The sequence below is a fragment of the Mauremys mutica genome, chromosome 1 (genome assembly GCF_020497125.1).
Source record: "Mauremys mutica isolate MM-2020 ecotype Southern chromosome 1, ASM2049712v1, whole genome shotgun sequence".
NCBI classification, from domain to species: Eukaryota; Metazoa; Chordata; order Testudines; family Geoemydidae; genus Mauremys; species Mauremys mutica.
This window is the reverse complement of record NC_059072.1, coordinates 269222061-269344165: the sequence shown is the minus strand read 5'-3', so window position 1 is coordinate 269344165 and position 122105 is coordinate 269222061. Positions and strand designations below refer to the sequence as shown.

Here is a 122105-nt window from a genome sequence, read left to right as displayed (position 1 = left end):
AAGTGAAACAACCTTCTGGATTTTTAAATGTTTATTCACTGGCAGGTTGTGGCATCTTCATTGAAGCATCAGTTTGGACACTTGAAGGCAAAGAAAAATGAAGCAGACACAGACACTTACCATACAGTTGCAAAATTAACAAAAAATAACAAAACCACTCATAACAGCTAGAGCAAAGGTCTGTATCCTGTTGATAATGACTGTAGAGTATCGAGGGCTTGAATCGTAAATACAGTAGAACATCAGAATTACAAACACCTCAGAAAAGGAGGTTATTCGTAACTTTGAAATGTTTGTAACTCTGAACAAAATGTTGTGGTTGTTCTTTCAAAAGTTTACAACTGAACATTGACTTAATACAGCTTTGAAACTTTACTATGCAGAAATAAAATGCTGTTTTTAACCTCTTAATTTAAATGAAACAAGCACAGAAACAGTTTCCTTGCCTTGTCAAATCTTTTTATTTAACTTCTTTACTTTTTAGTAGTTTTCATTTAACGCAGTACTGTACTGAACATTATTTGCTTCTTTTTTTTTTTTGTCTCTGCTGCCTGATTGCACACTCCCAATTCCAAATGACGAGTGTGGTTGACCAGTCAGTTCGGTAACTCTGAGGTTCTACTGTATTTAAGTGGGGAATGGAGAAGGCCTCCCTGTTTCTTCTATCCTCTTCACAGAAATATTGAACTACTTTGCACTTTTAAGAAGTGATATAGTATCGTCTCCTACCAATTCCTTTCCACCCCAGGATTTGCTCTTACGCTATAAACTGTCATTGGGTGACCTGATTGCTAAAATCTCAGGAGGGATCAAGATGGAAGAATCACATCTGAACATTTGTTACCTAGATGGGAGGAGACATTCTGAACATGGATGCATCTTATCTTCATGCAAATTCAAACTCACCGAAGTACTTCCAGATGAGTAAGACTTTGCAGGATCAAGACCTACCTTTCTGCCAGCTCTAATTTTCTCTGTACAATTTTGCCCATTTCTAGAACAATGTGTCCTGAAATGCCATCACTTTTAAGATGATTATACAAGCCCTTGATCTATGCCCAATTTTTCCTCTGTTGAACATATATGCAGTACGTACCTAGCTATCTGCATATTATATTTACACATTTTTTATAACTTAGCAAAGTTACATGTACATCAACAATAAACTTGAGATATTTAGGTATCTGTTAAATATTAGGTGCTTGTAGTGGGGTGGGCACCCCGCTCCGGCACTGAAGGGGTTAAAGCAGCCCTGGAGAGAGCCACACCTGGGAAAAGGTAGGCTGATGGAGAAAGCAGCCACAGCTGTGGCTAGCTTAATCAGGACCCAGCTGGCCCTTATAAGAGGGCAGTGGGCCTGAAGAGAGGACATTCTCTCTCTAGCTTTTTGAGAGAGAAGGACTGGGCTGCCTGGGAGCTCAGAAGGGTACCTGAGGTGGAGTAGTGCTGGGGAAAGGCAGAGGGAGCTGGGGAACTCCAGCCTGATAAAACCCCAGGCTACAGGCCTTGAAAAGGGCCTATGAAAAGGTACTGGGGCTGCAGAGGGGCAGCCCAGAGATAGGCAAAGGCAGCAGGTCTGACCAGGATGACCAGCAGGAGGCGCCACACCGGTGAGTCCTCACCCCGCCACAGTGCTTTTAAAAGAGCGTCACAGATACTCTGAGGGCATGTTCTTCTCTCTATCCACAAAGAAACAGGAAAAGTATATCCCTCAATCTGTATTATGCACAGTGTAAGTACAGTTGAGTAAAAGTTTGCCTTTTCTCTTTTCTCTCTCTAGCCTTTCCCTATAGAAATGAACAGATCAGTTGTTTAGCCACCCAATGCTCACAATCCAACTTTACTACCCTGTTTTTGATCTCCACTGACATCAGAGGAATACACAGTAGTGAGACAGGCAAAGAGTAGTGATTAGTGACATCCTCCTGAAACTACCTAGGCTCACAAAAGTCAAGGATTGTCCCACACTGCCAGATGTTACATATACATAACTGAATAGTCATTCAATTGTTACATACTTTCTGTAGTTCATTTCTCTTCATTATCTAGTACCAAGATATTTATGCAAAAGCCTCTCCCTGGTTCTTTCACTGAAAACTAGCTGTTGCATTTGGAATATTGGAACAAATTACCCTGAAAGCAGTTGTGAAAAGGTTTGAAGCAGTTGTACCAGGAGTTGAAGTGTGAGGGGAAAGTGCTGGCTCTCTTTTCCGCAGCCCCACTCCCTGCATCTACCAACTCAGGTCCACTTATGTTGATTAGATAGGGTCTGAAACATGTATGAAATGCTCCTCCACAAATATTGCATTAAAAAGCTGTAGTAATACTTGGATAGCATTTAGCTGTGACTGTTTAACATACATATATGTAACCCCTCTGCCAGGCTGAAACGATAGCAGCAAGGGCCAGGTTCAATACCTAGGGGTCCCTTCCCCACAACGTAATGCAAACCAGCTCGAGCCCCCACCCAGTGACCTGGGAAAATCTTACACACACCCCTGGGCGCCTCAAGGAGGCAATACTTCCCCTCTCGCAAGCACAGACTCTTGGTGTAGCAGAAAAGGTTTAATTACATAAGATAAACAACAACAAGCATGAAATTTGGAAAATACCTCAACTGGAGTTCATAGGTCAAACCGTGAGCAAAGACCCACCCCAGCAACTTGGGCCGTGTCCTTCTCTCTGGGCCCTTGAGTCCAGCAACCCCCCAAATCACCCACAGTCCCCAAAGTCCCACAATTCAAAAGTCTCTGTCCCGGGTCAGGCAGCCCAGAGTTCAAGAGTCTCTTTGCAGAGGTCCCCCTCCCCAGCCTAGGTAGAAAGGGGCACCTTACGTGGTTCGGGGCCAACTGCCCTGCCTCTTTGTGGGGTTCTGCTTCCACTAGTCGTCCCCGCAAACAGCTCAGCTCCGCTTACTCTGTGGGCTGCTCCACTCTGCCAGCTGCTCTGGTCCACCAGCTGTCCTGTGATCCGCTCCAGCCGTCCTCACGAGCTGCTCAGCTCCACTCACCCAGTGGCTGCACAAACTGCTCCACTCTGCTCTGCCAGTATTGCTTCAGGCTCCCCCACTCATTAGCACAGTGCTCTCAGCTCAGCAAGTCCAGCTCTTCAGTGATTTCAGCTCCACTCATTAGCACAGTGCTCTCAGCTCAGCAAGTCCAGCTCAGCAAGTCCAGCTCTTCAGTGATTTCAGCTCATAGTAGGGGAGCCCCAGTACCAGTGAATTCAGATCAATAACCTGCATCTAGATTCTTAAGGGAATCAAAAATTAACTCTGACATTCCACAGTGGAGAGAAGCATAGGTGGAACTGGTGCTTCTGGCTCACACAAGGAGCCTGCACCACCAAGTACAGATACCTGTCCCCAGCCTCTCTCTCCAATGGGTTTTGGAACCCATGTCCCCCGTCTAGCAAGCGCTATCCTGCTGACAATGAAACCCCCCATCACAAGACAATTTTGTAGTTCCCCATTTACCCAATCAGGGTGACAACCTTTCATTGCTCCTGCCCCAATAACAACGAAATTGGGGGTCCCACAGCTGTGAAAATAATCATCCCATGCTGCTTTGTGGTATGCTAAGTGGGGTGGGAGTGCCAATGCAAATAACCGAAACTTCTTTCCTCACTCCCCATAATTTACCACCAGATGTCAGGGTGGGGCTCATCCTGACTCTGCTTACATATATAATGCTAAACAGTGATCTTTTGTTATGTGTAATGTATTAAATGTCATTTCTATTTGTTAGAGATTAATTCTGTAGGTATTTCATCTCTCTAATGTTACAGTAGTTTTAAATGTACAGTTTTAAAAGTTTAATTTAAAATGACTTATCTGTGTCCCACTGCCCTTCTCTTTGCGGTTTCCCTTCTCCACCTTCCCCACAACTCATTGACTTATCTCCTACTCTTTCTCCCCTCTCTCCACTTTCTGACCTTGCTTCCATGAAGACTATCCATTCCTCCATCCTCATGCACTGCACAACAGGCGCCTACATTTTCCTCTCTTTTTCCCCCCTCAATCCGTTTCCCTCTCTTTTTAGTTTCCCTGCCTTTTTTGGTCTTTTCCTCACCTTCCTTCATTGCTTTCCACTCTTCTTCCCCACTTGGGTTAAGCATGTACTGAGCTTTAGGCACAAGAGTAGGCCTACTGGAAATCCTTGAAGTTAGGCAGTGCTTATGTTCCTGGTTAAATCAGGACTTTAATCCCTTCTTGCTTCTCCAACCTTTGTTTTACTCCATCATTCCTTAGACACCACTCTGCCAACCAGGGCTGGCCCAAAGTGCATTGCCCCGCTAACTAAAGATGAAATGTGATGCCTCCCACCCCACCACTCCTTCGGCTGTTCCCAGCAGCCTTTGCACTGGCTTTAGCCATTCTTCAGAAGAAGTACCAGAGCAGCCACCGCAAATGATTCTGGAAGTGAATTCTATTTCATTGTTTCAGTGTCTCTCCTCTATCTCTGCATTTCTCTTTCCAGCTTGCACACATTTTCTCCCACCCTTGCCCTGCTTTTTCTTTCTGGATCTCTTTAGGCTTAACATAACAACAACTTGTGTGAGAATCTGAACAACTGCAGAGGGAAGTGGACTAAATGTCTGCCCTTGCTAGCAGTGCAATGGCATCCTCATGCAACCCCTGGCCATTAGAATCATATAAAGGGACAGTTAGTGTTGCTGCTCAATATCTGATGAAGTGGGTTCTAGCCTACGAAAGCTTATGCCCAAATAAATTTGTTAGTCTCTAAGGTGCCACAAGGACTCCTCCTTATTATTATTTTTTTGCTGTTACAGACTAACACAGCTACCACTGAAACCTGATGACTTTTCAGACTCTCAGAAAGCAAGATTTGTATTATTTTTTTTCTGTCCCTCTCAAAACACTGTTGTTGTTTTTTTGGTTTTTTTTGTTTTACCATGTATAGTTGGGTGTTTGTCTTATTGGTAGTAGTTTTCCATTCTGGATCAAAGCACTTGTCAAGTGACAGATTCCAGGATATGAGAAACCACTGACATCCAACCACCCCAGCGTTTGAACAAATTATTGGTACCCATGTGACGGTCACCCCTCTGGCAGACAATTGAACCAGGGACATCCAGAGCTAAAAGCATAAGCTAACAACTCATATCCTCTGTGGACTGGGCATGGAGGGGATCCTATAACATACATTCACCAGTGGGCTACACCACCACCTGGGTAAACGGCTACTAGTTACTGGAGGTAGATGATTCTATCTGGCATTTTATTCAATGAATTTGTTCATTTATTTTGACTTCATATTGCCAATCTCATACCCAGGGTGCTTTGTATATTTCAAGGTCATATTCAATATAAATATTCTAATATTAAAAACAGTAACCCAACTGCCATATACCCTCTGCCCATACCCCAAATTAACCCACTATATCAAGCTTGTCACCTTGCCCCTTCCTCAACTGTCAGCAAATAAACACATCAGAAGTGTGGATGCCCACCCATGCATAGAAACTAACTGGCATGTATCACGTTCATCAGCTGTGGCATTTGAGTTCCTGTGCATTTCTGGTATGTTTTGGTCCATTTTTGCAAACTGGTTGGACAGTGACAGTCAGGGTTTGGGGACAGAATCTCCCATAAGGATTAAATGAACTTGCGAGGGTATCAGTTGAGGCAAACTCCTTTCATAGCAGTGTCACAACATGCCTGCTAATACTGAATCTAGGTCACAGAGATGAAAGGTGATTGTTTTTTTTTAATCACTACACCATGTAGCTCGGTTTTATATCTGCTGCCACATCACAGACCCAGAACTAACTGAAAGGCTATCTCTCTAAATGTGGGGACTACAGTGTTTGTGAAGTTGTCTCATTGATTAGTTGTCTATTTCCAGTTCTGCCAGTACCACATCCGTTTCAAACTGAAAGGCCTGGACACACAGTCTCTCATAGGACCTTTAGCAATAAAACAAATACTTGTGATGACATTTTTAGCAGAAAAAAACCAAAAAGAACAGTGCTGATATTGTGCCGGGCCAGTGTAACTACTAGGCAAACTAGGCTGCCACCTAGGGCAACCAAGATTTGGGATTGCCAAAAAGTGGTGCCCCAAATTTTTTTTTACACTACAGTAGACTCACATCTTAGGTGGGGGTTAGATTCTAAGGTCACCGCGTAAGAGTAAAATTGCATATAGTGAAAATTATCATAAAGTACAGTACACACAGTATACACTAGAACAGGGGTCCTCAACCAAAGGTCCTCATCCTCACCCAAAGGAGGCACACAAGCTGATTTTTTTTTTAATGGCAGGTTGCGGGTCCTGGCTGCCGCTGATCCCGCTGCCGGCCTAGGGTTCCGTTCACTCAGCCGGCAGGAGGCTGAGCGGAGCCAGCGGCTGGGACCCCGGCTGGCAGCAGGCCAGTGGCCCCACTCAGCCCACTGCCGGCCCAGCTCAGCCCGCTGCCAGCTGAGTGAACAGAACCCCAGGCCGGCAGCGGCGGCCGGGACCCGCAGCCTGCCATTTAAAAAAAAATCACCTTGCATGCCACCTTTGGCACGCATCCCGTAGGTTAAGGACCCCTGTTGTAGTGTATACTGTGTGTACTGTACTATATGATAATTTTCACTATATGCAATTTTACTCTTACGCACTGACCTTAGAACCTAACCCCCGCCTAAGATGTGACTCCACTGTATTCGTTTTTGAAAGTTTATAATAAGCGATGCTCCGAGGGGAGGGAAAGGAGAAGGTGGGGGCGCAAGGTGAAAGTTTTGCTTAGGGAGCAAAATATCCTTGCACCGGCCCTGTATTTGCTAGGGATGGATGGAGGGGGTCTTTCATCCTCATAGTCAGGAAAACACCAGTATAAAAAATAGAATAAATTAAACACACTGGATTAAATACCATTTTAGCAAGGTGGGGGAGGATACAGAATTCTTGGCAGGGGCAGGCAAAGTATCAGTGATCAGGATTCACAGGGGGAACCATAGATTTCCTGCATCTGAAATCCTCCTGAAGGTATGTTGAGAAGAAGAAGACAGCAAGCTCAAGAGGAGTTTTTCAAAGGCAATATAATTTTATATATTCCCGCTACTATACTCAAGGACAGATAAACACTAAGCTGGAAAAGTGGTTCATATGGGATGTATTTAGGTTTTTGGACAAGTGGAATATACAGTCAGGATATTCCATGCATACATTTAAGTGGAAATCAATATATAAATAGAAGACAAGACCAGGTGATGGGGCAGAATTGAAAGCAATAATTATGGATGAAAATAAAAAAAGAAAGATGCTCCCACATGCAAAAGAAGAGGGGAGTGCAGGGAGAATAGAGGTTAAAGTTCAAGGAAAACAGACAAGCAGGGAGAACAGAGACAACTGTGTGCACTAGAGACAAAAGATAAAGGTTTTGAAAACACCAAGAGAAAACAGGGCAAGAGGGGTTAATATTATGGGAAATAAACTCGCTCACTACAATCAGGGCAGAGGCGTCTCAAGTTGGGCACACAGAAATGATGGATCCTTTTGGAAATTTGGGCCATTGTTTAAAATGAAAATTGAGCCTGCTTCTCCATTCTGTTACAACTGTTTTCAACTCCAGGTATCCAGTGGCTTGAGTGTCATTACATCAAGGTCGGAGAGAATGGAGAATCTGGCCATGTGTAGTAATACTTTAAGGCTGGCCAGACAGGATCTTATCCATTAATAACAAACTCAAATTTATTCTAATTTGGTGCATTTTTCATGTATTCAAAAATATTATACTGTACCCCTTCCATATACATAACAAGAAATTAGAATTACACAGAATGAGTCAAATGAAAGAGAACCAGTGCAAACTTTCATCCACAATTCACACAGAACCCAAACTTTTACTGAGGTTCAAAACCACTGGTAAACTATATTTTCATGCACTTCTGAGCTTCCTGGTTTCATCTAGGTCAGAGAGTGGAAAGACCCCGAGCATAGCTTTTTCCATATTTCCAACCCCTCTGAAAGCAAGAACTACTGGAATTCTCCTGAAAAAGTCTGCTTTTGAGAGATGTTCAGAACAAAATGAGTCATATATTGTGTATTCAAACAAGCGTGAAGTCAGTGGGGTTCAACAGAGTGTAACACTGTTGGGGGTTTAGCCATTTTGTTTTGTCACTGTCTTTTAACCTTAATACCCTTTAATACCCTTTTTCGGTGTACCCTTTAAAGGTGCTTAAGTTTTCCTTTACTGCGACTAATAGGTGATAGACCTTAATTTAGGGAAATCTAGCTTGATTTGGAAATAGGGGTCTTTAAACATCTCTCTTTAGTTTCTTCTGGTACCAGTTGTGGCGACCGCAGCAGGACTCCGGGTGGTTGCAGTATTCTCTCCTGCTTTGATTTTATTATTATCTGCTCAGTTTAAGGTTTGTTGAAAGGTCCACTGACCTTGTGGGTGGGAAGCACTGATAGTGTTTGTTGTCAGACGCCACTGGTGTGGTGCTCTGCTCTATCCAATGTTGATAACAGTCGGCTGTGTGCGTGTGTTCCCTCTGTGTGCTGCCCCAGCTCTGCAGATCGCCGACACAGTAGACGCCGAGAGAACCCTCAATGACCACAGACTCCAATAAGATACAAAGGCACCCGGCCACGTTTATTGCCAAATGAAACACAGTCTCTAGCTCCCCGGATCAGATGTCTACAGTTCTGCCAGTACATATGTGCTCCCTGACAATGGACACAGCTCAGTCAGTGGCGGGACACTCCACTGCCCCCTAGGCTGGATGAGACAACTCCTCAGGTGTGCATTCTTATACACAGGTACAAACAAATTACACATCACTCTTGACGTATTGAGATGCAACACCTCTATGTAGCAAAGTACAACCCCTCTGTGCGTTGGGGTGCTGCCTCTCTCCTGATACATGTTGGTTTGAACAAACAAGTCCATTCATCATATTATCCTTCTGACCCTGACTTTTAGGATGGGTCAGCCTGTTCCTCATAGTCTCTGTGGAATGTGTTCGTACCAGACTGTTCTGGTGCCATCCTGGTCCATGTTTATCATATTAGTGCTTGATACCCTTTAGATATGTGTATACATCCAATTAGCAGCCTCCTTCTTGTCAATATTTGTGAGCAGGGCCTGTCTCTGGCTCACAGCTTAACTTTGCTTTATGTTAGCAAAGTCTTGACCATTACTTTAGTTCAGGCCTCAGGCCTCTGATACCAAGGGTTTATGTTTCAGGGCCTCATCTTACTACAGTGTTCAGTTGATTTCTCTACTGGGACCCAAGCTAGATCAGTGGCAGACACCAAAGAGGTGTGCTGCTTGAGCTGTGGAGAAGTGTCTCTGTGTTCCGGCTCTGTCCGAAAGGCACAGTGGGCACAGAAAACACTGGCTTAGCAGACCCAGTGAGAATCAGCAAACTCTGGGCCTGCAGGCCCAATAAGTGTTGTCAACTCCAGTCTCAAGGAAAGCCCAGTGGGCACAGCAGGCCAGCACTAACACTGAGCACTGCTGTATTAGCACTCCAGCTGTGACTGTCTGGTGAGTGCGAGTAGGCTCCGGCTTTAAAGTCATTGGGGTGCTGCTTGAGATTAAGGGAACTTTAAGTAGCTCTGCGGCAGGCCGGCACAACTTGTTGAGTACTGTCAGTCACGACTTTTAAAAAAAAAGGTCTGGTGGGCACTGCTGCAAGTGCTGCAAAGCAGTTGTGTGTCTGTGTGGGCCAGGCACCTACAACTTAAGGAAAAGATGGCTGTTTAGAACATTTGGAATCAATGGATGGGATGAGCAGATCAATAAAAATTCACTGGAACACAGCATGAATTTATTTGGTAAAGGCAAAAATCCATGGGCCTATGATGGAGTATACCAGGCCCTCTGAGGCCTCCTGGCCCTGCCACACCCCGCCTCCAAAAAGGACAGTGGAGAGGGTCCTCCAAGCTGCCTAGAGTGGCTGTGTGGGACACAGCCAATCAGGGCCCAGCAGCCTAGTATAAGAAGAGCTGCAGGGCCAGAAGGAGTTCAGTTCCTTGCTGGAGCTGTAGGAGGGTGGTTGGTGTGTGGCTGGCTGATGGAGCTACAGAACCCTGGACAGGGCAGCAATGCCAGAAGCCAGGGAGAGCAAGAAGGAGCCCTGAGCTGTTCGGTGGGACTCCATTAGGACAAGGCCTTCAAGTAAGGGTGAAGTCAGCGTGGGGAAGTGGCACAGAGAAGCTGTGTGACATAGTTAAAGTGACACAGCAGGTGGCTGCAATCTATGGGGTCCCTGGGCTGGGACCAGGTGTAATGGGTGGGTCTGGGTCACTCCCAGCCCCCCATTAGCCACTGGGGGGAAGTGGCCTGGACGCTGAGGCACCCCAGAGGGGTAACTGAACTATAGTGGCCCAGCTGGAGAGCTGAAGCCAGAAAGCCCAAGAGGGCAAAGACATTGTCTCCGGGGGGGGAGCCCTGGGGCACTGCTCTATCCCGGAGCAGGAATAAACTGAGAGACTACAGGCACACACACTTGGCCAAGGGGGTGCTCACAAGATGTGAGTGTGCCCCATTACGGGGCTGATTATTTGTTTTGGGGACAAAATGCTTTGGAAAAACTGAGCAGTAGTTGGAAAAACTTTGACAGCTAAGCCTACCCCAAATAAAAGAGGAGAAAGCAAGCTCTCATCTATGGCCAAGTAATGGTTTCTAGGGAACTCAGTGAAAATGTAAAATCAAAACAGAAAACCATTTCCCAAGTAAAAGAGTGGGTGGGTAGCAGAGAGGCTGAAATTGAGAAATTATCAGCCCATGTATTAAACCAGTCCCTACAGATAAATCAATTAGAGCAGCAAATTAAATAATTCAATATGGATTTTAACAAAGAGAGATAAATAAAACTTTATTTTAGTAAAGAAAACGGAAGATTCCCAGATTGCTGTTAGGGAACTGGTCAAAGAGGTTAAAAATACAAACGAAGATTCTGGGAATCACTCTTCTGTTAATTATAAAATCAATGTTTTACAAGAAAACTAAGAAAAGTCCAAGGGATGGTTAGTGCCCTGAACATGGACCCCCTTAAGGATATATGAGTCTAAAGGTTCTGATTCTGAAGGAGAAGAATTAGATGATAGTTTGAATCTATGGGAAGAAACAATGCTACAGACTCAACATCCTGTTCCTCAAGAGTTAGTGGGGACTGACGTAAGGGAGGAGGGGATACAGCAACACATCCCAGTGGCACCAATCACCACAACCGTGTTGAACTTCGGCCCTAATAGGCCGACAGAGACACAGTACGAGACCAGGCCATATGGGCCTGACCAGGCCAGGGCAATAAGGAAAAATCTGGCACCCCTCAATAAAGAGACTGCCTTGGATTGGCTAGCCAAGATGAGCAGCATGGCTGCGATTAGTAAGGGAGACGCTGGCTCTCCTAAGAGTGTATGAATGCGAAGCCTTTGGGAGTCTGCTGGGTGAAGTACAAGTAGCCAGTATGAGAGAGATGACAAAGATATATGGTGCAGTATTTAAGATTTACTTCCCACATGAAAATGTTTGAGGAAAATTCTATTCCAAAAGACAGAGGTCAGGAGAAAGGCCTGACAGGTTCTTAGCTAGAAAGAGACTATTATACTGTCTGTCTGGTATGTCCCCGACCATCCATGGGATGGCAACCTGCAAGACGAAGGAATTTAAAGAAGCTTTTGTGCAAGGACTATCACCCACTTTGAAAATCACCTTGGGGCCAGTCAAACCTAAAACTGTCTCACTTCGAGAGCTGGAGGACAGGATCCGAGATGCATTCAAGCTGCAGTGTGAGGCTTTCCCAAGCCGCTGGAACAAGAAGAAAATTGCTACTGCGAAGTATGCAAACAGTGTAAAGCCAGTAAGCTGAAGGGAAAAGGAAGCTGCTTTGAAAGCAAAAAATCAAGCAGCAGCAGCTGAAAGGAGCCTTCCCCGCCAGCAAGGAATTGGGAGTACAATGGTACTGCAGCTGAAATGAGGGGATTTCGATCAGTATTATGGAAAAGACTGCTCAAATACAAGAAAAGGGATCAGATCGATCATCTTCCTACAGAGGAACTGTTTAGAATGCTGGCTAGGTACGAAGGTGGACATGGCAGTTCTTCAGCTGCAGCTTCATCGAGACAGCCAGAGCTGCAAGAGGAATGAGAGAGCCTGCTCTGAGGACGCCAAGCTCTCCCATCTCCCTCCTTTGTGGCACCCAATGAGAATGACGTACGGGGGAGGCCAGCAACTGAAACCATCCTAAGGGGAGAGTTTGGAGAAATTAAACAAGTGATGTTACTGGACACAGGTGCCACTATGTCATGTAGTAAAGCAGCTCCAGAGATTAAGACTTCCTGTGCAAGAGGTTAGGATACTGGAGGGGCAGAATGGAAAGGAGAGTGCAGTCCCCTTTCTGAAGCCTATCTCATGCATAATAGGCACACTGATTACAGAAGCCACATTCAGGATGCAAGCATTAGACGGACATGGCATCATCGGAATGGACATATTAAAGAAATTGGACTTAGTGGTCCACTTACCTAACTGAATGCTGACCAAATCGGAAGGCAAAGAAGGTGGCTTCGCTGTACCTGCATTGCTGAGAGTTGCAGCCCTGAAGGCCCTGGAGAGAATGGAAACACCTAGATGGGAGGAAGCAGTTGTACAGATAACCAGCCAGTACACAAGAGCTTTTGCCAATAACAAGCTCCAATGCAGGAAAATTAAAGCGGAGGTGATGGTTGAGGTCCCAACCCCAAGCCACAGAAACAGAATCAGTACTCTCAGAAGCCGAGGAGGGGATCCGGGATACCATCAACTCCCTCCTGGAACAAGACGTGCTGGTTGAAACAGCAAGTACCTGTAACTTGCCTATCTGGCCTGTATTGAAGGCATGTAAGACCACCTGGAGACTAAATGCTGACTACCAAGAACTGAACCATGTTACACCAAGGTTAACTCCAGTAGGGGCAAAGTTCCAGGAGATCATGGTGGCCATTGCTGCAGGTGCACAATGGTTTACCATTCTTGAGCTGTTGAATGCTTTCCTTTCAATTCCTCTACACTCTAGTGCCTGGTACAAATTCACGTTCACCTACAACCATCAGCTCATGTTCAGTTGGGTACCCCAGGGGTACCACAACATGCCACTGTTCTGCCACAAGTGCATGTCTAGAATGTGGGAGCACTTCAACAACAGAAACGATCATAAGTTATGTGGATGATATTTTACTACTCACAGTAACCAGAGAGGACTTGAAAGTCGTGACTGATGTATTAAAGAAGGTGCAGGAGGCTGGGTTCATCATTAACCCTGCCAAGGCTCAGATGCTCCAACAAAAAATGACATACTTAGGGATGGAGCTAGGCATCCATGGATATCGGTCTAATGCCAACAGGGTCAAACTGATATGTAAGCTGCCTGCACCTCAGACATTTCAGCACTTAGATCATTTGGGGTTTTGATATATGGTGTTTGTTTTGTCTGAGGCGGCCAGATTCTGCTGTAATTAGCATACTTTAGGTTACTTGAATTCTGAAGGGCAAATTCTCCCTTCAGCTACACCCATGAAAGTGAAGTCACTGGGGTTGCAAGGTAGATTTAGACTCATTACATTTAGAGAGACAGTATGAACACCCCCCAAAGCATGAAAATGGCTCCTGAATGACTTTCAAAAGTACCTTTTCTGAGTGTTCCCTTTCTGCCTATCTGCATCCACTTGTTGTTGATTGTAAGCTCCTCGGGCAGGGACCATCTTTATGTTCTATTTTTGTACAGTGCTTAGCACAATGAGGCCTTGGTCCATGACTAAGTTGTGTTAGGCTGTACTGCAATATAAATAATAAACCATGTTATAGCAGTAAGGAAGTCTCAGCCTTCGTGGCCTGGAGTTTATTAACACCCACCCATGACAGCAACTTAAATTGTCCTCAAGAGCTTGTGATGCTGTCAGGATGCATACAGCAACATTTCAAATATACCATATGGATCACATCCTAGAAATATAAATATGTTCAAGACTTTAATTCAGGAAACTTTTTTTCTTTAAGCAGTTAAAAAAAAAGACTTTTTTCCCCTCCTCACAGTTTAACATCCCAGAATAACCTCTTGACCAAAAAACACAAACCCTTCTCTAATATGTAGGTCTTAATTAACTGCTTCCAGTTCACAATATATCAAGAATTAAAATGCTGATGCCTGGCTGTCTTGAGAACTGGCACATAATTTACCTTTTTCTGATCAAAGAAGGAAAGTGAGACAGAGTAATGACAAAATTAATCCATTCCCATGGCAATGAAGTTGAGAAACTATGAGGCTAGGGAGGAGAACAGTCCTAAGTTTCATGAAAGCAAAGATTTGTTTTGTATAGGTCTTTTGTTTTCATGACAGGCATGTCATAACTATAAATTAAGCCTTATTATTTGGTTAAACATCAAATAACTTACTAGGGCAAATCAGCCTGCTTTCCTCCCATCATGCATCATTGTAATACAATAGTACATAAGAGCAGAGTGGTTTGTTTATGCTGTATTTATAGTGTCATGCCCTAAAGGCGCTTTGAAGATGAGATCAAGTTTTATTTTCTCTGGTTTTGGCACTAAATAGATTACATTGCTCTACAGCCAAAATGCTTCTGAAATAAATGTCATCTAACTTTACTAATTCTGGGTCTTTGAGAACGAAAATGATGCTTAAAATTGTTGATTGGCTCTAGTTTTCAAGATATGCTATTGGGTCAGTATATACGACCCTTGACTTGGGAATGGCGGCGGATAAGTGAGTTATAAAGGGAAGGGATCTCAATTTAAACCAGAAATGACTAAAATACATCTTAGATTTATTCATAGATCCAGTCAATGACTGGGTTTGGACAGTACTTGCTTTTTAGGAAAACAATGAATGATGCAATCTGAAGCTGGTATTGAATCATACATGATATGAATTGCATCATGTTATTCCTAGAAGTCATGGATGATGCAGTCATAACGAAGCTTACATCACTCTGCTGAACAAATTGCCCTATATCAGCTCTAGAAATCATACAGTGTCGTGCTCTCTTATTTGTCAGTGTTTGATTTTGCAAAGGGACACATTTCTGTTTAGCCAAAGTGAGCAGAGATGCCTCGTACTTGTGTGAACAGTGCAGATAACTTCTGCTATGTTTGTGGTGAAGTGATTTTTGCATCACAAAAGCGCAGTATAACCACTATGGTTAAGAAAGCCTATCACCTTTATTTTGGCTGCAAAATTGGAGATCAGGTCAAGAGGTGGGCCCCACACATATGCTGCAACACTTGTGCAACAAATCTTCGCCAGTGGTTGAACAGGAAAAGGAAATCTATGCCTTTTGCAGTGCCAATGATTTGGAGAAAGCCAACAGATCATACCAGCAATTGTTACTTCTGCATGGTGCCTGCAGTTGGGAAAGGTGTGTAAAAGAAGAAAAAGTGGACTGTGCATTATCCAAACATTCCATCAGCTATACGTCCAGTACCCCACGGAGAAGGACTGCCGGTTCCTGATGCACCAGAATCATTCTCACTTGAGTCAGACGAGGAAGAGGATGAAACTTCTGGTCCTGAACCATCAATGTCACAGGACCCACATTTTCTCCCATCCTCCTCCTCTGAACCACACGTCATAAAACAAGGTGAACTGAATGACTTTGTCAGGGATTTGGAACTACCCAAGATTAAGGCAGAGCTGTTGGGCTCCAGACTACAGCAATGGAATCTCCTGGCAGGTGATGTTAGGGTTTCCATGTTCCGTGACCGTCAAAAGGATCTTGTCCCATTCTTCTTCATGGAAGGTGATCTTGTAGCCTGCAACAACTTCGATGGTGTGATGGCAGCCCTCAACATTGTTCATGATCCAGATGAGTGGAGACTGTTCATTGATTCATCGAAGACGAGTCTTAAAGCTGTTTTACTGCATAATGGCAATGTTTTGCCATCAATTCCAGTTGGTCATGCAGTCCATATGAAGGAAACCTATGACAACATGAAACAACTTTTGAGGTGCATAAACTATGACCAACATCAGTGGCAGCTTTGTGGTGATTTGAAAGTTGTTGCTCTCTTGCTTGGTCTGCAGATGGATACACAAAGTACTTCTGTTTTCTCTGCGAATGGGATAGTCGTGCAAGAGATTCCCACTACATCAAGAAAGATTGGCCACTCCAACAGTCATTGGAGCCTGGGAGGAAAAGTGTTCAGCATCCACCACTTGTTGAATCAAGGAAGATTTTGTTACCACCCTTACACATCAAGCTGGGTCTGATGAAGAACTTTGTCAAGGCCATTGACAAAACACAAGCAGCTTTCAAGTACCTCCGTGGAAAATTTCCAAGGTTAAGTGAAGCTAAGATAAAGGAAGGTGTCTTTGCTGGTCCTCAGATTCGTGAACTTCTTCGAGATGATGCATTTGACCATGCACTGCGTGGCAAGGAAAAGACGGCATGGAAAGCCTTCCAGTTAGTGGCAATCAATTTTCTCGGAAACAACAAGGCATACAACTACAGGTTGTTGGTGGAAAACCTCCTCAAGGCATACAAAAGCCTTGGTTGCAACATGTCACTAAAGATACATTTTTTTGCACTCTCATCTAGATTTTTTTCCACCGAACTGCGAAGCAGTGAGCGACGAGCACGGCGAGCGATTTCACCAGGACATTGCAACAATGGAGAAACGCTATCAGGGAAAATGGAGCCCATCAATGCTTGCAGACTATTGCTGGACAGTGACAAGAGATGCTCCATTTAATGAATACAAGAGACAAGCCAAGAAGCGCCGAGTAGACACTGAATAGGACTAAACTATGTACATAATAGTTTTTTGCCTTTTGTTTCATAATAAATTTTAGTTATATAACCCTTTTGCTGCTTTTTAAAGTGTTACATAAACAGGACAGGTGAAATATTATCATGTAAAGCAACCATAAACACATGAAAAGACCTAGGTTTACAATTTATGATTAAAACTCTACTATCTACACAATATACATAGAAATAAAATGTAAAAACTTAAATAACTTAGAAACAGTAGCCAATCAGTTGTTTTAATTGTCATATTTGAATTCAGCACATCAAAATACATAATAAATAGCACATTTTATCTCTGAAGCAGACGACTTCTCAAAAATTGTAGACCAGTGTTATATTTTAATTTAATGAGACAACTCATAATTCTGCAAAATAAATCACAAAGTTATGATGAGCAATGCTTACAAGGTCCAGTTAGGACAGGGGTGGGCAAACTATGGCCTATGGGCCAGATCTGGCCCCTCAGGGCTTTGGATCCAGCCCACAGGATTGCCCCCCATGGCACCATGGGGCCCCATGCCACTCTCAGAAACAGCCGGTACCACATCCCTGTGGCCCCAGGGCAGGAGGACAGAGGGCTCCAGGCATTGCTCTTGCCTCCAGGCACTGCCCTCCGCAGCTCCCATTGGCCGGGAACGGGGAACTGTGGCCAATGGAAGCTTCGGGGGGGTGTGGCAAGGGCAGCACACATGGAGCCCTCCGCCCCCCACTCCCTGAGGGGCCACAGTGCTTCCTGGAGTGGCATGGGGCTGGGGACAGGGCAGGCATGCAGGGAGCCTGCCCTGGCCCTGGTGCGCACTGCTGCCATCCCAGAACCACTTTAGGTAAGCAGCACCAGGCTGGAGCCCAAACCCCTCCTGCACCCCACCCCCCAACTCTCTTCCCTAAGCCCCCTGCCTGCACCTCACACCCCTCCTGCACCCCAACTCCCTGCCCTGAGCCCCCTTGTATACCCTGCACCCCTCCTGCACCCAGGGCCGGTGCAACCATTTAGGCGACCTAGGCGGTCGCCTAGGGTGCTAGGATTTAGGGGGGGCGCCATTTTCTTCGGCAGCGACCGGATCTTGGGCCGCCCTGGTCGCCGCCAGCATTTAGGCGGAGGGAGCTGGGGCAGGGGAGCACGGGGAGGGCCACCTGCAGCAAGTAAATGGGGGGCAGCATGCAGGGGAACTCCTTGCCCCAGCTCACCCCTGCCCCGCCTCCTCCCTGAGCACGCTGTGGCTGCTTCACTTCTCCTGCCTCCCAGGCTTGCGGCGCCTAAGCTAATTGGTGCCACAAGCCTGGGAGGCGGGAGAAGTGAAGCAGCCACAGTGTGCTCAGGGAGGAGGCGGGGCAGGGGTGAGCTTGGGTGCCTCAGGGTGGGGGGTGGGGAGCTGCCGCAAGGGGGGAACCTCAGGGCGGAGAGGGGGAGCTGCCGGGGGGGGGGCGGCACCTCAGGATGGGGGCCCGGGGGGGGGGAAGGGCGCAAGGTGGAAGTTTCGCCTAGGGCGCGAAACATCCTTGCACCGGCCCTGCCTGCACCCCAACTCCCTGCCCTGGGCCCCCTCCCATAGTCCCACCCCTTCCCTGAGTCCCCTCCTGCACTCTGCACCTCTCCTGCACCCCAACCCCCTTCCCTGAGCCACCTCATGCACCCTTCCTCTGCCCCAATCCCTTTCCCTGAGCCCCTTCCTGCACACCGCACCCCCTCCCACACCCCGCACCCCCTCCCACACTCCAACCCCCTGCCCTGGCCTTGCATACAATTTCCTAACCCAGATGTGGCCCTTGGCCCAAAAAGTTTGCCACCCCTGGGTTAGGAGAACACAGGAGAGGGCCACTGAATGGAAATTACTGTTCCTCTGAACCAACACACCCTTCTATTGTGAAGTGTTCTGATTTTTCATTTTGAAGTTTAGGAGGGAATGGCAGGGGAGGAGAGAAGAAGAGAGAACATGGCTAGTAGTGTTGCAGGAGGGTTCTTACCCTATGCCCCACTGATAAAGACATTCCAAACACGCTCCTTCTCCATGCAATAATTTTCCTTTTTAAAATGTGATCACAATTAGCATCTAAACTTTGTGGGGGAAGGAGAGAAGAGCAGTGGTTGATCCTAACTCAGGGGTGGGCAAACCTTTTGGCCTGAGGGCCACATCTGGGTGGGGAAATTGCATGCAGGGCTGTGAATGTAGAGCTGAGGCAGGGTGTACAAGGGGGCAGGGTGTGGGAGGGGGTGCAATGTGCAGGAAGGGGCTCTGGGCAAGGGATTGGGGCAGAGGAGGGGTGCAGGGTGTACAAGGGGGCTCAAGGAAGGGGGTTGGGGTGTCTGAGGGGTGTGGGATGGAGCTCAGGGCAGGGAATTGGGGTTCAGGAGGGTTGTGGGGTGCAGCAGGGGGCTCAGGGCAGGAGGTTGGGGTGTGGCAGGGGGCTCAGGGGAAGGGGCACAGAAGCAGGTTGGGGTGTGGCCTCCAGCCTGGCACCGCTTACCTGGAGCAACTCCAGGATGGCAGTGGCATGTAGTAGGGCCAGGGCAGGCTCCCTGCCTGCCTGTCCTGGCCCTGCACCACTCCCAGAAGCGGCCAGCACCATGTCCTGGTGGCCCCTGGGGATGAGGGGCAGAGGGCTCCATGTGCTGCCCTCGCCTGTGGATACCTCACCCAAAACTCCCATTGGCCAGGAACTGGGAACTACGGCCAATGAGAGCTGCGGGGGGCAGTGCCTGCAGGCAGGGACAGTGCATGGAGCCCTCTGCCCCCCCTTCCCTCTCCAGGGGCTGCAGGGATGTGGTGCCAGCCACTTCTGAGAGTGGCGCAGGGCCCTCAGCGCCACAGGGGTGGCAATCCTGGGGGCCAGATCCAGAGCCCTGATAGTCCGGATCTGGCCCACAGGCCGTAGTTTGCCTACCCCTGCTCTAGGGATTAGGTTGAGACTTTTATGGGGCTCAGATTACTCCATATCTGTTTACTGTGGGGTGTCTTGCACCTTCCTCTTATGCAGCTAGTGTGAGTCATTTGGAGACAGAAAACTGGACTAGATGGCTCTGAGCCAGTATGGCTGTTCCTATGTTTCTACTTTCATCCTGCAATGAGTTTAATAACTTGTAGCTGAACTAGAACATGTCTTTCAGGAAGACATCCAATCTTCAGTGAAAGATTCCAAGTGATGAGAAATATCTCAGATTGCTTGGTAAACTGTTAAATTACTATAATTGTTTTAAAAGTGTATTTTATTTCCAGTTTGAATTTTCAGTCATTAAATCTTATTCTGTATTTGCCTGCTAGATTAAAGAGCCATTTAGTATCTTCTCCCTCTGCTTGTAGACCATGATCAAGTTGCCTCTTATGCCCCAAGTTTTGTCAAGGTTTGAGGCCCAATGAATGTTCCAGTTGGCAGTAGAAATTGGTATTTCTACCAATTCAGCCAGGTATTTCTTTGATGCAGTTTTGTTTATTTACAAAGAATGTGCAGTCCTATATCTCTGAATGCAGAAGTACTCAAATAGCAGGAAACAGCTTCTTTAGTTCACAGCATCAAGAACACCCTTTCAAGCCTGCACCCCGATCCATAAACCTCTCCAGGTTTCTTCCGGGGTCAGTCACTGTGCTTTCATCTGCTCCTTTTGGGTGTCTCTCACCCAGTCTTTCTTGTCTGTTCTTAATTTCTTTGTGTTCTGTCTCCCACACCACCCCAAATACTCACCTTTGGGGCATATTCACACACTCCTTTTATCTTTGATGGGGCTTATGCTTACAGGTATGTTCATTGACCCCTGGCTAAGGTACACATGAGTTACACCCTGTCATAGAATCATAGAATCTCAGGGTTGGAAGGGACCTCAGGAGGTCATCTAGTCCAACCCCCTGCTCAAAGCAGGACCAAACCCAACTAAATCATCCCAGCCAGGGCTTTGTCAAGCCTGACCTTAAAAACCTCTAAGGAAGGAGATTCCACCACCTCCCTAGGTAACCCATTCCAGTGCTTCACCACCCTACTAGTGAAAAAGTTTTTCCTAATGTCCAACCTAAACCTCCCCCTCTGCAACTTGAGGCCATTACTCCTTGTTCTGTCATCTTCTACCACTGAGAACAGTCTAGATCCATCCTCTTTGGAACCCCCTTTCAGGTAGATGAAAGCAGCTATCAAATCCCCCCTCATTCTTCTCTTCTGCAGACTGTCCAGGTATTAAAGTTCAAAAATAAGGATTACTATGAACTCAAAACTAGGGTCATCTAAGAGAAGTCTTCAGTGGGACCCCATGCACCTACTTAGGACTTGTCTTCATGATGTAGCCATTACTTTTAGTCAGTCCTCCAGGGCCCAGGAAGCTCATCTAGGCAGCAAGCTGTCTCACACCATTGGCTGACAACAGGCTTCCTTCACCAAGGAAGAACTAGAGCTCTGATCTGCCACCTGGTCAGCCCCAAACTGGGCTGGGCCTCCTCCTTTTAACTCCCGTCGCCACACCTGACATCTGCTACAGGTGTGGCAGGGCCAATTGAGTCCACAGGCTCTCAATAACCCCCTCCCTGCCAGTATGAGCCCTGTATGTCCCATCACAAACAGCATTATTTATTGTTAACATAACCCTATTGGTATGTCTGACACTGGCAGACCAGGTGCCAGCTCTTGGCAAGGCGTTAGGCCTCAGCTGACCACTGACAAATTCATTGCTGGAAATGAATGTTTCACCTGCCTGTTAGTATGGTTAAGAGGGGTGCTGGACTTACATCAATGTGTGTAGTGTTTAGACTTTTATGAAATTGCTGCATTCATTAATCTCACTTAGAATTTCTTCATCAGCTGCTATAAGATAATATTTAAGTTTTTGCTTTGTAACTGGAAAAAATTGTTTGCTCTGAAACTGTGTACCCTGTCAGAAGGGATCTGCCCATCAAGAAGGCCTACCAAAACTAATTGGGCCATTGTGGGACATCACAATACAATATTTTTTTAATTGCCCCCTTGCAGCCATGAAGAGCCTAGTGCAAAAGGGATCATCCCATCAGCTTGCATTCTGAAAGTAGGAAATAAAAAATAGCCAACAAGAAATTTTTTCATTTCTTTTGCTGTTTGGGCTCACGCAAAACAGAAGACAAGATCCCCAGGGTCCGCCTGGATTAGCCCTAAAAGACATTCAGAACTGACAGATTACTACAGTTCTGTCACCTTTTAAAATCATAGGCTGTAACTCATTTGTGTATATATGCTTGCCTGCTTTAACCTTGTAATAACTCTCTAATTTATTTTCTTAGTTAATAAATCCTTACATAGTTTACTATAGAATTGACTACAAGCATTGTCTTTGGTGTGATATCTAAGGTACAAGTTGACCTGGGGTAAATGACTGGTCCTTTGGGGCTGGGAGTATCCTGAATATCTAGTGATCTTTGGTGTATAGCAACCATCTATCACTGGGTGGCAAGATAGATTTCAGTCCCGTGGGGCATTCCAGTCTAATTATAGTTTTGGGGTGTCATAAATATAGAGAAGATAGCATAAAGTCCCTCCTTGGCAGCTGTACTAAATGTACTAAATTGCCTTACCTATAAGGTGTTAAGTAGTTCAAATAACCTAGTTGGCACCTGTCCAGAAGGACCAATGAGGAAAGAAGATACTTTCAAATCTTGAGGAAGAGGGGGGAAGATTTTATTTGTACTCTCTCTTTGTTGGTCCCTCTCCGGACAGAGGGAGAAACAAAGCAGGTACAACATCTCCTGAAAATATACCTGGAATGATTCATCTAAAGCCACAGAAATTGTAAGTAGGGCAAGGAAATGCATTAGGTTATCTTTTGTTTTGGCTTGTGAATTTTTCTATGCTACAGAGGTAGTTTTATTCTTGTTTTTGTAGTATGAAGCTGAGCCCAGGGGGGAATCCTCTGTGTTTTTAAATCTTTTTATTACCCTGTAAAGCTACCTTCCGTCCTGATTTTTCTTTCCCTCTCCTCCACCCCCCTCCCCCACTGCAAGAATGCTCAGAAAACTGAAAACTCCAACAGAGGAGACTCACCTAAATTTCAATAGTGAAAGCTGTGTATTATGAACTGCCATATCCACTGAGGTGAGAAACTGCTTAATCTAGATGTTGCCTAGTCTAATAGGGTTGAGTGTTTAGCCTCTGTGCTTATGTTTTATATTCTTTTGATAACTAAAACAGGCAAAAAGTCAGTCACTTAAAATCTATATTTTTGTAATCAATGAACTTATTTTAATGTTTATCTTTACCGGTGAGTATGACTGAAGTGATTGGTAAATCTGCTTCGGTTATAAAGGCTGGTGTATATCCACTTTCCATTGATGAAGTGGTGAACCAATTAATAAACTTACATTGCTCAAGAAAGGGTCTTGAACAATGCAAGATAGTATATTCCCAGAGTACAAGGCTGGGAACTGGGGGGATTTGGCTGGTGCCTTTCTCTGTGTGATTCATGAATCGCTCTGGAAGCATTCCAGCAATCTAGCTGCATTTGGGGCTTCACAGTCAGTTGAACTGAGTGGAAACAGCACCTGGAGGGGTTTACTGTTTCCCACCAGTAAGGCAGTGTGAGAGACAACCCAGGATACTGAGAAAAGGGGCACAGTGGGTCTCCAGTCCCAGGTTTTACCTGGGGATCCCATCACAACAGCTATATAGTGATATTACTTAATGTGCTACTGGAAGGTGCTCAGATACTATGGTGATGAGTGTGGTATAAAAAACTATATAGAATAGAATATGTCCACAAGTGCTTTTCTGTTATAAACTACTCAAGTACATGTGGCATATGGTAATTAAATGCAAAATTATATGTGGATCAGCTTTCTTATAAACTATGTCCTTTAAAGTAGCATTGCTAGCAGGCAAAGTTGTACTACTACCAAAAACATGATTCTTTTCATGGTCACACTTCTATATGTGAAACAATGATAGCATTTATAATCTTTTATTTCTGAGACAGATTTCTGTATAAACATGACTGTTAGTGTACTAGGTTCATTGGCTAAAGTTACGGCTTCCTCAGCAGACTGTCATATGATAATAAAGAAGAACCCAAATAAATCTTATTTATTCCCCCTGAAATTGTTGGGACCTTCTGTTTATTTCACTGTGAGGTGACAACTCTATATTCTCCAGTAACCACGTACTACATGGAAGGTAACATTTTCAAAGTGCCCAAGCGACTTAGGAGGACTAGGTCACATTTTCAACAGTTATGTAGGCTCCACAAAGCCTAAATCTCAATGAAAACATTTTTTTAAGTGTAATGTGGACATTCTGAGCTCAGGGAGGACCCAGTGCAGCACCATCCTTAGTTCCTGCACTCAGCTGGTATAATCAGACATGGCCACAGCTATCAGGAGGGAAAGATCCTGAATTTCCTGGGAATTAAGAGTTATACATAATTACTGAATCAGTGCAGCCTTAATCACCTTACCCAAACTAATACGTGGGGGGCTGTCTGCATACTGTAAATATTGCCTAACACAGATAACTTCCAGGTGCTCCTAAATACTCAGTAGAGGAGGCCTTTCCAGGGCATATATTAGTAAATGTCTTCATTTAGCATCTTTCCTGAAACTAACATCTGTGGCATTGGGTTCCTGCATTCAAGACATGGGCATTTGCTTACCTCACAGGGGTATTATGAAGACTACTTACATTACATACTAAGCACTTTGTGTTAAGTATTATTGATTATAGCAGTGATGGGCAAAGAAGGCAGGGTGGGGGAACTTGCAGCTACAAGGAAGCACCAAATAAACTCAAGAAACATTTTCTACAGAGGATGTCAGACAGACTTAGTGCTGGAAAAGGCAAAGTATGTTGCTTTGTAGAGCTTAACCAAACTTCTAGATGACTGAGTAAAGTGCTTAATGTTTAAAGTTCCCCATATGTTATACTGCTATACTTTAAAATAAATACAACAGCTTTCCTTTTATCGCATCTGGACTGAAGGTGTCTGTTCTGTTTGAGAAAATACTGATTGTTACCCTCTTGAAGAGTGAGAACTTTCTTGCCTCTAATTCTACAAGAAGGTAATAGAGAAAAGGGAATTAACTATTGTGCTGGCAGTCTGACAAAGAAGGGGAACTCAGATTTAGGGTATGTGTTGGCTGGAGAGTTAACACAGGCTCTTATTTGGGTGTTGCCACTAATCCGGCTCTCGTCCACACACAAACTGTCACCTGAGTTAAGGTGCTTTCAGCCTGGTCTAGCTGGCCCAGCTGGCGGGGGGCAGGGGTTAGAACCCAGGTTCTGCTTTCACTGGGGCTGGTATACCACACCCACTTTGCAACAGGGACACAGGCTCAATCACTCAAGTGCTAAACTCGTTCCACAATTCCCCCATATGCCCAGAAGAGCAGACAAATTCTCCCACATTTCACCAGGGAAGAACCAGGGGGTAGCTCAGCACAGAGACCCATGGCATGTGACTCCAGAAGTTCTAGCAACACACAGATGGGTGCAGCATCAGTGGAGACCCAATAACTTGGGGAGAGTTTTGTAGTGTAGCTGCTCAGACCTAGGTGCTGATAACCCAGGTTAACTCTGTAGCAAAGATAGACCCTTAGAGGCCCACTCTCACTGGAATTGGCACAGTTTATAAGTACGCTAGTCCCTGAAAGAGAAACGGGGGAGAAGGGGGAGAATTTTGTGCACAAACAAATTTGCACTAGATATAAACATAATGTTTCCCCTTTTGATTTAAGGGGTTATTTAGGGTCTTGCTGCTCTTAGGGAGAGAAATGAATGATGGAGTCAGTACTTCTTCGTAAACAAATTTGCTCCAAAGAAGTACACAAAGTCCTGTTTCCCTGAACACAGTAGGGCTCAAACAACAGGAGACAGTTTAGTTAGCCAATCCTCCAAGCCTCTTTCTACAGCCAGCATTCTGGCCAAAAAACTCTCTCATTTAGCCTTCTCTCAGGGTGAAATTGCAAGTGCATCTCTGGCTGTCCTGGGCTTTCTGTCTGTGGTGCTTCTCACTGTGTCCAAACAAACACACACACTCCACTCTGCCAAAACAATACCCAGTCCCCTGTGTATACATTCAGACCCCAGTGAAAGCACTTTGCCCACAAAGCTCAGCTACTGATTGACTTTGCATGTGGGCTGTGTTTTGGGTGGTGGCTTCTATTGTCTCAGCTATCTTATTCCATAAAAAAGCTTAATTGCTTTTTACATGTATCCTGAATAAAGGACAGCTAGCATGCTCACCATCTTCAACATAGTCTCACCCAACCCCAGCAAAACAATACCATACTGGTTTTGGATCAGATATAGCACATTAGATTTTTATAAAAAATCAAATATCCATTTCTAACAAAGATGAGCACATACCGCATATGAATTTTTAACATAACAAAGTTTGGAAATGTTTAGATCTAGAATTTTGGTTTGTCTCATTATAGAGATTGGATCCAACTGCAAAATTCTGGGTTCAGTGCCATACTACTCACCCACAAAATTTCAGGTTAAGATGAAGAATTCTGCTCAAAGCAGCTCTAATTTTTCAAAATAAATGCTATTTTAAGGCTTTGCCTAACTTTTGAATGTTCTTCCATGCTTCTAAAACTAAACAGAAATTTACAAGATATTAATCCATAATGATTAATATTTAGTAGGTTTTAAAATCATACGGTCCAGGATATTAACGTAGGAAAATGATCTGCTTGTACATATGCTGTATAATACTCTTATTTGTTTAATATGCATCTTAATTTCAGAACAGCTTCTATATATGGATTTACATGAGAAATCATGATGGCTTCCAAACAGCCTCTTCATGCCATACCATGTCAAATACTCATTTAAAGGCATCTCTGTACCACCAAACACAATTTTTTAAATGCTGTCAGAAACCTTTAGTACAAAAATTAACTCTGGCCTAATGCTAGCACTTCTAGAGACAATGCCAGGAGACATTATTTATTCATGCTACTACAATAAGTGCTAACCTGTGAAAAGCTGTGTCTCTTATATTCATTTAGATGGATGGTGTCAACATAATCCAGCCCAGGGGTTCAGAACCAATTATTTGGTGGCCTCAGAGTGCAGCTACCAACTCTTTCTGGTGCCCACTCTGACAATTTTTTTGTAAAATACTTAATTAACTTTGGGAAAAACAAATAAATATGCACCTACACATGTCCAAAGCATTGTAATTTGTTTATTGGTAGCTAGTAAATCTGCTGTGAAAAGTGATACTTGTATGTTTGTTAATATCACTTTTCACAGCAGACTTACTCAGCCCTGGCAAGTTTGGGGAAAAATTAAGCCCTGGATGGAGGGTCAGGGGAGGTAGTAGGAGCCAGAGAGGCAACGGGGAGCTAGAGCCTGAAGCCACACAGCCAGAACCTGGGGCCTGCAGCCAGAGCCCAGGGCTGGAGCCTGCTGCCCCACAGCCAAAGCCTGGCACCCTGGTGCCCCGCCACCCCAGGACTGAAGCCCAAAGCCTGAGTCCCACTGCCCCTGGGAAGGCAGGGAACTCACCAGCTGCTCCTTTAGTGTTGTGCCCCAGGTGTTTCCAGAGGGGGGAGGGCCCAACCCCTGCTGGCGGCCCAAGAAACCAACACCAAGGTGGTGTATCCAGGAGCACTAGGGAAGGGGAGTAGCCACTGCTTTCCCCTGCAGTCTCTTCTCTCCCCCCCTCCCCCCCAATCACAGTCCAGGAGGCTGTGGCCACAAGAAAAGCCCCTGGTGGCCACATGAGGCCACGGTGGCCACATTTGAGAAACACTGACCCAGTCGCTGTCCAACATTAAAGAGTGTTAAACAAATCCAGGGCTTGGTTATAGAAAGGCCTCAGCCTGCTTAGACCCATTGCAAACACACCATTAAAAATCCTGTGAACCTTTTATTAAAGACACAGAAAAGAAGGCAAAACAGTGATAGCCTTTGAAATGTAAAGTATTAAGTAAACCTCTCGTTTTAACAATCTCCCTTGCTCTTTAGCTGGAGAGAGTTTTTAGAAGGAAAAAGACCCCTTGTTTGACAGCCAGCTGGTATTGTTTCTCTTGTATTACCATGTTGCACATCAATAGGTATTTGTTCTCCTGTCTGTGCAATATACACCTCTCCCCCGATATAACGCTGTCCTCGGGAGCCAATGGCGCTGCTGTTGTCGCTACTGTTGTTAAAGTCTGATCCCGTTTCATCTCAAATGGTGTTTGGGATTCAGCTGGAGCTGGTAGGGTTGGTGATGTCAACTGGATCCCTCTCTCTGGTCCGATCTAGTCAGCACATCCCACAGGATTGGGACAAAGAAGGTTTGGGGTCCCAGGAGATGGCAGGAGTGCCAGCCATGATGGTGAAGCTCGCTCCAGTAGCCTGTGACTGTTCTTCTATATACTTCCCCCTCTCCCCCAGCGTCTTTTCTTTTAAGGTGGTGGCTGCAGCAGTGGGACGACTGCAAGTAGGCTGCCCAGGATAGAGTCCAGGGAGGCACAGCTTAGCAGCGGCACAGGTTTATTCCTAGCAGCAAAGGCGCTGTGGAGCTAGAAGCAGAGCAGTTACAGATACAGACCAAGGAGTTAGCTTGGGTCTGTCTGCTGGGGAAACAAGGCCAGCAGCTAGGACAGGGGGAGTTTGCAAGAGGGAGTTTTTACCAATCCCCAGGACAGCAGCAAGCACAGAGGCAGGAACAGCAGTAGCATCGGAGGATGGAGAGAGGACTCGATTCGCTTACAATAATCAGGAGATCTCCAGGCAAAATTTGTTGTTTGTGGGAGGGGAGTTTAAAAACGGGGGTACGCTCAAAAACAAACGAGAGCGGGGAGAGGGCCCCCCAAAGACCCCTAGCTGATCAGACCAGGTGGCAATGCAGGAACCTCTCCGGGGGTCTGATCAGAAAATGTCTGGTTTTAAAGGCAAACTTAGGCAGTTTCCCCCAAGTAACTCTGATTGGTTCCCCTTGTTACAGGGGAGGAGAGAAGGCTGCAGGTGAGCACAGAACATGCCTGGGCAAGTTTTTGAGCCACAGGTATGACTCATACACTCAGCTATTTGGCCACTTTAGGTCTTGCATTCCTGGGCAGAGCACCCTACACCGAGCCGGGTCTGAACAAAGAAGCTAGACAAAGGAGCAAGAAGCCCCCCTCCCTGAGCAGAGCAATGGCTCCAGTCAGTCTGCACAAGCCATCCCCATGAGCAGGGCCAGGCTGTGACTTTGGTCAGTTCAATGACCGGGGGCGGCCACTTAGCACAAACAGAAAGGACGGGGTGGGAAGGAATCCTGCAGGGGGACACTGTAACAGACAGACACAAAAAGGGAGTGGTGGGCAGAACAGTCCATCTCTCATTATTTTGTCCACCAAGTTGGCCTAATAGCTAACACACTAATTGTGGTTCATTAATTTCTGGTTCCACATCTTCTATTTTTAACCAAGCACTATTTCAGCATAGTCCTTGAATTATATCAACATGGCCTTTTTTTGTTTGTTTGGGCTAATTTGAGCTCTTTGTCTGGTTCTCATCCATTATTGAAAGCATCTTGACTTATTTTCCATCAGCATTTATTATGGGTTACTGTCAAGGTTCCTCCCCCACTCTGAACTTTAGGGTACAGATGTGGGGACCTGCATGGACACTTCTAAGCTTAATTACTAGCTTAGATCTGGTAACACTGCCACCAGCCAGAAATGTCAGTGTCTGGATCACTTTCTGTCCCCCCAAAACCTTCCCCTCCCTGGGCAGCCTTGAGAGGCTTTTTCACCAAGTTCCTGGTGAACACTGATCCAACCCCTTGGACCTTAACACAAGGAGAATTTAACCATCCCCCCTTCCTTCCCTCACCAATTCCTGGTGAGTCCAGATCCAATCCCCTTGGATCTTAACACAAGGAAAAAATCAATCAGGTTCTTAAAAAGAAAGCTTTTAATTAAAGAAAGGAAGGTAAAAATTATCTCTGTAAAATCAGGATGGAAAATACTTTACAGGGTAATCAGATTCATATAGCCCAGAGGAACCCCCTCTAGTCTTAGGTTCAAAGTTACAGCAAACAGAAGTAAAATCCTCTCAGCAAAAAGGAACATTTATAAGTTGAGAAAACAAAAATAAGACTAACACGCCTTGCCTGGCTATTACTTGCAAGTTTGAAACATGAGAGACTGATTCAGAAAGATTTGGAGAGCCTGGATTGATGTCTGGTCCCTCTTAGTCCCAAGAGCGAACAACCCCCAAACAAAGAGCACAAACAAAAGACTTCCCTCCACCAAGATTTGAAAGTATCTTGTCCCCTCATTGGTCCTCTGGTCAGGTGTCAGCCAGGTTTACTGAGCTTCTTAACCCTTTACAGGTAAAAGAGACATTAACCCTTAACTAACTGTTTATGACAGTTACTGTAATATCTTATAAACATTTACATACTTTTTTACAGTTAAGCTCAGCCCAATTATGTTCACGAGCAAATAGAAGGGGAAATAAGGATTGACAAGTGGGATGAATAACAAAAAGCACCTTAGGCCAAAATGACGAATGGTTCATTTAGTGTAAGAAAGCAGCATATGAATGGGTATATGGAAATTAACAAGCATGCCCAGAAAAACAAACCCATGCTGTTTCCTCTCAGAATCATCGATTAATAAAGATAACATTGATAAACAAATGGAGAGTGAAGTCTAAAGTTTCATAAATGGGCTGTTCCAAATCACACTTAACACACAAAGAATCCTGTGGCACCTTATAGACTAACAGACGTTTTGCAGCATGAGCTTTCGTGGAAGCATCCGAAGAAGTGGGTATTCACCCACGAAAGCTCATGCTGCAAAACGTCTGTTAGTCTATAAGGTGCCACAGGATTCTTTGCTGCTTCTACAGAACCAGACTAACACGGCTACCCCTCTGATACTTAACACACAAAAATAGGGTACATTGAAAACTACATTTTCAAACAAAAAAATCCAGTCATTATTTGAACTGTTTGAAAATATACTCTCAGTTTTTTAGGCGTGCCTGTGTGCTCTTCCCCCTCCAGCATCTCCAGTGTTGCAAGCTCTAGTGATACCCACTGTTCGCAAAGAGTTATAGATTCCACGGCCAGGAGGGACCAGTATGAGATCATCTAGTCTGACCTCCTAGTCTAACACAGGCCATAGGACTTCCCTAGAGCATATCTTAGAAAAACATCCAGTCTTGACTTAAAAATGGTCAGTGATGGAGAATCCATCATAATTCTTGGTACGTTATTCCAATGGTTAATTACTCTCACCATTAAAAATTTTACACCTTATTTCCAGTCTGAATTTGTCTAGCTTCAGCTTCCAGTCACTGGATCCTGTTATATCTTTCCCTGCTAGATTGAAGCCCATTATTAAATATTGTTCCCCAGACAGCTACTTATAGGCTCTAATCAAATCACCCCTTAAACTTGTCTTTGTTAAGATAAATCGAGTGAATGCTTTGTCTCTCGTTATACAGCATGTTTCTAATCTTTTAGTCATTTTTGTGGCTCTTCTCTGAACCCTCTTCAATTTATCAACATCTTTCTTGAATTGTGGGCACCAGAACTAGACACAGTATTCCTGTGCTGAATCGAGGTAAAATAACCTCTCTACCCAGGTATCGGTCAGAAAAAAATACAACCACACTCACATAGACCAAGCTGGTCAGGGGTGCATCCCATGCTCTGGTTGTCCCTGGCAACTTGAGCCTGACTGCCAGAAGCTAAGAGTGGATGACAGGAAATGGCTCACTCAATGATTGCCTGTTCTGCTCATTCCCTCTGAAGCACCTGGCACTAACCACAGTCGGAAAACAAGGTACTGGGCTAGATGGATTACTAGTCTGACCCAGTATGGGCTTTCTTATGTTCATCATCAAAGGAGTTCCTCAGGTACAGAGAAAAAAACCTTAATGATTCTAAAAGTAGAAACTTCAGCTAGAGAAGATGTTCTGAATTTACTTCTTAGTAGACGATCCATCTTGAAAAAAGAAAAAACAAACCAATTAATTTGGAGAAAAATAATGGGAATAGAGGTGGTTGTTGGGAAAGAGAAACCTGGAAAATGGTAATTAGCATGAGTTTGAACGTGGTATGACACAAAGGTAATAAGCAGAACACTGTGGGTGATTTTCCCACAGCCTGTTAGGGTATGTCTACACTGGAACAAAATTCCCAAATGGGCAAAATGAACCCAAGTCACCTCACTTGGACTTCTGAGTCTTGGGTTGCAGGGCTAAAAATTGCAGTGTAAACATTAAGGCTCAGGATTGAGGCAAAATAACAGCTGACTGAGCTGAGAAAGGAAATCCTCACTTGATTTTCATTGGAGGATCAAAGGCAACTGAAGAAAGAGTAAACTTGTGGTATGGGGGGGGAGGGATTAAAACTTTAGAAATAAATTAGTAAATTACAAACTTACTATGACAACCAAATGCTGTACTACAACACAAAGATGTGATTGCTTAAGCTACTACAGTGCTCCCCAGACTTTTTACCTTGCTTCCCCTTGAGCCAGGGCCAGGATCAGGGCCATGGCTCTAGGAAGGGGGCTGAGGCCAGGGGTAAGAGGGCTAAGGCTGGAGCCAGGGCTGGGGACAGGGCTAGGGCCAGGAGCTGAGCAGGGTGACACTCTCTCCCTGCCCGCATGAGGGCTGGCCCAGGCATGCCCCCCTAAATGGTCCTCTGTGCCCCCTTGGGGGGGGTGCACCCCAAAGTTTGGGGACCTCTGAGCTGCTATCATCAATTAATATTCTCAGTGCTTGCTTGCTATTAAAAATGTAAATTAAATAGCACAGTGCCAACAACCTGCACAAACCAGGGTAAAGGTTACCGTGCACAGAACAATAAGGGAAGAATTATTATTTTTTTTTTTGGTAATGGTAAGGGAAGAAAGTCCCGTCAGAGCGAATTACAGCGGGCCCAGGGCGGCAACGGGGAGACCGACGCGTGCAAGGCTGCACGGGTCTCCCCTCGCCCCGCCGGACGCGGAGACACACACGCAGCTCGGCGGCACCGAGCCCCGCCGGCCGGGGTGGAGGCGGGGGGCCAGGCGGTGCGCGACGCGGAGCTGCTGGCGTCTCCCAGAGCCGCTCCCCGGCCTCGGCCGCCGCGGGTGGCCAGCTTGGGTCCGTTGCTCGCAATGGGCGGTAGGAGCCGCAATACCGCGGCGGATCAGGGGGCGCTGGGCCGCGCTGGGCCTGTAACCCCACCCAGCCCCGGGGCGGGTCAGACCCGCCCCGCGGCCGCCCCGGTTCCGGCAACTTCCCGCCTCTGGGCCCCGGCACACGCGGAGCTCGGCGCGGCCGCTGGCTGCTGCCCCGGACACTGCGGCGCCTGCCCCCACCCCGGGGAGTACCGCGCCCCAGCCTCTCCGCGCCTGTAGCCTAGGCTGTTCCCCACCTGGGGGGGTAGAACAGCGGAGAGTCACGTCGCACAAAAGCAAAACTCCTCTGCCGAAACCCGGGATCGAACCAGGGACCTTTAGATCTTCAGTCTAACGCTCTCCCAACTGAGCTATTTCGGCTTATGCTCAGTTGGCTTCAGGGACTCTTTGAAAAGTCATTTCACTGTGGTCAGCCTCTCCTTATAGCTGTTTTATATTTGTTATAAATTGTTCTTTGCTGAGCATTAAATACTCAGTGTGGGGAAAATACAGGGAACTATACCTTCTCTGCCCTTCAGCAGCTCCTAAACTAGTTAGTGTTTCCCATGTATTAAATTACATAATGAAATGTTTGTGTAGGCACCCCCCTCTCCACCATCAGCGTGACACACACATGCAAGAAAACCCATGGGAAAGACTTGTTTTTTGCACATTCTCAGTGTTTTTCAGATAGACACACTTTATGTAAATAAAACAGATCAGTGCTTGAAATAAAAAAGCCAGTTGCTGCTAAACACATCTATTACCTATCACATAGAATATAGCAAAGACAATATTCACCAAGCGATCCCTGCAAATACATTTTGCCTTACTATATACAGATAATTATGATTAATAGCAATATAAAAATCCTTTCATTATACCCCTCTATTTCCAGATGCATATAATTTGCTGGAGGAAAAAAAAAGATCTTTAGGAATAAAATTTCTTGTATTGCTCCTGAGTCCCAAAATACTGGCTTTGATTTTTGGTGTTGTTTAAAGGCTGATCAGGTCGGTATGGCCATTTTGGGAGTTATCAAAACATGAATGAAGTGTGAGGTTTTTTCATAGCACAACACTTTTAATGCCTTTATTTTGCTCCCTGATAACTCAAACAGTAGCAGGTGCATGAGAAGTGGGGAGAGAGTTGGCCAGCTTGACAGTGTTCAGCCCCCAACCCTCTGGTCTTAGGAACAAGTAGAGTAGTTTTTCCTTCAACATCTCCAAGGGTTTGATTTATCACCTAATGCTCCAGCTACATGTATGTTCTGGATGTATAGCTCTGCACAAGTTCCTAGGTTTATTTACAAGTCTAACTCCTCATATTTGCAAAAACACAGCTTATTCTCAGTGTATACATTTATTTCAATATATACGATCATTCCAATTATATAAAGTTACAGGGCTTTATGCACATGCATGTGGGAGTAGGTAGAGCTGGAGCAACTCATATTTGGATCTTCACATCTCTGTGCTTTTATTTGTGTCAGAGAAAAACAGAGTTCTCATTCTCTGGTTGGGTGCAGCAAGTCAGATACTTTATTCTCTAGCAATTGCATGGAGGGAGAGAGTGCACCAGGACACAGGGTTTCCCCCACGTGGGCAGGTCTCTCTACAGGCAAACAGTTACAGCAAGCATTTATACTTTTTGTTACATACAATAATGAGCAACAGCTGCATTTTGTTTATACATAGGTCAACCTGATATCTTATTTTTCTCACTTTTATTTAGACTATAGTCTTCATTCCATACTTTATCTAACACAAGGTCGCAACAACTTCTCACATAGGTTTTTTTCCCCACTCGCCTCACACAATCCTCACTTCTACAAGTCTCACATTATTAGGGTTACAGCTACCCTGACTCTTGCTCACAGAAGGGACTGTTTGCATTGAAATCCCCTTCAAATCTCTGTCAGTTCTTGCTCTACTTCCACATTTGCAACTCACAGCATTCCAGAAGGATTAAACTGGGAGAGGTTGCACTGTTCATATTTCCGTTGGGTAGAGGGGAAAGATTATCCCCTCACTCTACTCTACCTTCTGTTTGGCTGCTAAGGTTGTTGATTAGCAGGGCCAGCATTCCATCCGATATCTGGGCGGCATGTCTGGGTCCTTGGCAGTAATTCAGTCCCTCATTTCCTCTCTTTCTCTTTGAGCTGCCACCGAATTCCCACTGCTGAGGAAGGGAGGGAGGGAGGACCCACCGCCGAAGTGCCGCAGAAGAAGTGGCACGACTGAGCTGCCGCCGAAGTGCCGCTCTTTTTTTGTTTTTTTGCTTGGGGTGGCAGAAAAGCTGGAGCTGGCCCTGTTGATGAGCCCATCACTTTCTTTTTTCCACCCCTGGAAAGAGCGAAAGAGACCACTCCCGGACATGCCAGCTCTGATGGAGATTGTCCAATGTGGGCAACATGCACGGTGACAAAGGTGGATGCTATCACAGGAAACCCACATAATGGACGAATGTAAGTACAAAGCAAGAACCACCTGCATTGAGGGCTACTTCAGGGACACAGGGTTGTTCCATCTTTCTGAGAACTAGGCAGCTCTAAGCACCCAAATAATTTTATTGAGGGTTGCCCTGTTCTCTTCCTCTGTATTGCCTTGTTACTCCCCTCATTGCATCAGCAGTTAGCCTGTAACCTCCTTAGGTGATGGGTACATGGCTTTGATTTGTACTAGAAGACAGCATGCTAGGCTTGGTTACAGATTACTTAAGTCAGTGGTCCCCAACCTTTTTTGTCTGGTGGGCGCCAGACGACAAGCCACGGAGGACCGTGGAGGCGGACAAGCATCTGCCGAAATGCCACCGACAAGCGGCGTCATCCAGAGGCATCGCTGCTAAAATACTGCCAAATTTCAGCGGCATTTCGGCAGATGCTCGTCTGCTGGCCAGTACCCAGGCGCACTTTTAGATGCCCCAGGGGGTGCTATGGCACCCACTGGCACCACGTTGGGGACCCCTGACTTAAGTTCTAGTCTTGTTTTTTCCATTAGTCTGCTGGGTGACTTTGGGCAAGTCATGTCACTTCTGTGCCTCAGTTTCCCTCTCCGTAAAAAAGATAATGATACTGACCTCCTCTGTAAAGTGCTTTGGGACTACTGCTGAAAAGCAGTATGAAGCACAAGGTATTAGTATGATTATTACTGGAATGGGCCAAGCACATTGTTGAAGCATCAATGAAATAATAAAAAAGAATTGATATTTGTCTTACCAAGGGGGTAGGAGTGTGTGCATTTAGAGATGGCTCTTGCACAGAGTATAATTGTGCCTCAGAAATTGCACCCATTGGTAAGTAGTTGTTTACTGAGGTTTGAGTAGAACTTGGTGAAGGTGCCTGAGAGATTTCTCTTTTTCTGAGAGCACGTCCTCAAAAGCCTTACCATCCTGATCCTGCTGTCAGCTGCAGGATAGAGGAAGCAATGCACCACAGCCTCCACCCGGGCAGCCCCTCGAGAAGAACATGGTGGCATATGTCACCTCATGTATATCTTTTTTTTAAGCTTTAGACCAAGCATCCCACTACCCCTTGAGAGCTCTTTTGCTATCCACTGCTTTCCCTAGCATTCTGCATATAGCAGCGCTAGACGTGATATACACTTTCAGAACTAGAAATGCTGAGGACGTGATCGGTGGTTGCTCATGAAAACATCTCAAGAACAAAAACAAAAGAAAAACAGGTGGAAGATTTCAATTGTGAAGAAGGAAAAAAACCCTCATTTTGCTTAGTAGAAAGGTGCTCTAAAGCAGCAATTGCTTATGACAAAATGCAAATCTTGGCATCTCATATTCTTTTCATAATTTTCCATTGCCCTGGATATGACTGGCTTGTTCAAAACTAGCTGGCATAATCTTGTAATCTTTAGAATCTTTTTAAACTCTAAAGCATATGTGACCATATTCATAAAATTCGAAACACTATTTACAAGAGAGTTTTCACATCCATTACACCCAGAGCAAAAAGGCCTATAGACTGGCTCTGACCTTTCTAAAATGTTTGTATTTGTTAACAGTCGATGGTAGGTATATCAGCATTCTCTCTGCAGCCAACATCAGCAGTGTAGAAGCGCAGGTCATGAAACAACAACTCCGTATATATGCCTGACACTCGCTTCCAGAAGCAAGTACTCTTCTCTCAGTGAAGTCAAGGAAGAAGGGCTTGTGGAGGGCAGCGAAAGCACTTCAAAGACATACTGAAAGTACACCTTAAAAGGGAGGCATCAACCCAACAAACTGGGAGGACTTGGCGTGGAACAGAACACAGGGGTGCCACACCATACACTGACCCACAGCTCACTTTGAGGAGAACAGACGTGCTCATGAGACAGAGAAGTGACAAAGGAGGAAAGTGCACAACAGTCCAGCCAACAACTATGTCTCCTCCAAGATTACAGCTGTCAATTCTGTGGGAAAATCTGCAGGGCACAAATTGGGCTCCTTAGCCACCTAAAAGCTCAGCAATGAACCGCCTTGGCAGACATCATCCTTGTATCAAGGGATAGCCGAAGAAAGGGGCTGCTGACTTTGGGTAGCCCGTATGCAAAACTCACTTGGAAAGGTAAGCTCAGTTTATAGTATAATTGTGATGGGTACCCAGGACTCTGAGTACCTTCTTAACCCCAGCCTCAGTGAGAGGGAGTCTTACTTGTGCTAAACTGGGTATAAGCTCCCTACCACCACCAGCCTGTTATAGCTACCCAAGCACTCTCCTCTGGGCTATACCAGCCCTTACTTCCCCTTGCAGATTAACAATTAGTGCACCTGAGTCCCTCTGAAGCCATCCCCTGTAGTGTCTCATCCCTTATCCACTGAACACTCAGGGTACGTCTAGATTTTATAAAATCGAGTGCGCGCGGCCACACTAAACACATTAAATCGGTGGTGTGCGTCCATGGTCCGAGGCTAGCGTCGATTTCTGGAGCGTTGCACTGTGGGTAGCTATTCCCTCTGGCAGATGCCATAGCATGGCAATCATGGAGCTTTTTTTGCCGTTTGTGACTCTCACCGTATGTGTACTAGATGCCGCTCACAGAGGCGATTCAGCAGCGCTACACAGAAGCATGCTTTTGCTTTTGCATGACAGCAGAGATGGTTACTAGCCATATTGCACCATCCAAACCCTTCCATAAATTGGAACTGAGGATGATCATGGCTACCAGTCCTTTTGTACCATTTGCTGCTAGTGCCCCTGGTCAATCAGCCAGGGGTGCAAAAGCCAAGAGTGGTTACTAGCCATATTGTACCTTCCATCGTTTTGTACCATTGGCTGCTGTCATAAGTGCCCCTGGCCGATCAGCCAGGGGCGCAAAAGCAAAAATTGGGAATGACTCCCTGAGTCAATCCCTCCTTTTTGGTATCTAAAAATAGAATCAGTGCTGCCTAATATAGGCAAGTGTGCTAGAGAACCACCTGCTCTGTGTCAGAGCCCGCAGAAATTATTATCTGTATGCTATTCACAGGGGGTGCTCCTGTAACAACCCCACCTGTTGATTCCGTTCTTCCCCCAGCCTTTCTAGGCTACCGTAGCATTGTCCCCCCACTTGTGTGATGAATTAATAAAGAATGCAGGAATAAGACACACTGACTTGTTAGTGAGAAATGAGTGGAAGGCAGCCTCCAGCTGCTATGATAGTCCAGACAGGACATTAAGCAGTGTGTAGGCGAGAAGCCCAGCATCCCACTGCTAGTCCAGGGGCAACTGAATCTTTTCTTTACACATGAAGGGTGGGGGCTGATGGAGCTCAGCCCCCTGTTGCTATGATGAGGATGGTTACCAGCCATATTGCACCATCCATCCACCAGAAAAAATTAGGGCCAATAGGCTGATGACGAGGACGGTTACCAGTCCTTTTGTACCATCAGCTGAGGCTGATGATGAGGATGGATTTCCATCATTTTGTACGATCAGCTTATGCTGATGATGAAGATGGATTTCCATCCTTTTGTACCATCAGCCGCCCATGGCGGGGGGGGGAGCAAGGATGTTGGTGTTGAGTGCTGCACTATCGCGTCTATCTGCAGCATTCAGTAAAGATAGGGTGACATGTAAAAGAGTCAGAGGATTGTTTTACCTTTCGCTTCTGGGGGTGGGTGGGGGGTGGGTGAGTAGATTGCCAAGCTATGCCCTGACCCGCGGGCACTGTGTTTGACCCTAGAAGCATTTGGAGCTCAGCCAAGAATGCAAATAATTTTAGGAGGCTGCAGGAACTGTGGGATAGCTTCAGTCCTCCAGTCCATGCGCATCCATTTGATTCTTTGGCTTTCCGTTACGCTTGTCACGCTGCAGTGCGCTGAGTCCCTGCTATGGCGTCTGTCTGGAGATTTTTAAAAAAGGATTCTGAATTTCATCTTCTGTAACGGAGCGCTGATAGAACGGATAGAACGGATTTGCCTGCCCTTACAGCGATCACATCCGCATGGTCCATGCGGGAGCTCTTTTTTTATTTTGATTTCGGACTGCATCGCCACCCGTGCTGATCGGAGCTCCACGCTGGGCAAACAGGAAATATTCAAAAGTTCGCGGGGCTTTTCCTGTTTACCTGGCCAGTGCATCCGAGTTGAGAATGCTGTCCAGAGCGGTCAGTGGTGCACTGTGGGATAGCTCCCGGAGGCCAATACCGTCGATTGCGGCCACACTAACCCTATTCCGATATGTTAATACCGATATTAGCGCTACTCCTCTCGTCGGGCAGGAGTACAGAAACCGATTTAAAGAGCCATTAAAATCGATATAAGGTGCCTCCTAGTGTGGACGGTTGTGGCGTTAAATCGGTTTTAGGCTCCTAAAACCGATTTAAACGCCTAGTGTAGACCAGGCCTCACAGAAATACCAGGTCTGTCGTGCACACACCACTCTTGTAAGATTCAGCTCAGGACCAGCAATTTGTTTAACAATACAGGACTGAGATAAACTTATTCTTGTTTTCACTACAAATATATCATTAAAAACTAGAGATTCAGACGATAATGATGAAGACTATTGGAAACAAATGGTTACATATAAAACATAGAATTGTAACTTTCTTTCTAGACTAAACTAACAGGTTAAGCATCTTTAGATAGGAGGTTATCTAATCCCAAGTCCTTTGCAGTGTTTTCAACCAAGCTTGGCTGAAATCCCATGTTCATGAATGTAATTGCACTGCCCATTTTTTGTTTAGGTGCAGGATGAGGGGGTCTCTTCTTTCTTTCCTAAATATACACCCAAAGTTCATTGTCTGTACTCAGAGACAGGATAACCACCCATGGTTTGTTTTTCCTGCGTGCTGCTTCCCTATTGACTTCACATGTAAATGGGCATCTAGTGTGTTAAGTGTTACAGCCCGACAGAGAGGTATACATTTCTTCTCTTGTCTGATGGAAAACCTGTCTTTCACCTTTGCTTGTGACTGATACCTCGATACAGACTTTAAAAACATATTTTCAGTATAAGTAGACATAACTCCTTACATAGTATCTGTACATACATTTCACAACAATATTAACGACTTAGCATGACCTTGGCTTTCATTTAAGACCTCACAGACATTCTTAGGGGAACCAGAATGTACACACCAGAATCAGTTGGCATTAAAATTCCAACTGGTTGGCATTAAACCAATGCCAGTTGGCATTACAATTTTCTTGGCTTACAATAATATATTTTACAGTTTATAGTGCAGGGTAATTAAGGTGGGCAAAGCCATTCCTGCTACTGTTATTTGCATTGTGATAGCATGCAGAGACCCCAGCCAAGAATAGGGGCCCCTCATACTAGGTATTGTACAAACAGAGAGAGAATCCCTATTCCCAAAGTACATACAATCTAAATAAACAAGACAAACACAGCATGGGAGAAAGGAAGAGTTATCCCCATTTTACAGATGGGAAACAGAGGCAGAGAAAGACCTGGCAATGGAACCAACTCCCTCAAATCACACTCCATTTCTTTAATCACAAGACCAGCCTTTTGCTGCAAGGAGCATAATTCTGAACTGCTGTGCATAATTCCCTTGCTGTGTTCAATATTCATTGCTATGATTTCAACTTGTCATGTAACATGTTACACTTTTCTACACCAGCAGGCCACTAGAGGACCATTTTTTCTCCTCCTTCCCAAGTAGAAGCAGGTGTGCTAACGGTAAAACAAAATATTCCTCTGAGGACATTTCCCTGACATGGCAATCTGACCTGCTGAATCTAACAAGCAGGTGATAGTGGAAGAGAAATGGGGAAACTGCTGCTTGAGAACACTGGGTCAAGGAGAGCAGGAAGTGGTTGAAAGGTGGGATTTTTAAAAGCACAACTTGGGCTAGGATTTTCAGAAGTGCCTAAGTGACTCAGACTCACTGACCTTCAATAGAACTTTTGCTCCTAAGTCACTTAGGCACTTTTGAAAATCCTATCCAACCTCATTTCAGTAATATTACTCACATGACAGTTATACCACTTGGCTAAGTCGGTGGTTCTCAACCTTTCTAGATTACTATAACTCTTTCAGGCATCTGATTTGTCTTGCATACCCCAAGTTTCACCTTGCTTAAAAAAGTTTCACTTGCTTACAAAATCAGACCTAAAAAAACCACAAAAGTCTCACAGCACACTATTACTGAATTGCTTACTTTCTCATTTTTACAAAATAATTATCAAATAAATTGATTGGAATATAAATATTGTACATGTATTTGTGAGATACTTGAGCCTGTTTTTCCATTTGTGAGCCTTGTCTGAAGCCTGAACCCAGGCAGCAGGGCTGAAACTTGTAACTTAGCTTCACGGGGCACCCTATAGCATGGAACCCCAAGCATTTACCCTGCTTGTCATTTCCTAATGCCAGCCCTGCACTTGCTACCCTCCCCACACCCATCTCTCGACCTCCCTGGGGCTGCAATCCCCAGGTTAAGAAACACTATCTAGATGAGTGGAAAACCTCTGAGTACCCTCTGGGGTACATGTACCACTGGGCTAAGCTAACAGTTCAAGTTCAGATATCTTTGTTTAGGACACCTTTCAACAGTGATAGAGATGAGTGGGACTTTTTCCAACACATCCTCCCACCTCTATCCATTTTTGATTTGGTGGCTGCTTCAGGAGTCACTTTTCTTCCAAAGTAAATTTTTAAACACGTTATGGTTTCTGTCTCCCAAGGCTGACCTGATCCTTCTGCTCCACCGAGGTGCAGTAACTATAAACGTTTCCCATCTCAACTTATGGAGCTGCTGCAGTGAGAACAAATGAAGAAATACAATTTTGCAGGGCAGTTTACAAAAGCAGCCATTTGAAATATCTAAACTGCCTAAAATATATGGCTCCTGAAGAAGGAAAAGATGAAGTAATTCTTCTGCTTGTTAAACAAACTGTATCTAGGGCCAGCTTGTGATTAAGCATGTATTCAAACTACTTGAATACATATGCAAATCTACTTGAAATAAACCTATTTGCTAGACTGAACATTTAAAAAAAACAACCCCTTTTAAAGGATGAGATTTAAAATGATTGTTTAGTGCTATTTTTAGTCTAATGTATTTAGCCCCATACACCAGCAAGAACTTTGTTAATGAGGTGTTAGGTTACTGGCACTGAATCCTGTGCTTCATGTGTACTTCCAGAATATGAGCTTAATTCCCAAAACACAAAAATGGAAAAGTCATGAAATGCAGAGTTAAGGTGATACTTCCCACACAGCACAGCCACGCAACTTTAAATCTGCCTCCTTGGATTCCTACCCTATGGAGTCTTTTTTTTTGGGGGGGGGGGGGGAGGAGTTGTGTATATTTGTTTGCCAATTATTTCAAGTTAGCTAACATGCTAGCCTGGACACTTCACAAACACTTGTGCTTCATCCTAGGCTGAGTCACAATCATGTATCCTGGAACAAATGTTTGTGAAGTGACCTGAATAGCATGCACAAATATGTTAGCTTACTCAGATTAACTGGTATTACCCCAAAGGGAGTAAGGTAACCGGGATGGCTCCAGGCACCAGCGCAGCAATCGCGTGCCTGGGGTGGCAAGCCGCGGAGGGGAAGCGTGCTGGTTGCCGTGAGGGCGGCAGTCAGGCAGGCTTCGGCGGCATGCCTGCGGGAGGTCCTCCGGTTCTGCGGCTTTGGCAGCGGGTATGCCAAAGGCACGGGACCAGCAGATCACCTGCAGAAATGCCGCCAAATCCGCATGTGCCGCTGAAGGCTGCCTGACTGCCGTGCTTGGGGTGGCAAAAAACATAGACCCACCCCTGAAGGTAACGCTTCAGAGAGAAAATACTAGAAAAATGGTAGGGGGAAATATAGAAAAGGAAAACCCCTTTTCTCAGAAGAGCAGACTCGGCTCCCTTTCGTGTCTGTCACCCTCCCCATATAAGCACTGCCCATGCCTTAGGAGGTTCTAATAGAGGGGTGGGATTGTGGTACTCTTCCTTGCCTAGGTTCAAAGATACAATTTACAAGTGTTATGTCAAGCACAACACAGGCTGACAGGCCTGCAGCCTCCCCAAATATCTCTCGTAAGTCTCCTCCTGAACTCCCATTCCCTGAAGTACCTTAACCTTAGAAGGCTCCTCATCCCCAAAAATCAAGCAAAACTGGGTCCTAAACAGATTAAGAACTGGGTAATTATAAGTGGTCATCGACAAAGGGGCTATAGTAGGGTCCCCCACGGACCAATTCTTGGCCCTATGCTATTTTATCATTTTTATGATTTTACATTTTTATCAATGACCTGGAAACAAAAATAACTGATGAAGTTTGCACATGACAAAGACTGGAGGAGTGGTAAATAATAAGAGGACAGGTTATTGATACTGAGAAATCTAGATTACATGGTAAGCCTAGTGCAAGCAAACTGTGTGTGTTTTAATATGTGAAGTATAAAGCTATATAACTAGGAACAAAGAAGGTCTGTCATACTTACAAGATGGGGGACTCTATCCTAAGATGCAGTAATGCTGAAAAAGACTTGGAAGTCATGGTGGAAAAATCAACCACACATGAGTTGTCAGTGTCACACTGTGGTTAAAAGGACCAATGTGATCCTTGGATGTATAAACAGGGGAACCTTGAGTAGGAGTTGGGAGGCTGTATTACATCCGTATTTGGCACTGATGCGACCGCTACTGGAACACCATATCCAGTACTGGTGTTCACAACTCAAGAAGGATGTTGATGAATTGAAGAGAGCTCAGCTAAGAGCCATGACAATGATTAAAGGACTGGAAAACCCACCTTATGGTGATTGAGCTCCTTGAATCCATCTATTTAGCTTATGAAAGGGATGCTTAGAGGGTGACTTGATTACAGTTTATAAGTAACTGTGAGGAACAAAAATTCGAAGCTAGATAAATTCAGATAAAAAATAAGGCATAATTTTTAACAGAGAGGGTAATTAACCACAAACAATTTACTAAGGGAGGTGGTGGATTTTCCATCACTAGCATTTTTTCAATCAAGATTGGATGTTTTTCTGAAAGATATGCTCTAGTTCAAAGAGGACTTAACTGAAGGAAGTCCTTTGGCCCATGTTATACAGGTCAGACTAGATCAGCAGATTTTTGGGGTCAGAACCGATTTGTAAATCTTGTGGCCTGTTGTGACTCAGAGGCCTCCAAATATCCAATGCCCCCCTCACCTGCAAGGGTCTAGCAGGGGGTGATAGGGTTCAAAGTTAAGATTCCAGAGGCAACTGGCGGAGGGGCAAAGAGCCAAGACTACCCCTCCCCCAAATATACACATCCCATGAGGAGCAAAGGGAAAGGGGGGGTTGGGAGCCTGGAGGTAAAGTGGAGAGAGTGGGAGTCTGAGGGTGCACTAAGGAAGGAGCTGGGGATTCTGGGGAAGGATATGGATGCTGGTGACCAAATAGCACCTCAGAAAACAGCCCCCACATGACCCATGGGGGTAAAGGAGGGGGAAGATCTGGGAGGCTGGGGTCCAGGATGGGTAGCGTGATAGAGGGAGAGTTGCCCAGCTGCAGAGGAGGGGTACTTTTGAGGGGCCCAGGCTGGGAGGACAGATAGGGGTTCGGAACACAGGGTGTCACCCAGCTGCAAGGTGGTACAACAGGGGGCCAGGACTGGAGAATAGGATCGCAACTGCTTCCTCCCAGCTCCTGTCCCAGAGGGGTGGCTGGGCTTGGTTCCCCACTCTGGGCATTGCACAAGCTAGGTTACATTGCCGCTCAGGTTTGGCCTGGCCTCCTTGACAGGAGGCTAGCCAAGCTCAATTTGTGAGAGTGGTGTTGCAATCTGGTACGTGGGGTTGTCGTGCCAGTAACTCGAATTTGGCCCAGTCAGCCCCCTGTCATCATGAGGGAGGGGTGACTGGGCCAACCTTGAGTGACTGTAACCTTGTGCAGCAGGTGGCAAGTTCCGGAGTGGAGGGCTGAGCCCCACCTGTCCTGCAACCCTTTAACACATTCTGGTAACCCAGTTTTGAGTCCTGACCCAAAGGTAGAGAAACCCTGAACTAGATAATCACAGTGGTCACTTCTAGCCTTAAAAAAAATGATGTCAGCCACCTCTGCCTTAAGAGAAAGGAGATTTAATTCACTCCTGTTCCCAAGACTGAACTGCTTTCTAAGGACAAATCGTTTTAGAAACTCCCTGCAGGAAAAACATGGGAGTTACCTGCCACAATCCCAGAGAGGAAGATCAGAAACCAGCTACATCAAGCTTGTAAGGTTCAACATGTACCAGGCAGTTTAATTGCCAAGGAAGTGTACCACAGAAAAAACAGTGACAGCAATATCAAGGTGAAGAAGACCAGACAAGCCTCTTCTCCTTGATGTTCTGCCCTTCAGATAGGTGGGATGCCCGTAATAACTATGAAAAACAAGATATAAAATTATCTGATGCCCCACCAACACCTCAAAACCAAAGTAGAACCACTAGGAAACCTCGTTTAGTAAAAGGGAGAAGCCTCCAATGATACAAACTTATCTGCGGGGTGAATCTCTATTTGTTCACACAAGCCCAACTGTGTGACTGGAGAAGCAGATCAACATCCAGCTGAAACTACAGGGGAATATAATGAGAATTATAAATACCAAGCAGAATTCAATCAAGCCACAAGATCTCTACTCTTGCAAAAGTGATAGTTCTTTCACACAAAAAGTGGCCATGTACTCAATAACATCTCCTCTGCATTGCAGTACCCAGTCCTGCAGCATTATGACGTCAATACCTAACCACTGCCCCAGCAGAAGGACGAATATCACCTACTTAATCAATATTAGGGCTTTCCCTGAAGGCCTCTAGTCCAAAATCTGACCCAGGTAGATGCTGCTGAGCTTGTGAGACATCACAGAATCACAGCACAAACTGGTAGCCTATTTGCCAAGGCAAACCATTTTGAATTGCATCTTGAAGTGATTAAAGAGGCAGTGAAGCTGTTTGAGGACAAGTTGATGTGATCATAAGTCTTGGTGCAGACAAGTAAGTGCAGAATAGCAGCACGCGACAGAGGTGAGGGATCCAGAATTTATGGAGACTACAGATTAGGCAGCTGCAGTTTCCAAGATCAGAGATAATGAACTGACATTACTATGAAAAACTAGTTTGCAGTGTTGGTCCCTTGATATGAGAGAGACAAGGTAGGTGAGTTAGTATCTTTTATTGGACAAGCTGCTGGTGGTGGAAGGGACAAGTTTTTGAGCTTCATAGAGCATTTCTTCAGGTCTGGGGAAGGTAACCAGAGTGTCCAAGCTAAATGCAAACTGGGACAGACTATTAAGCATAAGGGGTTCACACATGTTGTAGTGACCATTTAAAATGAAGTGGACAATTAATACCTCTGCAGTCTTTGCCTTCGCCAAACACAGACACTCCACCCGAGAAGTAGATTGCATCATGGAATGGGCCACCCCAATACCCCAGGAGAGCCTGCTTCAATACAGAGGGGAAAAAACCACTTCCTGCACATCCCTAGTTGTCATCCCCCAACCTCACAACAGAACCTATTTGGGGCAGCAAACAAGTACAACCCATATTTGATGGGGACCACATCCTGAAAGAAATCTTTCCCAAATCCCCTCTTCTGGCCTTCAAACAACCCAACCTCATCACCAGAAGCAAGGTCCTCACTGACCAGGACACATCAACTCAAAGCAGCACAAGACCCTGCCAGAACAGATGCAAAACCTGCAGTCATAGCTCCACTACTATGATAACCAATAACCCCTTCCCCCCCACCCAAAAAAACCACACATACCTTTTAAAATCCATAGGTCCTACATACACCTGTCACAAAATGGGGTATACCTCACCCAATATATCAAATGCCCCAATAACTATGTGGAGGAAATCAGACAATCACTGTGCTCTCTAATGAACTCAAACAGCACAATAAGACAAGACAAAAATATTGTATCACCTATGGGTGAACACTTCACAATGCAATCACTCCATATCCAGCCTCAGAGTCCTCATCCTCAAAGGAAACCTCAAAAGATGAGCCTGAGACCTTAAATTCGTAACTCTGCAAGACACTACAAACCATGAACTTAAAGACACTGGTTATAGTGCTCATTACAATAATTTGTAACACACTCAGCTGCTTAACATTCCATCGTCCTACGACTGCAGAGCTATTCATTGCCTACTTAATTTTAAGTCATCTCCTACAACATGTGCAAACCCTTATGCTTAACAATATGTCCCTGCTTGCATTTAGATCCGACACTGTGGTTACCTTCTATAGACCAGAGGAATAGCTCTGTGAAGCTCAAAAGCTTGTCCCTTCCACCAACAGCAGTTGGTCCAATAAAATATATTATCTCACTATCTTGTTCTCTACAAAAACCTTGGCTTTTTCCATTCCTTATGTGTTTAGTGTTACAAGCAAGAGCTTGTATTAAAATAGTTTATGAAACAATTTCCCTGTTGACCATGTAATGCTCTCTCTACTTATTCACGTCCTTGTCATCTCCAAGAGTGGGTAATGTCTTGTTCTTGACTTAGGGCTACTCTTTAAAGGTCCCTGGAAGATTCAGTTAATATAGAATGCCATCATTTAACTTTTTACCAAGACAGGCACAAATTGAATCACCTCATGAATAACAGAAAATAATCAAGTTAGACAAGCACTTTATATTCAAATATTAACATTGAAAAATCCATATTAGCAGCTTTTCCATAATTATAGTTTTCTACTGAATTTTATGTGAAAATACAGGATATTTCTCCCTTCTATAAAAAAAGGGGTAATTTACAAGGAAGTTTTACTTACAAGCAATGTTTCATTGATAAGATGATCTAAACTCTGATAATACAAACCATCCCACAACTCAGTGAAACAAAACTATTTAGCTTTTATCCTTATGGCCAAAAATATTCTTCATATCATGGATTATAATAACATTTTAAATACTGTAACAAACTTAGCATTCAAGTTTTTCCAAACATTCCAATTGTAAACATTAAGGAGAAAGAAATTATTTGGGGTAATACAAGAGGTAATAACTGGATAATGACCACAGTGATAAAATCCTTTGAAAATAATGTAGACAGATAATGGAATGAATTTAAATACAAGCTTCATGAAAGATCTATTAGGTTGATGATAATTTCCCAAGACAGGTGATACATGCTATTTAAGACATTTAAAATTAGACCAGACAATGTTCTAGAATAGTTATCTATGGAGAACAATACGGCAATGGCAGGGAAATAGACTGTAACCATTTAGATCTCATCTCTACCTTTGGTGATTCTGTACACCTTTGGTAGAGCATAGAACATTTGGCTCCTTAATGATTAAATGCCTGAACAGAAAATATAATTTTGCAGCTAACGTGATGGAACAAGTATAAGAAGTGATGACCTGTCTTGTACATCTGATGCATTTCTGAACTTAAAACACATCAATAACATATTTTCATCAAAAATACCAAGAGTTGTATTCAAAATGTTTCTTAGTCAAAGTGAACAAAACAGGTTTAAAATCAAGTGTATCAATGTATAGTGTTATAAAAATCCTTCATATAGTTATTTAAAATAAATTTCTATAAAAATTTAAGGATATTGCACTGAAAACTGATTTACATCTACAAAATCAAGTATTAAAAAGATCTGAAAATCTTTCCCATTTTGTTCCTTATTTACAGCTGTGAATTCATAATTGTCCATGCATCTTGAAATATGAGAAGACTTCATCTTGATCACTTGACTGCAAGTTTCTATAAAGAAGACATGGTCACGAGGAGAGAGGATGAATTTCCTTTCTGTTCTCTCTTCCTCCCTACGGTACATCAAGCTGTGCAAATAGTTCTGTCACAGGAAAGGGTTCCAAAGCTTTCTCCGCATTCTTCCAGTTGCAAAAATTGTCTCTGTACCATTCAACTAGCATAAACGAGAAGGTTGAATTTAAGACATAGATCAAATTAAACAGAGAAACTGATAGTTAGGAATATTTGTACCCTTTTAGAGATACCACAAGGAAGCTAACACAGCAGTAGTATAGTTGTACATAAATTGCATTCTGTGACATATATAGCTAATAATATTTGGAATCTTCAGTGAAGTCCTTAACCAAGATACTATTGTATCATATCAAAATGTCACTTTATTTTTGCCCCTGCTTTTAAATTATATTAATAATGGTAAGGTGACTTAATGGGTTTCTTTTAAAAAAAATACTAATAGGCACATAAGCTATTTAAAGAGGAATCAGTTCTACTGGCTAGTTTGAAAGAGTAAGCTCAGCAGCATTCTAATTTTAGCTACTCGTAAGGTAACACTAAATTTCAAAACCAAAATATTCTCTACTTCTTTACTCCCAAATCACCACCCCCAAGTGAGTTACAGATATTAAATGTAGCATACTTGTTTTCTTTATTCCTTCCTTCCAAGGAACTTTAGGTCTCCATCCTAAATTGTGCATTTTTTCTGAATTCATTGGATATCTTAGGTCATTGGTAGGTCTTAAAAACAAATACAAAAATACAAGTTTAAAGAAAAATACAGTTCAAGCATGTACAATGTTTTTGAAAACAATTCAGTGTACAGCACTTTGCTCTACAGTGCCCTCAAGTACTCATATTAGGGGTTTTTTAATTAAAAATGATTTTCCCACTCAAACAGATCTGCTTTGTCACATTTTCAAAACATTTCTACCATGCATGTGATCTGCACAAAACTCATCATGTGCAGATGCTCAGGGAGAAAAATGAGTTCGGCCCTCACGGTAACTTAAACTCCACTGTGCTAGTGTGTTTATATTACTCCACTCCACCCATCCACCCACTCTGGAGGGCTTTAGAACCCAGATGGTGCTTCTCACCAATCTATGTGGCCTTGGAGAAAATTGCAGAGAGAAGCTACCAGAGACTCCAGTTGATAGTGGCAGAAGCAGCCAAAGCTGAGATCTTTGGTCCTTTGGACATTCAGAGAACCTTATACAGTTTTAATTGGACTTACCCTGTCCTGTGCTGGTTTGTTGTTTGATTCTCTCCTCCCCTCCCCTCCCCCAAAGTCTTTTCACCTCAGTTTCACTCCACATCTGTCCCTCTTACCCTTTTCTCCCCTACCTTTTCTTTCTCCCTTCACCCCGTTTCCTGCAAGACCCTACTTGATATGTCTTCCGAGTTTGATAAATATTCTTGAGTAGTTTTTCAACAAGTTATGCACCCACCTTAGAGTAATTTCATCTAAACTACATTTCCTCAGTTTGCTTACGAGAATATCATGTAGGATTATGTAAAAAGTCCAGATATATCATGTCTATTGCTTCCCCTCCAACCACTAGACCAGTTACCTTGTCAAAGAAAGCAAATAGATTTGACACAATTTGTTCTTGAGAAATCCATATTAGCTATTATCACCTTATTTTTCTGTAGCTTTGAGCAAATTGATTATTTAATAATTTGTTTCAGTATCTCTATAGGTATCAGGCTGAGTGGTCTATAATTCCCGAAGTCCTGTTTTTTCTTCTTTTTGAAGAGAGGTACTACATTTACCTTTTTATAATCATCTGGGATGTCATTCATCCTCCATGAATTCTTGAAGACAACAGTTAATGATTCACAGATTGCTTCAACTAGTTCCTTAAGTACACTAAGGTGAATTTTGTCATTGTCTGCTGTCATCACACAGTTCATTCTTCTTAAGTGTTATACCCTTCTAGAACCCTGTGTCTGTTTTATCTATTTAGATTTTGAGCTCTCTGGGACTGGGACCATATACTACTCTTTGTACAATGCGTAGCACCATGGGGGTCCATTCTGAGTTGGCTCTTTGGCACAACCATACTAAACATTATTAGTAATAAATACTAATAATACACTTTTAGGAAGCTTCAAATAGTCACCTTGTTTGATGCTCTGAAGATATGGCAATACTCTAGAAATCTACAACAGCAACGTCACCGTTAGTGAGAGCGCAGTGCTGCTCAATACATGGAACCTAAATGTACCAATATCCACTGATGGAAAGTGAGTGAGGAGAATCCTACTTATGTATTTCACCTTTTATCTGAAGTGCTGCTTACTTGAGGAGAAAAGCTCCTGCATCGCTACATCTGGGAGCTCAGGCACCTAGGCAGTAAGCCATATCAAAATTCCAGGAGCTGACAAAAGATGTAGATGCTGCTGAACTGTTTGGGTGCCAGTGGAAATATGGATAAACTATTTTCAACATTGTCCCAGTAACTGTAGTGATTAATGTCGCACAGACAAGACTTGTGTCTGTCAGTCTCCTCAACCAAATAGCTTCCAGATATTGTACAAATTGTTATTTAAATAAAATAGAATATAAAGTGTCTTGTGCTACATTTTAAGATGTTATACTATTGTCACCATAATTCTTTGCCAAGATGCAGCCTGCAGTCAGTCTTTCCAATTTCCCTTCTTTATGTTTGTTCACAGCAAGTGAGGCAGGGTTCATATTTTATAGAAAACTTAGTTTTCATAGGACAGGCCTGCACAACACGTAAAGCGGTGAGGGCCACATTACTCCAAAGAAAACAGCCGAGGGCCGAAACCTTCCAGCCCAAGGAAACACCCCGCCCCAGGGCCGTCCAGCCCTGCAGAAACAAACCCTCCTTCCTCAGCGCCGCCCCACCAAAATAGCTGTGGGCCAAAAAGAAAGGTTGGGGGTGGGGAGGTGATACTTTATTTTAAATCAACCGGGGGCTCCCAGCTGAAGAGGTGGCTGGGAGCCCTCAGGGTCAAATTAAAGGGCTCGGGGCTCTGGCAGCTGGGGGAACCCGGCAGGGCCGGCTCTAGATTTTTTGCTGCCCCAAGCAAAACAAAATTTGTCTGCCCCCCGTCCCAGCCCTGGGTTCCCCCCTGTACTCCCCCTGCTGCCCCAATCCTGGGCTCTCCCCCCACTGACCCACACCCCCTGCCGCCCCAGCGCTGGGCTTCCCCCTTTCCTCCCCACCAGTGCCCTCCCCCCACCCTGCTGCTGCCCCAGCCCTGGGCTCCCCCCCACCAGTGCCTCCCCCCCACACACACCTCCTGCCTCCCCAGCCCTGGGTCACTGGTAATGCTCCCAGGGCAGGTCATTCAGCAGGAATTTTGGATGTGCACAAAACACAGACATGATTGGTTCCCATATGGTTACAGAGCTGCAGTAAAGTGGAACAATTTTCAGCTTGTGTGATTGGAGGATATCTGGATGCATATTATAAGACTGTCCTCCATAAATGAGGAAAAGTTGAGGTGCCTTTATTATTCTTTTGTTCCACTCTTTCTTTCTATGAGGAATTTGCCAATGCAATATCACTGTCTTCCCAAAATTTAAACAAACAAAAAGGCAATGGCTGTTGAAAACAGCAATTCCAGTGCTAATAAGCATTTCTTGCTCAATTTTATCCTGCTTTTTCTACAGCAAGTTACAGTGGATCAGTATATTAGATTTGGGAGAAATGATGTAACAGCTGCCCAAACTGAGCTTGAGCACTCCTGAAATTTGAGGTGTTCAAATCTGGAAGGCAGGTGCTAAAGGGGGGGAGGGGGCTGTGGGCTCCACGGGGGAGCACGGCAGCAATGTGTCTGGAGCTGCATGGAGCCAGACACGCTGGTCTGAGTGGCACGGTAAGGGGGCTGGGGGTTGGAGAAGGGGTAGGGAGTTCCAGGGGGCAGTCAAGGGACAGGGAGCAGGGGTGGTTGGATGGGGCAGAGGTTCGGGGGGGCAGTCAGGGGACAGGCAGCAGTAGGATAGGCATGGGAGTCTCAGGGGTTAATCAGGGGACAGGTAGGGGGTGGGGTCCTGGGGGAAAGTTGGGGGGGGTCTCAGGAGGGGGCAGTTGGGGACAAGGAGAAGGGAGGCTTAGATAGGGGCTGGGGTCCCAAGGGGCAGGGGTCTTGGGAGGGGGCAATCGGGAGATAAGGAGCAGCAGCATTTAGATAGGGGGTGGGGTTCTGGGGGGCAGTTAGGGGCAGGAGTCCCAGGAGAGAGGTATCAGGGGACAAGGACCAGTGGTGTTAGATAGGGGGTGGGGGTCCTGGGGGGCAGTTGGGGCAGGGGTCCGGGGAGGGGGCAAACAGCAGCCGCGGGCCGGGATTCAAATGGCTCTGGGCTGCCCGCAGCCACGGGAAGCCCTGAGCCCTTTAAATCCCAGCCACGGCTGGGAATCTCTGTGGGCAACCCAGAGCCCTTTGACTCCCGGCCGTGGCTGGGATTTAAAGGGCTCTGCGCTACCTGTCGCTGCGGGCAACCCAGAGCCCTCCAACTCCCGGCCGCGGCTGGGATTTAAAGGGCTCTGCGCTACCCGCCGCTGCGGGCAGCCCAGAGCCCTCTGACTCCCGGCCGCAGCTGGGATTTAAAGGGCTCTGCGCTACCTGTCGCTGCGGGCAACCCAGAGCCCTCCTACTCCCTGCCTCGGCTGGGATTTAAAGGGCTCTGCGCCCAGAGCCCTCTGACTCCCAGCCTCGGCTGGGATTTAAAGGGCTCTGCGCCCAGAGCCTTTTGTTTCCCGGACGCGGCCGGGATTCAAAGGGCTCTGGGGTGCCCGCAGAGCGCTGTGTGCAGGGGATTTAGAATCCCCTCACGGACCGCACAGTAAGGGTCCGCGGGCCGCATGTTGTGCAGGCCTGTCATAGGACAATGTCCTATTTTTCTTCAACACTTCAGGGCTCATCTGTTCCCATCTCTAAAGTTCATAACTCTCTCGATCTTATCAAGAGTACAATAAGAGCTTGTGTATTTTATGCTCTAGGAATTATTCTGGCGAAGTTCTATGGCTTGTGTTATACAGATCACACTAGATGATCATAATGGTCCCCTCTGGCCTTGGACAAATCAATCAGTCTAAAATACAGCCAAAGGGCTGCATTTGGCCCATCTGACGTATTTATGCAGCCCATGTAATTACATTCAGATTGTCCAGAATCTAAGCTTTAATCTTTTTAAGTTAATAAATTTAAAGTGCTCCTGGCTGCCAAGATAACTATCAGTTATTCTGTTCATATTTGGAAGGTTAAGGGTAAGATTCTATCATGGAGGTCACAGATTCCATGACTTTCCGGGACCTCTCTGACTTCTGGGGCAGGACCAAACCAGGGGCCGGCCCCTGGCCTGTCAAAGCAGCTGCTGGCCCTCTGGAGCTGGAGCAGCAGTGGTCACCAGGGCTGGAGCAGCTGCAAGCCCAAACAGCACTCTGACAATGTGTCGTCCTCCCGCCTCTCAAGGTATTTTAAGTAAAAGTCAGGGAAAGGACATGAGCAATAAACAAAAATTCACAGAAGCCCATGACAGAATCTTAACCTGATAGTCTTTTTACGCCTGCAGATCACCTGAAACAATGGCTCAGAGGTGTGACCCCTCCTGCTCCATACTAATCTCACTGGAGTGTCAATTCTAAAGCCTGTTGATGCCATGTTAATGGTGATATTAACTATTCCATTACTGATCATTTCAGAATAGAGAATGGGGGTGCAAGTGAAGCTTACTGAAGGTGGGAAATTGGAAGTTGCTTCAGGGAAGGAAATGCAAATGGAGAACAGAGACGACCCACAAAAACAGAAAGTTAAACAAATGACAGAAGTAAGAGTGGTTGTAAAGGTCAGAGTTTCTTCCATCCTGCATGATGGTGAATGTAACAAGTACTGAACAAACAAATTAAGACAGTTTAGTTACTACATAAATGCCATATTTCTACACTTTATCTTTTTGCAAATCTCCTGACAATAGGCATTCCTCTGTGGATTAAGGGGAGGAAATACTACTGTACACACACAGCCTGGCCTATGACTAAAAATGGGATATGCCCTTCAGGTGAGCCTGACATCACTGATCTATGCAGGAACAGACTATTGTCACAAAAGGGCATAATGAGAACTTTTTTTTTTTTTTTTGGCAGTGGTACAAAGAAAGTACAAAACAAAACAAAAAATAGAACACATCTTTAAGAAGACTGTTAACCAATTCCTTACCTGTCTTTTACATAATCCACCCAATGTTCCATTTCAGATTCTGAATTGGTCTTTTTTATCTGTCAACCAGAAAAGAATAAATTATTTTCTATATTACAAACCTGGTTACAATGCATAGAATTAAATCAATATTAAGGTTTGAATTTAACACTGGACTAAGAACCACGATTTCTGTATGTTTTTTGGTTTAAATTTTATGAGCTGTGGCTGGTAAAATTATTGCAAGGTAATTAGTTTTAACCATTTATAATGATTCCAATGGCCACTCTTCTCCAGATACCTTCCAATACTTGGGGATTGGTCCTGCTTTGAGCAGGGAGTTGGACTAGATGACCTCCTGAGGTCCCTTCCAACCCTGACAGTCTATGATTCTATGATTAATAACTGGATTTTTGTATAATTCTAAATTATAACAAGTTTTTACTTCTGTCAATTCCACATTCCCTGACCAAAATGAAACACAGAGTATCAAGAAGCAGTTGTCAATTGATGACTGGTCATTAGCCTGCGTGAAAAGCAGGTGGAGAGCTCTCAATGCTGCCCCCTTTTTTAAAAAAGCACTTGCATCAGTGAGAAACAATAATAATAATACCACCACCTATTTCTTAAATAGCACTTTTAATCAGTAGATCTCAAGATACTTCCAAGTCTTTCAATGTATTTATCCTCACACCATCTCCTTTTACAGATGAGGAACTGAAGCACTTACAGGCTAAATTACAGGCCCAAGGTCACCCAGGAAGTTTATGGAAGAGCAGGGAATTGAACCCAGGTCTGATTGCATTAGTATGGAGACTGAGCTACGGTCAGAGTTATAGATCATTTCTTCCAGGTCAGGATTCCAGGAGGACTGAAAAAATACTGTAGCGTGAGGTAGCTTGCATGGCTGTTTTGTGCATTATACCTGTGCTACCAGTTCTGTGTATCTATGGCACTTCTGTCTCCCTAGGGGATTGTCAAATCTCATCTTTCCCACCCTTTGAACATTAAACTCACATAAGCCAAAAGTAATTCAAATCCTCTGAAGTTTAATTGCAGATGTACCATTATTAAGAAGAAAAGAAACCACAAATACTCTGAACTTTCTACATTGTTTACTTACTAGATGGATTAATTCTTTAGCAAGCTGTACAATGGACATTTCAAAACTGGTTCCAATGTTATAAATTTCACCTGGCTTCCCCTTCTTTAGAACAGTAAGGAATGCTTCTACTACATCAGTGGCGTAAAGAAAATTCCTTCTTTGAAGCCCAGAACCATGAATGCAGCTAAACAGGAAAAAGAAAGACACAGTGTTGTGTAACTTTAAAAACAGAAGTATCCAGTTATTCTATCAACATTTAGATGTGTATTTTTAAATGGATACAACTATTAAAAATCAGGAAAAAAAATGCTTTTTGGCTGAAAAAAGATTCTGTTTGAGTTAATTTTAAAATAGCCTTTTTTCGTTCCTGATTGCAATGTAACTAAAATGCAAGTAAGTTATGGACATACTCAGATTACTAATGGGACTAATTTAAAAAACATTAAATTTATGAAGAATACTGCATTGATTACAATTATAACCAAGGCTTTTCCACCACATACTCCCTGCCACAAACCAAAAAAAACCACTGTAGAAAACTCAAGTTACATACCATTTCCTGTTCTGATGCAACAAAGATATAAACTTTGGAATAACCTAAACAGCAATAAAGAAAGAAAGAAAGAAAGAAAGAAAGAAAGTCAGTTCATTTTAGAAAAGCTGAAGCTCTACAAGGTCTTAAAAGGTGAAATCGTGGCCTCACTGAAGTAAATGGGCCCAGGATTTCACCCATAAAAAATATCTATTTAAAAACAAAGCAAAACACAATTGAAAGTTAGATGGAAGAACTGACATCATATATTCATTTGAATTTTAAAAGCTGTTTAATAGAAAAAAGTTTAGAGGTTTTTTTAAAGGAGCATTTGTGGGAATGCATGCCTTCCAACATTTCATCCTAACAACCAAGCTAAAAGCTCCTTGGGCGTGGAAGTTACATGCATATTTACTTTGTTGTTCAAAGTGAACATTTATATACATCTCAGAAGTCCACTCAAAGGATTTTACTCAAGATAGGAAATATCATCACTATGATTCTGTGAAACAAACCAGTGTAATAGTAGAAAAGCAGAATGAGAAATAGAATCCATGATCTTCTGCTCTAAAAATCACTGGAGATCACAGGATTAGTAGTTTTACATCTTACCTTCTTTAGGGAGCCAGGGAGGCCCTGACCCTACAAACACAACATATGCTTAACTTTATGCATATGAGGAGTCCCACAGACATCAATGGGGCTGCTCAAGTGCATAAAGTTAAGCACACGTAAAAGCATTTGCAGGATCAAGGCAAATGGGGCTAAACACTTGAACAAACATGATCTTACCTTGCAAAGACAAGTCACACCCAAACACCCCCATGTAGGCAAAAAATTACTCAAACATCTGTGAGCAGGAGTTAAAATCCAGTGGTCTGGTACCTACCTGTAACAAATCCATAGCTACAATAGTTACTACAGTTGCCAGCTAAAGAGCACAAATGTGACACAAAGATAGAAAGATCTTGAGGTACTAATTTTTGAGCAAGAGTCCCAGGCTACCCGCGAGTACTTACATTGGCAATCGTGATATCCAGCTGTGGCCAAGGATTCATCAAAAACATATTGCTTCCTACAGTTATTTTTGTCTAACTATAAAAGGCTATACATTTTAGTTCAGTTTGACTCTTCATTAGTCAGTCCATTAAGTCCCTAAATATTTTTTCTTTATTCTTCTATGAGTTACCACCAATTCGTCTAAATTTTTCCAAGATGGTCAGAACTAAAACCAGTGCAGAGAGGAACAACCTCAAAAAAATAGCACAAATATGCCTTTGCAAAATGCGGCATTTCTTTATCAACATGTGCAGTAACTTTCATTGTCATTTATCCACTATCACCCCATATTTGGATAGTAGCAATATAAAACTCCCTCCTACTTAATATCGATTTTGAATTATTCCTCTCCACAAGATAAGCCTAGACAAATGCAATCCATGTCAATTTCATTTTATTTCTGACCAGATTTCTCACTTTTTTTAGGTTTCTTTTTATCTTTACTGATGCAACTCCACCTTCTTTCATATCTGAGGGATTTTTAAAAACCTTACTGTTTACCTCACTTTCATATCATTGATGGAATTATTAATTAAGACTGGAATTAACACCAATCCCTGTGGCACCCTGATATCCTCTGAAAATCTAGAAGCATTGTAAAAAATTCTGACAATGCTCAAATAGATATTTGAGACACTCTAACAAATGCTTTATTGGAGAAATGTAGTTCCTGCTTTCCCCTGCATCCACCAACATGAGTCATTTAGGTAGTTAGTTTGGTAGGTTATTAATATCAGACTAAGACAGATGGTGCTAATTGAGCTTGACCTACTTTGCCTGTGATACAAATTATTTTCTTTGGAAAAATATTGTAAGTATATTCTGACACAAACACACACACACACACACACACACAAAACAAAAAAAACCCAGCAGTAAAACATATAAGCCACCTTTTTACAATGGATTAGAGAGTTAAGATAGAAACAAACATCATACTTACTTTTTCTGGATACTGATGTGGTCCATAAACATTGCTGCTTCGTGTGATAACAACTGGAAACTTTAAAATATTAAACATGTGAGTATTATCTGTCAAGGACTGTAGGCCCAAACTGCCTTCGCTTCTTCACTGAACAATTAATAGTAGCCATTCACAATTTTGTAGTGCCTATCCAAATATCTGGAAGCACTTCATGAATAAATGACGCCACAAGACACACCTGCCAGTAGACAAATATCTCCAGTTTAGAGATGGAGACATGCAGTCAGCAACAGAAGTTCCTGATCCCTATTCTCATTTGCATTCCTGTCTAGAGGACACTACAAACATGTATTCGATAGACAATATAAAGAGCCTTTATGTGACATTTCTTATTCAAAAGAAATGTTTCACCGTCACTAACAGACATCTATTCCTGAGTTTTCCCCATCCCAAAGACAGCACACTTATGAAGAGCCTTAAAAGGCCAGAAAAAAATAAGATGAAGAATGAAGCAAGGCAGTTTACAATTGAAATGTTTAAATAAACAAGGGTCTGCATAGCAATTTAAAGCTTCAAATAAAAATAAATAAGGAAAGATGGAAGGCTGCTTTCCCCATGGGAGCAGACAATGCAATTTGGTTACCTTAACTTTGCACACCCCTACTTTGGAATATATGATTTCTTTTACATTTAGCTGTAATTTAGAAACTAGGGAATTTAGTTAGTTTTGATAGACTGGTAGAAGAAAGATGAAAATTCAGAAGTTTACAATTACGATGAAAAAATATCTGTTTGTTTTGAATGCCTTTAATAATAGGATAGGCAAGTGTCCTTTTCATTCAATTTAAACAGAACCGTGAATCAGATGGTAGGTACTGTGTCAGAAATAATTTCCCTAAACAGTTTATTAAGGTTTACCATGACTCAGTTTCCACATAAGCATTCTTTTATTAGTCCAAAGGCCACCTGCTGTTGATTACATTCAAAATATTACTCCTGGGGGGATTCTGCACTACTATACACATGCATAATTAATGAGCCGTGTGTATTTTTAATTTTTGAGCAGAAAAAAGCTTCTGCCTAAATGTTGCTGCAGTTCTGCCTTTTTCCCATCAGAGGGCGCTGTGATGCAAGAACAGCAGCAGCTCCCAGCCAGCTAAGGAAGAGAAAGAGCCTGCCTTCTTCGTAGGGCATGTCAGGCCAGGTCAGGAGAGAGGAGCTATGGAGAGACAGACAGCGTGGGGTGCTGGCAGGGGGTGGGGAGGTCAGACAGGAGCCTTATGAGCTAGTGGGAAGGACAGACTGGGCAGGAGCTGAACAGGGACACATAGGGACAGGGGCAATGGCTGAGTGGGGGCACAGAGACACATGGGGAGCGGGTACAGGGACATGGGAGTGGCTGGGTGAGGCACAGACATATAGGGACAGGGGAATGGCTGAATGGGGGCACAAAAACAAATGGGGATGGGGGTACAGAGCCACATACAGACAGGGGAAGGGAGTGCAGGACCACATGGTGATGGGGAGAGTGGGTGTCTGAGTCAGAGTGGAGGGACACATGCACAGGGGATGCAAGGACACATGGGGGTGCAGGGACACATGGGGGACAGGGGCAGATGTGTCTGACTGAATGGGAGAGGCTAGGGGTCAGATTGGATTGTTAGGGAGCTTCCCCCATGCAGACCCTATCTATAAGGTAGGTAGAAAGCTGGCTAGATTGTCAGGCTCAGCGGGTAGTGATCAACGGCTTGATGTCTAGTTGGCAGCTGGTATCAAGTAGAGTGCCCCAGGGGTCGGTCCTGGGGCTGGCTTTGTTCAACATCTTTATTAATGATCTAGACAATGGGATGAATTACACCCTCAGCAAATTCTCAGATGACACTAAGCTGGGGGGAGAGGTAGATACACTGGAGGTAGGGATAGCATCCAGAGTGACCTAGACAAATTGGAGAATTAGGCCAAAAGAAATCTGATGAGCTTCAACAAGGACAAGTGCAGAGTCCTGCATTTAGGAAGGAAGAAACCCATGCCCTGCTACAGGCTGGGGACTGACTGGCTAAGCAGCAGTTCTGCAGAAAAGGACCTCAGGATTACAGTGGACTAGAAGCTGGATATGAGTCAGTGTGCCTTTGTTCCAAAGAAGGCTAACCGCATATTGGGCTGTAATAGTAGAATTGCCAGCAGATCAAGGGAAGTGATTATTCCCCTCTATTTGGCGCTGGTAAGGCCACACCTGGAGTGTTGTGTCCAGTTTTGGTCCCCCCACTACAGAAGGGATGTGGACAAATTGGAAAGAATCCAGCGGAGGGCAACGAAAATGATTAGGGGGCTGGGGCACATGACTTAAGAGGAGAGGCTGAGGGAACTGGGGTTATTTAGTTTGCAGAAGAAAAGAGTGACAGGGGATTTGATAGCAGCCTTCAACTACCTGAACAGAGGTTTCAAAGAGGATGGAACTAGCCTGTTCTCAGTGGTGGCAGATGACAAAACAAGAAGCAACGGTCTCAAGTTGCTCAGTGTGGGAGGTCTAGATTGGATATTAGGAAACACTATTTCATTTGGAGGGTTGTGAAGCACTGGAATGGGTTACCTTGGGAGGTGTGGAATCTCCATCCTTAAAGGTTTTTAAGGCCCAGCTTAACAAAGCCCTGGCTGGGATGATTTAGTTGGTGTTGGTCCTGCTTTGGACTAAATGACCTCCTGAGGTCTCTTCCAACCCTAATGTTCTATGAATCCCTTTCCACCCCCAAAAAAACCCCTGTTCCATATTTTTCCTACCCATACCCAACAACCCTCCAAGTTCACACCCAGGCTCCTTCCCAGCAATTTACTTCCATCTCCCTCCGCTCCTCCGTTACCCCTGACTCTCCCTGCCTTTGCACTGCTTCTGAGGGATGCAGGAAATATGGTTCTGTATTGTAGTTTAAATGAATTATTACTCAGAGTTCTGTATTAATATGCCTAATAAGGAATCTATTTGTCAAAAAACATTTCATTTTTGGTCACGTACTTCACACCTATTACTTATGTCAAAATCCAAACTCAGTTTAAAACTATAATTCACTCAGATCTAATGTGGGCTTATATTGCGGTAGATTTTACTTTGACAAATATGGAAGGGATGCTATTGCAATAAACCTTATAGTTTCTGAAACCTGAATAAGCTTACCTGATACCTTTCCCAGTAAGACTGAACAAAGCATTCTGCAGCTGCTTTAGATGAGGCATAAGGATTCGTTGGTCGTTTGGGTGAAGCTTCATCAAATTCCTGAAATAAAAAGAGTGATAACTTGCATTATATAACAGCTTTCATCCTAAAGAATCCTCGAATGTTTTTAAAGCTTCATCCTGAAGCTATTGTCAGAACATTTCTACTACAACTGGGGTAAAATACAGCAATTGTTTGACAGTACTGGAAGTAAAGAATACATCATTCAGCTGAAAACAAAGGAGAAATTTAAGGCAGAGTATAAATGCCTATATGAAAACAAAAATACACCCCAGATGGACAAAAGCTTTACCGACGAAAAGTGTTGGCCTGGAGCTCTCTCCTGCCAACAAAGAGGGGCTACACTGCGTAACTTACAGTGGAACTGCTGTAGTGGCACAGCTGTGCCCCTGTAAAGTGTGCAGTGTAAACATAGCCTGGAACTGACTGAGGTTCTGTCTGACATGGTGATGAAGTTCACACCACTTATCTTCGGGAAACTTTAAAATCCACATGATCAATGGCACAAAACCTCCTACCCAATCTCTCTACTTTCTTGAAGGTAATCTCCAGACCCACACACAGCTATACCCTGGACTGGATGAGTTCTTTAGAGCAACATACCCCTGCCATCCCAGTGGTGTCTGCCACAATTTCAGCAACTGGTACAGATAAAGACTTTCTTATCACTAATTTGCCATGATGTGTAACCTAACAAAGTGGTAGATCTGAGATGAGAACTTCTTAGTTAAATGGATATAGATGCAAAGTAGGCCATATAAAAATTCCTTAGTGGAAGAACATAAGAGCGACCATACTGGGTCAGACCAAAGGTCCATCTAGCCCAGTATCCTGTCTTCCGATATTGACCAATGCCAGGTGCCCCAGAGAGAATGAGCAGAACAGGTATCATCAAGTGATCCATCCTCTGTCACCCATTCCCAGCTTCCGGCAAACAGAGGCTAGGGACACCACCCCTGCCCATCCTGGCTAATAGCCATTGATGGACCTATCCTTCATGAACTTATCTAGTTCTTTTTTGAACCCTGTTATAGTCTTGGCCTTCACAACATCCTCTGGCAAAGAGTTCCACAGATTGACTGTGTGTTATGTGGAAAAAAAATACTTCCTTTTGTTGTAAACCTGCTGCCTATTAATTTCATTTGGTGATCCCTAGTTCTTGTGTTATGAGAAGGAGTAAATAACACTTCCTTATTTACTTTCTCCATACCACTCATGATTGTATGTACCTCAATCATATCCCCACTTAGTCATCTCTTTTCATACCCCTAATCATTTTTGTTGTCCTCTTCTGTAACTTTTCCAATTCCAATATATCTTTTTTGAGAGGAGGCAACCACATCTGCACGCAGTATTCAAGATTTGGGCGTACCATGGATTTATATAGAGGCAATATGATATTTTTTGTCTTATTATCTATCCCTTTCTTCATGATTCCCAATATTCTGCTCTCCTTTTTGACTGCCACTGCACATTGTGTGGATGTTTTCAGAGAACTGTCCACAATGACTCCAAGATCTCTTTCTTGAGTGGTAACAGCTCATTTAGACCCCCTCATTTTATATGTATAGTTGGGATTATGTTTTCCAATGTGCATTACTTTGCGTTTATCAACATTGAATTTCATCTGCCATTTTGTTGTCCGGTGACCCAGTGTTGTGAGATCCTTTTGTAGCTCTTCGCAGTCTGCCTGGGACTTAACTATCTTGAATAGTTTTGTATCACCTGCAAATTTTGCCACCTCACTGTTCATCCCTTTTTCCAGATCATTTATGAGAGGACCTTCCCTCTTATCCCATGACAGTTTACTTTGCTTAAGAGCCTTTGATAAGGAACCTTGTTAAAGGCTTTTTGAAAATCTAAGTACACTATGTCCACTGGATCCCCCTTGTCCACATGCTTGTTGACCCCCTCAAAGAGTTCTAGTAGATTGGTGAGGCATAATTTCCCCTTACAAAAACCATGTTGACCCTCCCCCAACGAATTATGTCCATCTATGTGTCTGACAATTTTGGGATTCATCTATGAGAAACAGTATTCCTTTTCTCTTTCTTTTAATCAAAGTGGGCTTAAGTTGTACAATCCTCCCTGCTGATTAAAAAAGAAGTTGTAAATGGGTAGTAATCAGTAAGGTTTTCCCCTCAATACTGAGAAATAGTTATCGCCATTATTTTTTGCACTGATGAAGGAATCACTGCCACAAACTGTCAAACAAAGCTATGTCTTTCCTTATTTACAAAATGCCCAAAAGTGTGTTAGGTATTTTAGGGCTTTTCTACATGGCAAGTTATTGTGCTGCAACCCAGGGTGCGAATGTACAGTGCGTTTGCTGCACAGTAACATCCTCTGTCGTCACTGCTACAGCTCAGCGAATGTCCAGGAGTGCAGCTTGACATACTACGACTTGAAAGTGTAGCTCACCAAACTATGCGGGTTCACACCAGGGCTTGCCACACAGTAACTTACCATGTAAACAAGCCCTTAAATATATAGCAAAACAAGTTCCCTGTCACATAAAGCTTACAATCTAAGTAGACAACACACAAAGAAGGGCAGAAAGAACAAAATGTTCTTTAAATAAAGATAGGCTCAAAAGCACCCTGGGCAGAATTTGTGACAGGACATTCTTTCCATACCGCATAAATTTTATTTCTTCAACTGCATTTTTTTTTTTACTGTCTACCCATTGTTCTAGGCATTCTGTATTAAATGTAATACACAAATGATAAAAGATGATGAATAAGAGACTGTTACTAAACTATGTTTTAGTAATAATCAGTATTTGTTTATAAGTTTCATCATCTTCAGGAACAGCACATACAGTATATGATAGTTCATTCACAGAAGTCATGGGAAGTTATTAAAATCTTATTTTGTTCTGTTTAAAATCTTTAAAAATATGCATAAAACAAGCAGAGGTCCAAAAAAAAAAAAAATACAGCTGTGTTTTCAAGCTCACCTCATCAATGCTACCTCCATATACTTCATCTGTGCTGACATAAATGAACTTCTCCACACTGGCTTCATATGCAGCAGTGACCAGAACATGAGTGCCATAAACATTCACATAGGTGAATTCCAGGGTACGCCAAAATGAAAGATCTATAACAGAATGAGTTTGTCTTAAAATTTAATTTCACTAGGGTAGAGAACGAAAAAGAGTTTTCATTTCAGACTTTAAAAAGATGACTTGGCATGAAAAGATTAACAGGGAACCATATCATGATGCACTGTAGAAATGAGAGTTTTCGGTGGTGTTTTAACTTGAGTTACTTGATTGCCAATTAACATGATTATATAGACATTCCCAATATTTCCTCCAAGACAAACATTTGTACCTGGTAACAAACCATGACCAATGCCAGGGTGAACTACAACCAGGAATAAAATGTTTGTAGAGTACCTATATTTGCCTTTACAGTAGTGATAGTTAACTAAGTTAAATGGCAGTCAATTCACTTGAGTTTACAAGATAATCAAACCCCTCTATGTAACAAAAGGCCTAACTCAAATGTGGTTTAAGTATAGGTTGCAATACAATATCCAATCATTAATTTGTTATTACTAAAACATTAGTTTTAACAATTCTCATTAGATAAGACACTGAAACTAACTGAAAGGAGTTAAAGCCTTAATGTATGCGAGTTTTACTTCCCAACATTGCAAAGTATGTAACTGTATTTTCTGGAGAGTTCTTCAGGAAAATTTGTTATTAATGCAATGTGTACACACCCCTAAAAAAAACCCCAGCATTAAGATAGAAAAATTCAGAATTTAAGGAAGAAACAAAAAAACAAAACAAATAAACAAAAAGAGTGAGGTTGAATGCTGAACCTTAACTGCATCCTCTTTTCAATTTGCCTTATGTTGTATTCATATTTGGTAGTCTGGTAAATATAAGTTGGAAATCTCTTAAAAGCCCTACGTGTGTGTGCGCTCTCTCGCTCTCCACACACACACACACACACGATCTACAGTGTTAAAGACTACTTCAAAACTGACATTATAACATCAGAATTTTTTATAACTGCAATGCTCCATTTCCACTTTGATACAATAATGTATAATAGATAAATGGTCCCATTTTGGGGTGCAGGGTCCCAGAATGGTGGTTCCCTACAGTAGAGGAGGAAATGAGAAAGGAATATTCTTCAAGTTGCTTCCTCAAGAAAGAAACTATCAAAAGTTGGGATTTCATGTAGGAGTCCTGAACCAACACTTTTCATATCTGACCTGAGAGCAAAAAGTGCATCACCCAGTCCAAAGTCTCACAAATGATTTACACTAAACTTGCTATTTGTAGATCGTGAAATACAATCCAAATGTCTTGGTTTGTGAAAAGGAGTTCAGAATCCAGAAAGCCAGGCTTTACTAATACAAGTACTACAGATGTTCAAGGTATTGTGCATGGGTGATGGGGCAAGGGAGAGGGGGCACTGAAGTAACCTTTTAAGGCCCAGTCTCATGAATTGACAGCGCAAGAAACAAATCTGAAGGAAATTTCCTGTCTAAAGGTCCCATTCTAGTCAGGATGGTCCTGTGATACTCAACCTTAACCCTATCCCTGGACCAGAAATGAACCGTGCCCGGCACCTAATACCAGTATAATTTCTGGTGGGAGAGGGAGAATGGGGGGGGGAGGGGTAAGAGAAAAAAGAGTCAAGGAATATTTTCTCTAGCTGGTAGCTTTAAAGAAAACAGGAGCTGTCTGAAACTGCTCACAGTCTGGAATGTTAGTAGAATCATAGAATATCAGGGTTGGAAGGGACCTCGGGAGATCATCTAGTCCAACTCCCTGCTCAAAGCAGGACCAATCCCCAACTAAATCATCCCAGCCAGGGCTTTGTCAAGCCTGGCCTTAAAAACATCTAAGAAAGGAGATTCCACAACCTCCGTAGGTCACCCATTCCAGTGCTTCACCACCCTTTCCTAATATTCAACCTAAACCTCCCCCACTGCAACTTGAGACCATTACTGTCATCTGGTACCACTGAGAACAGTTTAGATCCATCCTCTTTGGAACCCCCTTTCAGGTAGTTGAAAGCAGCTATTAAATCCCTCCCCCCCATTCTTCTCTTCTGCAGACTAAATAATCCCAGTTCCCTCAGCCTCTCCTCATAAATCACGTGCTCCAACTCCCTAATCATTTTTGTTGCCCTCTGCTGGACTCTTTCCAATTTTTCCACATCCTTCTTGTAGTGTGGGGTCCAAAACTGGACACAGTACTCCAGATGAGGCCTCACCAACACCAAATAGAGGTGAATGTTCGTGTCCCTCGATCTGCAGGCAATACTCCTACTTATACAGCCCAAAATACCGTTAGCCTTCTTGGCAACAAGGGCACACTGTTGACTCATATCCAGCTTCTCGTCTTCTGTTACCCCTAGGTCCTTTTCTGCAGAACTCCTGCCTAGCCACTCGGTCCTTAGTCTGTAGTAGTGCATGGGATGCTTCCGTCCTAAGTGCAGGACTCCACACTTGTCCTTGTTGAACCTCATCAGATTTCTTTTGGCCCAATCCTCTAATTTATCTAGATCCCTCTGTATCCTATTCCTACCCTCCAGCGTATCTACCGCTCCTCCAAGTTTAGTGTCAAATGCAAACTTGCTGAGGGTGCAGTCCATGCCATCCTCCAGATCATTAATGAAGATATTGAACAAAACCGGCCCCAGGACCAAGCCTTGGGGCACTCCGCTTGATACCAGCTGCCAACTAGACATGGGGCCATTGATCACTACCCATTGAGCTTGATGATCTAGACAGCTTTCTATCCACCTTACAGTCCATTCATCCAGCCCATATTTCTTTAACTTGCTTGCAAGAATACTGTGGGAGACTGTATCAAAAGCTCTGCTAAACTCAAGGAATAACATGTCCACTGCTTTCCCCTCATCCACAGAGCCAGTTATCTCATCATAGAAGGCAATTAGGCTAGTCAGGCATGACTTGCCCTTGATGAATCCAGGCTGACTTTTCCTGATCACTTTCCTCTTCTCTAAGTGCTTCAAAATTGATTCCTTTAGGACCTGCTCCATGATTTTTCCAGGGACTGAGGTGAGGCTGACTGGCCTGTAGTTCCCCGGATCCTCCTCCTTCCCTTTTTAAAAGATGGGCACTATGTTAGCCTTTTTCCAGTCATCCGGAACCTCCCCCGATCACGAGTTTTCAAAGATAATGGCCAATGGCTCTGCAATCACATCCGCCAACTCCTTTAGCACCTTTGGATGCAGTGCATCCGACCCCATGGGCTTGTGCTTGTCCAGCTTTTCTAAATAGTCTTGAACCACTTTTTTCTCCACAGAGGGCTGGTCACCTCCTCCCCATACTGTGCTGCCCAGTGCAGTAGTCTGGGAGCTGACCTTGTTCGTGAAGACAGAGGCAAAAAAAGCATTGAGTACATTAGCTTAGTACATTAGTAGTACCGTTGGAGATGAATTACTGTGTGGAGTGCAGGTAATGGCGGTCAAAAGGCATATGAAATAATGGAATTTATTATATTGATACCTTCTGTTGAATAATATTAGTTCATATTTGGGCACTTAAGCGTAGGGTTTTTTTTAATCCTTTGGAGTCCTGCACTCTCCTGGATGTTTACGTGACTCATTGATTTCAATGGCAATTGCACATATGTCTCTGAGAGAACAATTTGAACCTAAAAAGAAAAGAAGTGTAATGGCATATGTGACAGACCCAGACCAGTGGGGTATAGGAGTCTGGTAGAGGGCAAATATACTGGTCACTGGATGAGTAGTTTTCTGTTCCCTGAGTGACCAGAGCAGGGGCTGCACTAGAGTAATCAGGAACCTGCTAGAACCAATTAAGGCAGACAGGCTGATTAGATCACCTGCAGCCAATCAAGGCAGACTAATCAGGGCACCTGGGTTTAAAAAGGAGCTCACTCCAGTCAGGTGGGGAGGAGCCAGAGAGGAAGTGCGTGTGAGGAGCTGGGAGCAAGAGGCACAAGGAGCTGAGAGTGAGAGGGTGCGCTGCTGCAGGACTAAGGAGTACAATCGTTATCAGACACCAGGAGGAAGGTCCTGTGGTGAGGATAAAGAAGGTGTTTGGAGGAGGCCATGGGGAAGTAGCCCAGGGAGTTGTAGCTGTCATGCAGCTGTTACACAGGAGGCATTATAGACAGCTGCAATCCACAGGGCCCTGGGCTAGAACCCGGAGTAGAGGGCAGGCCCAGGTTCCCCCCAAACCTCTCAACTCCTGATCAGACACAGGAGGAGTTGATCCAGAATGTGGGGAAGGTCAGCAAATCTGCCAATAAGCGCAGGACCCACCAAGGTAGAAGAGGAACTTTGTCACACATACTACTCATTAAGGTTCGGAGGGATGCAAAATCAATGATTGTCACCAGATGTTAGTCATCTATATTTTGCACTCCTTTAGCTTAAGGATCAAACTTGGTTTTTGAGACTTTGCAACATCTAGTTTCTGCCTGGAGCTTTTTTTTGGGGTTGCAAAGCTGTAAACCCCTGAAAATAGGTTTATAATGAAAATGCTGACAGACAGGGCTGGATAATAACATTTTGAGGCCCTAAGCTATGTCAAGTGTAAGAGGCCACCTGCCATATTTTTTATTTATATATATAAATAAATTATAAAAAATAATTTTCACAGGACACTTTATATATAAAACACGAAAGCTTTATATATGCATATATACAAAGGCAAAGTTGTAAAAACAGAATAATAATCTAACTAAAACATATGTCTTGCAATATGCCTGTTTGCATTATGAAATAGTTTCAAATTAACATATTTTCACTTATGATTTCTTAATTAGTAGATATGAAAACTTTATATCTACAGCAACACAAAAGCAGTTACACAGACCAGCTTACTTAATGGAAGCAGTACAACCTGCTGTATGTCTGTTTGCACATCACATTAATTTTAACACTGAAATTTAAAACGTTTTCCTTTGTGATTTTTGGAGAGCAAAGTCACTGATGATGTCCTCAAATGATAAGCTACAGAGTTTGTCACTTTCGATGTACAGAATGCTTGGCGCAGACAGATGTCTGCCTAGAAAATGCTGCAAGAAAAGCTCTCTTCATGTTCACTTCTCTATCCTCTGTCTCCCCCAGGACCATTAATTAATCTTGAGTAAACACCTCGGACACACAGTGACAACAAGCTATATGCGTGAAAGAGAATGGTAATCTCTAGACAGGCATTGAGAAAGTGAGAAAAATTAGTCTATGTTCAAGCAAATATAATGAATATCATAGGCTATTAAAGCCTATAAATCATATATGCACATAGTTTGAAATAACTTGCTCACCAAGTACTCAGAATATTTTGATATATATGTATATCTTCCTTCACTTCTCCCCAAATCCTCTATTTATCCTTGTCAGCACTCTGTGAAGGTTCCTGAAACTGACAGAGGGAAGCCAACACAAATTTATCCTCAAGATCCACCCAACCCAAGTGCATAAGATGATCAGCTGCAAATTCAATCATGTGAAGCATGGATAGTGCATAAAGCAGAAAGCGGTGTGCGCACTACCAAACACAACAGTACGTATGTACAGATCAAAAGAAAAAAGAACACACTAACTCTTAAGAAAACGTAGAAAAACAGGAACGAAGGCACTACATGATGGAGCATGCTGGACATAAACAAAAGATGGCGGCCTTCCAGCTATTACCAGCCAAGGGGGACGCTAAACTAGAAGCAGCTGGCCAATAAAACGCTGCCTTGGGAGACGGATAGCAGAGTTACTTGTAGAAAGACTAATTTTACAAGTGCAATTATCATTTTTTTTCTCAGCCTGGCCTCCCACCTGTCAATAATGAACAATTAGTGAAAGGTAATAGGACAAGGGTATTTGTGTAGCCAGATGTGTATATTTTTGTCATATTTGAACGAAAGTGTCTATATTTAGAGAGAATCTTTTTTTCCCCATAACTCCTTTATTTATCAACCGATTTTGATAAAATTTAAAATGGAGTCAGTTTTTTCTTTTTTAGAGGCCCCTCATATTGCGAGGCCCTAAACTGTAGCTTAGTTAATTTATGCCTTAATCCAGCCTTGCTGACAGACCCTGAGTTTTAACAGTGCTACTTGGTGTTGTTATAATAAATAGACAATTATGGTCCTTTAGTTTAATATGAAGGCGACAGGAATAAAAACAGCAACAACGTAAATAGGTTAGTTGTTTCAAACAAAACACGTAGTAGATTTATTACAACAACATGCAACAATGCTCACCTACGTGGGTTTGTGCTGCAAAATGTAGTACTATATCAATTTTCTCAGTTTCAAAAAGTAGTTTTATAAAATGGGGTTCACAGATGTCACCCTAAAGAGAAAAACAATTAGATTAAAAACAAAGATAGCAATCCAAGTCAGTTTTTAAAAATGTAGGGTCGACTCTTAACCGTACCAAGTTTTATCAATAGTGTATAAACAGCAAGTCGTCTGTTTTGTTCATTTTAATCCATGACTTTATGCAGGACTGCATTCCTATTGATTACTTGTATACTATCATGTCAGTCCAAATGTATTGAATAGCTTATTTTAAAAAACATAGTACACAAGAATCAAAAAGGGCTAAGCACTTACATACAAGTGAGACTACCTCAATGAATAAATGCAGGGGAAGTATTCTGTTGATACTTACAATAAACTATTACATAAAATAAATTCCCAAATCATGTCCAAAGTCATTCAGTTCCCTCAACACATTTTACAGCTAAAGAAATAAAATTCTGTGTAACCCTCATACTTGCAATCAAACGCTTAAAATAGCAGAAATGTTACTTTAAACATAAAAGGACCAGTTAATTTAACCTATTTATATAAATACTCATTAACTGAATAAAGTTCATATTAAAAAGTCACAATCTCGTGGAGGGTGGGAGGGTTCAAACCAACAACCTCCCTGTCAGAACCTGTTAGTGATGATAAAGGAAGGATATTTTTAAGTTCTAGAACTAGCTGCTGTCAACATTAAAATAGTTTTAAAAATTACACAGAATAAATATTAAATGAATTAGCAATGGCAAGAGCCACTGTAAGTTTATTAGAGAAAATTACAAAAATTACATCTTTGAAATTATCTAATTAGTTTACTTTAGCACTTACACTCTGAAGTTAATATGCATTTTCATGAATTGGAATGTGAACTATCACAGAAAGAGCAAGTGAAAAAAACTCTGTCCTAAAACAATCGTCATGAAGCCAGAATGTGTAGGCTAAGCCACAGGGTCAAAAGTTCTGTTGTTTGAAAGAATAAGAAAATCAGTTAATAGAAAATTAAGACTGCCCATAGGAAAACGCAAGTAAAGTGTTCAAAGAGCAAGCAAAAGCACTGCTAAAAACAAAGAAAAGAATCACATATCCAATTTTTTTAAAGTGTTTCAAAAACTGCTTTCCTGTAGTTTATGAATTAATAGAGAACAAACTACAGCTAACTCTAAAAATGAGGAAATAGAAATGTACTTCATGCTTTTCAAGCAAGGCTCTCCAATGTATTCAGACTCATATTATTTATGTACATTACCCATTAAATATGGAGCTAAATTACCACCACTAGAAATTTAAGAAACATCTCCAATACTAGTATTCAAGCTACTTATGAGTTTTAGCTATACTATACATCAGGGATCGGCAACCTCTGGCACGCGGCTCACTAGGGTAAGCACCCTGGCGGGCCGGGCCAGTTTGTTTACCTGTCGCGTCTGCAGGTTTGGACGATTGCAGCTCCCACGGGCCACAGTTCACCGCTCCAGGCCAATGGGGGCTGCAGGGAGCAGCGGTGAACACATCCTTCGGTCCACGCAGCTTCTCACAGCCCCTATTGGCCTGGAGCGGCAACCCGCAGCCCCAGTGGGAGCCGCAATTGGCCGAACCTGCGGACGCAGCAGGTAAACAAACCGGCCCGGCCTGCCAGGATGCTTACCCTGGCGGGCCGTGGGCCAAAGGTTGCCGATCCCTGCTATACATAAAGCATAAAGATGTTATGAATAATTTGTGAATGAACAGCGACACCTAGTGGCTTTAAATAATGGAAGATGAACTGAAGATCATTCTAGGATCTAGTTCATAGTTTTCAGAAGCAAGGCAACCAACTGGCTGGCAATAGTTCCAAATATATAACTATTTGGTATAACTACACAGGCAAAAAAGTTAGTTTACCTTTGCTCAAAATGCTACACACCAAAAAACACACTAGGGAAACATTAGGTTGACATTTTCCCATTTCTCCACCTCAAAGATAAAACACACTAGTAAATGTTCTTTAAACAGCATCAGCATTACTCAGCCTTTGCTACAGAAACCAGTGTGTTTGCAAAAAGTCAATGAAGGATTTAAAATAATGTGTTTCTTACTGTACCTCTAGAGAAATACACCCTTCAGAGAGTCATCAAAATTCCAGTAATTTTCAGTGGGGAATGCTGAACAATGCTAATACTCTTAAAATTATACACAAATAGTAGAACCTGCAGGCTTTTGGTTTTGGCCCTTGCAATGCATAGCACATAGTACTTGGTATAGCTATATACTTTGTAGTATGCTCTCAATCTTAAAATATATAACCAGCCCAATTATCTTTTACATTAACATTCTGTACTTATACTAGGCTTCCCAGTTTCAGAAGCACTTTACAACATCAACTAATTAAACCATGCAACACCCTTGTGATGTGTGTAATGAAGTATTATCCCAATTTTACAAATGAGGAAGCTGAGGCACATAAGATTTAAATAGAACAATCCACCTCATCTGTCAGGGAAATGAAACTCTTTACCACACCAGTATATTGTTTTTAAAAGAAGAGAGGACACCATCTAATCTAATTTTATCTAGAGAAACAGCAGCATAACCCTAATGGTACGGCTTATCTATATATGTCTATATATATATATATACACACATACATACATACACACACACACACAATTTATACATAACTTTCCTGTGTGTGTGTGTGTATACACACACACACACACACACACACACAGGAAAGTTATGTATAAATTGCCTTGTGTCCACACACACTTTTTTTTAAAACCTTATCTGGCATCTTATCTCACTTTAATTAATCCTCTTTGGAAGATATACAACTATTTTGGAGTAAGTTATACTGGAAAATGGTTTGTATGGACTCTTCCCTATTTTAGATTAACCGTACCACTTCTGGAAGTCCTTCCACGCCATCCCACATTGCACTGTTTCACATCTAGGTCAGCCTGTTTACCTGCATGCCCTCTACTGCTCCGGGAACACCTTGACTGGATGTCACCATCCTGTTTAAATACTAGCATGTTCCTAGGTATGCCCCTTTGTGATTCCAGCTAATGGCAAGCTCATATACATGAAGTTACATATCTATTACATCAGTAGCCATGCCACATTCACATCCTTGACTTTGGCTCTCTGAACAGTTGGAACATTTTGCAGTGGCACCCTCTCCTTCTGTTCACAGCGTTAATGAAGTAGCTCCTTTCTCCTATCCAAGTGCCCAGAAAGCCTTCATAAGCCAGGTAAGATAAGTCTCCCAGAATGACAGGGGAAATCACACCAGCATTCATGTTCATAGTGGTCTTGAGAGCAAGTGTCCCATTTTTCCTTGCATAAAACAATGCTGAGTTTCTAAAGTTCCTGGCATCATAGATTCCCACACTATCCCATATAACCCTGGTTGCCCTTCCATAGTGATCAATCAGGTCTTGCGGCATCCTGGTGAAATACACTTTTCTCCCAATGAACTCTGAGGTCTGGTTTTGGGGACAAAGACTGGGCACCTGGGTCCCATCAATGGCCCCAATAAAATACAGAAATGCCACTGTGCAAATCCACCATCAATAAGCATCTATGCGTTTCCAAGTTCTATGATCAGCCAGCAGCACCCGCTCAACAGCAGCATAGACCTCCTTGACAACAGCCCAAACACCTGATCTGCTAACACCAAACTAGTTATAGCAAAAAACACCATACCAAAGAAACTCCCCCATTTAGAAAAGTCCCTAGTCACAGAAGCTCAGGATTCATGTCTGTGTTCTCATCTTGAATTTCTGCTCCAATACTCATAACTAATGCACATACAAGGTCGTTCTGCTGTCTACACTCGCACTCATTCCCAGGAATCTGTATCATGCCACCCTATAAGAAGGCATTGTATCAGTCTGACTAGGGCAGTGGTATCAAATTGTGTTTAAACTGGAAACCTTTATAAAGCTGTAAATACCATTTCTTCACCACATGCCTCCTTAGCTGTCACGCCACTCAACTCACAGCATTTCACGTGTTTACACTGATGTTACTAAACTGAGTATCTGAACAGTGGGAAAGAGGAAGCCACAGGATTTGCAGGCCTTTAAGGCTTCTAAATGGGCAGGTTATGTTTAAACAATCTTCCAAGCACATTTGAGATTTTGAGTCATGAAACAGGTAACATTGCCAGCAGATCAACAAGAGCACAGGAATTTACATAACAGAACATACTAGTGGCCCATATAATTCAGTATTCCGCTCAGGCAGTGGTCTGTATTTGATACTCCAAAGTACAGTTATTCATAAAGTTAGCCCAGAAGTTAGGAGAGTTAAACAAAGATCACTCCATTATGATGCAGAGGCTTGATTAAATTCTAACCTTTAGTCTATAATTATGTATTTCAGTTTTTGAGGGGTTACCCCATGCGTTGGTGGCATATACTTTTAGATTATAGACCAGGGGTCGGCAACCTCTGGCACATGGCTCGCCAGGGTAAGCACTTGGCGGGAAGCCGCGGTCAGCACATCCCTCGGTCCACACTGCTTCCCACAGCCCCCATTGGCCTGGGACGGTGAACCGCGGCCAGTGGGAGCTGCGGTCAGCCGAACCTACCGACATGGCAGGTAAACAAACTGGCCCGGCCCGCCAGGGTCCTTACCCTGGTGAGCCGCGTGCCAGAGGTTGCCGACCCCTGTTATAGACACTGTATCAGAAGTATGCAGTAATAAGCCATGTTGACACCCATACACACATGGTCAAAAGTGGAAGTTATACAACATAACCAAAAGCAGACGCTATAGTTCCATGAGAAGAAAAAGATGGAGATTCCCAAATCAGGTCTCAGTTCTGCAGAAGCCCAGATATAAAAGCCTGTCCAACCTCAGATTTTACAACCATAACTTGCTAGTTTGATAATAAACAATCTGCCATACCTGGATAAACTTATAGTTTTGCTTCTCAGAAATGGTTTCAAGATTCTTCAAGCTTGCACAATAGTCCATCTTAAGAAAAAAAAACACAGAATATTACTATGACGATGAGTTTTCAACGATTCTATATTAGATCCTGCTTATTTACTAACTGAGCAAGTGTCTAATTAACAAGCTTGAGGAGAAGGTGCTAAAACTATTGTTTAAAATAGATCTGCAGAGAGGTCAACTTCTCTGTTTAAAAGGTGTATTATGTGCCATTACATGGTGATTGAAAACTCTAGCAATAATCAATTAAATAGAAGCTTAGAATCCTAGTCCCCCAGAATTGATCCATCTGCCCACACTTTGTTGACAACATAATTCTCTGATATCATTTGGCAGCCAAAACAGATGATTGTGAGATGGGCAAATAAAAATGAGAAACAGTTGAAGTCTTCCAAAACAGAGCCATTTTCATATGAATGCTTTCTAATTAAGAGAGCTGAAGGAATGTATGAAAGTAAAATATTAAATTTTGGCAGAGGAAACATTTGAAAGTGATCCTCTCTTTAAAATTCCCAGACTCGTTAACATTGTAGACCCTGATTCTAAAAATACACATATGATTAAGCATTTGCTTCAGTGATATTACTCACATGAGTAAAGTTAAGCTTCTGTAGCAGTATTTTCAGGATTGGGCCAGACTTTGCTATGACACATGCTATTGTGGTTGGTTATATTATGGAAGTGCAGAAGAGTTTGTTGTGAAGGTGAAGAGTCTTTGAAAATTTTGCTCTGAAGATTACCTTACCTGGAGGTTTTCAGTGATTGTGTTTAATGGGATCTGCAGTTGAGCAATCTTTACTCTAATCCAATGGCTTGCAACTTTCCAGAATACTGTAACCCTTTCAGGAGTCCGATTTGTCTTACGTACCCCCAATTTACACCTCACTTAAAAACAACTTGCTTACAAAATCAGACATAAAAATACAAGTGTCACAGTATACTATTACTGAAAAATTGCTTACTTTCTCATTGTTACATAAAATTATAAAATAAATCAATTTCTACATAATGCCTGATTGAGTACTAACCAAATAAGCTGTCTGGGGTAGAAGTTTCAAACCCACTGTTGAAAGCATGACGTGGCTGAGAAGCAGATTTGAAACTCATGGCTACTCCAAATAAAAATACTTCGTTTGATTAGAGTTAAGGTACAGTATGTGAAACAAAGAACATGTTAGCAGAATTGAGGTGGGCTTTGAGAACTGGGCTTTAGATCAGGCCCTAAATTAGCACGTAAAACATGCCAACTCTGAATTTTAAGAAATTCAAGGTCTAATGTAAAACTTTCCATGTCAAGCAAACTTTCAACATATTGTATATTAACTGATTCACATTACACCTCTACCCCGTTATAACGCCACCTGATATAACACAAATTCGGATATAACGCAGTAAAGCAGTGATCCGGCGGGGGCGGGGCTGCGCGCTCCAGCAGATCAAATCAAGTTCGATATAATGCGGTTTTACCTATAACATGGTAAGATTTTTTGGCTCCTGAGGACAGTGTTATATCGAGGTAGAGGTGCATTTCACATTTCTTTAGAGAGAAAAAACACAAAAACTTACCTTATCTAGATTGATAATCAGATAGTCTGGATAGTTTTCTACAAGAGACACAACCACATGTGATGCACTGCAGGTTTAAAAAAAGAATAATCCTGTTTTAAATTATGATTATATAGATAACTTTAGGATACCAGATCCCTAGAGACAAAACCCCAATTAACACAAAAATACACTGATTTTTTTAAAATTTGCTAATGTTGCTTTTTGTTATCCGGTACCGACGTTAGACTTACCGGTCTGTAATTGCCGGGATCACCCCTAGAGCCCTTTTTAAATATTGGCATTACATTAGCTAACTTCCAGTCATTGGGTACCGAAGCCGATTTAAAGGACAGGTTACAAACCTTAGTTAATAGTTCCGCAACTTCACATTTGAGTTCTTTCAGAACTCTTGGGTGAATGCCATCTGGTCCCGGTGACTTGTTAATGTTGAGTTTATCAATTAATTCCCAAACCTCCTCTAGTGACACTTCAATCTGTGACAGTTCCTCAGATTTGTCACCTACAAAAGCCAGCACAGGTTTGGGAATCTCCCTAACATCCTCAGCCGTGAAGACTGAAGCAAAGAATCCATTTAGTTTCTCCACAATGACTTTATCGTCTTTCAGCGCTCCTTTTGTATTTTGATCGTCAAGGGGCCCCACTGATTGTTTAGCAGGCTTCCTGCTTCTGATGTACTTAAAAAACATTTTGTTATTACCTTTAGAGTTTTTGGCTAGTCGTTCTTCAAACTCCTCTTTGGCTTTTCTTATTACAATCAAATGTCATAGTTTTCTAATAAACTGTATAACCTACATATCAGCATATCTTTGGCCTCAATTCTTCATATACTTATACATGGCTTTAAAATTTATAGGTTTGTGGTTCCACTGCATAGAGTTAAGCACATGACTGTTTGCAAGATTAGCATTTGTGTAACCTTAAACATTTTTTTAAGAGCTGATCCATCCCCTGCCATACCAACAGTCTCAATGATCTGTGCTTCAATACTGAGCCGTGGGTTCTGTTCATACATTACCGTGGTTCTGTTCATATGTTACATTAGTTTCTACACCTAAGCACATTTCAGAATTGGTCAATTAAGGTGCAGAGAGAAATTCACAAAAATAAATTCTGAAATGTGCTTAGGTGTAGAAAGTAATGTAACATATGACCAATTAAGGTAGAGAGAGAAATGTATAACACATGGAGCCCATGCATCTTGTTAGCAAATCTAGGCACTTCAGACACTTCTGAGAAGAGAGGAAAATGGGGGGAGGGGGCCACAAAGAGAAGAAGGGAGAAATGGGCACCTTGCATACCATTTCTCCCCCCAAGCTCCCTGTGGACCATCCTCACCCCCCCTCTATTTCAGGGGCTCTTGCCAACTCTGCTCACCCACCCCTCATCAAGGGGCTCTGTATGCTACTCCCATATCCCCCTCCACCATACTATTGTCCTCCATTCTCCCTCCAAGCCAGGGGCCCTGTGTGCCCCTCCTTGCCCTCTGTGCTCATACTACAGTACTCCATTCTCCACCCAATCCCCTTTACCAGGTCCCCTATGCTGGGAGGTCCATGTGCCTCCCATTCCTTCCATGCAAGGTCCCTCATTCTCTTTGCCATGCCCTTCCTTCCCCATGGCTCCCCACCATTCTCATTTCTTTTGTTTCTGTCCTAGAGATAAGTCATTGAGGTTGTCAACACTTTTAAACTATTAGGAGGACGAGCAGAGCTGAGATGAGGCATATTATGCTGGAAGGTGTTCATGGCTTTGATTAACCAGTTCTTTGATCTACAGATCATATCTCTGAGGTTCTATTGTAACTAACACTTCAGGAATGGAGGTTGTTTATAATTCAAATGTTTGTAACTGAACACACATCATGGTGTTATTTCAAAAGTTTACAACTGAACCTTAATGACTTAATACAAATTTGAAACTTTACTATGCAAAAGAAAAATGCTGCTTTTAACCATCTTAATTTAAATGAAACAAGTACTGATACAGTTTCCTTACCTTGTCCAATTTTTTTTAAACTTTCCTTTTTTTAAATAATTTATGTTTAACACAGTACTGTACTGTATTTCCTTTTTTTTCCTGTCTCTGCTGCTGCCTGATTGTATATTTCTGGTTCCAAATGAGGCGTGTGGTTGGCCAGTCAGTTTGTAACTCTGAACTGTAAGCACTGTACTGAAATTGATAATTTTGCTATCCAGACACAAAGACTGCTTACCCTCCATTTCTCCCTTCCAATTTTCTGATTTTCACCAAAAAGCAAAGGATTCTGCCCATTGATACTTAAAGATTCCTTGAAATTTTGGAATTGATTGACAACAGCATTTTAAAGTATCACATATGTGACAGGCTGGAACTTACTACCTCCTAAGAGCCCTGTGTACCAAGGTTCAAGACTCAGGGTCCCTGACATGCAGTCCTTACTCCCGTGTGCAGGGAAATGAGGAGGAATAAACTCCACTTCCTCTCTTTTATGAGGCAAGATTTAAAAGACTGGGACTTTTAAGTTTGGAAGACACAAATAAGCAGGGGATACAATAGAGGACTATAAAATCATGAATGGTGCCAAGAAAGTGAATAAGGAAGTGTTAGTTCCTCCTTCACATAAGGAGTACATTTAAAACAAACAAAATGAACTTCTTCACATAACGCACAGTCAACCTGTGGAACTCGTTGCCAGGGGATGTTGTGATGGCCAAAACTATAACTGGGCTCAAAACAGAATTAGATAAATTCATGGAGGATAGGTCCATCAATGGCTATTAGTCAAGATGGTCAGGGATGCAACCCCTGCCCGAGATGTCCCTAAGCCTCTGAATGCTAGAAGCTGGGAGTGAATGACAGCTAATGGATCATTTGGTAATTGCCCTGTTCTGTTCATTCCCTCTGAAACACCTAATATTGGCCTCTATCAAAAGAGAGTATACTGGGCTAGATGGACTATTGATTTGACCCAGTATGGCCATTCCTATACACAAAGAAACAGAGAAATGTCATGGAATGTACCTCGCTTTGCTCGGCCAATCAGCTTAGCTTTACAGATGCAAAACATTGTAAGTATGCACATTCTCAAATTAATAAAAACCTGTTCTTACATTGATTTAGCTGAAGTCAGTCAGGAAGAGGTTTAAGCTCAATCAGTATAAACTAGCCTTTTGCCCTGCTTTAACCAATCAATTTTCAAACCAATTTAAGTTTTCCTGATGCAAATGCTGTATTTAAGACAAGGTTTTTTTTGTTTGTTTCTTTGTTTTTAATAAAAGGAATAAAGAAAAAAATCCTAGATATTTACCTTGTCTATACTAGGCTTTGCCAGTACAGCTCTACCGGAAAACCCTTCTAGTGGACACTCCACCTTCCCCAACAACATTTTAGCTAGTATAACTGCATCTACATTAGGGCCTTTGAATTGTTATGTAGTTTTGAGATGTGATACCCCTCCACCCAGCTGAGACTGGCATAGCTATGCCAGCAAAACTTTTAAGTGTAGACCACGTATCGGTCTTCCACAGACAGCTAACTTGATGTATCATCCTCTCCGATGTCCATTATATGCTAACTTGCATGTGAGTGAGTAATATTTAATTTTATAAGGTAATTAGTATAAACCAGGGGTCGGCAACCTCTGGCACGCGGCTCACCAGGATAAGCACCCTGGCGGGCCAGGCCAGTTTGTTTACCTGCTGCGTCAGCAGGTTCAGTGGACCGCGGCTCCCACCGGCTGCGGTTCACTGTCCCAGGCCAATGGGGGCTGCGGTAAGCACTGCGGGCCAAGGGATGTGCTGGCCGTGGCTTTCCGCCTCCCGCATTGGCCTGGGACAGCGAACCGCGGCCAGTGGGAGCTGCGGTCCGCCGAACCTGCCGACACAGCAGGTAAACAAACTGGTCTGGCCCACCAGGCAGCCGCATGCCAGAGGTTGCGGACTCCTGGTATAAACTGTTGTCCCTTCAACTTGGTAAAGAAAGCAAAATGCAGCTTTTGCCATAAAGGGCCACTGAACTGAACAGATAACTACTTCTGTCTGAAATTGTTTGCTTACTGCTGAAAATTAAAGCTAAGATTATGTCACGCAGGATCACAGAAGTCACGGATTCCGTGACGTCTAGAGACCTCCGTGACATTTTCCACTTCAGCCCCGGGAGCGAGAACCCCGAAACTCCAAGCCGCAGCAAGGGGCAATCCCAGAGCTATGAGTCACCATGGGCAGCAAGTGCTAGACAACCCTCCCCGCCCCCACCGCAGGGTTTAGGGAAGCATCGTTAGCCCCACTGTGTCATAGTTATTTTTAGTAAGAGTCAGGGACAGGTCACAGGCCTCTGTGAATTTTTATTACCTGTGACCTGTCCCTGATTTTTACTCAACAGTGACAAAATCTCAGCCTTACTGATAAGGAGCGCGGGCGGCAGCGGCGGGACAGCGGGAGGGGGGGGGAGAGACTCACCCCGCCCCCCTCCCAAGCAGGGTGACCGCATGAGAAGAAGAAAATACCAGGACACATGGGGGGGGGGGGGGAAAAGAGGTTTCCGCTGACGGAGCAAAAACCAAAACAACACGGAGACCCGCGAAACGTCGGGACACACTGCGCCGCCCACCCACGGGTCGGGACGCGGGACAAGCGCCTGGATCTCGGGCCCCTTCCCCCAAGCGCCGCTACTCACATGAACCCGGCGCCGCCCGTCACCAGGAGCCGCTTGGCAAAGCCCGACGGCCCCACGGCAGCCCCCGGAGCCCCAGCGCCCGACATCATCCGCGCTTTACGGCACTTCCGCTGCTCGCCCCCCTGCCGTCACGTCCCGGCGTTGTCTCTCACCACCCCCCCCCCTGCGTTGTCCGCCAGTGCGCATGGGCGAAGCGGTGCCTCCGTCCCCGCGCGTGCACAGTGATGCCCTCTACTACTGCCCTCGTCCGTGCCGGGAGCGCGGGGGTGCGCTAGCGGCGGCGCGGGTCCATGCATGGGGCAGGGGCAGGGGCAGCCCCGCCCCAGCACAGGGCGGGCGGGCGGACGCTGTGGGCGGTCCCCCGAAGCATCCCCACCCCCTCCACGGCAGCCGTAAAATACCGTTTCACGACACTTGGCCGCCGTATGGCCAAGCTAAGCAACGGACACGTAGCGACCTGGCGACGGGCCGCGCCTCGGGCTCTCGCTGCAGGAGGGAGGGGGGAATAACAATGGGGGAGGCGAGGCACGCGCTGGCTCCGCCCCATGGCTCGTTCTCTGTTCTTATTGGTTCTCCCTCCGCCGGCTCCAGCTGTGCGCGGTGGGGGGGGCTGTCACGTGATACCGAGGTGGCGGGGGGCCCGTGCCGCTGCCGGGGATGGGGCAGCTGCTGTGGCTGCTCTGCGTGGCCGTGGGCAGCGGCCGCTGGTGGCTGCGGGGCGCCCAGGGGAAGACGCTGCGGGGCCGCTTCCCCAGCGCGGGGGGCGGGGCGCAGCCGGCGGCGCGGTTCCAGTTCCACGGTAGGTGCCCGCCGCGGGCGGGCGGGCGGGAGCCGGCGGCTCCGCAGCCCGGGTGTGGGGGCCGCGGGGCCCGTCACCTCAGCTGGGCTCGGGGGCGAGACCTGCCTGGCGCGCCGAGCCCAGGGCTGCCCGCGGGCGGAGCCGGGCGCACACGCGTGCCCGGAGCCTGCCGAGAGCCGGAGGGGCCCTGCCCTGCCCTGCGCCGGGTTTGGAAGGGAGACTGGGGCATGTCCGCGCTCCAGTGGCTGCAGCCCGAGGCGTGGGCGCTCCCCACGGCCGGGGAAGGGGGGGTTTCATCGGTGTAGTTAACCCTGCCCCCCCGGCCGCCCCCCCGCTTTGAGAGGCAGCAGCTGGATCAAAGGAAATATTCTTCCATTGACCAGACTGTGTGGATTGACAGTGTGGGTTAAGTCGTGGTCACTATGTTGCACAGGGCATGATATTTTTAATAGCCCTGAGCATTGTAGCTAGATCAACCTAAGTTTTAGGTATAGACCAGACCTGTCTACACTGTAATTAAAAACCTTCTGACTCGGGCTTGCTGGACTTGGGCTAAGGAACTGTTTAATTGCAGTATAGATGTTTGGGCTTGGGCTGCAGCTGGGACTCTGGGATCCTCCCACCTTGCAGGTCCTAGAGCCTGAGCCCAAATTAAACACCACCATTAAACAGCCCCTTAGTCAGAGTCCTGTAAGCCTGGGTGAGATGGCAAGGGTTTTTTATGTCAGTGCACCCATTCCTGAAGAGGCCTTTCAGCATTCTCAAGCCATCTAGTTTGCCTCTACCAGTGCCCAAATATCCTAATAGATTATATAGTGATGAAAGCACATTAAGAACTAGATACTGTTATCAGTCTGTCTCAATGACTTTGCACAGGAGGTCACTATCACTATCCATTTTACAGATGGGGAAAGAGGGACGCAGGGAGGATTAGCAACTTGTCCAAAGCCACATAGCAAGCCAGTGGCAGAGCCAAGAGCTTTATGAGCTTTGGCTACAAAAGAGTTGCCATGTAATACTTTTTTTTTAAATTATTATCTTGAAGGTTTTTTGCATTATGTTTGCTTAATTTTAATAATAACTCAGATTATATGTTAAATCACTAAATAGTAACTAGAATTATACTTAATACTCTACGTTCCTCAATCAGAAAGTTTCAAGGAACCTTATAGCTTTCTCCACTTACTATATGTACGTGCCCTTAACATGTCAGGATGTTTCCCAGAAAATGCCTCTTCTGCAAACACCTCTATATAGGTTATCAGTTATTAATAATAATGTTATAAAACAATTTGTATTTCTTTTATTCAGACACATGTTTATGAAAGGTCTAATTATGCAGGCAAAGAATTATTAGCCTGTACCATAGACATGCATAGTGCTTTACAGATGTCTAAGACCCTATCCCTGTCACCAAGTTCGTACCATCTGAGACCTCTATCCTGCAACCGACTCTATGTGGTGAACCCCTGCTCCTGTGTAGAGCCCCACTGAATTCAGTGGGAGTCAGCTTGCTCAGAGCCAGTTGCTGGATTAGTGCCTGAATTAGATAGGAGTGTAAGAGATAATACACAAGAGGTGGAGAAGAGGTGAGAGTCTTTAGAGTTTAAAAGCAAAACAATGCCGACATAAGTTTGAAGACATTTATATCTTTGCTATTTGTATTGTATTGATTTACTCTGACTAGAATTCTCGATTCTAAGAATTTTTTCTTTTAAGAATGGGGTGTATTATATTTAATGTAAAGACCACATGATGGTGTGGAATAAATGGATTTATTGGCATGAGTTGGGGATATCTGATTTAGTCACAGGTGATGAATTATTGAGTGATGCAAGTTATCCTCAAACAAATACAACTTTTTCACCAGGCCATATTTTTGCCGTGTATATCTACACACACCTCATGTTACTGACTATCTTCTAGAAGTTCTTTTAAAAAAAAAAATTGGTGCTCTCTTGTATTCCTCCATCTTATATTTAAGTATCTTAGTTCTCATCAGTTCTACTCTACAGCAGATGATAAAATAATTGTGATTTTAAAGGTTAGTATGTCAAGCCCTTCCAGTTTTAGAATCAAGTGCTACATTCCATAGGGAAGATTGGAATCTATTCTTTCTAGCCCAAAGGATCTTTAACCAGTCACTAGTACAAAACTGAATAGAACAATTCCTGGACCTTGGACAGATGTAAATTGGGAGGAAAGGGGGAGACAACTATCTGTAAGGCTTTTTTTTTTTTAGTTGTTTAAAGTACAGTTATAACATAAATGTATGTTTATGTTAATGAGGCCAGAGTTAGGATTTTGTGCAAGTTGAGATCATGAGAGTGGTGTTCAATGGAGACTTGTTGGCTGGGCTTGCAAACTTTTTGTCTTCAATTTGGCAGTCTGTCTGTCTAATGTAATAACTTTTAAACACCACATGCAATCAGTTCCAAAATTTCAGGGAATGTTCTAGGCATCAATGGCCATTAGTCCCTCCAATTTCCCTGCCAGCTCTTTAGCACAGCCACCTCCTCAAACACCTCTGCAGTTGGCAGTAGAACAAACAGGTTGATAGCACCCTTTAACACCTTCCAGCATAACAGTACCCCATCTTGTCTCTGCCTGCCCTCCCAGGAGAGTGCAACATGTTGACATCCTGGGTAACTTAGCACTGAGACAGAAAGAAGAGTTGCGGGGAGGGGCCAGGGAGACATGCACACAGCCTCTGGTGTGGGAGGGGGAATGAGGGTTACAGAGAGTCTCTTCCTGTGAGGGGTATGGAGGGCATAGGGAAGTGGAAATTGGGGTGCACTCAGAGCTGCTGAGTGTAGGGTATGGGATAGGAGAATGGGGATCCATCCTGGTATGGGAGGAGGTGAGATTGGAGGGCACACTGAGACCCGATCAGGAGGGAGATGTGAGGGAGTTGCAGGGTGCCCCTGAAACAAAGGGGAATGGGAGGATAGCACACAGGGAGCATGTGGAGGGGTGGAATAAGGAAGCATGCATTCCACTCCTGGTGTGTGCAGTAAGCTTGATCTACGGATGGTACAAAGTGTGCGACTTCCTAGTTAACCTCAATGACTGTATGACTAGTCAGTAGGTATGCTAAAAAGGTTGGCTGGAGCTAGAGGAAATCACTTCCTTCAGCTTGTCTGTAGGGGGCTGAAATTTGAAGGAGCTTGACAAATGGAAAATTACCAACAGCAGAACAAAGCAGCCAGGTGTTGTGTTAGGACAGACAAACTTGAGAGATTATCAGAGCCACTCAGGAACTTTGAGTAGGAGAGAAAGGAAGAGATGTGTATATATATATTCATAGCAGGGGGTGGTTGAGTTAGTTGCAGGACCAACCAAGGTCAGAGCAAGATGACCAAGAAGGAGGCTTGGTAATTGGGAAGGCAAGGCGGCAAGCTGTGTCTTGCAGCAGAGGAACCCTGGACAGCACCAGAGGACTCAGATCCCAGCCCAAAGAATGATCTGAGGTGGTCAGAAAACCAAGGCAGGGAAATGCATGCAGGGTTTATTATTTTTATATAGGTATGCATATTTCTTGTGCAGTTGAATAAAGAGCAGTGGTGGTTTAGACTCGTGTGCAAAGTCAGTCTGTGTGTTATGTGGTATACCGATTGCATGTACTTGAAGAATTAATCTGTGGACCCCAGAAGTGCTGGAGTTCTGGGAGAGAAGCTACAAGGGAGACTGAGGGGTCAGTACTGGTCCTTGGGCCTGGGTAATTTGACTGTGAGGTCTCAGCTCTCTGGAGAGGGTGTGATATAGGAACTGCCCCTCAAGAGTATGACTGGGGATTCCAGACCAGGGGCAGTGACTGGACCATGCTTATGCTCTGGTAAACTAAAGCACACATGGCCCAATGAAGTGAGCCCCCTTACAGTAATCTGGAGAGTGACCAAGAGTGGTCCATCTGGATCTGTGACATGCATTAAAAAGGTACTGCTATAGCTGTCTAGGTACTTGTCAAGGTTTCCTCCCCCACTCTGAACTTTAGAGTACAAATGTGGAGACCTGCATGGACACTTCTAAGCTTAATTTACTAGCTTAGATCTGGTAACACTGCCACCAGCCAGAAGTCAATGTCTGGCACACTCCCTGTCCCCCCAAAACCTTCCCTGGGGAACACAGATCCAAACCCCTTAGATCTTAACACAAGGAGAAATTAACCATTCCCCACTCCTTTTCCCCCAGACTTTCCCCTCCCTGGGTTGTCTTGAGAGGCTTCACACAGATCCAAACTCCTTGGATCTTAAAACAAAGAGGAATTAATCATCCCCCCTCCTTTTCCCCCCTACCGATCCCTGGTGAGTTCAGATCCAATCCCCTTGGGTCTTAAAACAAGGAAAAAAATCACTCGGGTTCTTAAAAAGAAAATTTTTATTTTCTTTTTCTTTAATTAAAAGCTATCTCTGTAAAATCAGGATGGAAAATGCTTTACAGGGTACTTAAATTTATATAGCCAGAGAAACCCCCTCTAGCCTCAGGTTCAAAGTTACAGCAAACAGAGGTAAAAATCCTTCCAGCAAAAAGAAACATTTACAGGTTGAGAAAACAAACATAAGACTAACACGCCTTCCTGGCTAGGTACTTACAAATTTGAAACATGAGACTGATTCAGAAAGATTTGGAGAGCCTGGATTGACGTCTGGTCCCTCTCAGTCCCGAGAACGAACAACCCCCAAACAAAGAACCCAAAACAAAGACTTCCCTCCACCAAGATTTGAAAGTATCTTGTCCCCTTATTGGTCCTCTGGTCAGGTGTCAGCCAGGTTTACTGAGCTTCTTAACCCTTTACAGGTAAAAGAGATATTAACCCTTAACTATCTGTTTATGACAGTACTCTACCAATTTTATTTGTGTGATCCACATAAGTCATGTAGTTGATTTTTTTTTTTTTTAAATATCAAGGTGACCATGCTGTTCTGTATATCAGAATCAACAATGTAGCAGCAGCTGTTGAAAAAGAGGCCAGACTTCACCTTTTTCAAGCACAGGAATGGCTAAAGCTGCAGGACAGCACCCAGGATCACAGCTGCGGAGAGAAACTATCCAAAGCTCAGCTGACAAGTGAGTTTATTCTCTTTAAACCTTGAAGTCAGCGTTCTTTTAACTATGTATTTTTGATAAATTCATGGTCTCATTGAAATCAGTAAGATTTTTATCAACTTACGTGAAACCAGAATGGTCCCGTCAGTATTTTTTTGTTTAATTACAAAGAGATGTAGTTGGTTTGCTTGTGTCTTTTTTGGAGGATTTTTTATTTTACAAATGATGTCTCCTTAAACAGCTGGGATATTAATATTCCTTGACAAACCAAGTAGTGAAACATTTTAAGATAGGTAATTTTATATCAAGTCTCATTCTAACCCAATGCTTTCATTTGCTTAGAATTTTGAAAAATACTAGTATTTGGCTGAAATTTTCCATATGTAGGCTCAGCCTGGAGATTATTCCCATTTCACGATAGTGTAAGATTGTTATTGAGTGTGCAGAAAATCTTAACAGAAGACCTTAACAAAGTGCAGTCTCCAAGCCAGTTTGCAGAATAAAATCACTATGATGTATAAATTTTTGGGGGCCTGGGGGTAAGGGCAGGAATCAGCTCTTCAAATGCACAGTTGTGTGTGAGGGGGTGTTGTTCTCTTTGTTGGAACAGGAGAAAACCGGTTTTATGAACAAATAATTGCAATAGACTTCACTAATTATAAATACATTTAAGAAATGTTAAGAGGTTTCAGTCATAGTAAGAAGTGCTTGTTTGTAAGATGAGTATAATGTGGTGTTAGAGAGTAAGGCATCCATAAGGGTAGGATTTTATCTGAACCTCCCCCCTCCGTTTTCTTTCACACCTCCTCCTACAATAATTTTACCATTTCTCATGTCCTTTTGTAAGTTTCATCTCTCTAAAATTAATTCAAGGCTGAATTGTGCTGTCTTAGGGTGACCAGACGTCCCGATAAAATCAGGACCGTCCCGATGTTTAGGTCTTTGTCCCGTGTCCCGACCGATCTTTGGTCGGGACGCAATTTGTCCTGATATTTCATTCCACCAGCAGCACTCGGCACCCCTCCCGCCCCCCCACCCCCCAGGTGTCCCAATATTTTCTCCCTCTCATCTGGTCACCCTATGCTGTCTCATTCCACAAAGTTTGTTTAATATTAATTTCCTTTTACCATTTAATTCTGCTATTCATCATTGAATCTCTAATTCAAGTGTTGTTAATATTTAAGTTGATAATTATACCAGCATAGAATATGCATGCTGTGTTGTATTTTGTTTCTAGAAGAATAATGCAATTTTGTTAAGAGGTTCTTTTCCCCATTCCTGTAGAAAATGGCATTGTTCAAAGACAGGAAAACAAAATTAAAAGGCCAGTGCCACTTTTATGGAAGCATGAATCTGGCAGCCTTTGATATACAAAACATTGAAGACCCTCATAAAATTCAGTTTCAAAGAAGTGTTAATCAAGATAATGCTTAATTTGTGTACTGATCTAAGTTAAAAAAAAAAGTGCAAATCGTAGAACAGCCAAACAATAAAGCGTTCAATAGCTCTGATTAATTATTTAATTGAAAGATACAGATACTAAAAGCATTATTTTGTACCATTTATTGAGTGTAACATTAGACATTCTAATTGAAGCAAGCATAAAGTTTCCTTTTCAAATTAAGCAGATATTAGAGACTTCATTCATCAGTATCTTACGTGAATGCAGCTCTATTTTCATATGTTTCCCTTAGGCAACCAAGAGACCACAGTTTATAGGATAAATAAGTGACCTCTTGGCATGTTGTAAGAATTGAACCTTAACACAATCTGACTGTGGTGCTGCTTCTAAGGCTACCATGTTCTGAAAACAGTTGCCTTTGTATCAGCTGTTGCCATTACCTATGCTTGGTTGATGGGACAAGGATAACACTAGAATAATACATGCTTAAAAGAGCTACGCGACACAAATTGCATTTATTACATGTGGTGGTGTTAGTTCAGTATATGGTCCCCCGTGGTACTCAGTGCTGGTTGCTTCAATGGAACCTGGAATGTGTTTCTTCCTGAATCCAACTGTTGATCAATTTAAGCCTTGAAGGATAAGGGAAAATAGGCCTTTAAACTATGTCCCAAGTACAGTAATTTAATTATAGCTATTCATAGTAGGTTTCATAAAGGGAATTAGACTCTCTAAGTTGTTTGTCTCAAATATCCTGGGGCAGTGTGTACTACAGGGGTTTTTTATGTAATTTAAGATTTATTTATTTTTAATTCGCAAGTTTGGTTGTCTTCCAACTTAAACTGTTCTCTTTGTATTTTGTGAAAGGGTAGCAAGGTACTCAAGTGTCCTCTATACTCTTAATTAGTTTATAAATTTGTCACGTCTTTCATTTCTCCTTTTCCATCTAGTCATTGTCTTTTTAATTCATAATAGGGATTTCACCCCACATTGCTAGTTGTTTAGTCATCTTTTCATTGCTAGTTTGTCTCCAAAATATCTTCAGAGAACAAATACTAATTGCTTTGTAGCACTGAACGCTTGAAAAGAGATCCCACAAAAATAATTCAAGTATAGAACAAGAACCTTGTATTTCAACAATAATCCGTATTTCTGTCAGACCAGTAAAACTCTCAACACAAGTGATTTTTTTCTCCCCCTTTGTACCCAGTCACAATATTCTTGTCAAGGAAAAGAAATAGATGGAATAAAAACAATTGCATGTACAACACAAAGAGGCTGTTTAAGAGCAGTTAATGAAAATATTGCTTCAGTGTGGCTATGATTATTAACTGAAATGTTAGCTACATAAGGTAAGTCCCTTTTAGGGGACAGAGTCAGCTTAGGCACCTGACTTTTCATTCATGATTTACACAGGTAACTCAAAAAGAACAGGAGTACTTGTGGCACCTTAGAGATTAACAAATTTATTTCAGCATGAGCTTTCGTGAGCTACAGCTCACTTCTTCGGATGCATAGAATGGAACACACAGACAGGAGATATTTATACATACAGAGAACATGAAAAGGTGGAAGTATGCATACCAACAGGAAAAGTCTAATCAATTGAGATGAGCTATCATCAGCAGGAGAAAAAAAAAACAGGTAACTCAGTAATGCTCTAGTTGCCCCTATTTCCATTTTTCTCTGTTCCCTTTTAGTCTTGCTTCCCCACCCCAAACTCCAGCCCATCTACAAGTTGCATTCAACAGAATCTGCAGGAAATCCACAAAGATGAATACCAGGTATATATAACTTTTTCACAAGAGGCATATTGTAGAGTTCTTCTAAATAACTTAATACCAGAAAACTGCCAAGAAGTTGCTCAGTGGTATCACAACATCTTTGCATTACAGTACAGTAATCTAAAGACTTGTGACTCAGAAAGTTCTAGTGATCATTGACACTGCTGCCACTGTTCTTTTCAGATGTAATGGTTCAGGGCCAAACTGAGCTTCCTAATCTCTTTTGTATCTTTTTTTAAAATGTAGTGCAATTGGAAAGCAGCTACATTTTTAGAGAAAATGGTCTCATTCCTCAGATGCAATTCCACCTGCTGAGTGAAACCCACTCCTCCCTTAGCGTAGGAGAAAGGGAAGGAGGTGCTGAAGTAGACAATACTGCACTAGATCTTCAGAATTTACAGCCACTCGCTGTGGATAGAGTGCTGTCAAGGGCTTTTTTCCATCTCCCAGCCAGCCCAAGATTAGAGACGCTAAAAGATGGATGAGAGTGTGTGCTCCAAACACTTCCTAAATTGCATCAAGTTTAAACTCAGCAAAAATGAAGATTTAGCCCAGAGTCTTTCTTCATACAGTTTTATAGTATGCTTCAAAGTAGAGACCGTTCATTTTTGGAGTTCAGTTATAGTGTAAAGAAATATAATTGATGCTCTACAATTAAATAGGTACATGACCCGGGAACTCCTTAGTGCCAAATGGCGAAGGGCACAAGTGCTTAGGGTTGTACAGGGATCCACTGTGTAATAGTTCCCCGATGGTTGGCATGTAAGGTGTATACTGAGAGCCAGTTGCCCACTGGTTGTCATCATAATTGCAAAATGTATGAACAGATAATATTTAAAGAGCTATGTATACTGAAATTTATGTCCTTAAGGTCTTGGAGTTAAGGCAGGTCACCAGAAGATGACACCTCTTGGAAATGTTCTCTTCAGACAGGAGATAACAAATGCTTATCTCCCTGTCTGGCTGTTTGTATATTTGCATACTAAGCCAGGTGCAAATTAAGAGATTGTGAAATCTGAGGGGGGAGGGAGGGAGAGAGAGAAAATAAAAAGAAACTATAGGGGAAGAAACAAACCGCAGGGGAGTGTCCTCTTCATGAGTAAAGACAAAGGATTGGTCTGATATATCTGGGAATGCAAAGAGACTCACCCAATCCTTCAGATAGGAGGCAAACTGACTGTGTCCATCTCATGAAATAAGGGTAACAGCCAGTCTGGCTGAAAAGCACCTCAAGGTTTTTTGTTGAGTAATACAATGCAAGATGTGAGAGTATCTTCTTAATTAAATCTAGGCTCTAGAATGCATGTTTGATTTTATTTTATATATAACCATTTGTCTCCAATAATAATTATTGTTACTACTTGAATTTCCAGGGTTTGTTAAATAAAAGTTTATACTTAATTTCATATAAATATAACTTAGTGCTGTGTGTTAAGCAAAGCAGTGATCTGAGGTGGAACTGGCAAGCTGGGATGTATTGTTTCTTTGGAAACAGTAAATCTCTGAACGCTGTGCGCATCCAGCGGACTAGAGGCTGGACACTCCATGGAGATGCTTAGACCAGTGATTCTCAAACTTTTGTACTGGCAACCTCTTTCACATAGCAAGCCTCTATGTGCGACCTCCCCCCCGATAAATTAAAAATACTTTTTTATATATTTAACACTATTCTAAATGCTGGAGGTTTGGAGTGGAGGCTGACAGCTCGTGACCCCCCATGTAATAACCTCGTGACCCCCTGAGGGGTCCTGACCCCCACTTTTAGAACCCCTTGCTTAGACGGTTCAAGGGTTGGGATGTGCAAATTGCTAACCACATCAGGGCCTGCAAAACCTTAAAGGGGGGGTGCCTGTGTTGCCCACTGTTAGTGGAGTTGGGGAGCTGACCCTTGGTAGACACAGAGAAAGCTTCCTCATGCTAAGTGCAGGTAGTAGCGAGGTGCCTCTCAACCCTGGGTTCCCCTGGGAAGCATCACAGTGTATTATATCTCAGAAGATTTAATAGTTTGCAGAAGAGTTAGTACATTAAATGCTTACTTCATTCTTTGTTTCTTTTTAAAGTGCCTATGAACCTCACAGAGCAAAATCTGACAGTGACCCAGATTCCATATCCAGAAACGTGGTATGTGTTTTATGTAGACAAGTTTACCTGCGAGGAGAATTATGAAAATTCTGAATCCGAGGATATTCAATTTGAAATGGTGTTACTAAACCCAGATGCAGAAGGGAATCCATTAGATCACTTTAGCGCAGGGGAATCGGGTAAGATTTTTTTCTTGAAATTAGATCAATAAGATAAGGATCTGATCATCAAATAAATCGGTCTTCTCTGTGTTTTAAAAAGTGTGTATTTGGAGAAATGGATGGCTAAGCCTTTCACTTTTAAGAAAATACTTCCTCGAAGAGTAGGTAATCCGGATGAATTTTTCTAACACTAGCCTTTCTAGATCTTTAACCTAATTATCAAACTCTGGTCTAATCAGAGAAATAGATTAATTTAAAAGGGTAACATCAAACAGTCAGCTTGTCCAGTGTTTATCTTGAAACAACTGGGATCTGCTACAGCATATTGAAGTTTTATGTTGCTGCAGTACAAAGTAATTGTATTGTAATCCAATGTGGGTCTTTTAGAAGTGGTAAAAAAAAAAAAAAAAAAAAAGATTTATTTAATGTTTATCTTCAAAGTGCTTTATATACCATGAATTCTCAGCTCCCCAAAATGGGATGGCCTTGGTTTAAGAGAGTACTTCACTTGTTACATTCTTATTTGTTGCATATTTAACAGTCCAGATAATCTAATTCACCATATACTTTATTCATTTGACAAGGTTAGTTCTTTAGGTGCATTTATGGGTTTTATCTCTTAGTGTCAAGGATAGAAATGTCCTAGAATTAAGAGGTTCAAAATAAAGATTAAAGCTTTTTGAAAATTTTGGGGAGCTTTATTGCTTGTTTGGTTTTGAACTTCTCACCAACAATGTAGATTGCAGGAACAAGTGAAACATCAGGCTAGCACTAAAATCAGTAAAATGTTGCATTACGTTCTATAATGGGTACCTTTGGGCTTGGACTCAGAATCATTCTATATAGATTTCTTTCATTGTACCCTATTAATATTTTCATAATACTAATATGGTATGGAATTTAGTGTATTAAATTTGTGGTATTGTTTCAGTCGATTGTTTGTTTGGCTGCCTTGTGACAAATCCATCATGGTTGGCCTATTGTCAACTTAAACTTGATCTCATTTCTCCCCATACACACACCCATCACGCAGGCTCAAAACCTCATTGTCATCTTTGACTCCTCTTTTCCCCCTGATACTTCTTCCTCATATCCAGGTTGTCACCAGATCATGTCAGTTCTTCCTGTAAACCACTTCACTTCAAAAATCTATTCTCTCTCTCTCTCTCTCTCTCTCTCTCTCTCTACCTCTAGAATACACTTGTCCAAACCTTGGTCCTCTTCTCCGTGCTTCTTGTTTTAGTCACCTTCAATCTGTCCAAAGCGCTGCTGCTAAATCTGTACTTCACGGATCTCTCTGTGGCATTCGGCTCTTCATATCCATTTATAGGCTTATTCTTGCCTTTCACATTAAGGCTTGTAGTGTTGAAGGAGCCCAAGTGGGAATTGAGCATGGAATTCCCTTGGGCTTCTTCTGCATCTGCACACTTATATCCCCTAAAGTGTTCCCATTACCATTCGCACTCTGTGTGTGCTTGTAAAGCCTCATTCCTGCCTCCTGTTTTTGTATCCTTCATCCACTTTGTCTTCATGCCTTATTCCAGGCCTTCCATCCTTTATACTTGGAATTTGCTCCCTCCTTCTTGTGCATTGTACACCTGATCTATATGCAGTTTTTGTATTGATATAACATCTGGGTTAAAAAAAAAAATCACACCTGTCATAGGTCTCACCCCCACTTAGAGCTGTTGGGTTCCAATATGGGGACCTGCATGGACTCCTCTAAACTAAAATTCTAGTTTAGATCTGGTAAAAGCTGCCACCACCCAATAATGTACGTGTATTGGGACACAGTCCTTCCCCAAAATCCTTGGGGATTCCAAGAGCCCCAAATCCATGGAGTTCTTACACCTAGGAGAAATAAACCATTCCCCCCTGCTTCCTCCCCGCTCCCTTTTCCTAGGAGAGATACCAGGATTCAACTACAGAGGGATGCCTTCCTCCTCCCTCCTCCCCTTTCCCTGAGAATTCACCCAAGGAAAGATCAACCAAGTCCTTAACAGAAAAGATTTATTAAAGAATAAAAAGAAAGTAACTATCTCTGTAATACCAAGATGGAACAATACACAGGGTCTAAACTTATCAATCTCAGGAGAGAATCCCCCCTCCTTTCTTTCTCAGTAAAAGCAATAACAGTACAGAAGTAAAGAAATTCTATAGCAAACACACAATTGCAAATGTAGAAGTCAAATTATAAGACTAATCTGCCTTTCTAATTAATACTCACTATTGGATAGTAGGAACTACTCCAGGAGAACTTGGAGACACGTCTGGCCTCTCTTAGATCCAAAGACAGAACACAGAGCAATCAAGGAACACAGACAAAGGCTTCGCTCCACAGAGATTTGAAATTATCCTGTCCTTTGATTGGTCCTCTGGTCAGGTGTTTCTCAGGTTACTGAGCTTGTTAACCCTTTCCAGGTAAAAGAGACTTTAACCCTGATCTGTTTATTTATGACAACACCCTTAATCAAAAGAGTCATATCAATACAACCCTCCCCCGCCCCTGACTGGATGCAGTTATATTGGTACAAAGAAGCTATATTGGCTAAGGCGCAATTAGTGTCTTAAGTGTCCACTCGGGGGGGGGGCTGTACCACTGAACTAGACCAATATAGTTACAGCAGTGCAACTTATATTTAGACAGGTCCATGCTATCCGCACTAAATCCCTCTTTAGAAACACTGTGACTCCTTCCAAGAATTAGACATGAGTGTGTATAGAAACTATACATATGCAAAATACCTGCACTACAGGCTGAAACTTCAGCCCTCATTGTGTATGTTTGAATTGGATTGTCTGAGTAATTTAGACTGTAACTCACTGGAGGAGGAACAATGTCTTCATCTGTTTGTACAGCAGTCAACTTGCTGTTGCTACCCAGTAAGAAATCAGCCCTAAGAGAACTGTTTGATCAAATCTGACACCTTTGCCAATAAAATAGCCTAGGTATAGACTAATTCCCTTAGTCATTTATTTAGTCCTAGTCTTCTCCTTCTCTTCTTCGGCTGTCCCTCAATGCAAGGATGATGTCTGCCAAGGGGGTTCATTGGTGGGTTTTTAGGTGGCTGAGGAGCCCAATTCGTGCCCTGCAGAATTTCCCAGAGCAGTGACAGGTGTGATGTTGGAGGAGACAGTTGTTTGCTATACTGTTGTGTCCTTTCTGTCCTCCTTTGTCTCAGGAGCATGTCTGTTCTCAAAGTGAGCTGTGAGTCGGTGTATGGTGTGGCGCCACTGTGTTCTGTTCCATGACAAGTCCTCCCTGGTTGTTGGGTTGATGCCTCCCTTTTAAGGTGTACTTTCAGTATGTCTTTTGCCGCCCTCCGCAAGCCCTTCTTCCCTGACTTCACTGAGAGAAGAGTACTTGCTTTGGGAAGCGAGTGTCAGGCATACGTATGGAATTGGTGTTTCATAATCTTCGCTTCTCCACTGCTGATGTTGGCTGCAGAGAGAATGCTGATGTTACTGCGTTGGGTCTTCCCAGCTGATCCTGATAATCCATCTGAGGCAGCGCTGCTAGAACCACTCCAGCCATTTGAGATGTTCTCTGTAGGTTACCCAGGTCTCATACCCTTAGAAAAGGGTGAGGATGACAACTTCCTTGTAAACCAAGATCTTGGTGCCTGTTTGCAGATCCCTATAATTGAAAACTCATTTGAGTAGTCTTCCAAAGGATATGCTGGCACAGCAGATCCTTTATTCAATTTCTGTGTCAATGCTGGCTGTTTGGGAGAGGTGGCTGCCTAGGTATGGGAAATAGTCCACATTTTCCAGAGGTTCTCCACCAATGGTGAACATAAGAACGGCCACATTGGGTCAGACCAAAGGTCCATCTAGCCCAGTATCCTGTCTTCCGACCCTGACCAATGCCAGGTTCCCCAGAGGGAATGAACAGAACAGGTAAATCATCAAGTGATCCATCCCCTGTTGCCCATTCCCAGCTTCTGGCAAACAGAGGCTAAGGACACCATCCCTACACATCCTGGCTAACAGCCTTTGATGGACGTATCCTCCATGAACTTATCTAGTCTTGACCTTCACAACATTCTCTGGCAAGGAGTTCCACGGGTTGTGTGAAAAAATACTTCCTTTTGTTTCTTTTAAACCTGCTGCCTATTTGTGGAGTACGAAGAGAAGTTTGTGCAGGTGAGGGCTGGTAGAGTGCCTTGGTTTTCCTAATATTGAGAGAGACACCTAAGCTGTGATTGGCATCTGCAAAAAGATTTAGGGTGCTTTGCAGGTTGGCCTCAGTGTGTGCAAGAGTGACACAGTCATCTGCATACTGAAGGTCAGTGATGCTAGTTCTCATGATCTTAAATTTTGTTTGGAGATGTTGGAGATAGAGGAGTTGGCCATCTATATGATACTCAATCCTGATTCCATCAGGAAGGGGGTCACACATGAGAATCAAGATCATGGCAAGGTAAATGGAGAAGAGTGTTGGAGCAATGACACAGCCCTGCTTGACACCAGTGTGAATGATTAATGGTTTGATCTTTGAGCCGTTGCACAGAATGGTGGCAGTCATCCTGTCATGGAGTAGTCTGATGATGGAAATGAATTTCTGTGGACAGCCAAATCTACATAGCACCTTCGATAGGCATCACAATTAATAGAGTCAAAGGCCTTGGTTAGGTGGATGAATGCCATGAACATTCCTGGTGTTGCTCTTTGCACTTCTCCTGAATCTGTCATGCCACAAAGATCATGTCAGTTGTGCCTCAGGATGGCCTGAAGCCACACTGTGATTCGGGGAGGAGTTCCTTGGCAAGGGGTAAGAGGCAGTTTAGTAGGATCTGGGCAAGGATCTTCCCTGTGATGCAGATGAGGGCAGTACCTCTGTAATTCTCGTACAAAGATTTTTTCCCCTTTTTTGAATATTGTAACAATGTTGACGTTCTTAAAATCAGATGGAATTTCTTCGCAGTTCCAGGTTTTGTCGAGGATTTGGCAAAGTTTGTGCTGGAGCATTGTTCCACCAGCTTTAATAATCTCAGCTGGGATGCTGTCTGGACCTGGTGCCTTGTGATTTTTTTTTTTTTTTTGGTCTGGGTGATGGCATGCTGGACTTCCTCAGAAGATGGAGGATCAGCAAGGTGTTGCATTGCTGAGCGTTGTGGAATAAACTTGATGGTGTCTTCAGAGACCGTGGATTTGCAGTTTAGTAGGCTCTCAAAGTGCTTCTTCCAGCATTGTTTAATGGTTGCATTGTCCTTGAGGAGGGTGGAGCCATCCTGGGAACATAAGGGGGTTGGGCCTTTGGAGGTTGGCCCATATATAGCTTTTGTTGCTTTGAAAGAAAGCTTCTCATGTCATCCTGATCTACGGAACCCTGGATCTCAGAGGTCTTATTTTTGATGTCATATAGCCTCCTTTGGACTTCAGCTTTGAGCAAGTGATAGTCCTAGTAATTTTTTAAGAAATATACAAGATTTATGGTAGAAATCCAGAATGCACTGTGTGAACTTTCTGTCAATGAAATTTCAGTTAAGTATGTCTAAATCATCAAGGACAGAATAAAGCAAAGATTCCCCCTATAGCTAGGGCCCCAGCTTCTAAAGCCATACAATTATGGCAGTCCCATCTTTCATTAAAAAAATGCAAATTTCCAGCCTTCAAGTTTACAAAGAAAAGCTTGAAAAAGTGACCCAAGCATAGCAGATGCAGGGATATGAACTGCCTTAGATATCTCAGTGAAGGGTTAACTCCAGGGCCCACTGCCTTGGGAGGCCCCACCAACACAACCCTAACAGGAGAGTATGTTACGGAAAAAGAAGAGTACAGTGAGCCTGGCATGCCTTCCCACGCCCTCCCACTTAGCCCAGCAGCTGAGCTAAGTACTGGTTGTCCTCTTGCTACTCCCAGAGCCGGGGGAGAGAGTGTTGGGAGTGGGGAAGGGGCCCTGTGCACCTGCCTCTGAGAGAAGGGGAACCCCCATGTCGTGGTGTTTCTAGGGTTCCTGATTGCATTAATCCAACCTGTAAATCAGTTTGTATGAAATTTTCAATTTCAGTGGAGCTATTTATGCAGTAAGAAGCAGCTCAGTGCAAGTAAAAGTGGTAGAATCTGGTACAATATACATATTTTCCCTATAAAATAAAGAACTATGAAGAAAGGAGAGAAATGGATAATCTAGATGGGAGAAACAGAAGGGTCTATTTAAATAAGGCTCATAATGAATATCTCCTTATTAGCTTCTTAACAATTGAGGTTTAAGGAGACTATAGTTCCATCCACCCTGTGTGTGTCCATCATTGATCACCTTCAATCTTAATCTCTAGCAAATGTTCATACTTCATCCAACACAGATTCCCTTCTTTAGTTAATAGACATGGAACACTTATGCTTGTTCTAGATTTCCTATCGCATTTAACTAGCTGGTTGGAAATTCTGTGACATAGTGGTTTTCCATCAGAGAATACAGATTGTTGAAATCAAAATGTTCTATGGAGATGGTCCAGTTTCAACAGAAGTCTGATAGAAAGTAGGTAGATTTTCACTGGACACATGTCGTCGGTTTCCTGCCAGCTCACCCATCCAGCTCATTGGCAGCCTGCCTGTCTTGCTGTGTCGAAACCAAGAGCCTGATTTCCCCCTGACTGGTTCCCAAGCTTGAGGCTCCTTAGCAGCTTGGGCTCCCAGGGTCTGTGGCTCCAGGGCAGCCATCCCGGCGAACTGCCCCTTAGCCAGGGACCCCAGGGCTTTCCTTTTCACTGAGAATTGTGAAACTTTTGGTTTTCATTCCAAATTGGAACAAAACCAGATTTCAGAATATCAAAAGCTTCCCCAGAATGGGATTACCTTTCTTCACACAGCTCTGCCTTTAACTTCTCTGTTGGACACAGGTGCTATCTGGGCTAACCATACTTCATTTTTATGTGGTGTAAGAGTGACACCCAGTGGTTAGACAGGCTTACCTCAAATGTGTATTGGATGTCTCTCCTCATCTCAGATCCTCTCTTTGAAAGTTTAAACTTTAACCTATTTATTGCAGATGTTCCTGACTATCCATTGAGCTAGGCTATTGTTTATAGGTAGGAGGGATTAGATTTTTATTGGTAAATATTGATAAATCTCGACTTCACTATAGACACACATGACAAAAAAAAATCCAGCGATGATAATAGAAATTTACAGATAGGCAAAGTAAGAAAAAATTGGCTGAGAATCTATTAGCATTTGATTTAAGGATATTTACTTTGTATGTTTTGACATGTGCTGCTGACAATTTGTGTTTTAATGGTTGTAAAGATTTAACTTTTTGAATCTCAACTGTCATTAAATAATTGTCTGACCCTCCCAATAATTTTGTGCAACTGTGAAAATTTAAATTGGTAAACATAAAAAAGGCTTAAAAGTTAACATCAATGTTATCTGTTAAAGTTATTTAAAAAAAAATCAAATTCTGCCAAGCCTATTTATAGGAAACTATTTAAGATTTTTCCAGTAATTCTTATATATGTTTGGATTTTTTTAAAGGTAAATTGTTTACAGAATGCCTCTTTATATTCAAGATAGTCTTTGTCCAGCAAAAATACCTTACAGGTCAAATAATGACCAGCCACCTTAAAGAACTAAACTGACACATGAAGATTTTTTTCTTCTATTACTGTGTGGGAAGGATAAAAGAAAGTAGTTGAATGCTAATCCATCTCTACTATTACTTTTGTGTTACTATGTAGTAACAACAACATAACTTACTCTTACTACAAGACAAGCAATATTATCTTAGGTAGTACTTTTTATGTGCCATAATTCACTTTATTAAACTGCATTTCTTCTCTTCCCAGGATTACATGAATTCTTTTTCCTACTTGTCCTAGCATACTTTGTAGCTGCTTGCATATATGCTCAATCACTATGGCAAACTCTTAAGAAAGGAGGACCTATGCATACTGTCTTAAAGGTGCTATCAACGGTATTATTGTTTCAGGCTGGCTCAGCATTTGCCAACTATCTGCATTTCTCAAGGTAACTTTACTTACTTGTCTTTCCATTTTCAAATTCCCTTAAATGAGGAAGGAGACAGCTGTAGAGATCAGTACGGCTAAAAGTAATGATGGTCATGACCTGTGTTCCCTCTTAGCTGCGTGGTTGGGTGGTTGTCCAGGAGTGATTCAAGTGCCACACACTTGACTAGCAGAGCCGTGCACATCCAGCAGCATGTGTTCAGGTGCCCCTTCCCCCTGCTGCTTTGCTGCCACATTGCTCCTTCAGCTGCTCCTGGGACCCTCCTGCTGGTTGTGCAGAGTGGGAGCGGGGAGGGGAGTGCTCATGTCAGGGTGTCCCTCTCACCCCATCCCTGTACGCCATCTCCACAGAGCAAAGGAGAGGGGACAGCCTGGCTCAGGACTCTGAGCAGGAGAGAGCTGCTGTAGTCTGAGGTCTGAAGGAGCCTTCCAGGCAGTGCGTGAGTGCCTTAAAGAGACAGCGCACGGCATCTCTCAGAAACTTCCCCAGCAGCCAACACACACACTGTCTCTTTCACAGTCACCTCCCAACACATACTTGCATTATTGTTGTTGTTACATCTTGATACTTTCTGCAATGCGCACATATTCTCTGTAATTTTATTCTTTCAAAGTGTTGTTTTAGTTTTTTGACTGGTCTATGCATTTCATAATTTTTATTTCTCCTACACTTAAATTTAATTCTTTGAGTAGTGAGTTCTAAAATGCCTAACCTGTCTTGGCTGGAGTAATTATTCCTATGGTAACCTTTTTAAAAAATATATATATATAGGTTTTTCATTTCAACTGGTGGCACACATCCGCACATACCTTGGTACACATAACAAAATTTATTCTGCACGTGGATGGAAAAAACTAGAGGGAACATTGGTCATAACAAAACTTGTAGGGTTGACTTGTTACAACTATGTAGTTACTTAGCTGTATCTCTAAGAAGGAAGAGATATTTAATACTGACTAATTTAGACCATTTATTATCTCCTGCTTTTTATTAGTTATGCTAAAGATGGAATAGGGGCACCTTTTATGGGAAGTCTGGCAGAATGTGAGTATGCTTAAGAAAACTTTCTTTGTTCAACATGTTTATGCAGAGTAATGTAGAGAAATAATCTGTTAAAGCATATTTACCAAAGCTAACATTTAGAGCCAGATTCTGATCTCAGGTATATATATCACTACTTTATTTTAAATATATGAAATGCAACTATTTCTTTGAAAATAGTGGCTTTTTTCTGGGTATTTTTAAGAGTTATGTAATTAAGGTGTGATTTTAAGAATGCCCTAAAACCTAACCTTACTATCATTTAAACATATACCTTTTACTCACACAAATATTCCCATTTAAGTCTCAAGGGGACTATCATATGAATAAGGTTATCCACATGCTGAAGCATTTTACTGGATCAAATTGTTAGTATGTGTTTTCTTGAGTACTAATGCATTTTAAAAATTTATATCCATTTTATGGAAGCTGCACGTCTATATATAGAATTGATTTTAAATGGAAAATGATGTATTTTATGGCACAAGCATTTTAACATTAGAGCTGTGCCAAAAATTACCCTAAGACTCAGTATTAGCACAAAGCAGCTTTCTTGATTTCATCCAGCTTTGCTGAATGTCTAACTGGAACCAAAACAGCCTAGAGCGTCCTGTCCCAACATGCACTAGTTATGTATAATCTTGGCTGGTTTCTTCACAGGCTGCCGCTGCTTTGGTTGTTCTGAAGTTCTGGTTAGAAATATAGAGGGTTTTTTTCCCAAGATAATACATTGCCTTTCTACTTGACTGAAACTTTCCAAGAAACTGGCACTCAGGTGTAACATGCAGTGTAAGAACTTAAATAGCAAAGTAGGTCCTCACAAGTTGTCACAAATCCTATCTTGCTGTTCTGGACTTCCACAGACCTCTGGCAGCTGAATTGGATGTCCTTTGGAATCCTTTCGGGAGCTCTAGTGCAGCCCATGATCCAGTGCTCACTTTACTCAATGACACCTACTGGCTGGAGAAGTAAACCTACCTAACCACAGGTAGATACAACAGACAAGAGAGGAACTCCACCAGTGAGGCTCAGTGGCAAAAGCTAGATGAGAAGCCCTGACCTCCCATCTACCACCCATTTGTTTAATATAAATCCCAGCACCTTCCTCATTCTACGGTGCAGGCTCTGGACCTTACTGAGGGGCTCCCTAACAGCTAGTAAGTGTCGGACATTTTTAAGTCAGTGAGACTACTTGTATTACTGACTGATCACCTGTGGGAGTAAGGATCATAATCCGGCCTTTAGGAAGGAAATCATACATACTTTATTAGTAAGTGATTATGTTTGCTGAAAACTGAATAAAATATTTGAAGTTGTGTGATGAAATGATGCAAATATAATTTTAGGCTCATGTCACCTTCTTAGAATATTAACACTTACTAGTACACACCTGGTAAAGTAGAACCCATAGTTTTGTCGCCAGGGGTCTGTAATCAGATTATTTTATCTGGATATAAATGTGTTCAGGCTGAAGGTTTAGAACTTGTAAAGGTTTTATACTGGATCCCACTTTCTGACCCATTCAGTGACCAGAAATCTGACAGCTGTTGATCGGGTTGTCATTAAGTTATGGAAATTTCTGTAAATAAAGTTCCATTTCATTAAACAGCAGGAGATTCAATTTCTATGCAAAATAAAGGAGTCTTTGATTATTGCACTACTTTGGTAAGTGTGATTGTTTACAAATCAGTGTGTATGAAAGTGTGTGTTTTTAGCTTTAAGGGTGACAGATATTTTCTTCTCTGCAACTATGACATGGCATATAATTTTGTACACTGTCTCTCATCAGCCAACAGAAACAGTATCCAGGGAGTCCATAATACTTGCAGTTGGAATTAACAGCCTCTTGGTGGCAGCTGGCCCCACAGTAACTTACATTAATTCTTTGTTTTGGACAGTTGAACTAGTGAATCTGCACTGACTGTGCATCAGCCATGTGATTAAATCCTTTCTTTGGCCTCCAGAGATGAGGTTAGATTGAGTATATGAACCTACTCCAAACTTCTTTGCTGAGGCCACTGCTGTGCACTTTCCTGTGTAAGTTGGGTTGCTATGTACTGTGGTTTTAGATTCTTTCCTTGGGGTAGTATTTACAGTGCAGCCCCCATCAGATATTCATATCCTCTTAATTCAAGGGGGTAGCTTGTTCTCCTTGCTTTAAGAATAGTTTAATTTAAAAGGTGTTTTGGCTCTGAGACTTTTCCTCCCTATTCCTTTCTTTGTATGGTAATAGTTTCCAAAGGAAGCAGTAGGGCCGAATGAAAGGATAGAAATATGGAAGATTTCTTACTGATGCAACCACAGCTCTGAGGGATGGATAATACCAAGTGTAGGTTGCAGGAGTGCAACAATCTCTTGTAGCTGTTACTGCTCTCAAAGCAGATTTTTTTTTTTTTATGTAAAGGGTGAAATCCTGAAATCAGTGGCAAAACTCACGTTGACTTCAGTAGGGCCAGGATTTCACTCCAGATCTCTGGTTCTGACGCTATCCCAATATCTTTCTACAACGTCTCTTGCAACCTAAGGGCCTGCTTCTACAACAGTTTAAGCATGCAACTTCACTCACATGAATAGTTCCATTGACTTCAAGCACTGTGAGCAGTCAGCAGATCCTTTTAAGTTTAGGCAGCTTCTGAACAGGGCCGACGAGAGTGGGGGAAGCCAGTACAAATTACTGGGGCCCGGTGGTCCGGAAGGGGGCCCGGGGCCTGGCTTCATCGGCCCTGTTTAGCCAGTCCGCCCTTCCTGGGGAGCCTGGAAAAAAATGTTCACCAGGGCCCGAACCCGCTCTCAGCGGCCCTGCTTCTGAATGTGAGACTCAAACAGCGATTTTTTTTCTGGATCTTGAGCAGCCTGATGAGAGAAATGGATGATGAAGAAAACAGGTACATTTCATACCAGCTGAGCCTGTGCATGGCTCTGTACTGAACTTTGGTACTACTGTGGGACAGACGTTTTAAAAATCTCGTCAAACAGTAAGATAAGCTTATTGGTCTCAACAAGTTATCAAAGGGGACAAAAATAATGATTTTATCCAAGAATCCACTTAATCTGTTTCCTGTTTTCCACAATTCAGTAAGACACATTGAGCTACCAGGAGAGTGTATTCAGCTCTCAGTCTGGTATTCACACACACAAATGCCACAGAACATTTCACAGTTTCTAACTCTGAGCTGTGATTAAAAGAGAATCTGTTTGTCCATAGCTTGTTAGTAGGGAAGAGGTTATCTTTAAGAAAGAGAGAATAGTCACTTTTCTTATTCTTCTAGATTTTTCAGACTGTTTTGTTTTCAGTCATGTCCCTGTTTTTTATTTTTGTCTGCCATGACAGATGAATCCCATATCTACAGCCAAATACTGATGGCATAATGAAGCTGATAATGCTACTCTACAGAGTAGCTGTCAGAGCTTGTTCCTGAAGCAGTTGACTAGTACGGTAGCCTTGATTTCAAATAACCAAAATCATTCATCTTGCCTACTCACCTACAAGTCTGGGAAGCTAATAGTATTTTGCTCAAATAAATGTGGTTTTATGATTTTAAAGATAGAACTTAGTACATCTTTATTATGGCCTGAAAATAATTTTTAAATAAACCAAACAAGCACTCCAAACACCAGAATCGTTAAGGGTCAATAAACTACCTTTAATGCCATATAAATATCAGGGGCAGAATCTTGGGTCTTAATTATTTAACATTCATGTTTTGCTAATATTGCTAAACATCAAGGAAATATTCTGACCACCATTTAACATAAATATAATCCCTTGAGTGGGTATATAGCCCATAACATTTTGAAGACTTTTTTTAATGTGTGAAAAGTACTTAAATTTGTCTGTGATACGTTGTAAAATTCAAAGTTTGTTTGTCTCGGAGTCTTCCATGACAAGTTTACTCAGTTTATTAAAACTAGAGAGCTAATTGATCTAGGAAAGCTACACCAGCACTGTCAGAAACTCAATCCAGGAGCTGCAAATCAAGCAGTGTTCTTTCTGGGTGGTTCGTTTAGTGCTGGTAGTAATAAATGTGTGACTGGAGTATAGTTAGTAATCCATCTTCCTCTCCCCTAGCAGTAGCACCCCTGGAAGGCTAATAGGAGTTAAAGGTTGTAAAAGGAAAAAAAATTCCCTTCACTGGAGTAAGCAGATATGACAGCACACAAGGATCAGAGTTGCTGATTAAGAAGGTGCTTGTACATATAGCCATCAGGTGGGGCCAAGCAGGGGCAAAAATATGGACAACCTCCCACAGTGAAAGTAGTAAAAAGAAAGTTTATTTAAATTCCAAAGTTAAACCAGTTAAGCAAGGACTAACACTCCAAATTAAGTGTTGGTCAGGGTTAGTCACAGGCCAAGTTAGGAAACCCCAGTCAGTCTTTGGTTATTCTGTAAAAACTCAGAAACAAAAATTTCTCAAGTTTTTCCTCAGGTTTTCTCTTACCACACTGAGGCCTGGACACAACATTCCCACTCACCAGCTGGTCAAGCCACTTATAAAATGAGCCATTTCACCAGCCAGTAGAACAGGGTTTCTCAAACAGGGGTCGCCGCTTCTGTAGGGAAAGCCCCGACAGGCCGGGCCGGTGTGTTTACCTGCCCCGTCCACAGGTCCGGCCGATCATGGCTCCCACTGGCCGCGGATCGCTGCTCCGGGCCAATGGGAGCCGCTGGAAGTGGCGCAGGCCAAGGGACGTACTAGCCGCCACTTCCGCGATCCGTGGCCAGTGGGAGCCGTGATCGGCCGGACCTGCGGACGGGGCAGGTAAACACACCGGCCCGGGACTCCAGAGGCTTTTCCTACAGAAGCGGCGACCCCGTTTGAGAAACCCTGAAGTAGAAGACCTCTGACCTTGCAAATCCAGTTTCCTCTGACGCTGGAAAGACTGTCTCCTGTTTCCATAGAGAAGCCCCTTCTGAGAACATGACTGCTCCGCCTTTGTTATCTGCTTGGTTACGTCCTATAGTTGGAGGCCCCCCCCTTCCCTGCCCCCACCGGGTTTGACCATGGCAGTAGGTGCCGAAGGATAGGTTCTTTTCATTTCCTGTCTCCAGGGCCAACCACTCACCCCTTTCTGCCCTGGCCCAGTATGGGGTTTGTAAACTTCATCACAGTGCCATGGGACATAGTAATTTTTCCAGTCATACCTGCATTTTAAATATGAATGGTCAGAGTTTGTCCTCACTTCCCCCAGTGAATTGGAATCCGTATTTAGAGAGTAGCATTTGTCCTATATGTGGGGTTTATTTGTTCAGGTTGATGTATTGTTCCTTAAGAAAGATACAGCTTAACTTAAAGAAATTACACTTCAGGAATCTGATCTTGGAAACAAAAGTCCTGCTGGGTAAATAAGGGAACCCATTCTAATACATTTTGTATTTGCAGGGTAAAGACACACTTAGTAATTGATATCTAGACTTCAGTTTTAGTTTCCTGACCTTACAAACAGATTCATGAAGGTGGATGCTTGAGCCTGGGCTTAGTCTCTTGTCTTCAGTGGGATTCTGCATGTATATAATCATCTGCCTGCTTGGAGCTAATTGCAGGATTGGGACCTTAATAAGGGAGTGTTGATAATGATGTAATTCACAATTGATTAAATAAAATTTCACATAGAGAATTAGCCACAGCATGAAAAACATATATTCAGATAGTCTCAATGTCTATAGTGTTGAATTAAGAGTGAAAATTATATTGAGACATGTCCATTTTACAGTAGCTGATTTACCATACAGTTGCCACTATACTGTGTTTTTTCTGCTAGAGAAAGGAATTGCCATTATGTTGTTGTGACTACATTAACTCTCTTTGATTCCCACTAGTGTGTGACATAGTCTGTCAGATACAAATGCTGTACCTATTGCTGAGTTTGTGTATGGGTTGGATGATAAGCAGAATGAAGAAATCTCAAAGCAGACCCCTTCAGTGGGATTCCACTCCAGCGTCCACTGGCATTGCTGTAGTAGTTGTTGTAACCCAGGTTTGTATTTGTGTTGACTTTTCTTGCTGTACTGTACACAAACTGTAGTACTGTTACCTGAGCAGCTGCTACTACTAACTTTGGAAGAAGTATATTGATAACTATGACAGAACTGGGAACATCCCATTTCAATATTTTATGACTTTGGTGAACGAACATCAAGACCTTCAATCCTTTTTAAACACTTGAGTAGATAAAATAACAAAAAAGCAAGAGTATGTAACAGGTGATAACACATCCACTATCGTTTACTGCTTAGCGTCCTCAATTCAGGATCCTGAGATATCTAGTGGTCTTTCAGATCCATCTAGGAGAATTCTTGAGCTGTTTGGATGCAGAATTGGTCCTGCAAATATAAAAATGGTCTAGGACATATACTGAAATGAGTTGAATTAATGTAATTAAATAAAGTCAATTTAGAGTAGCAAATAAATCATTAACATTATAGTAAATTTTATCTTATTGGGGTGCCTAAAAAAGTAATTTAAAAATAGAGAAGAAAGAATCTGAGAAGCACAGAGAAGTGGAGGAGCAGAGAGAAACTAGAGACAGTAATGAAGGAAAGTAATGTTGCTGGCATATGGCTGCTGGTATTGGAAGGGAGCCAGAAGTGGACTGGCACAAGATTTTTGGTCATCTTTGTAACTAGTACTAGTCCCAAACAGAAATTAAATGGGGCCTTGGAACTCTTTTAATAGTAGTTGATGTTCCCTGCTAAGTATGAGCCTGAACCAAAGTCCACAGAAATCAATTGGGAGTCTTCCCATTGGTTTCAATGGACTGTGGCTCAGGCCCTAAGTCACAGAAGAAGGTGCTGGAGAGAGCATACTAATTCAGGTAGGAAGGGGTATCAGTTTTTGAGAGCTAGTGCCATTGTGGCCGCTCTGGAAAGCAATCTGAACTCGGATGCACTGGCGAGGTAGACAGGAAAAGCCCTGCGAACCTTTGAATTTCATTTCCTGTTTGCCCAGCGTGGAGCTCTGATCAGCACGGGTGGGGATGCAGTCCCAAATCCAAAAAGAGCTCCAGCATGGACCGTACGGGAGATACTGAATCTGATCGCTGTATGGGGAGACAAATCTGTTCTATCAAAGCTCCGTTACAGAAGACAAAATGACAAAGCATTTGAAAAAATCTCCAGGCTATGATAGACAGAGGCCACAGCACAGTGGTGTGTGACAAGCGTAACGGAAAGCCAAAGAATCAAATGGATGCTCATGGAGGGAGGGAGGGGGTACTGAGGACTCCAGCTATCCCGCAGTCTCCGAAAAGCATTTGCATTCTTGGCTGAGCTCCCAGTCCAGGGAAAAAGGGCACGAAATGATTGTCTGCCGTTGCTTTCACGGAAGAAGGATTGAGTGACGACATTTACCCAGAATCACCCGCGACACTGTTTTTGCATTGGGATCTCAACCCAGAATTCCAATGGGCGGGGGAGACTGCAGGAACTATGGGATAGCTACCCACAGTGCAACGCTCCGGAAATCGACGCTAGCCTCGGTACATGGACACACACCACCGAATTAATGTGCTTAGTGTGGCCGCGTGCACTCGACTTTATACAATCTGTTTTACGAAACCAGTTTATGTAAAATCGGAATAATCCCGTAGTGTAGACATACCGTCAGGCAAGAAGACAGAACTGCGGCTCTTGTGCTGATAGCTGGCATCATGGTCCTATCATAAATAGAGTTAGTAATCTGAAGGAATGTAACATGTAGGTACCGTATTTACTCTAAATGTACTTTGTTATTGTTTTGCAGAGTATTTTACTAATTTGGGAGCAGTTTGAAGATACTAATCACCACAGCTACCATTCACACCACAGTTTAGCAAGTGGACTTCTTATTGGTCTTAGAGTTTGCCTATCTCTGTCATTGGCCTGTGGTCTCTACCAGATCATCAAAGTGGAGAGAAGTACACTCAAAAGGGAGTTCTATATCACCTTTGCCAAAGTAGGGGTCACATCTGGAAAATTAATCCCTTTCTTTGTAAATATTCTTCCGGTATGCTATTGACTGGACTATGCTTTACGTCCATGGGAGAGTTAATGATTAAGTATTTTATTTGATTGATTAAATAAATTGTATTCTTTCAGTATACACTGAGTAGTTAAATTTGATGTGATAAGCATAAAGTGTGACCTAAAGCATAAAGTGTGGTTTTCATTCTGTTGATTGATTGCAGAACAATGGATATTCAAGATGGAAACTTGGAAACATGTAAACATAATCCCCCTAATTGTCATATCTATCTTCTGTACCAACACAACAAAATAAATGATATAAAATGCCATTATTCTCTTTCAGGGCTGCATCTTGTGGTTTTTGTGCCACCCGGGTCTTGCAACCATTTCTGTGCTATTTAGAGACTATCAAAGAGAGAAGGTATGTATGGATAAGATAAAAAGAATGTGGGATTTAATTAGAAATTCTGCATAAGCTGCAGAGGAGCTGTTCCTTCTGTTGGGTTTTCTTTTATTAGAAAACGCATGTTCCAAGGCCTCGAACCTTTACGTTCCCAAAGTAACCCATGGAGTTTTAGCTATACCACTCTCACTGACACAAATGGGAATCATGTGGCTGAAACTCTGCATGCCTTATAAAATGTAAAGGTAATAGTTTGTAGGAAGAAGCAGGAGATGCTTGCTAAGGTAAAGCAAAAAAATGATTCTAGGTAAAACCAACTTTTGTCTTTTTGCCAACTTTGTTGTAAAAAATCTCTGGGGAGGCTTTTAGGCTAATTCTTAAAAAGAAAAATCTTTAAGTGTCTAAGGAGCTCAGGAAAACCACAAAGAACTGTATTCTTTGGATAAAAAGATGTTCTCCAAATGTGTAATTCAGTTTGTAAAGTCTTAAATCCATCTTTGTTTTTCATTATTATTTGGCTTTCTTGTTGCTTTAATATGCTGGTAGCTAGTGTGTGGAGCCTGCCACACTCAGATAAAGTGCACCCTCATTCTCAGGTGGGTGAGTACATCATTCCAGAGCAGAGTTTTTTCACTCCTTGCGGTTAATGCAGTGAATATATGAGTGTGCAAATATTTTCTGAGACTGGATCATTATGTGTGTCGAAAATATGCTACTAAAAATATAGAAGAAATGTAGCCCATAATTTACTTTTAGGGCTTTTATTCCTATAGCTGCATTAGTCAGAACATTAGTTTTCTTTTGCTGGCTGAAAACCTTGATGCCGAGGAGGTTTCAGCTCTCGAGATAGGATTCAGTGCAGTGCTTTGTGATATGTAGAGACCTAGTAGGACACTGTAGGAGGATTTCTGCTCTTGGGTACTGGAGAAGTTTGATCACTGTGCTTGGACAACTACAGTTCTGAAACTATGAAGATTTAACATTGTTTACCTTTTAATTCAAAATAGAGAAAAATATTGTCACATTTAGTTGAGAAAAACAAATATTTAAAAAAGATGTCCTGTACATTTATATAGAACTTCCTCAAAGTGCCTACACCCACAAGTAAACTTTCACACCACCCTTGTGAGCTGGGTAACTATTAACATGCACATCATTGACAGATGGAGAAACTGAGATTAAAAGGCCTTGCCTATACTAGAAAATTAGACCAATAAATCACCACCATTGCAGCTCCACGGATGGAGGCTGTTTGCAGCCTCATCTGCTGTGTCATCTAAGGGCTGCATTCACAAGGGGGACTTCGGTGTGGCAGTGCTCAGTGTTCATCCGTAGTTATTTACACACTCTGTCTCTAGCCCAGTGACTGTAAGTATTTCACACAAAGTGGAACAGCTTCAGATGAAGAGATTGAGAGATGCACCCCAGAAAACCCTCCTATAACCAAGTGGTTAAGGCGTTCATTTGGGAGGTGGCAGAACTAGGTTCAAGTCCTTGCTCTGAATCGGGCAGAGAAGGGATTTGAATCCAGGCTTCCCACATCTTGGGTGAGTGCTCTAAACATTGGACTACGGAGTATAAAGGGGTGTGGCCGTAGCAATAGTGGCATCTCCTCCAACCATCGTTGCATGTTAGGCATGCTAAGAGCATGTTGACCAGATTTGGCCCTGCTGGAGTGTTGGCCCTGCCTCTTGAGAATCCCACCAAGGTTTTTATGTGAGGCAGGCTCCAAGTAGTTCAGCGGTGTCAGGACTTAAGTGGCTTTGTGCATGACCACTGGCAGAATTTTAGGTGCCTCATGGACTTTATCGGTGGAAATGTAGGCACCTATGGGATTAGGCAGCAACTGAGCAGTGGTTTTGTGAATGCCAGTGGTGCCTAAATGTTGGATTTAGGCACCCAAGTCCCTCTTGTGAATCTAGCCCTTAGTCGTGGTGAACTACAAGACTGAGCTTTCCAAGAGCAGACACAGGCAGAGAGATTATGTGACTTGTCCAGGGCTACCCACTGAGCTAGTGTAGATCCAGAATTACTAGTCAAGAGTTCCTGGATCCCAGACCCATGGTCAAACCCTTTGTAACTGCTGCAGGAGCAAAAGATTTGCAGTAAGCTTCATTGTGCTTATAAAAATAAAGTCAACTGATTTATTTTATTCTTTTTTCAAAGCATTAACTTTCTCTTTCCCCCCACTCTTTTTTTTTTGTCTTTAGGTTATTACTATAGGTGTTATCCTCTGCCAGTCCGTCTCCATGGTTATCCTCTACAGACTTTTTCTGTCTCATAGTCTATATTGGGAAGTGTCTTCTCTGTCATCAGTGACATTGCCACTGACCGTGGCATCTGGACATAAAAGTCGACATTACTTCTGAGATATATTTAGGAAAGAATACAATGCAATAATGACCCAAATACAGCTATTTTCATCAGGTCAGTGTGCTACATCAGTTTCCCTGGAAAAACTGAATCATAAAACCAGAGCACATCACTGATCCTGGATTTGAACAAGTCCTCAAATTAGGTACATTGATTTTTAAAAATAAAACTGGTGGTATGAAAATATATTTAAAATCTGAACGTTTGAATAGAGACTGTGTTTGTGATGCATGCGGTGCTGTGAGGTATGACAACAAAGCAGGACAAACCTAACCTGTCCCATTCATAGCCACAGTGTTTTCACTCTAAGAACTCCATGACTTTTTATCAATATTAAGTTTGAAGGCCTAGAAGAATCCAGTCCTTTAAGTGGCTATGAGCTCAAACAAGTCTGTAATAAGCCAGTTATGAAATCAGTGTAATACACAGAATAAAAGTTTGCTTTTCTTTTTATTCTGTAAAGAAAATGCTTAAAAGAAAATGTAGTGCTTAAATTTAAAGGACCTGAAAAACAAAATTGCTCTAGAAATCATTGTAAAATATTTACAGCTAGCTGTGCAATAAGCTTTCTTTCATTATTCGTGCAAAAGGAAAAGCCCTTTTTTTTTTTCCCCACCAGTGTTGATATTAGTTCAAATTTTAACTTGAGCAGCAATGGGGTTTTATTGATAACACTTTTGAGAGGAATGTTACTAAAAACATAAGTATGATTGGCAAAATTCAATTTGAGGCTTTAAAGAGGTGGCAACACTAGTAATAAAAACAGCAGGCTTGCCTTTTTTAGGAAAGAATGTGTAATGTGGTACTAGAATTTTAATCCTGATATAATTCATTTCTCTTACATTGAGGATTCAATCATAATTAAGCCATATACACAGATTAAATTAACAGAAGCATTTCAAATAAATGTTGGTTTCAGTCATCAACTACTCATGTATTCCTGCCCAAGGATACTTAATCAGGATTAAATTTTCTATGAATAATTGAAAAACAAAATACTCACTGGATTTGTTATAATCCATGTTGGCACTGGGTTCTAAGTAGTTGCCATCTTCCATCCATTGTAATAAAGCCATACATCTTTGTGATGCCCTAGCATTCAGAATGCCAGTGTAAATATGTACTTTATTGAAGGGCCTATTTATTGAGCGTGATTTAAATCATTTTGACAATTTTTTTTCCTGTATCATGTGGACATTCCTATTAAGTCATTGTTTGAAATCTTCTTGTTTGTACTTGATTTGGTATTTGTCACATTGTCTAGACCTATTATTGTCACATTTGGTTTCTTCACGGCATTTATTTTATTTAATAGTAAGCGTATTGAATTTTTTAAAAGAAATGAACATTCATATTTGTAATAGGCTATAGCTTAAATATATAGATTTTGTTCATGTTTGCTTCAGTTGTTCACTTGTTTGAAACTAACAGTATTTCCCTTTTAGCCCTGGTGTACACAGGGGGAAGGAGGGTGTCGATCTATGTCAGGGGCCGGCAACGTCTGGCATGCGGCTCACGAGGGTAAGCACCCTGGCGGGCCGGGCCAGTTTGTTTACCTGCCGCATTGGCAGGTTCAGCGGACCGCGGCTCCCACTGGCTGTGGTTTACCATCGCAGGCCAATGGGGGCAGCGGGAAGCTGTGGCCAGCACATCCCTCACCTGCACCGCTTCCCGCCACCCCCATTGGCCTCGGACAGCAAACCGCGGCCAGTGGGAGCCGCGGTCCACTGAACCTGCCAATGTGGCAGGTAAACAAACTGGCCCAGCCCGCCAGGGTGCTTACTTTGGTGAGCCGCGTGCCAGAGGTTGCCGACCCCTGATCTAAGTTATGCAACTTCAGCTAGGTGAATAACGTAGCTGAAGTCGACGTACTTAAATTGACTTACCATGATGTCTGCGGTGTCAACTGCTGCCACTTCCCCTCCGCTCCCTCCCCCCCGTCGACTCTGCCTGCGCTGGAGTACAGAGTCGACGGGAGCGCGCTCAGGGATCGATTTATCGTGTCTAGACTAGACACGATAAATCAATCCCCACTTGATCGATCGCTACCCACCAATCCAGCGGGTAGTGAAGACATAGTCATGTTGCCATTTTGCCTTAGTCAAAGGCAAATATTTCATCTAAGTCACTCATTTAAATTATGTCCTTGCTAGTTCTTCTCTGTAATTCAGGTCAAGAATGGCAGGTTGAGGCTGGAAAAAGTGGGTTGTTATAATTTCACACGATCTGCAGAATAATTACAAGATTAATTATCACATTCCTCCAATAACCACAACAAAATGATGTTGGTTATGTCTGTTTTCCACTTCCAAAGGAGAGAGCATTCTGTTTTGGTGTAAGATTCAACTAATGGAGTAGGAATAGTTCTGGGTTTCCTCATGTACAAGACAAATGTGTATTTCACACATTGAAAATATATACTGATTTTGGAATAGAAACAGGAAATATATTTTACGATTTGACATGATAAAGGTTTTAATTTATGCAGAAAAGCTATAACTCTATTAAGGAGCACTCAGTGTTTTCTTTACCCAGTGTGCTCTGTTTTGTTGTTTAATATAAATCAATCTGTGGTACTTGCCTGTTAATATAAAAGTAAACAATTCCTTGACATCACATTACAAACACAGTGAATACAAAATCCTAACTCAGAATTCATAGTTCATCTGAATATAAATATGTGGTATGACATTCAGTCTCTTCATATTTGTGAATACATTCATTGGTCATCATATAACCTCATCCTGCTAGTTTGCATCATACCAGATTATTTGAAAATATCAATTTAATCTGTCTTTTAGTGTAACCATAGCAGTTAAGTGTCACTCTACTGGTAGTAAAACGGGCCACATCCGGAAGCTTTTCTTCTGTCATCTAGCATCTGACAACCTTGTGTAGCAACTCATTAATGAATTTTTATATAACTGCCCGTTTTCTAGATTTTCATAACTGCAGAGGCTAATAGCTTTGGGAAATGATCCTTCCACACACTTCCGTTAATGCATTATGACTGGAAAACTTAGAGCCAGTTTATCTCCTGCACCAAGATCAACTTGGAACAGGAAGGGGAATCAGGGAGCAGGTTTCTCCACCCTGATTCTCAGGCTACAGCTGCTCTGACCCCCGCACTGTCATAAATTACAGCAGCCTATAAGCTGTCCTGATTTACCCTAATGGACCATACGCAGGCTGAGACTATGCAGAGAGCAGCTGTACCTTGTTCCTTCCCCAACATTCCCCTGACACACCTAGTACCCCAGTATAATGGTTGGCACAGCAGTCAGGAAAGGAATTCTGAAAGTCAGCATCTCCCAGAACTCTGATATGTCTGCCGTTGAAGGAGACAGTTCAAAAGCTGTAGACAGCCCATGCTAACCACATCCCCTTATCCAGCAGCAGTCCAAGGGCAGGTCACTTTGTTCCACTTTCTTTGCTGGCCTTCATTTTATCTGTTTGTTTTTTGGGGGGGCAGTAGCAAGCAGCCTTTCTTCTTCCTCTCCTGGATCAGGCATTGAATGGGGTGTTTTCAGCCCACTCAGCCATCCAGCACCAGCACTGCAGCGCCTTCCTACCAGACTTCTCAGCCGCCTCTCAGACATGGCAGAGCTGTAGCAGGAACAGTGAACTGATGCCAAACACTGCTCTATTTGTGAGGCAGCTTTCCAGGCTCATCATAAGGTGAATTGTGCCCTGCTTGTTCTCAATCAGCCCACCTTTACACTACTAGGGCATGGGGCTTTGAGTCAGACAGGCATGTTGTGTTCCCTCCCCACTCCGTTTGCCCTGAGAAGCCATGGCTCCAACAGAGAAAACCCTGATCGGGAGATGCAGAGCAGGAAGAGACTCCAGGCACAAGGAGGACTTCATTCTGCCAGCCCCGGCGGTGAGTCCTGGGGCACAACAGGTCTGGAAAGCAAAAACTCTTGAGGGGCTCCAGGTACCACTGCCCAAGTCCCAAAACAGGTCTTAAGTTCTCTGAGGATTGAAGCAGGACTCATACTCAGCAGCCATTCTCCCAGCTCAAAACCCCATCCCCTGGGCAGGGGGACCATGAAGAGGAGGAAACCAAGGGTACAGTCTACACTGCACACACCTTATGATTCCACGATACGTGTACTACATGCCATCCTAGCACAGGTATAAATAGTTTGGCTGGTGAAGCGCTGCTTAGGCAAGTAAAAACACACCTGAACCCTGTGAGTATGTTCCCTATCTGGCTTTCTACATGACTAAGCAATGCTTCCTCTGTCTACCTTGCTATTTTTAGCAGGGTAGCATCCCACTGCTGGAATCTTTCCCTGTTGTCTGCTCCTGCCCAAGCCTTTCACTGACACATGTTGTTACATACCACACCATGGATGCAGCCTGCTTTTCACTGTGATGTGTAGCTGCACATACCCTATGTACTGATGATGCACATTGACTACATAGTCTGAGGAAGACTTATCCAGAGGAGTCAAGGAGTTGCATAAAGCAAGCTGCTACAAACGACCGTGCCTTGGTCACAGCCGGGTGGCAACACCTGCAAAGCATGCCAAAATGGCTAAAAATTTCAAAAAGGAATAGAAAGGTATTTAAAAACCTGAGAGGTATTTGTCCTCTGATTCAGACACCTTTATCCTCTGTGGAGAAAGGGGAGCTCTCAAATTCAGGCTCTGAGCAACAGAAGCCTCCCACACCCCCAAAATATGCAAAAAGGTTACAACCACAATCCAGATCCAATGTGAGCAGATGCTAGAGGACAAACCTAAAGGCAAATACCTATCTTCTAAATCCTTGCCTGAAACAGTAATCGCACTGCTCCCATCCTTTGAGGATGTGATCAGAGAAGAATGGGGAACACCTGATAAGGGTAAATGCATAAACAGACAGGCACTTTTATTTTACTGGGATGCAAGAGCCAAAAAAAAACAAATCCCAACCCATTACAGATATACCAAAGGTCAATGCTGCAATAGCATCTCTAGTGAGATACAGTAATTCTGTCTGAAGGCGATGTCTTTCCCCAGGATCCCTCTCAGGAGGGACTTTGTTAGTCTCCTTTGGAGCATCTACAAGGGCTTTAGAAGGGCCACAGTGTTGTGCCTGGATGAACTTAAGGCCATGAAGGACAGACTATCCCAAGTTCTGATAGTAAGAAAAGTTCCTTAGCAACAGCCTCTTTGGCAAAATCCTCAATGGATGCAATAAGCTTTTCAGCCACATCTGGCTTTGCCTCTGGAAGATTGAGGCTCACTCAAGCAAATTCTGTGTGCATGTAAATTCACAGGCTCTCTCCTCTCCGGTGGAAAAACTAGATAAAATAATGGCAGAAAGTGCTGCCAAACCTAAACCTTCCCTTCCTCCCTTTCCCTCCCAACTCAACGCTCTAAGGTGGGACTGAGTATCAGAGGGATAGCTGTGTTAGTCTGGATCTGTAAAAGCAGCAAAGAGTCCTGTGGCACCTTATAGACTAACAGACGTATTGGAGAATGAGCTTTCGTGGATGGATACCCACTTCATCGGATGCATGTAGTGGAAATTTCCAGGGGTGGGGGTGTGTGTGTGTGTGTGTGTGTGTATATATATATATATATACCTTTGCTGCTTTTAAGGTGGGACTATAAACCTAGCAACAGACAACCGTGTTCCTTTCATCCATCCTCCTCACAAAGCTATCAGACAAAAGACAACAGGTATATCAGGGAAAACCCTAGAATTGAGGATTGGGTGGAAAATCCAGAGGGGAATCTACCACCTCTAAGAGCATTCTGTGGCAACAAACAAATGTACCTCTGTCCAGACCTGAATCTAGAAGGTAGAATTTCCTCCTCAGACGAATGGTCTCAACTGAATACAGAGAAGTGGTTGAGAGGTAGTGAATCATGGACACTCCCTGAAGCTCCTCACCTTCATCCAATTCCCCATCTCAAGAGACGCCATCAAATGTGAGCTGGTATTATACAAAATCTCATATCTCCTGGAGATCAGAGCAATAGAAAAGGTTCCCTCTGAAGAAAGTTTCTTAGAACTCCATTTTCATTGTTGTCCAGAAGCATATGGTGAGTCAGAGCAGTCCTGAAGTTCAAGCAGCTCAGCAAATGATAAAGAAAACATGGTGGCCCTAGCTTCACCAGGAGCATCCTTGCCTCAGGTGGACTTCCTTGCTTCCACAGACCTAACAGATGCATAACTCTATGCTCCTATATGACTGTACTGCCACAGACTGTTGAGATTTGCATATGGCATAGCCCACTGCCTGCACTGAATGCTTCCATTCAGCATCTTGTTGGCCCCTGGGTCTTTACAAAGATATTTGTGGTGATATTAGCTAGCCTCAGGCTCTTTGGGGTGCTCACCAGTAACCTTCCATCCCTAGATGACATCTTGATCAGCGATCCGACTAAAGCAGCAAAACACAGTGCCAAAGTCCAGATGCTGGATCTGCTTCAAGCATACGTATTTGTGATAAACACAAGAAGAGCTCCTTAACTCCCTCCACAAAAATAGTTCACCTGGGAATGGAAACAGACACTTCTGTGACAAAGAGTCCTTTCTCCTGAAAGTATGAAACCATTTATCGGAATGCATTCAACACCAGGTACTGTTCTGAATCTGGTTCTCAACTCTCTCAGATAGTGGACAATCCCTCCGAACATCTGCAAGGGTATTCCCATGTAAGTCGACCTGTTCACTAATCTTAAGAGCACAAAGTGGCCAAAGTACTTCACCAGGAAAGCAGACCCCAAATCCCTAGGGACAGATGCTCTTTTACACAGACGGACACAAGGCCTGCTATATGCATTCCCACTCTTTCCACTTCTAGGAAAGGTGATCCAGAAGATAGGGCAAGGAGAAGGAAAGGTGATAGTGTTAGCTCAGCACTGGCTAAGGAGAACAGAGTTCTCCAGTCTGATAGAACTGAAATCAGAACCACCATTGCCGCTACCAGTGAGATCTGACATCATTTACTAAGAACATAACAAAAGCACATAACAAAAATCCCAAGGATTCCTAGTTATCCTGGACTTTCTTCAAGAAGGCGTATACAAGGGACTTCAGTGCAGCACTATAGTATGCCAGGTGTCAGCTAGTGTCCTATTTATAGGATCCTCTGGTTCCTTGACAGAGAACCATCAGGTATCCAGGTTGCTCAGAGCAGTCAGATTGGTCTAACAGCAGGTTTAGCCAATCTTTCCTAAGTAATACCCACTGCTGATTAAAAGCCATAACCATACACCCTTTTGAACCACTGACATCAATATCTCCATTCTGCCTATCCATCAACACTGTTCTCTTGTCGCCATCACATCTTCTAGACAAGTTTCTGAACTTGGCAGCTGTATCTATGCAGGACCTCACTGGGTGTTCCATGATGACAAGATCGTGCTAAGAATCCCAGCATCATTCTTGCCTAGGCAAATTCATCTTTCCATGCCTCACAGGAGAGTGTTCTCCATTCATACACCCCAAAGCTACAGCAAGCAACAGAAAATTTTGGCTCACGTTAGAGGTTCAAAGAGCACTGAATCAACAAGAACACTGGGCTTCTTGTTTGTCTCCTTTCATCTGAAGTGCAAAGGACTCAGGGTATCCAGGCCATCACTAGCTAGATGGATCAAGCTATGCACAGTAGAGGCATAGAAGGTGTCAGGTGCTCCTATTCCAGACAGCATCAAGGCACACTTCACAAGATCTATGGTGACTTTGTGGGTGAATAGAGCTCGTGCTTCCACTTCAGTGATCTGCAAGGCAGCAGAGTGGTAATTGGTTAACACCTTTTATTAGGCACTATAAAGTGGACTTTCAGTTCTCTGCAGAGGCCTCCTTTTGGCAGGTGCTGCAGGCAGGGCTCCAGTAATAGCATTGCTGTTTTAAGCAATTAACTCAGGAGACCGATGTCTTCCCTATCTCATCTTGCTTTTCTTATCCCTCCCTACTTCTGTTCACAGTTTGCTACTTCCCAGATGTATCAGAATTGTGGGAAATGCTGGGCTGCAAAATGGAAAATTTCTTACCGGATAGTTTCCTTTCTGCTAACATCATCTCCCACAATTCTGTCCTCCCTGTCTTCCTCGGTTGGCTTCCTAGCCCAGGGACAGTGTTTAATTTTGATAGTTATGCTAGTAGGCCATAGCCCTACTACATAGTTGATTGGTTGGAATTTAAATTGTTGTTACTAATCATCTTATGAGTTTTTACACAGCTTTGGAATGAATCATCTGGCATCAGCTGGGAGAAGGGGGTGTGGTTAGCACAGGCTGTGCTACAGCTTTGAACCACCTCTGAAAACTGCCTACAGGAGGGGGCTAGCCCATACATAGTAGAGCTGTGGGAGACACTGATATTAAAAAGGTAAATTTCTTACCCAGTTGAGAGAGGATTTTATCAGGTATCTGTGGCCAGACTGTAGTCTCTTTGCACCACTGCAGCCGTGTAAAGGAACCAAAAGAAATGTATGCAAGGTCCATGTGCATTGACACTGCCAGCCGACAGTAGGCTGGAGGTGAATGATGCCATCTTACTCGTTAGTTTTCATGCGTTGACTTACTGAATATAGACTTCTGTGTTATCTACAGGATGCAATTATATACTCTCCCAAATTACTGTAGGTGAATAGCAATGTTCATGAAAGGTGCCAAATATTGACAAGGCTGCAAACTAAAGTTCCCTGGATTCTGAAGGAACCCACTTCCAGGTGTGAT

The 122105-nt window shown here is 43.1% G+C and overlaps 2 protein-coding genes and 1 non-coding gene across 4 annotated transcripts; 1 reads left to right on the top strand and 2 right to left on the bottom strand.

The window, feature by feature from the left end:
- Positions 1-33119: 33119 nt before the first annotated feature.
- On the bottom strand, positions 33120-33192 carry TRNAF-GAA. Its single transcript has one exon. It is a non-coding gene; the product is annotated as a tRNA-Phe (tRNA).
- A 14638-nt stretch (positions 33193-47830) lies between these two features.
- On the bottom strand, positions 47831-82555 carry TGDS (TDP-glucose 4,6-dehydratase). Of its 2 annotated transcripts, none has more exons than XM_045009999.1 (12): positions 82418-82555; positions 77762-77828; positions 76151-76219; positions 71210-71300; positions 64943-65085; positions 61924-62022; positions 58773-58832; positions 56792-56835; positions 56257-56422; positions 55155-55213; positions 49603-49700; positions 47831-49119 (listed from the first exon to the last, which is right to left on the bottom strand). In XM_045009999.1, exons 1-12 carry the CDS (start codon positions 82504-82506, stop codon positions 49019-49021), a joined length of 1086 nt encoding a protein of 361 aa, XP_044865934.1. In that variant the 5' UTR covers positions 82507-82555; the 3' UTR covers positions 47831-49018. The 2 variants fall into 2 exon arrangements, with proteins under 2 accessions (XP_044865934.1, XP_044865942.1); XM_045010007.1 differs by lacking the exon at positions 82418-82555 and adding an exon at positions 78106-78124.
- Positions 82556-83056: 501 nt separating this feature from the next.
- On the top strand, positions 83057-114831 carry GPR180 (G protein-coupled receptor 180). The gene is made up of 9 exons (XM_045009988.1): positions 83057-83216; positions 88125-88283; positions 93509-93709; positions 101482-101662; positions 102657-102706; positions 108522-108679; positions 110443-110634; positions 110989-111066; positions 113259-114831. Exons 1-9 carry the CDS (start codon positions 83075-83077, stop codon positions 113415-113417), a joined length of 1320 nt encoding a protein of 439 aa, XP_044865923.1. The 5' UTR covers positions 83057-83074; the 3' UTR covers positions 113418-114831.
- The last annotated feature ends 7274 nt before the right edge of the window (positions 114832-122105 follow it).

What these genes read in the sequence shown, in the direction of transcription:
- TGDS (XM_045009999.1), bottom strand. Translation starts at nt 82,506, where the DNA reads ATGATGTCGGGCGCTGGGGCTCCGGGGGCTGCCGTGGGGCCGTCGGGC. An exon ending in AAAACTATAAGTTTATCCAG is followed by an intron (nt 71,301 to 76,150) that starts GTATGGCAGATT and finishes TTTTCTCTTTAG; the next exon opens with GGTGACATCTGTGAACCCCA. An exon ending in GGAAGGAATAAAGAAAACAA is followed by an intron (nt 49,120 to 49,602) that starts GTATGCTACATT and finishes CGTTTATGCTAG; the next exon opens with TTGAATGGTACAGAGACAAT.
- GPR180 (XM_045009988.1), top strand. Translation starts at nt 83,075, where the DNA reads ATGGGGCAGCTGCTGTGGCTGCTCTGCGTGGCCGTGGGCAGCGGCCGC. An exon ending in GGCGCGGTTCCAGTTCCACG is followed by an intron (nt 83,217 to 88,124) that starts GTAGGTGCCCGC and finishes TTAAATATCAAG; the next exon opens with GTGACCATGCTGTTCTGTAT. An exon ending in ATCCAAAGCTCAGCTGACAA is followed by an intron (nt 88,284 to 93,508) that starts GTGAGTTTATTC and finishes TTCTTTTTAAAG; the next exon opens with TGCCTATGAACCTCACAGAG.